This window comes from Hippoglossus hippoglossus, chromosome 12 (assembly GCF_009819705.1).
Source record: "Hippoglossus hippoglossus isolate fHipHip1 chromosome 12, fHipHip1.pri, whole genome shotgun sequence".
Taxonomy (NCBI): Eukaryota; Metazoa; Chordata; class Actinopteri; order Pleuronectiformes; family Pleuronectidae; genus Hippoglossus; species Hippoglossus hippoglossus.
Window position 1 is genome coordinate 3658730 of NC_047162.1, and position 144179 is coordinate 3802908.

At 40.8% G+C, this 144179-nt stretch overlaps 9 protein-coding genes and 3 long non-coding RNA genes across 22 annotated transcripts in view; 6 read left to right on the forward strand and 6 right to left on the reverse strand.

Annotated features, from left to right (window-relative positions):
* Positions 1-6325: 6325 nt before the first annotated feature.
* LOC117772169 lies at positions 6326-28128 on the reverse strand. The gene is made up of 2 exons (XR_004615724.1): positions 27723-28128; positions 6326-6842 (listed from the first exon to the last, which is right to left on the reverse strand). It is a non-coding gene; the product is annotated as an uncharacterized LOC117772169 (long non-coding RNA).
* On the forward strand, positions 21551-36193 carry LOC117772160 (proteinase-activated receptor 1-like). 5 transcript variants are annotated; one of them, XM_034603112.1, is made up of 3 exons: positions 21551-21756; positions 21871-21895; positions 34439-36193. In XM_034603112.1, the coding sequence occupies exons 1-3, from the start codon at positions 21700-21702 to the stop codon at positions 35689-35691; spliced, it is 1335 nt and encodes a 444-aa protein (XP_034459003.1). In that variant the 5' UTR covers positions 21551-21699; the 3' UTR covers positions 35692-36193. The 5 variants fall into 5 exon arrangements, with proteins under 5 accessions (XP_034459003.1, XP_034459001.1, XP_034459004.1 ...); XM_034603110.1 differs by lacking the exon at positions 21871-21895 and having other exon boundaries at positions 21551-21787; XM_034603113.1 differs by lacking the exon at positions 21871-21895 and having other exon boundaries at positions 21551-21775.
* A 565-nt stretch (positions 36194-36758) lies between these two features.
* On the reverse strand, positions 36759-37561 carry LOC117772168. The gene is made up of 3 exons (XR_004615723.1): positions 37311-37561; positions 36947-37039; positions 36759-36901 (listed from the first exon to the last, which is right to left on the reverse strand). It is a non-coding gene; the product is annotated as an uncharacterized LOC117772168 (long non-coding RNA).
* A 116-nt stretch (positions 37562-37677) lies between these two features.
* f2rl1.1 (coagulation factor II (thrombin) receptor-like 1, tandem duplicate 1) lies at positions 37678-40458 on the forward strand. Its single transcript, XM_034603119.1, has 2 exons — positions 37678-37868; positions 38247-40458. The coding sequence occupies exons 1-2, from the start codon at positions 37796-37798 to the stop codon at positions 39302-39304; spliced, it is 1131 nt and encodes a 376-aa protein (XP_034459010.1). The 5' UTR covers positions 37678-37795; the 3' UTR covers positions 39305-40458.
* A 3927-nt stretch (positions 40459-44385) lies between these two features.
* Positions 44386-51277, forward strand: LOC117772162 (proteinase-activated receptor 2-like). Of its 4 annotated transcripts, XM_034603115.1 has the most exons (5): positions 44481-44678; positions 45707-45775; positions 46138-46141; positions 49462-50580; positions 50642-51277. In XM_034603115.1, the coding sequence occupies exons 1-4, from the start codon at positions 44612-44614 to the stop codon at positions 50489-50491; spliced, it is 1170 nt and encodes a 389-aa protein (XP_034459006.1). In that variant the 5' UTR covers positions 44481-44611; the 3' UTR covers positions 50492-50580; positions 50642-51277. The 4 variants fall into 4 exon arrangements, with proteins under 4 accessions (XP_034459007.1, XP_034459006.1, XP_034459009.1 ...); XM_034603116.1 differs by lacking the exons at positions 49462-50580; positions 50642-51277 and adding an exon at positions 46962-47410 and having other exon boundaries at positions 44386-44678; positions 45707-46900; XM_034603118.1 differs by lacking the exons at positions 44481-44678; positions 45707-45775; positions 46138-46141 and adding an exon at positions 48672-48812 and having other exon boundaries at positions 48900-50580.
* Positions 48682-54182, forward strand: LOC117772165 (proteinase-activated receptor 2-like). Of its 3 annotated transcripts, XR_004615721.1 has the most exons (4): positions 48682-48812; positions 52585-53789; positions 53821-53881; positions 53943-54182. XR_004615721.1 is itself a non-coding variant. In XM_034603122.1 (3 exons), the coding sequence occupies exon 2, from the start codon at positions 52672-52674 to the stop codon at positions 53782-53784; it is 1113 nt and encodes a 370-aa protein (XP_034459013.1). In that variant the 5' UTR covers positions 48682-48812; positions 52585-52671; the 3' UTR covers positions 53785-53789; positions 53821-54182. The 3 variants fall into 3 exon arrangements, 2 of the variants coding, with proteins under 2 accessions (XP_034459013.1, XP_034459012.1); XM_034603122.1 differs by having other exon boundaries at positions 53821-54182; XM_034603121.1 differs by lacking the exon at positions 53943-54182 and having other exon boundaries at positions 52585-53822.
* A 2954-nt stretch (positions 54183-57136) lies between these two features.
* Positions 57137-58525, reverse strand: ch25hl2 (cholesterol 25-hydroxylase like 2). The gene has a single exon (XM_034602374.1). The coding sequence runs from the start codon at positions 58371-58373 to the stop codon at positions 57474-57476; it is 900 nt and encodes a 299-aa protein (XP_034458265.1). The 5' UTR covers positions 58374-58525; the 3' UTR covers positions 57137-57473.
* Positions 58526-67109: 8584 nt separating this feature from the next.
* Positions 67110-70056, forward strand: s100z (S100 calcium binding protein Z). Its single transcript, XM_034602288.1, has 3 exons — positions 67110-67141; positions 67247-67420; positions 69029-70056. Exons 2-3 carry the CDS (start codon positions 67280-67282, stop codon positions 69182-69184), a joined length of 297 nt encoding a protein of 98 aa, XP_034458179.1. The 5' UTR covers positions 67110-67141; positions 67247-67279; the 3' UTR covers positions 69185-70056.
* Positions 70057-77992: 7936 nt separating this feature from the next.
* Positions 77993-82889, reverse strand: crhbp (corticotropin releasing hormone binding protein). Its single transcript, XM_034603066.1, has 7 exons — positions 82690-82889; positions 82496-82589; positions 81965-82122; positions 81297-81507; positions 80615-80760; positions 78733-78850; positions 77993-78650 (listed from the first exon to the last, which is right to left on the reverse strand). The coding sequence occupies exons 1-7, from the start codon at positions 82777-82779 to the stop codon at positions 78496-78498; spliced, it is 972 nt and encodes a 323-aa protein (XP_034458957.1). The 5' UTR covers positions 82780-82889; the 3' UTR covers positions 77993-78495.
* A 14436-nt stretch (positions 82890-97325) lies between these two features.
* pde8b (phosphodiesterase 8B) lies at positions 97326-138657 on the forward strand. The gene is made up of 22 exons (XM_034602382.1): positions 97326-98112; positions 109952-110008; positions 115729-115919; positions 118531-118590; positions 118694-118751; positions 119051-119139; positions 119255-119333; positions 120065-120205; positions 120703-120791; positions 120883-120937; positions 124360-124411; positions 125673-125750; positions 126319-126395; positions 128218-128382; positions 129231-129279; positions 130510-130639; positions 131110-131308; positions 132110-132327; positions 132454-132592; positions 132806-132973; positions 133140-133269; positions 135455-138657. The coding sequence occupies exons 1-22, from the start codon at positions 97831-97833 to the stop codon at positions 135562-135564; spliced, it is 2616 nt and encodes an 871-aa protein (XP_034458273.1). The 5' UTR covers positions 97326-97830; the 3' UTR covers positions 135565-138657.
* On the reverse strand, positions 124244-131244 carry LOC117771703. The gene is made up of 3 exons (XR_004615632.1): positions 131119-131244; positions 130537-130626; positions 124244-124348 (listed from the first exon to the last, which is right to left on the reverse strand). It is a non-coding gene; the product is annotated as an uncharacterized LOC117771703 (long non-coding RNA).
* Positions 138658-139243: 586 nt separating the features above from the next.
* Positions 139244-144179, reverse strand: part of wdr41 (WD repeat domain 41) — a 10519-nt gene continuing 5583 nt past the window's right edge. For both annotated transcript variants that reach the window (XM_034602380.1, XM_034602381.1), the window contains exons 10-14: positions 143974-144158; positions 143745-143866; positions 142324-142409; positions 140109-140242; positions 139244-140012 (exon numbers count right to left, since the gene is read on the reverse strand). In XM_034602380.1, coding sequence (XP_034458271.1) covers positions 139872-140012; positions 140109-140242; positions 142324-142409; positions 143745-143866; positions 143974-144158 — 668 coding nt within the window. In that variant the 3' untranslated portion in view covers positions 139244-139871. The remainder of the gene's footprint in view (positions 140013-140108; positions 140243-142323; positions 142410-143744; positions 143867-143973; positions 144159-144179) is intronic.

The window sequence follows — 144179 nt, forward strand, 5'->3', positions numbered from 1 at the left end:
TGAAAGTGCCGTCGTGTGTACAAACCTAATCAACGCGAGCACATTCCCCATCCATTTATTCCCTGTAAACAATGATCCAGGTGTTCATATGCAGGAAGTCTTTATTATTCAGTCTGAAATTTGTCTTGCAGCAAAACTGTGTCAAGGGATTTTTAGTTTTTCTCTGTACCAGCCCTGTGCAGGTTGTTGACAAAAGAGGAAAACTATCCTATTTTGTGTGCCTAGAACTTTTTTCTCGTTTTGTCAAGTTATCATGAGGGGCATCGTGTATCATTGAAGTTAAACATTCATTTTTACTTTATACTTTTGTACTTAAGTACATTTTGGGGTCTGTACTTTCTTACTTTTACTTGAGTAAAGGAGTTGAATCAGTACTTCTACTTTTACCAGAGTCTTTTTTTACACAAGTATCTGTACTTCTATACTTAAAGGGGACATAGCATGCCCATTTTACCACAAGTTGATATGGTTCCTTGGGGTCTTAATGAAATGTCTGTAACATACTTTGGTCAAAATACCACAAGGATCATTTCAAACAGCTCCTTTTTACCCTGTATAAAACAGCCCTCCACAGAGTGACCTGTTTTGAGTGCCTGTTCCTTTAAATGCTAATGAGCCAGCTCCCCCCTCCCCCCTCTCCCCCCATGATTTTAAACGATATAAATTACATATTTTATATGATATAAATTATCAAATATGCATCCCATACTTTGTATTCCCCTTCTATTGTCCTGGAGTTTTAATTTTCCCAATCACATAATTAAATGTCCCCCTCTGCCCCCCCACTACAAGCACACAAGCAGACAGACAGAGAGAGAAAGAGAGGGGTGGGGGGGGGGGCTATGAAGACCATCATTTACCCCCGAACCCCGACATTCAACGGGTACAACAACAAGCGGAGAAAGCAGAATCGCGGGCTGACCTTATATATACAGTCTATGGGGCTGACCAGCGGAGAAATGCTCGTCCCGTGTGAACAGCCAGGCGGCTGCGCGCTTGAGAACGGCGCTGCGCTGCCTTGCAGCGGCGCTTCCGCGTCCGGTGTAACCCGGCGGAACTACTGTAACCCGGCGGAACTACTGTAACCCGCCGGAACTACTGTAACCCGCCGGAACTACTGTAACCCGGTGTTACAGTAGTGCTGAACACTGCGGAAGTCTTCCACACTGCTGGCTGTGTGGCGCTGACACAAATTCCAGCTCACGCATGGGAGAGCGAGCGGTCGCTCCCGAGCAGCTGCTGCAGCCTCCCAGTCCCAACGATCCAGACAAATGCCACATGTGAGTGAATCGCGGGCTGACCAGCGGAGAAATGCTTGTCCCGTGTGAACAGCCAGGCGGCTGCGTGCTTGGGAACGGCGCTGCGCTGCCTCGCAGCATCGGGTGTAAACACGGCGTGACGGGGGGGTGGGGGGTGGGCCAAGACCATGTAGGGAGACTTCCAGTTCCTTGTTACGACACAAAACCCAGGAAGCTCAATCGAGTCGCTCAAGCATGACGTTTCTGACTTAGAGGAACTATAACAAAACGCGCGAGTGTTTTTTCCCCAGAGTTTTTGGGTTGGTAGACATGCCAGATACCCACATTAACCTGTAGAAGCACTAACAAAGTGGAATTTGCATGCTATGTCCCCTTTAAGTAAAGAATGTGAGTATACTTTTGCCACCTCTGGACGACTCCCACCCCATCCTGGCCTCATCATCTTCCAAACTCTCGCAAAGAGAAAGCAACCAGCACATTTCTCCTTCTTTATAAATACATTTTTCTCCACATTTTTGGTTTGTACTAACTTCCATCCTCATTTTCATTTATATATAACTGCAGAGCTCCCAGAATCAGACACATGAAGGTTAAAGCCCCCATGGCTTCAGTTTGTAGATTTTTCTGTTTTAATAAAAAGAAAGTAAACATAATCTGATTTCCTGGAAGGAGCCATTAGATTTACCTTACCAGGTAAACAAAGAGACCAACTTGTACTAAGATAGGTCATTTTACTGGCTTTATTCATCCCATCTCATTTTCCTTCTGATGTGGTTATTTGGCTGTTGCAAACCGAGGAAACACATAGGCATCCCTAGGGATATTTCTTCAAGTAAAAAAAGTTATGGTATGTTTATATGAAACATTCTGTTCTCAATGTCCCTTAAATCATGTGTTGGTGAAATTTCCCAAAGATTAATAAATTCCACTTCAATCTTCTCCGATCCAGAACAAGTTACACTATAAATATCCATCAAAAGGACATAGCTGTACACTGTAGATCACTCCCTGGTGTGATTCCCAATCCTACTGTGGCTATCTTGGTTGCATTACTTCATATGACCAAATGCAGGAGACATAATAAAAGACACATTTCTGTGCCTTTAAACATATATGGTCGTCTGTGTGGTGGCTACCAATGCAGAAAGGCCAAAATATCACAAGCAGGTACTTTGTTTAGAGGCTGCTTGGGTCTGAAAACATTGAATTGGTGAGCCGTTCCGATTTGGAGCCCCAAATGACATCAAGTGGGGAGCTCATTGAATTAGACCCCCCCCAGAAATGAATAATTTACATTTGCTTTCAGTTGTTTACTACTTGCTCTTTGAGGATTTGTATTTTATCATCTTCAGCCAAATAGCATAGAAAAAATACTTTTTCATGAAGCTGTCCCTTATGGACCATTAACTGTTAAACTGGAACTGGCTGCTGTTTATGTGATGGGATATCAGTGGACAGGAATGTTTCTGTGCGTGCAGATGCTGTTTGTTGATTATGGGGTTTTGTTTTTTGGAACCAGCGGACTTTGGGCAGAAACAAACTTTACTGGTCACGATACGCTGTAAAAAGAGCCTGCAAGAGAAACAAGATTCAACCATATTTAAAATTAACATTTTCTTATCTGTCTTCATTGCTTCAGTTCCAGCCAGCACAATGTTTTCGGTGTTTCAAAAAGCCTTGCTGATGGTTCTGGTGTGTGCGTGTGCCGACTCAAATACGATGAATGGTAAGAAAACATTCATTTTCTAATGATGAAAACACATTAAACACGTTAAAATGTGGATATGTATCAACTTTCTATGTGAATATATCATGGTATATAATTTATGATATACTTAATTCTGTTGATTTAATAGAGCTGAAAAGATTAGCTGATAAAAATAAATAGTGAGCTACAGACACATTTAAGGAAACATAAATGAAAGAATGAGGATGAATGGAGAGTGTTTTTACTGTATGGTACAAAGGATCTGTGGGGGGTTTGAGAATGCTGATGGGTTCAAGGCAGCAGGAAAAGATGTGAGTGACTTTGACAGAAGGTTCACTTATGGGACATGGTTATCAGGAGCTGAAGTCACAGAGACAGCTCAACTGTTTCACTAGGAACAGTGACTAAAGTGGCCTCTGCCAGGAAAACCTGAAGAGTAAATCTTCCTCAGGTTCCTCAGAAAGGATGTGGGGTCAGGGTCACTGCAAATCAGTACAATTGTGGGGATCACCTTCATCCTATTAGGACATTTTTCTATCTTGATCCAGAACAACAAAGCCCTCCCATCCACCGGGACACGAGGGGGTCAGAGAGTGGTTTGACGACTAAGAAAATGATCAGAATCATATACTATGGCTTTAACAGTCAGACTAACATGTTTTGACACTCTCCACCACATTATCAAATTGGGAATATGTATTGGCAGATTAGTGTTCCCTCCCTCCAGTAGAGTTCAGCAATTTGTAGAATCAATACCAAAAAGCACTGAAGCTGGTCTTGTGGCCCAACAACTAACTCAGACACCAAAAATCCCCTGGATCCAGCTTCTCAATATGATGATTTGTTGTTTTTGGTTGCTTTATATGATTTTAAGCAAAGCTTTTATACTATTAATTTGGGCATTTCATGGACCAACAAATATTAAGTTAGAAAATAATCGACATATAAATCAAAATTGAAAATAGGCTATGAGCTTATTGTTTTCCTCATTGGTCGATTTGCAGATTTTAATTTCAATTAATCCTTTTATCATTTAAATATAAACAAGTTGCAATATCCTTCCAGATATCACAAAATTTCCAATACGTAGAGCTATGGGTTTACATTAAAAACTGTGAAAAGCAGAAAATCCAAATTTGAGAGGCTGAAAAAACAAACAACATATTCTGGATTAATAGTTTGAACTAAACCCTTGTAATTAAATGTTAAAAAAAACACCCATTAAAAAGATCTGTCAACACCTTGATTAAACAAACTTTCTCTGAGATGACTCTTTTTGTCTCTTTCCAGTTACACAGAACCCGATGACTGAAAAGCCTATGATGATTGGTGAACCAATGTTCACCATAATTATTTCTGATGATGATAGAATGATCTACAATGATGATGTAACCAGCATCAACGGGACGGGGCTGCTGAATGTAACCAGCATCAACGGGACGGGGCTGCCGAATGTAACCAGCATCAAGAGGGTGGAAATCTCAGAAGAAGCGCTGTTGTTTCTCACAGGCTCTGTGTCCACCATCCTCATCCCTTCCTTCTACACACTGGTCTGCCTCATCAGCTTGCCGATCAACATCTGTGCAGTGGTGGCCTTCACTCTTAGGATCAAACCCAAGAAGCCGGCGGCCATCTACATGTTGAATCTGGCCTGTGCCGATCTGCTCTTTGCTGTGCTGCTCCCCTTCAAGATCTCCTACCACTTTGGTGGCAACAACTGGATATTCGGCTCAGTCATGTGCCACGTGGTCACAGCAGCCTTCTACTGGAACATGTACTGCTCTGTTCTGCTCATAACTTGCATCAGTGTGGACCGTCTCCTTGCTGTAGTCTATCCTATTGACTCTCTGCCTTGGAGGACGCCAGGGAACGCAATCATGGCCTGCGTCGCCATGTGGATATTATCCTTCGCTGGCACTGTGCCCCTTGTCCTCCACGAACAGACTTTTCCCCTCAGTCAGCTGAACATCACCACCTGCCACGACGTCTGTCCACAAGGTAATCGGGTACTACAAGTTCTACTTCATCGCCCTGTCCTGCGCCTTCTTCTTCCTGCCTCTGCTCATCACAGTGGTGTCCTACACTCGTGTGATCTGGGCACTGAGCAGGGTCCCACACGGCGTTCTAGGATGTTCAGGCAGGAGAACAAGAGCAGTGGTGATGGCTGGAACAGTGCTGCTGATATTTGTGCTGTGTTTCACACCCACACACTGTCTACTGATGGCACACTATCTGCAATTTAAAGGAGGTGCTGAGGCGATCCAAGAGACCAGCTCCTACGCAGCCTATCTAGTTTTTATGTGTTTAGGAAGTCTGAACTGCCTCCTGGATCCCCTGGTCTACTACTTTGGCTCATCCCAGTGCCAGAAACAACTATCCAGCACACTGAGGTGTGAGAAGATTTTGGAGGGCTGTAGTGGACATTCCTTTCCTGGCCTCAGTAGTCGCTGAACTAGGATGAGAACAACCTGATCCTGTGACCTGCAGGTTGACCTCCACCCAGTCTTCATACCATAAAAACTCCATTTTTGAGACAAAAGGAAAACCAGGGTTTCTTCCAAACCACATGCTTTCAATCAGATCAAATACATATATGACAAACACTGCAGAATAGTCGGATGGACCTGTCTGGTCGACAGTGGTCAACAAGCAATGACGCCCTGAACCCATGCTCAATTCAATAACAATGCTTCCTCTGCCTCTCTCTCTTCCCAGAGGTGGGGCGGTCACAGACGTATGTCATGAAACCACATTCCATTCTGTTCTGAAAACCAGCTCATTTTATTGAATGACTGAAGCAAAGTGCAAATAATGTTGTCTGGATTTGGTTAATATTGTTTTATAACTGCTTTTTAGATAATTTTATAGAAATTCCAAAAGTGTTCCAGGTTTTATGAAATTTAAATTGAGAAGCCTATTATATAAAGTTATTTACCTATAGAATGCAGCTAAACATATACCATATAACTATACTGCAACTAGTAATGTTATCCTGTATTCAATTAATGTTAGATATATCATGTTGTTATAGTTGATTACACTGTTGTAATGATTTTGTTATAATCTACATTTGTGTAATACACCTTCTGCTTGGCACACATTTATATATTATATTACAGAATATAACCTCACCTTATATTAGTAGAGCTACAAGATTTGGCACAGATTACTGAGCATTTTTTGGGTATATTTCTTGAACACGCTTCTCTTAAACTTGAAAATTCATCATAAACTTGAAAAAAAATATAAAAAATATCAGAAACCTGAAGACAGCCCTCTCCCATAGGGCTGGGGTCTGCTTAAAGTAAAGATCTGATCTGGCCTGATTGATGAGAATGAAAAGAAAAAGAAATTGTAGACATTGGTGTAGTTAGATCCATGCTGCCACCTACTGGTGATAAATGTGCTGTACTGAATGTATTCTAGTTAAGCTGTAATTTGACACCATTTTAAAGTTAGTTTTCTAAAGCAGATAAAATAATTGGAAATACTGAATTATGACACGACACACACACAGACACACATGCATTGGTGTTGTGCGGAGGTGAGAGTCTTGTGAGGCTGTGAAGGAACTACTGAGGAAAAGTTGACACATTTATTTTTAATTAATTTGTTTTACTATGTAAATCGTGTTCACAGTTTACAGGCGTGTAAAAGGTATATGATGATAATCAACAACAAACTGCTTTAAATAACCACTTACGCTTTAAACACTAAACTTACACCAGTGGCTACTAAAATAATGTCCCCTGATAACTTACACTTAAATGAGATATTATCAATTATTATCTGATATATCATCAATATTCAGGGCTTCGTCTTTGTCCGTCATCAAGTCCAGATAACTGTGGCGGATGGAGGTTTTTTATTATTTACTTTATTATTCATGTACAAACTTTAATTACATATTTCAATAATCAAACAATGTAGAAGTTTTGATGATATTAAAGATCAAACTCAAAACAAAAATGAATCAATAAAGTGTGATGGCCTTTTTCAAGCAGCATGGAACAAGGAAGGAAGGAAGGTGCATGATTGTGAGTGTGTGTGTGTGTGTGTGTGTTTGTGTGCGTGTGCGTGTATATGTGTGTGTGTGTGTCTGATGCTCAAACGGAGACCTGTATTTACGACAGAGTTGATTTACAATTCCCACCTGTAGGAGGACCCAGACTGTACCCGAGACATAAGGTGTCTTTACACTTCATAAAAGTCATTGGGCTTCATTCACCAAGATCTTCTTAGGATTTTTTCTTCGATCATTTTCTTATCTTCCAGAAAGCGACTGGGCACATTTCCCACAGTCAACTGCCAAATTTCTCTCCTGCTCTCTCGAGTTGCTGTGTTCATCTCAGAGAGCTTGTTGAAGAGCATCCAGTCAGGTGCAGTCTGTCCATCTGTATGAGAGGACTCTTTTTCTGTAGAAGACTGATGGACTAAGTGACCTGTGCCAAGGTTCAGTTCTGTTATAGTTTACTGGCAAGTGTTGCTTTTATTATTTACGTTGATTTGAGTGTATGAGGAAGCCAGAGGTTGAACGCAGAGACGTGGAAAGCTAAATTTATCTTTCAGGAAAAAAAACAGTAGCAGATCATCCTGTCAGAATCCAGTACAAACCTAGTAACACTGTGCAAACTTTATTGTAGACACAACCAAGAGTAAACATCATTTCTGGGGACAAATAATAAATTAAGATTACAATTAAAATAATAATATGTATATATATATATTAACAAATTTAAAAAAGGAGGCCATAACCATGAAATGATTGCATATCTCAAATGCACTTCTTTTACAAATAAGAAACATATCATGGGTACAGATATATTTGTGAGGAAGTAGGTTTAGTCTGTCTGTCAGTGAGCTCAGATATCGACTCCCTGTGGATATAAAGCTCAAATGAGTCAGACGACTCCCACCCCATCCTGGCCTCATCATCTTCCAGCTCTTGCAAAGAGAAAGCAACCAGCACATTTCTCCTTCTTTATAAATACATTTTTCTCCACATTTTTTGTTTGTACTAACTTCCATCCTCATTTTCATTTATATATAACTGCAGAGCTCCCAGAATCAGACACATGAAGGTTAAATCCCCCATGGCTTCAGTTTGTAGATTTTTCTGTTTTAATAAAAAGAAAGTAAACATAATCTGATTTCCTGGAAGGAGCCATTAGATTTACCTTACAAGGTAAACAAAGAGACCAACATGTACTAAGATAGGTCATTTTACTGGCTTTATTCATCCCATCTCATTTTCCTTCTGATGTGGTTATTTGGCTGTTGCAAACCGAGGAAACACATAGGCATCTCTAGGGATATTTCTTCAAATAAAAAAAGTAATGGTATGTTTATATGAAACATTCTGTTCTCAATGTCCCTTAAATTATGTGTTGGTGAAAGTTCCCAAAGATTAATAAATTCCACTTCAATCTTCTCCGATCCAGAACAAGTTACACTATAAATATCCATCAAAAGGACATAGCTGTACACTGTAGATCACTCCCTGGTGTGATTCCCAATCCTACTGTGGCTCTCTTGGTTGCATTACTTCATATGACCAAATGCAGGAGACATAATAAAAGACACATTTCTGTGCCTTTAAACATGTATGGTCGTCTGTGTGGTGGCTACCAATGCAGAAAGGCCAAAATATCACAAGCAGGTACTTTGTTTAGAGGCTGCTTGGGTCTGAAAACATTGAATTGGTGAGCCGTTCCGATTTGGAGCCCCAAATGACATCAAGTGGGGAGCTCATTGAATTAGACACCCCCCAGAAATGAATAATTTACATTCGCTTTCAGTCATTTACTACTTGCTCTTTGAGGATTTGTATTTTATCATCTTCAGCCAAATAGCATAGAAAAAATACTTTTTTAATGAAGCTGTCCCATTATGTTAAACTGGAACTGGCTGCTGTTTATGGAATGGGATATCAGTGGACAGGAATGTTTCTGTGCTTGCGGATGACGTTTGTTGATGATGGGGTTTTGTTTTTCGGAGCCAGCGGACTTTGGGCAGAAACAAACTTGACTGGTCACGATAAGCTGTAAAAAGAGCCTGCAAGAGAAACAAGATTCAAACATAGTTAAGATTAACATCTTTGTATCCGTCTTCATTGCTTCAGTTCCGCCAGCACAATGTTTTAGGTCTTTCAATGGTTCAATTGCTGATGGTTCTGATGTGTGCGTGTGCCAACTCAAATACGATGAATGGAAACACAGTTAAAATTTGTATTTGTATCAACATTCTATGTGAATATAGCTGGAAAGGTAAAAAACTAATAACAGATTATATTCTGGATTGACAGGTTGAACTATAACTTGTTATTAAAGGTTTTTAAAAAATGGCCATCAAAAATTTGAATTTCCCAAATTTGTATGATGTAAAATGTCTTTGTTTGATATTCAGATTACAGTACAGTAAATTATTTGCATTTAAAAAAAAAAAAATCAATTAATTGATTCTAAATCAAACTAGTTGCCGATGCTGATAATCAATTGACGAAGTAAATAACTAATCGTTTCAGTTCTAAAATATTTATCATAAGAATTAAAAACATCTGTCAACACCTTGATTGGCTACCCACAACTACGCCTGACGTAATTTATCCACCCAGTCTGAGTGCATTTGATCTAAAAGTTTCTCCTTTACTTTCAGATCTACCTGAAACACTGTGGGCAAAAGACAAATACGATGTGGGCCTCATCAGAAACTGTGATCCAGTCAATATCATTCCAAAGTCTGATTATTGACCATGTAAACAACAATATCCACTCAGACAGGAAGCGGTGGAGGGGATACGCCCTGTTTTTGAATCCTTTTTGCAGGCTGGTGTAATTGTCCCTGCCCTGATTCGCCTGTCCGCACTCCACTGTTTCCAGAGACAAAGGACAACCTACTGATTGGCGATTTGTGCAGGATTTGAAGGCTGTGAATGAAGCTGTAATTGCTCGATCGCCTATTCCCAACCCATACACGCTGCTTTCCCAAATTTCGCTTGACGCAGCATGGTTCTGGTTGTAGACTTAGCCAATGCTTCTTTCAGACTAAGGGGAAGAACACAGCTATGTTGCTGAACTTCAAGTCCAGTGTTCTCCACGACCTGACCTTTCTGACGAACCTCTTTCTAACTCTAACTTGATTCTGTATGTAGATGGGTCCACCTCACGTGACCCTGTCTCTGGTACTAACTGTGTTGGTTTCTCTGTTTGTTCAGATAACAACGTTCTCCTCTCGAGTTCTCTTCACATCTGACATGTCACTTCCTCTTTTTCATACACAGACAGTATTTATCACTTCTGATATGTCCTCCTCTCTCTCTGCAGTACAGTCCACTGTCACTCCAGCTGAGATCTCCTTATGGAAGACCTCTGGGGCTATGTTCCGAACTGCTGTATGGTATGGTCCTGACAACAAACCATGTTTGCCTAAAAATTTCTTCCCTCATTATGCCAAGTTAGCTCTGGGTAAAGATCATAAATCTAAAATGGGGATGTTATCTATGATCACGAAACATTGGTTTACGAAAGGTTTCTCCACCTATGCTCAAAAATACTGTCAGGCATGCGTAGTCTGCGCCACACACAATGTCGGCAGGCCAATGGCTGTAACTAGCCAGGCAGCACACCCACCGCCTGTATGACCTTTTGAACATCTGATGATGGACTTCATAGAGCTATCACCATCAGAAGGTAAATCTCACTGCTTAGTGATGTTCGACATGTGGTCAAAATCGGTTGAAGCCTTTCCTGCCTCAAAACAAACTGCAAGTGTGGTCACCGAGCCAGTGGTGGAGCTGTGGAACGAGAGAATGGCACACTCAAAACTAAGCTTGCAAAGTGTTGTGAAGACACAGGTCTCACATGGACAAAGGTCCTGCCTCTGGTGTACATGAGGATGAGAAAACGAACCAGGTCTAATCTTTCACCTCATGAGATTCTCTTTGCAACACCTCCCCACATTAGTGTGGGTCCTCTGTCCTCTCCACTTCCGTCCACAGACTTGTGTGATAATGATGATGTTGTGTAACCTGATTTCCTCCTACACCTTCCATGTTTTTTTTTTATATGCTTGCTCAATAACAGGAAAGTACTTTTTTCTTTGCACAAAACCAGCAGCAGTTACCTATTGTGTCCTCATCGCCAGGCATCGTATGTTCTAGAACCTCTCCATGGTGGATGGTGATCCTCTACGTACGTAAAGTGCATGGGTTGAAGACTCTTCAATATTCTTCTATGATTTGATGTTTGTTATGGTGTTTCTTGACTATTTTCTTGTGAGTATTGTATGATCAAAAGTGGGGAGTGTAATGGAAAATTGCACTGATCAATGTCTTACTACTGTGATGAATGTCTTACTACTGTTTTGACTATTTTCTGTGCACTTAGCGGATGCAACCTCAAAGTTCATGCCCTTACTTGGTAATTTCACCTCCTGTTGACCTTTATCTGTGCAACTGTGTGCTGGGTTTGATTCCTCTTTCTGTAGCAGTGATGCCAGACAGTAGACGTTTTCTGTCTGCTTTCTGTCTTGTTTCCTGTTTATCACATTGTATAAAACCCTCCTTTTTTCCTATTCGTGTTTGCAGTCTGAGCCATGTTGCTGGCTGTGTCACCCTCTGCAGAGCTAATAATTAAATCTCAAAGAAAACTCCGGTCTGAGAAAGTCATTATTTCAAATCTCATGATAAATTTCCACAACAAACTTGGCATCACGAACAGGATCCCTTGAAAGATCGTCTGGACCCTAGAAGTCTTCGGTGGTTGGCCACCCGGGAGAGAAAAATCTTCTGCCTCTACCTCTGACATTTAAATGACGAGAGGACCGAAGTGACTAGGGTTCCGGACCGTCTTCACAGGGATCCAAAGACCTCTCTTTGGTCATCTTATATCTGGTGAGATGTTGAAATTCAGATTTTTCATGACTGTTTAGATGATTCCTCAATTAGAAAATCAAACAGACATAGGAATTAACACGTTTATGGTTTTATTTGGAACGGGTGTATTTGTCATTGTCTCTCGATTATTGTTGTTAATGATGTTTATCTGACCTATCCTCGAAACAATCATAAAACAGTGATGACATTTTACCTAGTTTTGACGGAGAAAGAAACAAGGATTCGTGGAGACGTCCAAGTCTTGAATTGAGTGTGCAAGGGAAATTGTGAATGATTACGATTTCGTACACTTAATTAATAAAGATGGGTAGTGACGGAACAAGAGTCTTCCCTTACCCAGAGGGTCCCATTGTGGATGCGAAGATTGCGAAGTGGGGACGGGAAAGTGTGACATTTCTTCCAATATGGTCCAAAGACTTTGCTTTTCCTCATAATGGGTCATTCAGTGTTGACAAAATTAAACTCCTAAGAGAAAAAAACAATACAAATGTCACAATGTGGAAAGACAGAAGATAATATAGAATTGTCTTGAAATGTGGAAAAAAGAAACAGAATGTAGTGACAGAAAACAAACGTTTAAACAGATGCTAAGTAAAAAAAAAAAAAAAAAGAGATTAATGGAACTGAGAAAGGTGAAAAGAAATCACATAGATCTCTGTATCCTCCATTTACAGGGTATGGCGGTCCTCACCTCGACCCCTGCTTTCCTCCTCCCCATGACAAAACCCTCCTCAATATGATGCAGTGACAAGACCACTCTACCGACCAACGAAGAGTCAGTCGCTGACTATCTGACTCGTCTGACTGTCCTGTTTGACCAGCACAGCGGCATCCCTGTCCCTCCGCAACTGGGTGACCAACCGGGTGCTTATGAAACACATCTGAAACAGGCCTTCCTGAATGGTCTGCTTCCTCCACTATGGACAGACGTAAGCCGCACCTCCATCGGGCTTGACGATGCTCGCTTGACAGAAGTCAGGCGCCATGATGAACATGCTGAACGTCAGAAAAAAGAAGTCAAAGACAAAGCTCAGCAGAAGATAAAAGATCAACAGTTCCAGAAAGCACAGCTAACCATGATGCAGGCTGTGCCAGCACTGGTGGGGCCCCGTAGGCATGATGGTGGCGACAGCAGAGCCAACTTCAGTGTACCAGGAAGAGAGGGGCACGGTCGCGGACGAGGCTTCCCTCGACGCCTCCCACTGAGCTGAGACGAGTGTTTCATCTGCAGACAGAAAGGACACTGGGGAAGTGACTGCCCCCAGCGGCAAGAGGATGGGGGGGGGGAAAGAACTTTCACTGCTGACCGAAATACAGGAAGTGAGCGGGGAGCAGGTGGAGAGAAGACGACTTGCCTACCCACAGAGTAGCAGAAAAAAGAGAAGTGAAACACACAAACACGCTCATGCAATGAAGAACAGCTTGCTGTACTAAACACACACACACACACACACACATAATGTTAAATAAATGATGCTTTTAAGAAAATGCCTCAACTCGAACTGTGTGTTAACGGTCACAAACTCAATTTCATGGTCGACTCTGGTGCAGATTATTCTGTGGTTAGGATGTCAGATTTACCCACATCTCCTGAAATGAGTGGTCACTTTATTTTCTCTCAAGGCTCAACAGCAACAGTAAAGGAAAATTTCACAGAACCTCTCCCGTGCAGGGTTAAATTTGACAACATCCCATAAGATTTGAACATGATTTTCTGTTGTCTCCCTGTATTTGGTATCCTCCCCTGATGGAGTGACGGTTATGCATGATTCTTCACCTCCTTTCCTCGTGTCACAAACCACACATGAGCAGCTGTTTGTATATCAGTGGCATATTCCTATAAATACCTCAACTGATCTGCTCTCCATGTCAGTCTCTCTTGTCACCCCTTTTTCTGATTTTATGCACACTGATTCATTGCACTGCACCTTACATGTGATAGACACACCAGATCACGTTTATGAATCTCTGTTTTTGCCTTTTCCCGATGATTCTCTGAATGTGTCCAATACTTTTGGTCTGGTTCCAGAAGTGCAGCTGCCGTCTCACTCACCGACCAGCAGAAGGCACTGTTTCGCATCTCGAATTCCAGCCCTCAAATCTTGCTTTCCAAGTCCCATGATGACCAGTGGCACGACTGAGGCCCATTTGTCAGATCATGCCAGGTCGCCGTTGATTGGCTACCCACAACTACGCCTGACGTAATGTATTCACCCAGTCTGAGTGCATTTGATCTAAAAGTTTCTCCTTTACTTTCAGATCTACCTGAAACACTGTGGGCAAAAGACAAATACAATGTGGGCCTCATCAGAAACTGTGATCCAGTCAATATCATTCCAAAGTCTGATTATTGACCATGTAAACAACAATATCCACTCAGACAGGAAGCGGTGGAGGGGATACGCCCTGTTTTTGAATCCTTTTTGCAGGCTGGTGTAATTGTCCCTGCCCTGATTCGCCTGTCCGCACTCCACTGTTTCCAGAGACAAAGGTCAACCTACTGATTGGCGATTTGTGCAGGATTTGAAGGCTGTGAATGAAGCTGTAATTGCTCGATCGCCTATTCCCAACCCATACACGCTGCTTTCCCAAATTTCACTTGACGCAGCGTGGTTCTGGTTGTAGACTTAGCCAATGCTTCTTTCGGACTAAGGGGAAGAACACAGCTATGTTGCTGAACTTCAAGTCCAGTGTTCTCCACGACCTGACCTTTCTGACGAACCTCTTTCTAACTCTAACTTGATTCTGTATGTAGATGGGTCCACCTCACGTGACCCTGTCTCTGGTACTAACTGTGTTGGTTTCTCTGTTTGTTCAGATAACAACGTTCTCCTCTCGAGTTCTCTTCCTCACCACCTCTCAGCCCAAACAGCAGAGCCCATTGCACTCACGGAAGCATGCAAGTTGGCTACTGGTAAAACACTCAGTCTACACTGACTCCAGATATGAATTCGGTGTAACTCATGATTTTGGCACCCTTTAGCAACACAGAAACGTCCTCACATCTTCTGGTGAAAAGATAGCACATCACAGTCTCATCACAGATATTCTGTCTGCCATTTTGTTCCCAAAGACTGTTGCTGTATGCAAATGTTGTGCAAATACACGTGCTACGGATGTGGCTGATGCTGCTGATAAAGCTGCGGCTCGCCTACCACTTCCTCTTTCAAACAACAGGCTGTCACACTCACTTCCTCTTTTTCATACACAGACAGTATTTATCACTTCTGATATGTCCTCCTCTCTCTCTGCAGTACAGTCCACTGTCACTCCAGCTGAGATCTCCTTATGGAAGACCTCTGGGGCTATGTTCCGAACTGCTGTATGGTATGGTCCTGACAACAAACCATGTTTGCCTAAACATTTCTTCCCTCATTATGCCAAGTTAGCTCTGGGTAAAGATCATAAATCTAAAATGGGGATGTTATCTATGATCACGAAACATTGGTTTACGAAAGGTTTCTCCACCTATGCTCAAAAATACTGTCAGGCATGCGTAGTCTGCGCCACACACAATGTCGGCAGGCCAATGGCTGTAACTAGCCAGGCAGCACACCCACCGCCTGTACGACCTTTTGAACATCTGATGATGGACTTCATAGAGCTATCACCATCAGAAGGTAAATCTCACTGCTTAGTGATGGTCGACATGTGGTCAAAATCGGTTGAAGCCTTTCCTGCCTCAAAACAAACTGCAAGTGTGGTCACCGAGCCAGTGGTGGAGCTGTGGAACGAGAGAATGGCACACTCAAAACTAAGCTTGCAAAGTGTTGTGAAGACACAGGTCTCACATGGACAAAGGTCCTGCCTCTGGTGCTGATGTACATGAGGATGAGAAAACGAACCAGGTCTAATCTTTCACCTCATGAGATTCTCTTTGCAACACCTCCCCACATTAGTGTGGGTCCTCTGTCCTCTCCACTTCCGTCCACAGACTTGTGTGATAATGATGATGTTGTGTAACCTGATTTCCTCCTACACCTTCCATGTTTTTTTTTTATATGCTTGCTCATTAACAGGAAAGTACTTTTTTCTTTGCACAAAAACAGCAGCGGTTACCTGTTGTGTCCTCATCGCCAGGCATCGTATGTTCTAGAACCTCTCCATGGTGGATGTTGATCCTTTACGTACATAAAGTGCATGGGTTGAAGACTCTTCAATATTCTTCTATGATTTGATGTTTGTTATGGTGTTTCTTGACTATGTTCTTGTGATCATTGTCTGATGGAAAATTGCACTGATCAATGTCTTACTACTGTGATGAATGTCTTACTACTGTTTTGACTATTTTCTGTGCACTTAGCGGATGCAACCTCAAAGTTCATGCCCTTACTTGGTCATTTCACCTCCTGTTGACCTTTATCTGTGCAACTGTGTGCTAGGTTTGATTCCTCTTTCTGTAGCAGTGATGCCAGACAGCAGACATTTCCTGTCTGCTTTCTGTCTTGTTTCCTGTTTATCACATCGTATAAAAACCTTCCTTTTTTCCTATTCGTGGTTGCACTGTGAGCCATGTTGCTGGCTGTGTAACCCTCTGCAGAGCTAATAATTAAAAGTCAAAGAGAACACCGGTCTGAGAAACTCATTATTTCAAATCTCATGATACATTTCCACTACATCCCACAATTATGTTGTTTTGGGTCCACCCTGTTTTGGTTTATTGTTTCACTGTATGAGACAAGAAAAAATGCTCTTTAAACCCACAGTGCACTTCCTGCAGCACCAAACAGGAAACTTAGTAATGAGCTGGTGAACATAGTGGAACATTTAACCATCAAAGAGCCAAATATTTCCCTTTGGAGGTGAGGGAAACCAAAAATCACCGTGGTACAGAAACATGAATCTATCTACTAATTCCAGAAATGTCTGTCTTTCTGTCCAGCTGTCCGTATGTCTCTCTGTGAAACGCATATCTCACATATATCGGCTTCACACTTGGCATGTGTATAGACCCAATTTGCCTTGTGGTACATTCAATATGAATAAACTTTGAATAAACAGGTGACCGGCGCTCTGGGACTCATCAACATAAGTGATGTTGTTGATCACAACAACAGTACATCCACAACAACAGGCATGTTCAGGACAGCAGCAATGACAACAGAATATCCAGTCTGGGATTCTGCAAACTGAGTTGAACTTGACAGAACTTTGACCAAACAGCTTCAGGGTTTTTGTGGATTGAGTCCTGCAGCCGCTGTTTATTCATTACTGCAGGTCACTTTTACAGTTTCAGAAAGAAAGCTGCAACCAGCATCACCACAGACCAAACAAACATGTTTAGAAATGACACTGCACAAGTAAACACGGATGCTAAGGTTTCTCTATATCTGCTCAACTTTAAAGTTAATTATATGTCAGTTAACATTCTCACAGCAAAATTATGTTTTGTATTTTAGACTGTTCCACAGGTATAGTTTGACATTTTAGAATTGGATGAGGAGACTGATAGGAGTCTCATAGCTGTGCATTAAGGAGCAACTACACCCTCAATTACTGTTTTTTGCACTGTGATCTTTCCAACAGGAGTAAGGAAAAACTACAAAAAAAAACCTTTTAACAGGGTAAAAAGAACGTTGAAACCTCAGAGAGAGACACATGTGAGGGATCCCTCTCCCAGGGCGGACAGAAGTGCAATAAATGCCAAGTGTAATGGAGAACATCAGAAAGATAAGGGTATTTGCAGCATTGATTAGAATAAAAACTTTGTAGCATAATGGAAGGTCAATGAATTGATGGATTATTGTCAGTAATGGTCGAGTATCTGAGGAGAAATATTATATATCAAGCAGTCTTGTTGTAATCATAGTCCATGGTCAGCAGCCACCACGATCATGATCCACCATCAAGATCGGATGCCACTATAGTCCACAGTCATTGTCCACTGCCGCCATCAGGATCCACCATCAGCTGTCACCTCAATCGTGGTCAACAACCACTATCAGATGCCAACACGATACAGGATCCGCCATTATTAGCACGATCAGCCAGCACGATACAGAATCTGCGATACAGGATCCACAATTACGATCACGATCTCTGATACGCGATCCACAGATCATAATCCACGATGTGGCCGCAGACGCAGCCCTGGATCTGCGGACGATAAGGCAAAGGGACTCCGGGGAAGAAGTCAAGTCAGTAATATGTATTGATGAGATATTAATTTCTTTGATGTGATCAGGATGGACAAGAGGAAGGAGAAGCTGGGAAGAGAAGCTCCGTGTGTCATGTGTCCCCCGACATTCTAGAGCTACAGCAGCATAACTAAGAGCATGTCTAAGACAAGCCTGGACCGGCTCTAACTATAAGCTTTATCGGAAAGGAAGGTTTTAAGCCTACTCTTAAACGTACAGATGGTGTCTGCTTCCCGAACTGAAAGTGGGAGATGATTCCACAGGAGAGGAGCTTAATAGCTGAAAGCTCTGGCTCCTACTCTGCTTTTAGAGACTTTAGGGACAACAAGTAAGCCTGAATTCTGGGAGCGCAGTGCTCTAGTGCAGCCATTCCCAAACTTAAGAATGCCGCGGCCAGATTTGAAAACTGAAAAATTTGTGCAGCCCACCCACACCTTTAATCACAACTATATGATCCACACACAGGACTAGAATCAACTATTACCATACATATTATTCATTTTATAGCTAAAATAATTGTATATGAACGTAGGCATATGCAGTGCAAATCCAATAACATCCACATTTAAGCGTAACAATTTGCAAAGCAACCAATGTAAAAAAACCTGAAGTGCAAATAGTGGATTGTTAAAAATATATTCTTGCTGTTTGTATAACAGAGCACAAAAAAAATATCAGGGAAAAGAAAAACACATTTGAGGCGTACCCAAATATACTTAAGGCGTTTAAGGCCCCCCCCCCCCGAATTTATATCTCATGTCTTTGTTTCATTACCTGTGATGATTACTTTTTTTTAAATCAATCATACATTTTTTGTGGTAATCAACGCTTACTTACAAATCTGAAACTTTTTTATCAATTTATTTTCTGATGACCTCTCACGGCCAAGCTGCAGTGGCTTCACGGCCCACCAGGGGGCCACGGCCCACACTTTGGGAATGACTGCTCTAGTGGGTTGATATGGTAATGGTGCCATATTATTAAGGGCCTTGAAGGTGAGGAGGAGAATTTTAAATTCTATTCTAGATTTAACCGGAAGCCAGTGTAGCGAAGCTAATACAGGAGAAATGTGGTCTCTTTTCTTGGTTCTTGTAAGGACACGTGCTGCAGCATTTTGGCCAAGCTGCAGAGTCTTTAACAACTTACTGCTGGAGCCTGATAATAAGGAACTACAATAATCAAGTTTGGATGTAACAAAGGCGTGGACTAGTTTTTCTACATCTTTTTGAGAAAAAGACAAGTGAAAGAAGGCGGTCCTAGAAATTTGTTTTAAGTGAGAATTAAAGGACAGATCGGGATCGAAGATCACTCCCAAGTTCCTGACTGTTTCATTGGAAGCAAGGGCAATGTCGTCTAGCACAGCTATATCGTTAGATAATGTATCTCTAAGGTGTTTAGGGCCAAGTATTAGAACCTTTGTTTTATCTGAGTTTAATAATAGAAAATTGCGGGTCATCCAGGTTTTTATGTCCTTGAGACATGCTTGGAGTTTAGTTAATTGATTACATTGTTCAGGTTTTATTGACAAGTATAACTGGGTGTCATCCACATAGCATTGGAAATTTACCGAGTGTGTCCTGATAATGTTTCCTAGTGGAAGCATGTATAATAAGAATAAAATTGGGCCGAGCACACCGTGGTTAACTTTGGTGCGCACAGATGACTCATCACTAATTTGCACGAATTGGAATCGATCTGAAAAATATGATTTAAACCAGTTTAGGGCGTTTCCTTTAATGCTGATTAACTGTTCTAGTCTCTGTAATATAATTTGATGGTCAATAGTGTTGTGCAATAATGCATTAAACGTGATACCATAAAAAGGTGTGCCTTTCGGCATTCAATAAATTTGGCTATCAAAATAAAATATTGAATATTAATATTAAAAACATTAATATTAAATAATAACTTTAATTGATTAAAGTTACCTCGGGGCACCACCCTTCAAAGGAAGGGAAAAGATAGCCAATTTATTGATTAAGTCTCATAAAAGTACTAACTACGAATTTGTAACTCTGATTAACAATTAAATTAATAACTATAACCAAAATTACCATATAGATAGTGAGCTAAGTTGAAGGATATAGAGTTCTTGACAGTGTAGAGGTTGGCAAAATTCACTTATGCAACATTAATGAAAAAACATTTGTGAAAGAAAAACATTTATTATGAATATAATAAAGTATAAAAAACACAAATTACTAACGGTGTACTTACTAAACAAAGATAGGTATGTGAGTGTATGCATGTGTGTGTCTGTGAACTTCCAAAATGGTGGCTGGCCACTTCAAAGATAACACCCTTCCCCCTTTGGAATGTTTTACGACATGTAGCGGGGGTCAGAGATATAGGTTCTGCGATATGCGTGTGTCTGTGTTGGTGCCAAGTTAGAGAAAGTGTGTAGAGTGAAATGCAATGAAAGACTGTGAAGAGCATAACAAACTAACATTAACTTTCAAATAACTTGTAACCAAAATATCACAACAACACAAATCAAAGTTATAAATATCACAAGGAAACGAATAAACAGTCTTTGCTTAGCCTAGTATAATTATTAAGCCCAGTTGTGTTACCCATCCGTGGAAAGGGGAAAAAGGTTGCTGTGCTGTTCGAAGTTCTGTGAGGTCGTCTTGCTGGTTTTGTGGCTCCTGCCTTTGTCGTTCTGTTGCGCTGTCCAGCTCAGTTGCTGTTTGAAGTTCTCCGGCAGGACATCGCGTCGCTGCTTGAAGATTGGTAGAGCTTGGATTGCGAGGAGGTTTCCTTGTTGAGGTGAGCTGGAAGCTGCAACTCTCCTCCATGAAGGTGATTTGAGTTGAAAGAGTGAGCTGGACCGCTACCCTTCTCCTCTGAGAGGATTCGATTTCTGTTGTTGCCTGTAGACTGTTGATTGCCTAAAAGACTGTAATTTTCTCTCAGTTGTTTAATACTTTTCTAGTTGATAAAACAGAAAACTTGATTGATTCCACACCAGGGAAATTCACAAGAGAATAAAAAAGGCAATAGAATAAAATAAAACCTTTCACAACAGACAGAAAATATTGTTTGTAGGGTGTACACTGTATTTGTGCATTAGTATAAGGGGATATTGAAATAGACATATCCATATATATGCATTTATAGACCTTTAAAGATAAAAATGCACGTGACTACACAAAATGAATATAAAAATAAAAAACACACATATATATTATAAATGGGTATAAATTCACTATATTAGCACCATAGTATAACTGTGTATAAATGTGTGTGTGTTTATGCAAAGGTAATGATGAGTAGCTGTAATGTGGACAAACTGTGCAGTATTAGGTTTATATTGGTGCTATGGAGTCTGACAGCAGTGGAATGAGGATTTATGTTCTTTTGTCTGCAGCCAAGAATCAACGCTGTCTCCTTCAACCTTTAACAAAAGTTTAGGTCCAGTTTTTGTGCAGTCAGTGTAGTGTGTGTGTGGTGTCAGTGTGACAGGAAATGTGACATCAGTGGACAGGAGTGTCTCTGTGTGTGCAGATGCTGTTGTTGATTGGCTGTTGGGGTTGTTTTTTTTTCTTCAGACTTTGGGAGGAAACCAACTCACTGGTCACGATCAGCAGCAGAAAGAGTGCGAGAGAGACGAGACACGCAGAGAACTGAAACGCAGATTAACCATATTTAATAGAATCGTTTTTTAATATTGCGGTTATTGCTTCATTTTTCACCAGCACGATGTCTCCAGTGTTTCCAACAGTGCTGTTTCTGGTGTGTGCATGTGCTGCCTCAGCTGGGAACGGTACGAACAACGGTATGAATAATGGTACGAACAACGGTATGAATAATGGTACGAACAACGGAACGAACAACGGTACGAACAACGGAACGAACAACGGTACGAAAAACGGAACGAACAACGGTACGAACAACGGTAAGAACAATTCACTTATAATGAAAAAATAAAACCGGTATATAAGGTTTGACATGTTTTACTGTGTTATTTCATTAAAACTGAAAAGGTGAGTTGGTTAATGAATACTTATCAACTACAGACAAATTAAAGGGAATAGGCTATGTAGTGGAAATTTATCATGAGATTTGAAATAATGAGTTTCTCAGACAGATGCAGAAGGAAGCACGGGAGACAAAAATAAAGTTCAAAATTAAACTTTACTTCAATCCAACAATCCAAAGGTCATACACGGGAAGGCAGTCAGAGAAAGCAACCAAAGGGAAAAGCACAAAATCCAAAATCCTGGCAGAGTCAAAAACCAGACAAGCAAACACGAGGGTGAGTGGAAACACAGGGTATAAGTAGGGCAAGCTTAATTACAAACAAGGTACAGGTGTGCGTTCTCTCGTTCCACAGCTCCACCACTGGCTCGGTGACCACACTTGCAGTTTGTTTTGAGGCAGGAAAGGCTTCAACCGATTTTGACCACATGTCGACCATCACTAAGCAGTGAGATTTACCTTCTGATGGTGATAGCTCTATGAAGTCCATCATCAGATGTTCAAAAGGTCGTACAGACGGTGGCTGTGCTGCCTGGCTGGTTACAGCCACTGGCCTGCCGACATTGGGTGTGGCGCAGACTACGCATGCCTGACAGTATTTTTGAGCATAGGTGGAGAAACCTTTCGTAAACCATCATGGACCAACAACTTTTAATTCAGAAAATAAAGGACATATTAATCACAATTAATTAGTTGATTTACAGATATCAATTTCAATTAATTATTTTATTAATTAAACATAAACAAGTTGCAATATCATTCCAGATATCACAAAATTTCCCAAACCTATACCTATGAGTTTACAACGAAAACCGAGAAAGCTGCAACTCCATATTTGAGAGGCTGAAAAAGTAAAAAACAAATAAGAGATTATATTCTGGATTGACAGTTTGAACTATAACTTGTTATTAAATGTTTACATTTTTTAAAAAAACAGTTTGAACTATAACTTGTTATTAAATGTTTTTAAAAAATGCCAATCAAAAATAAAAATTTCCCCAATTGACATGATGTAAAATGTCTTAGTTTGATAATTAGATTACAGTACAGTAAATTATTGGCATTTTTAAAAAATATTATAAATTAATTGATTCTCAATCAAACTAGCTACCGATGCTGATAATTAATTGACGAAGTAAATAACTAATCGTTTCAGTTCTAGAAAATTTATCATATATATTATTATATATATTCTACGAGATAATCTGGTACTACAAGTTCTACTTCAACGCCCTGTGCTGCGCCTTCTTCTTCCTGCCTCTCTGGGCACTGAGAGGCAGCAGACCAATATCTTATCAACATTAAAAAGATTTGTCAACACCTTGATTAAACAATCTTTGTCTACATCTTGGATCCCCTGACTCTTTTTCTCTCTTTCCAGTTACACTGGAAGAGACTGAAATTCCTGGTCTTCTACTCATAGCGATTGAAACTATGGAGATCCCGAATTTCACTTTCTTTCTAGTTCCACCGGAAGAGACTGAAACTCCTGTTCCGATCATATGTTCTGTAATCAGAGCAATTGAAACTGTAGAGACAACTATGGTTCAGGTAAGTGAAGTGTAAAATATAACTATTAACAGGATGTTGATGCCTAAAAAAAACAGTAACAACAGTATGTTGATGCATAAGGAAACCAGCATCAACGGGACGGTGGTGCTGAATGTAACCAGCATCAAGAGGGTGGAAATCTCAGAAGAAGCGCTGTTGTTTCTCACAGGCTCTGTGTCCACCATCCTCATCCCTTCCTTCTACACACTGGTCTGCCTCATCAGCTTGCCGATCAACATCTGTGCAGTGGTGGCCTTCACTCTGAGGATCAAACCCAAGAAGCCGGCGGCCATCTACATGTTGAATCTGGCCTGTGCCGATCTGCTCTTTGCTGTGCTGCTCCCCTTCAAGATCTCCTACCACTTTGACGGCAACAACTGGATATTCGGCTCGCTCATGTGCCGTGTGGTCACCGCAGCCTTCTACTGGAACATGTATTGCTCTGTTCTGCTCATAACTTGCATCAGTGTGGACCGTCTCCTTGCTGTAGTCTATCCTCTTGACTCTCTGTCTTGGAGGACGCCAAGGAACGCAATCATGGCCTGCGTCGCCATGTGGATATTATCCTTCGCTGGCACTGTGCCCCTTGTCCTCCACGAACAGACTTTTCCCCTCAGTCAGCTGAACATCACCACCTGCCACGACATCCAGTCTGTGCATGAGATAATCTGGTTCAACAGGTTCTACTTCATCGCCCTGTGCTGCACCTTCTTCTTCCTGCCTCTGCTAATCACAGTGGTGTCCTACACTCGTGTGATCTGGGCACTGAGCAGAGTCCCATGCGGCGTTGTAGGACATTCACGCAGGAGAACAAGAGCAGTGGTGATGGCTGGAACAGTGCTGGTGATATTTGTGCTGTGTTTCACACCCACAAACTGTCTACTGATGGCACACTATCTGCAATTTAATGAAGGCGTTGAGTCGATCCAAGAGAGCACTGATAGCTCTTATGTAGCCTATCTCGTGTTTATGTGTTTGGGAAGTCTGAACTGCCTCCTGGATCCCCTGGTCTACTACTTTGGCTCATCCCAGTGCCAGAAACAACTATCCAGCACACTGAGGTGTGAGAAGATTTTGGAGGGCTGTAGTGGACATTCCTTTCCTGGCCTCAGTAGTCGCTGAAGTAGGATGAGAACAACCTGATCCTGTGACCTGCAGGTTGACCTCCACCCAGTCTTCATACCATAAAAACTCCATTTTGGAGACAAAACAAAAACCAGGACTTCTTCCAAACCACATGCTTTCAATCAGATCAAATAGATATACTATATGACCAACACTGCAGAATAGTCGGATGAAACTGTCTGGTCGACAGTGGTCAACAAGCAATGACACCCTGAACCCTCTGCCTCTCTCTCTTCCCAGAGGTGGGGCGGTCACAGACATGTGTCATGAAACCACATTCCATTCTGTTCTGAAAACCAGCTCATTTTATTGAATGACTGACGCAAAGTTCAAATAATGTTTAAACTGTCTTGATCTGGTTAATATTGTTTTATAACTGCTTTTTAGGTAATTTTATAGAAATTCCAAAAGTGGTCCAGGTTTTATGAAATTTAAATTGAGAAGCCTATTATATAAAGTTATTTACCTATAGAATGCAGCTAAACATATACCATATAACTATACTGCAACTAATGTTATCCTGTGTTCAATTCATATAATGTTAGATATATCATGTTATGATAGTTGATTACACTGTTGTAATGATCATGTTATAATCTACATTTGTGTAATACACCTTCTGCATGACACACATTTATATACTATATTACAGAATATAACCTCACCATATATTAGTAGAGCTACATGATCTGGCACAGATTACTGAGCATTTTTTGGGGTATATCTCTTGAACACGGTTCCCTTAAACTTGAAAATTCATTATAAACTTGTAAAAAATATATAAAAAATATCAGAAACCTGAACTCGGACCTCTCCCATAGGGCTGGGGTCTGCTTAAAGTAAAGATCTGATCTGGCCTGATTGATGAGAATGAAAAGAAAAATAATTTGTTCAATGTCATTGGTGTGTACGGGAAAAAGAGGACCAAGAAAATATCTGCTTCAATAGAAAGGTTCAGGTTTCTGATGTGCATAACCATGCATCTGTGTTTGTGTATGTGTGTGTGTGTGCGCGCGCAAGAATTGTCATACTGTCTTCGCTTGTCAGCTTCCTCTCCCCTTTACACCTTTTGCAAAAAAAACTTACACTAATCCACACACACGTGCATATACACTTACAAACCTACAACAATAACATGACCTAAGCCGACATCATTTGTTTTCTTTTCAAGCATCATAATCTGCTGATTGCTCATTTTACATCAAGCTTCCTTGACATTCAGACGTGTTATACGCTGTGTGATAAGCAAGGTTTTATCTAAGCTACATTTAAGGAGAATCATCAGTTGGGTGAAGGCCTTTTTTGAAGTTTGAAAATTGATGTTGAAAATTGACGATGGATGAGCACCATTGGCTGAACTTTCTTTTTGATGAGGAGATTACAGCGGAGTTTGACAATGACTTTGAGGAGAGGTTTTAGGAGGACACTAAGGATGAGATTGAGAACAAGCAGGTGCCCTGGCGAGGCGTCGCAGGCCCTGTGTGAGTCACCTCTGGGTAAACTGGGACACACACACCTCCCCCCTGCCGTTTTCTCCGTCCTGCCCCGCCCTGAGCCATCACGGATCTGATGGGGTTGGGAGACTTGAGCAGCGGCTGTGGAGGTAAAAACTGTGGCCTCAGGCTTCCTTGAACATTGCTATAACCAAGACTAACAGTGAGAGGAACCAATATATGGATTGATTTAGTTAGGTCAAGGTAAATGGTTTATATTCATATAGAGCTGTGATCCTTGATTGGTTATACATGTTTAGACTGCATTTATTTGCAAATGAATGCTAGGAAAAGAATAAAAGCGATAGGAAATTCGTAAGAAGTAAAATCTACCAGTGTTACTGACTCACTGCTTATTTTTTACTTCACATTATGTACAACCACCCTGGTTAACACTTTGATCAGTGTCGTTTCCTAAAAGTGACAGACAGTCTCCTCCATACACTCTCAGCGATGTGATACTCCATGCAGGATTTAGGGAACTCAAAGACGAAGATTGAAAAAAAGTGATGCCTCAGCTTTACATTTTCTCCTCAGTCACTTTTCTTCCTGTCTGTTTTAAATTGTTTAAGCTTATCACTTGAAATATCAGCTCATGACTCCAATATGTCAGTAATCGGCCTATCCCTGGTCACTTGTATTTCTTTAGTTATTGTTTTATCCATTCTCTCTCTAACCTGTTTTAGAGGGGGACACTAGGACCCAGGTACAATTTGGCAAATCAAGGGAGAGCATCTCAGCAGTTAAAAGGCCGATTGAGCACAATTGTGTCAGCATTCATTCCTGCTCTTGTGATCACGCCTGTGCACATGTCCTTGGTAAGCCAAACAAACTTTTGTTTTAATCAGAAAAGTGTGATTGTTGGGGTAATGTATGGGTGCAAATGCACCCTGTGGTATTGGAATTTTAATGTAAATATTGAATGTGTTGAGGTTTTACTATTTATATTGTTTCTTTTGTTAAGGGTCAGAATTAGTTGCAGTGCAGGTATGAAACTGCATTTTACTTTTAAACTGTGGCAATTAGACTGAAAATAACATTTGCTGTGTTTATTTTACAGGCAAAGTGCTGGTTGCCGTTTATTTTATGTTTATTTTATATTTTCTGTATTTTAAGTAGTGTTGATCTGCCTCTTTGTCTCTTTTAGTGCTATAGCTGTTGTTGGCCACCAGTCAAAGCCAGATTGAATTAGATCCATGCTGCCCCCTACTGATGATAAATGTGCTGTACTGAATGTGTTCTAGTAAAGCTGTAACTTGACACCACTTAAAAGGCAGTTTTCTACAGCAGATAGCGAAACACTAAAACAATTGGAAACGCTGAATTATATGACACCACACACACACAGACACACACACATTGGTGTTGTACGGAGGTGAGAGTCTTGTGAGGGTGTGAAGGAACTACTGAGGAAAAAGTTGACTTATTTTTAATTCATTACATGTAAATTGTGTTCACAGATTACAGGGGTGATATTATCAATTATTATCTGATATATCATCAAGATTTAGGGCATCGTCTTTGTCCGTCATGTCCAGATATCTGTGGCGGATGGAGTTTTTTTTTATTATTTACATTATTATTCATGTACAAACTTTGATGACAGATTTCAATAATCAAACAATGTAGTAGTTCTGATGATATTAAAATCAATACAAAAATGAATCAATAAAGTGTGATTGCCTTTTTCAAGCAGCATGAGCGAGGAAGGAAGGAAGGTCCATCTGTGTGTGTGAAAACCTGACTCAGTGAAATCACGCAGGTTGTGGTTCATGCATGGATGTAAATGGTCAGTGGGTGTTCATTGAAAGCTACACTCTGTACCCATGGCCAGTGAGATAAGAATTGCTGTGTCATTATGAAAAGATTGATATATCCCCTATGACTTTATTCCCTTCTGCAAAAAGTCACCAACACAGCACAAACGCCAATGTAGACACATCCTCACCCAACAAGTTTTCTTTGAAGCGCATAGTTTTAGTGCCAGGACAAATAATTTTGTACTTACTTTCACATGTAATTGAATATTGTTACAAAGTCGTGTTGCATCTTTTTCTTAATGCAAGGATCCTCACCAAGTGCAGAAAAGCGTTCAGTGAACATTCTTCCGCTGACGGCTGCAGTATCTCTCTAAAGACAGCACCATATCGTTTTCTTTTTTACCTTAAAATAATGGATGAAGAATAATTTTGATGGTACATAATCTTAAAATAGGAACAACAACATGTCTGTTAAACCAGAACACTCCCACCAGAATGTCTGACAAAATTAACATTTGGAGACGTGCTTTACGGTATATGTCACACACCAACAACCAGAGCTGTAAATAGCAGCTTTCAATAAGAAAAATCTAACTCAGTGTCAGTATGGCCATCGCGGCAGAGCAAGCACTGAAAACAAAGAGGAGATGGTCGGAGGTACTGAAAAATAGGAAAAGATAAAGTGACCGGGTGAGAGTAAAAAGAATGTCTATCAGACCGGCTTTTAATCGTTGGCGAGAGATGAAGGACGCAAAAGGACTTAGGACAAATGCTGACTGGGTAAATTATATGGATTCTGAGGTTTCTTGTTCCTTTCCCATCAGCTTCTCAACAAATGTATGTGTGTACTGCTGTCGAAGGGGAGGCTCAAGGACAGAGTTGACTGACACGTCCCACCTGTAGGGGGACCCCGACTGTAGCCGAGAGCAGTTCTTACTTTCTTACATGCCTTGGCAGACGTATGTGCTTTGTGGTTACTGTTCCAGTATTTGTATTCTGTCTTAGACTTTTGCACTGTTGCATCCATATATCTAACAGCTGGGTTTGGTTTTCACATCTGATTCACACCAGCTGATAAAATCTGAGTTTCTGTGTGGGAGGCAGGTCAGGCTGTCTCTCTCTCTCTCTCTCTCTCTCTCTCTCTCTCTCTCTCTCTCTCTCTCTCTCGCTCTCTCATACACTAACTGACAAAGCTAGTCACTTAATTTCTTTCTTTTCTTTTTAAAGATTATGCATGTTTTTACATCACTGATCAGTTTATTCATGTCACCAAACACTTTGTGGACCAGCTGAGACACTGTTTCCATAGGACATTTCTAACTGAGCATAATATCCTCTGTGATATTCTCATTGTTGAGCTCTTTGTTTTTGTCTGTTCCTTTCACCAAGGCCGATTCCCGGGGAATGATAAAATATGCTAAAGTTAACGCAGAAAACCCTAAAACAGGAACTAAACTTGCCTGGAAACGTGCCAGTAACTTCACTGTGGACATAATCTCCCACAGTTTGTATCCTGCCTCTTTTTCTGAGCAGGAATGAGCTTCTATTAGTTTAGGAACGCCCAAACTCAGCAGGCTGCAAGAGTAGCCTGACCTCAGCAGAGGATACCATGACCAGCTGCACTTCCTCTCATAAAAAATGGAGCCTGCAATAATCAGTGTATTATATTAACAAGGGATCACATGCCTAGTTGGTTGCTAAAGGTTCAATCATGCTGATTCAATGATTAAGAGCGATCACCTGGCAATGCAGTCCATTTAGCGCTATGGGGCTTTATGGTGTCTCTCTTATCAATGTTTTTGCTTTCATATCCCACAATTATGTTGTTTTGGTTTTCACTGTATCAGACAAGAAAAAATGCCCTTTAAACCCACAGTGCACTTCCTGCAGCACCAAACAGGAAACTTAGTAATGAGCTGGTGAACATAGTGGAACATTTAACCATCAAAGAGCCAAATATTTCCCTTTGGAGCTGAGGGAAACCAAAAATCAGCGTGGTACAGAAACATGAATCTATCTACTAGTTCAAAGAAATGTCTGTCATTCTGTCCAGCTGTCCGTATGTCTCTCTGTGAAACGCATATCTCACATATATCGGCTTCACACTTGGCATGTGTATTGATAAGACCCAATTTGTCTTGTGATTCATTCAATATGAATAAACTTTGAATAAACAGGTGACCGGCGCTCTGGGACTCATCAACATAAGTGATGTTGTTGATCACGACAACAGTACATCCACAACAACAGGCACGTTCAGGACAGCAGCAATGACAACAGATTCTCCTGTCTGGGATTCTGCAAACTGAGTTGAACTTGACAGAACTTTGAACAAACAGCTTCAGGGTTTTTGTGGATTGAGTCCTGCAGCCGCTCTTTATTTGCCACGGCTCAATTTCCTGCAGGTCACTTTTACAGTTTCAGAAAGAAAGCTGCAACCGGCATCACCACAGACCAAACAAACATGTTTAGAAACGACACTGCACAAGTAAACACGGATGCTAATGTTGCTCTGTATCTGCTCAACTTTAAAGTTAATTATATGTGAGTTAAAATTCTAACATCAAAATTACGTTTTGTATTTTAAACTGTTCCACAAATATAGTTTGACATTTTAGAGTTGGACGAGGAGACTGATAGGAGTCTCATAGCTGTGCATTAAGGAGCAACTACACCCTCAATTACAGTTTTTTGCACTGTGATCTTTCCAACAGAATTCAACGTGTGTGCCAGTTTCTGTCTGCTTCGATTTGAAAGTTTGTTTCATCTGAATCTTCTGGCCCCTTCCTAACCATGACATAACAGACAAGATACTGAGATACTGCACCATGTATAAAAAGTAGAGCACAAGCTATACATACAGCCGACACTGTTTTTTACACTGAACACATTACAGCCTGAGTCCTAATAAGCATGAAATGATTGCATATCTCAAAAGCACATTTTTTATTATTGTAAGAAACAGGTCGTGGTGACAGATATATTTGTGAGGAAGTAGGTTTAGTCTGTCTTTCTGTGAGCTCAGATATCGACTCCCTGTGGATATAAAGCTCAGGATGAATGAGTCAGACGACTCCCCCCCATCCTGGCCTCATCATCTTCCAAACTCTCATAAAGAGAAAGCAACCAGCATATTTCTCTTTCTTTATAAACACACTTTCTTTGTACCGACTTCCATCCTCATATCCTGTGTTTTATAACTGCAGAGCTCCTAGAATCAGACACATGAAGGTTAAAGCCCCCGTGACTTCAGCTTGTTTGAGCTTGATCTCTATGCGAGAACTGTCTTCCCATAGAGTTAGGGTTAGAGTTTTCTGTTTTATTAAAACAGAAAATAAACATCATGTGATCGCCTGGAACAAGACGCCATAAGAGCCATTAGATTTACATTAGGTCATTTTAGTGGCTAAATTCATCCCATCTCATTTTCCATCTGATGAGGTTATCTGACTGTTACAAACAGGAAACACTTAGGAATCTCCAGGGATATTTCTTCAAGTATGGTATGTTTATATAACACATTCTGTTCTCTATGTCCCCTGAAATGTGTTGGTGAAAGGTTTTCCAGACATTCCCAAAGTTCAAAAAACAGCACAAAACCTTTGACAGTCCACTTAAATCCTCTGAAATTCAGAACTAACACTGACAGTGACACCATAAATATCCATGACAAGGACGTAGCTGTACGCTGTAGTTCACTGCCTAGTGTGAGTTTCAGTCTTACTCAGTTTCTCTTGGTTGCATCACTTCATTGTGGTATAAATCACTAAATGTGAAGAAGGTTGTGCGGTCGTGCTTTTTCCAATCAAGAAATATCACTGCGGTCAGACAATGTGTATCTTTTTTGACAGTTCTGATAAATGAATCCATGTTATTTTGTCTTCACTCTGAGAATATTGTGATTCATTATAAACCTGCTTCAGCCTGGGTCTGTATGGGTCTGCCTTCATTACTCCAGTATGGACTCTCTTCTTTGACGGATTTTAGATTTTAATACAGAATTACCCATAAGAAACTATGCAAGTGAGTGAGTACATTTCTGAACTTTTGTGTTCTCAGTGCTTGATCTTAAAGGTAAGTGATACCAAGCATTTTCTGTTGTTGCCTGTAGACCTCTTGATTGCCTAAAAGACTGTAATTTGCTCTCAGTTGTTTAATAGTTTTCTATTTGATAAAATATAAAACTTTATTGATTCCACACCAGGGAAATTCACTTGCAGCAGACAAGCCAGATTTAGGCAAGAGAATAAAAAAGGCAATAGAATAAAATAAAACCTTTCACAACAGACAGAAAATATTGTTTGTAGGGTGTACACTGTATTTGTGCATTAGTATAGGGGATATTGAAATAGACATATCCATATATATGCATCTATAGACTTTTAAAGATAAAAAGGCACGGATCTACACAAAATGAATATAAATATAAAAAAAACCACATATATATTATAAATGGGTATAAATTCACCATATTAGCACTATAGTATAACTGTGTGTATAAATGTGTGTGTGTATATGCAAAAGTAACGATGAGTAGCTGTAATGTGGACAAACTGTGCAGTATTAGGTTTATATTGGTGCTATGGAGTCTGACAGCAGTGGAATGGTAATGTTCTTTTGTCTGCAGCCAAGAATCAACGCTGTCTCCTTCAACCTTTAATACAAGTTGAGGTCCAGTTATGGTGCAGTCAGTGTAGTGTGTGTGTTTCCTGTCAGTGCGACGGGAAAGGTGACATCAGTGGACAGGAATGTCTCTGTGTGTGCAGATGCTGTTGTTGATTGGCTGTTGGGGGTTTTGTGTTTTTTCCTTCAGACTTTGGGAGGAAACCAACTCACTGGTCACGATCAGCAGCAGAAAGAGTGCGAGAGAGACGAGACACGCAGAGAACTGAAACGCGGATTTACCATATTTAATATAATCTTTTTTTCTATTGTTGTTATTGCTTAATTTTTCACCAGCACAATGTTTCCAGTGTTTCCAACAGTGCTGTTTCTGGTGTGTGCATGTGCTGCCTCAGCTGGGGTCAACAACGGTAAGAACAACGGTAAGAACGATTCACTTATAATGAAAAAATAACACCGGTATATAAGGTTTGATATGTTTTACTGTGTTATTTTATTAAAAAAGAAAAGGTGAGTTGGTTTAATACTCATCAACTACAGACAAATTAAAGGGAAAAGGCTGAATGAATGGAGAGTGTTTACAGTGGTACAGTTATATGTATATATCATACATGTGTATATCTTGAATGGGTTTAAGGCAAGAGGAACCGATCTGAGTGACTTTGAAAAGGGTTCACTGTTGGGGTATGGATGGCACGAGCTGCAGTCGCTCAATTGTTTATGATGCATGGATGGATAGATGGAGATGGATGGATGATGGATGGAGGGGAAAAACAAGACATAACCGATCATATTGTGAATAGGTAAAAGTGTGTTTCTATGGAGGCAGTGCAGGTATTAAATGAATTGTCAGTTGTTCTCTCAAAAGGTACTAAACTCAAGTGAATAGAAAACATACCTAACGTACCAAAGACCAAAACCAAACCTATTATCTCAATAGGAACAGTGACTAAAGGAAAACCTGAAGAGCAAATCCTCCTCAGGTTCTCGCGGTGACTGAGAGCGTCAGAGCAGGACGTGATCAGACAGTCCGCCCACAATCACATAGAGAGGGGTGTCAAAGTGGGGCTGCGGTGCACAAGCCACTCACTACAAAGATGGCTGCATGTTTGAGAGATGAGTGGTGCAAAGACCACAGGCACTGGTCCACAGAGATGTGAAAAAAGCAATATGATCAGATGAGTCATTCGATGACATCTTCATCCTATGACAAAACATTTCTGTCTGGCTCCAGAATGAGAAAGCCCCCATCCCCTGGACAGGAGGGGGTAACTGAATGTTTTTTTATGAAATGATGTGAATCATATGCTCTTAACAGTTACCAGATGAACACTGGGAGAAATGGGAGATTTCAGACTCAGATGTTTGTCAGCGCTCTCCACCACCATCAGGAAAAATAAAATGGGGGAATATGTTTTGGCAAATAAGTTTTAGCTCCCTGCAGTAGAGTTCAGAGATTTGTAGAATCAATGCCAATATGCCCTGAATCTGTAGTGGCCCAACAATGAACTCTTCTCAATATGATGATTTGCTGTTTTCCGTACCTTTATATCATTGTGACCTGACTGTTTTTCTCTTTGAGACTTTTGGTTGAGTAAAACAAGCCATTTGATGGCATCTTTTGATTTGGGCATTTCATTGACCAACACATTTTATTTGGCAAAATTATCAAAGTAAGCGAAAAAACGGGAAAAAAAATCGATTTCAAATTCAATTAATCCTTTAATCAAGTCAATTAAGCTGCCACATCCTTATTCTTCTTATTTTAGAAGCTTGAATTTAAATATATATATATAAAAATTCAGTTTTAGAATATAAATCATTTGAATCCAAAAACCTGTTCACACTTTGATTAAACGGTCTTTCGCTCTCTCCCCTCACCTTTTTTTTCTCTCCCTCTCTCTCCAGGCACCATGCAAGTGCGGACGTTTCTTGTCTCTGTTGGCACATATGAAACAATAGACCCTAACTATTTTAATTCATATGATGAGGTCACCGGATCTTATATCTCTAAAAGTGGTCTGGTGCGTAATTTAACCAGCATCAAGAGGGTGGAAATCTCAGAAGAAGCGCTGTTGTTTCTCACAGGCTCTGTGTCCACCATCCTCATCCCTTCCTTCTACACACTGGTCTGCCTCCTCAGCTTACCGATCAACATCTGTGCAGTGGTGGCCTTCACTCTGAGGATCAAACCCAAGAAGCCGGCGGCCATCTACATGTTGAATCTGGCCTGTGCCGATCTGCTCTTTGCTGTGCTGCTCCCCTTCAAGATCTCCTACCACTTTGGCGGCAACAACTGGATATTCGGCTCGCTCATGTGCCGTGTGGTCACCGCAGCCTTCTACTGGAACATGTATTGCTCTGTTCTGCTCATAACTTGCATCAGTGTGGACCGTCTCCTTGCTGTAGTCTATCCTATTGACTCTCTGTCTTGGAGGAGGCCAAGGAACGCAATCATGGCCTGCGTCGCCATGTGGATATTATCCTTCGCTGGCACTGTGCCCCTTGTCCTCCACGACCAGACTTTTCCCCTCAGTCAGCTGAACATCACCACCTGCCACGACGTCCAGTCTGTCCACAAGGTAATCTGGTACTACAAGTTCTACTTCATCGCCCTGTGCTGCACCTTCTTCTTCCTGCCTCTGCTCATCACAGTGGTGTCCTACACTCGTGTGATCTGGGCACTGAGCAGAGTCCCACGCGGCGTTCTAGGACGTTCACGCAGGAGAACAAGAGCAGTGGTGATGGCTGGAACAGTGCTGGTGATATTTGTGCTGTGTTTCACACCCACAAACTGTCTACTGATGGCACACTATCTGCAATTTAACGGAAGTGCTGAGGCGTTCCAAGAGAGCACTGATAGCTCTTATGTAGCCTATCTCGTGTTTATGTGTTTGGGAAGTCTGAACTGCCTCCTGGATCCCCTGGTCTACTACTTTGGCTCATCCCAGTGCCAGAAACAACTATCCAGCACACTGAGGTGTGAGAAGAATTTGGATGGCAGCAGCATACGGTTCTCATCATCTGATTCCCGCCAATCCAGCTCCAGAACAATTCTGAAATCCAGCCGCACAGAAAGTTCCAAAATACAAAATCCAATCACCAAGATGGACTCGTTCCAGGCCAACCTCAACAGCCAGTACAATAAACTGCTGGTTTGAGAGACCGTTACTGAGAAGACGTGACCGGGTGACTTAACTAACTCTTACCTGTAGTCGACCATTGTCTTTATTATGAAGGTCAATTAAAAGCAAAGAGAGCACAAAGCCAATCTGTAGGGTTTAGTCTGCTGTATTTGTTCTTCTTTCATGATGACAGGATAGTAGAGATTAAGATGAGAATGTTTTCTTAAGCACTTCATGTGAACATTTCATACTATGAAATGCTTTTCTTTTTTGCACTGTAAGTGTTTATAGCTGTTTTCAGACGTGGACTCTGCAGAATTGGGTACAGACTCTCTTTAGAGTTTGTCTTTCAAACATGAACCACCCAGATTCTCCACTCAGACATGTTCACAAGACTGAAATCTGTGGAGCGTTCAGGTGAGGGCTGGTGCAGCAGGCCGGACTGGTGTGGTAATTCCGCTGAGGAGATCACATGTTTTTATTTACATCACATGGACACAAGCGTCTGCCCTAATCACCAAAAGCTCTCTCGACGTCTTCGTTGGTGTCCTCTTCATGTTTGGCACCACTTTTTCATCCGCATTTTTATTTGTTTTAGTTTTGCGACTGTTGTGTGTCAGAAACGTCATCAACCCCCCACTTGCTCGATTTGAATCCTGCGGAGGATCTCCTGCCGTGTTCTCACATCGGCTCCTTCAGACATTCTGCAGACTTGTTACTAGGGGGCTTGCTTGCTGGAGAAACTCCACAGAAAGTCCAAAGGCTCTCAATTGGACATTTGCCTTCTTACATACGGCTCCTCCCGAGAAATCAGGAGATTATCCGGAGTTCAGGACATATCTGTAAGCAGCTATGAGTTTATAACCTAAGCCCATAGGCATTACATTTAATGGAAGGAAACTACTTGCTACTTTTGTCTATATTTTGAATTATTTCAGCATATATTTGCTAATAAGCTCATTTTCATGGTCTTATGTTTTATGTTTTACTTTGTAATTACTTACTGAAGTGTTAAATACATATTAGTCCGACTTTGATTGGGTCAGTCCAAGAAACATCCCAGGCACTGGATTATACCACCCACCTTGATAAAGTTAGACCTATGTTGCCTCCTGCTGGTGATAAATGTGCAGTACTGAATGTGTGTCCAATTAAAGCATTTTACACCACTGTCAGGGTCGTTTACTCCAGCAGATGGCGCAACACTAAAGGAAGTAGAAATACAGACCGTATGACCACACACACTCTCACACACACACACTCACACACACACACACACACACACACACACACACACACACACACAAGCATTGGTGTTCAGGGAGAAAGAGTCGACTAATTTGTTTTAATTACTTTGTTTTATTCTGTAACTTGTGCAGAGACACTAGGTCTTTTCATCATTGGATTACTCAGCAAGTAATTCCCGATTTACGAAATATCTAAAGACACTTCTTATACTTTTATAAAAACATTGTTTTGAATAAAGCCTTATTTTAAAAAATAACATTTTCAAATGTCGTTTTTTAAACGAGGCTTAAATAAGTGTGCACAGTTCGCAGGAGGTTGGAATAGATCATTTGAGCTTTTGTGTGGATCCAATAGGAAGACAATCAACAACGCACTTTTAAATAGAAACCTCAAGCTTTAAAAATCACAGCAGTGGATGTTATGCTGCTGGAATAATAATTTCCCCTGATAACACACACACATATGAGATATTATCGGATATAGATATGATCCGAATCTGTTCCCGATAAATGCGGCGGAAGGAAGATACTTTTTTTTAAATACAGAATTATTCATGAACTAACTTTAATGACGCGTTTCAATAATAAACAAACAATGTGTAAGTGTTGATGAAAACACAGAACAAAAATAAATCAGTAAATAAAGGTGACAAGTGTCATGGTGTCATTCATGCAGCATGAAGCAGGCGGAAGGAAGACGCACCAGTGTATGTGTGTGTGTGGGTGTGTGTGCCGGTAAATTAGGTATGATCACCTGACCTGGTGACATCACATAGGTCTTAAACCAGTTTGTTTTTTTTAAGGAAGCGAGGCAAAGCCACGCCCGCGGACACACACAAACACACAGAGACAATCTCTCACACACTTGCTTTTACTCGTCTCCCTGTGCAGTCATGACTTCTGATACTCGGTGGCTTCAGCTGCTCCTGCTCCTGTGTTGCCTACAGACTGTCCTGTCGCAGAAAGGTAACGTGATCCTGTTCACTCACACACTTAGCTACACAATATTCAGCTCAGACACAATCAACATACTAAACTTACATGCGTTGAATTTGTAGGCCCTGTTTGTTTGACTTGTTATTTTGATCCTGACTGTCATCACAGACTGGTTTGTAAGAGTCAGAAGTCGTTTGGTCATATGGAATATTAGCTGAATGTTAAATGGATGGTTGTGACAGGACTGACTCAAGCTCAGAGGCCTGTTTGTCTACAGAGAGGACGGAAGTCAAAATACAGGCAGCTGACAGGAGCCGATTTTCAGGTGTAGTCAGAGTTTAGTGCATTCCTGCCCAAAAACCTGTCACACTTCTGCTTATCATGTTTTTTGATTTTGTGTCTGCGCAGACGAAAGAGGCCTCACCGGAACAGAGACAAACAATGGGGTGTGGGTCAGCAACCAAGCCAAAGAAGTCCTCAGCAGTAGCCTCACGACCATCTTCCTCCCGATCATCTACATCATCGTGTTTGCTGTGGGGCTGCCCACCAACGCCATGGCGATCTGGGTATTCCTCTTCCGCACCAAGGAGAAGCACCCGTCCTCCATCTACATGGCCAACCTGGCCCTGGCCGACCTGCTCTTCGTCATCTGGGTCCCCCTAAAAATCGCCTACCACTTTAATGGCAACAACTGGATCTACGGAGAGGGTCTGTGCAAAGTGCTGGTGGCGTTTTTCTACGGCAACATGTACTGCTCCATCGCCTTTATCGCCTGCATAAGTGTTCAGCGTTACTGGGCCGTGGTCAACCCGCTGTCCCTGCATCAGAGGAACAACCGTGTAGCTGTGTACATCTCCGTCGCAGTGTGGGTGGTGATCTGGCTTCTTACCATCCCTCTGTACCTATACGACCAACAGGTCCGTGTCACCAATCTCAACATCCTCACATGCCATGACGTCACCAAGCCCAGTCAGAAGGAAATAGCCGCAGGCTACTTCCTGACAATGGGCATAGTGGGGTTTGTTGCTCCCACCGTGGTGTGCATCATCTCCTACGTCCTTATGCTCAGGGCGCTCAGGAACAGCATGATGGACGTCAACATCGCCAAGAAGCGACGAAAGGCCGTGGTCTTGATCATCACGGTGTTGGTTATGTTCTTAGTGTGCTTCACCCCCAGTAACATAATGCTGCTGGTGCACTACATCCTGCTGCTGGGCGGGGCAACCGACAACCTGTACGGATTCTACATCACCACCCTGTGCTTGGCGAGCCTCAACAGCTGCTTCGACCCCTTTGTGTACTACTTCATCTCGGAGGACTTCCGGGACCATGTGAAGAACACGTTCCTGTGCAGGAGTGAGAGGACGGTGGAGAGGATGAGGGTCTCCTTCAGCGCTCTGAAATACTCGAGGAAGAGCAACACGTACACGTCCGACTCACGGAACACGCAGAGCACTGATTGTTAATGAACCGATCTTTTTAGGTTTTAATAAAATTGATTTCTTTCTTTATTTAAATTTACAGAGAAATGAAACGTCTTTGTGGAAGTTCGGGAGAGTCTCCTGTGATGTAATGACCTCTTCGAAGCATTGAAATCATGTTCTGTTTCTTCAAATAAAATTAAAAAGTGTTTATTTTTATACTTTTGACAACTTCAGACTTTGAAGCACTTTTTTTCAACAGTTTTGTTTGATTCATTGGGATTTGAATGACTTTATTTGTTCATTCATTTTTATTGTGTCTTGTCTTCTAGTCAGTGGTGTATTTTTATTGAGACAGACTCTTTGATATTCAAACCTTAAATGGCCAAAAATGTAGTATTTTGGAGGATATATGATATAATCTTTACATACATTTTTAAGTAATAATTTTAACTTTATTAACTTTAGTTTTTTACTTTTTAGTTTGCGTATAAAAGTACCTGCCCAGCGTATGTATCTTCCCCCCAGTCAGACCATTTGTTTTGCTGACATTATATCTGACTGTATTGTGAGCCAGACAGTTGGAAAGGTCACGCTGGGTATTTCTTGTTTTCAAAACAGTCATCTGCAGCTTTCTGATGCCTATAGTAGAAATGTCAGAAATGCCTCTTCTACTGTTGTAACTGATTTCAAGTGTAAATCTTTTATTGAAATGATATAAGAGCAGTGCAGATATTTATTTTGTTCTTTTTGATCGGACAGAATCTCGGTCTTTTGGTTAAATATATCAAATTTTACGTAAAAAGCAAGAGAGGCTGTATTTTTCAACCTATTTGCATCTATTTTAAAGCTTTAATAAAAATGGGTTAAGTGTGCTGCAGTTGTATTAGAGTCCCTGAAGTAAAACACACAGTATCTTACAAAACTGACCTTTTTTTAATGTTTTATTCTTTCATTATATTAGAAGTTCATTTTGAACCGGTAGTAAATCTATTGCTACCTCGGGACAGGAAAGAAGTGGTCACATCACTGTTACAGTTGCATTGGTTTCTAGTTTCAGAGTTTTTTTTATTCTTAACCAATCTCCTCATATATTAAGGACTGAGAGAGGAAGAGCACAGACCTTACAAAAACAGTAAAGTGTTTTTCATAGAAACTATATCCAGAGTGGCATCTAGAGTCAAATATAGAGAAAAGTTGGCAAAGTTAGTCCGATGAAATTTAATCTGATAACTTTTATTCAAGCTTTTGAGATTTACTTTATTTTAACAGTTGTTGTTCCACAGTGTGAGTTCTGCAATAAAAGACATTGAATAACCAACAGAAGCAATTACAGCAAACCTTCCACAATGAGGTATTTCTTGTTTCAGTCATTACCTGTCTAGGAGGTTTGGCTTTCGCTCTTGTGTGTTGCTTTGTTTGTCGGTTTATTATTAAACTGCGTCATCCGATTCATGCCAAACATAGTAGAGGGATGGGACCTGGGCCAGGGAATTACGTTGTGTTGTTGATGCCAATTAAGGGGCGGATCCTGGATATTTGTTTATACACTGTCTACTTTAAGAACTAGACAATCATATGTTGAATTGTTGGGCCCTGGTGGAGGTACAGTATGAGCTCTACGGAATAGCAGTCTAGTTTTTCAACAAAAATACAAAATGACAGCACCAGATGATTATTTTCCCTGTCCCACATTATATTTACTAAACTGAAGATATCTGGGTGTTTGGTCTGTTGCTCAGAGAAGACAAGGCATTGGATGATTTTACTTTTGACTTGACGAAAAAGCAATGCGAGATTTTTCACTATTTTCCAATGTTTACTAAAAGTGTAACTCAGGACGATGGCAGGTCTATGGTCACAGATGATTATTTATCTTTAAGAACACGTAAATAAATTCTCTTCAGCCCAAATAGTTTCCTTTCAGGGGGGGGATTTGGATATATTTTATGTTATACATCATATAAATTCTATAGTATTTATTTAAAATCCATTATTGGAGATATAAAAATCAGGTATTTGGACAGATTGTGTTTGTGACTGAGCTCAGTTCAGACCATAGACTGTATATATAATGGACGTAGGGTCCGTGACGTCACCCGTTGGTTTCTGAAGAGTGAAAATGAGGCTAGTAGTAGGCGTTCACCCGGCGCCATCTTCAATCAATCAATCAATCAATCAAATTTTATTTGTATAGCCCATATTCACAAATCACAATTTGTCTCATAGGGCTTTGACATGGTGTGACATCCTCTGCCCTTAACCCTCAACAAGAGTAAGGAAAAACTACTTAAAAACCCTTTTAACAGGGAAAAAAGAACGTAGAAACCTCAGAGAGAGCCACATGTGAGGGATCCCTCTCCCAGGACGGACAGAAGTGCAATGGATGTCAAGTGTAAAGGAGAACATCAAGATAAAGGTTCTTGCCGGTGCTGACTCCTCCTAGTTCCTGGCTAACCAATAAATGGGCAAAGAGGAGGAGCGCGAGTGAAGACTGACAGCTGAGCCACGCCCGCAGAGCTCAATTTACCTGGTTAGCTCAGGCTAAGGAGCTAGGCTACATGCTACCCGCGGCTGCTAACCGGCTAGCGCTGCGGTGTTGCTGGTTCCGGATGGTCGCGATCTTTACAACGAACTCACTAGAGGTAAGTAACCTTGAAACTACACAACAACAAAACCCATTGCTTTATCTATTATCATAATCATATGCTTACATGCCTCAAGGGGTTTTTAATATGTAATTGTTATAAAAGTAACCGTTTATTTAACACGTGTAATGAACAGATTGAAGCAAATTAACTACACTACTACAGAGTCGTGTGTTTGGTTGTGACTTGATTTTAATAAGTTAATAAGTTAATATCAATACGCTACATGTGTAAGTTGCATGTGATAGTAACTATATGTTTCACAAATGTTCTGATACAGGCTGGTATAACCACCATTACTATAGCCACCTTGTTTATTTAGCCTGTTATGGAATTTACAGTGAATTAGACAGTTTAGATAAGATTATAATCTCCACACACCACTGTTGTAAACAGTTCTCATATTTATTATATAATTGTGTTTTCACACTGAGAGAAGTGGAGAGACTTGATGTGGACTGTTATCAACAGCTCTGTGGGAGATTATCACCTTGAATATTACAGATGAGGTAGAAAGACATTTTATCTATTTGTACAATGTTATATTTCTTTCAGTACATTACATTTCATTTAGCTGATGCTTTTATCCAAAGCGACTTACAATATGTGCATTTAACCATGAGGGTACAAACCCAGAGCCCAGTACATCGGTTCTGTCTGAAATCTGTGGTGCTTCCACCTGCTGAACACAGAATAAACTGTAAGAACCAGTCTTTGCTGGAACATACACAACATAAAACATCCTTTTATAGTGAGTTTCTTCTTTTCATTAGATGAAGCACTGCAGCACCTGATGTCCTCAGCATCCACTGTGGCAGCAGCAACATGGTGGAGATCGGCAGCTTCAGGCTGGTCAACATGAGGACGACCTGCACCAGCTTCATCTGCACAACACTTCATGTTTTCCTCCCTTAACTAAAGATGGCCTGCAGCTGTTTAGAGTCATTGCTAAGTGTCATGGATAATAGAGTTAATTTCTATATTCATTATGGTTGGTTAAAAAAATGAACACTTATCAGAACAATGTTTGTCTTTTACTTTCTGATTTGATACACTTTAGATAAAAACCCAGTGTTTTATTTTTCTTCTTTGCCATAAGAGACAGAACACGGTCAGCACAGCTGTGTCCTTCAGGCTCGTCCGTCCCTAATAAAATGACAGGAAACATAAAAGTATGGCATTATTGTAGAGGAAGTGTTACTTATGAACAAAGTTTGTATCCTTATTTTCTGTGGATATTCAACTATGTATTTGAATATGGTTTTGGATTAAACAGTGCACTACCAAGACAATGAATGTACAGTATGGAGTTCTTCCACATTAATAGTATTGCATTTATAATTTAATGCATTATGTGCAATACTTTGCTTTGATTGTTTGTAAGTTATGAAAACAGGTCTGTACCTGGAGTCAGTGTTGAAGTGATGACTCAGTGTTCAGTCTGTAATACACAGATACACAGATATGTAAAGTCATACATGTGCCAGGTTAACTCCTTAACAGACTTTTACATGGTAAAAATAAAAGTTTATTACTTCAAAGTTCATCAGATCATAATCATTTCAGCTTAGGAAATAGGTGGTGGACATCAGCCTCAGGTTCTCTATGTGAATGTCTATTCTAGTAAAGTTACACTTCCTATAATTGATTTATGTGACAAAAAAATACATTATTCTGCATGTCCACTTATTTAACACAATAATTCAGTACAGTCTGCCTAATAATAATCTGTGTAACGTAGTCAAGTCAAATGGGTTGGCGGGTGAAACAACTTTACATAACATTAGATATCTTACGTGGTGGAGCTTATTCTCCAAACACACAGTCTCCTGTCTCGGTTCATGTCGGTTCAATAACTCCCGTACGGTCCCGTTAGCATCGCCACTACTGCTGGTATCTTGCCTGCAGGCTAGCGGAGCTAAACTAACAAGCCAGGTACAGAGACACCGACACCTGCTCATCACTACTAACACATAAATAACATACTATACTTTACTTACCACAGAAACGGGAGCGCAGACGTCTTTAACTTCTCCGTCAGGAGAACAAGCCGAACATCAAACCGTATTATTCATCCGATATGTGAGTGAAACCTCTCCACAGACTCAGGTCCTGTTCGGTGACGGGGGTTAGCCTGTTAGCCTGTTAGCTCAGGTGAAGCCGAGCAGGCAACAGGCTAGGAGCTGGAGTCGCGAGCTAACGGTGACGTCACCTGTCCATCAAGTGATAATTATTCATAATATCAAACCTCTATATAATTTAAACGAGTGAGTTAGAAAAAAATTCACCCCCCTCAGAGTTGTCATGAAGGAAGAACTAAGTGATTGAGACTAAAACCGTTTTTTGAACCATGCTGTAAACAGGTTTAATTCTGCTCTAAAGTCGGGCTTTTTAACATGGGAGTCAATGGGAATTGACTCCTTCTTGGAGCCAGCCTCAAGTGGCCACCCAGTGAACTGCAGCTTTTTGCACTTCCGTATTGGCCTCATCGCTCAGCCCGGGATGTTGCCCCTTGGTTCAGACTCACAGTGGGAGAACTGGCTCAGACCGGACGTCAGCAGGTAGGCAGTGACGTCAGCGCTCGGACAGGTAGATCAGGGTGTGGCCTTCACGGTGCTTCAAGTATTGTCCGACATTTAAGAAGCACCGGCAGAGCGGCAGTGTGTTGAAGGAGAAGTGAGCCTCTGATCGTCGACAGGACATCATGGATTTAACTCGGTGCTTGTGGCTCGTGTCAATGTTCTGCTGCTGCTGCATCTCTGTCACCTCAGGTAAGAGCTGCAACTTCTCACCGTGTCACAGGAACTGGTTCGTCCGCGTTACACGGACACGCATTCAGCCTTTAATGTATCTGAGGATATAAATGTGGTCTTATCTCAGGAGAAAATATCAAAATGGTATCTTGGATTATTTAAAAGCAAATCAAATGTTTATAAACATGGACAAGTACAGAATGTTTTGACGGGGACATTGTTTCTAACACTGGGTTGTGGTTAACTCCCAAACAGACGGGAATGTCGGGAACTGTAGGCCTTTCTAACTACACACACGTATTTATATCTGGGTTTTGGTCTGTTGCTCAGAGAAGACAAGACATTGGATGAAGTCACTTTTGACTTGACGAGAAAGCAATGGACATTTGTCACTATTTTCTAATGTTTACTAAAAGTATCACTTTGTGTGTTTTCTTGTAGCCTGTTAGAATATAAATAAAATTGTCCATCACAAAGCCCAAGGTGACTTCTTTAAATAACTGGTCCTGTCTCAGTACCTGTACAATCATTTTACAAAGACAAAAACAGCAAATCCTCACATTTGAGAAGCTTTAGTCAGAACATATCTTATATTTTATTGTTTGGTAAACTAGTGCAGTGCTTGACCTAAACCTGCCTCTTCCGAATGGGCTGTTCTCTTGTCCTGTGTTAATGCTCTGGAGATACTTCAGAATTGTTCCTTGTCATTAGTGAGTCCTCCTCTAACAGTTCTACAATATACTGTGTGCAGAGCTTTTTATAAACAGTCTATGGTGCAGAGTGAAGTTACAAAACTTTGTGTTCATCCTCCCTGGTTTATCTGCAATTAAGAATTTATAGCAGATTTTTTTGGGGTATAAAATGAAACTGAATTTGCTTTAGGTTTTACTTAACTGGTGTTATTTCTCATGCATGTCAGCTATTTCAGGGGTGTGATAAGCAGACAGGTAGATTCATTAAATGATAATTATCTAAACCGTTTACAATCAATATTCTCTGAATCAACGAATCAGTGCCCTGATCTGTTTTTACGTGTTTATTTTTAGATAAGGCCAAAGGACGGGGGTTCATCGGGGTTAAGGACCCTGAAAACTCTGGACAAGTTGTTGTGGACCGTGCGACAGCAGACACGTTGAAGAGTAACCTCACCACAGTCTTTCTCCCAATCATCTACATCATCGTATTTTTAGTGGGACTTCCTGCCAACGGCATGGCACTCTGGGTCTTCCTCTTCAGGACCAAAAAGAAGCACCCGTCATCAATCTACATGGCAAACCTGGCACTGGCTGACCTGCTCTTTGTCATTTGGACGCCCCTAAAAATCGCCTACCACTTAAACGGCAACAACTGGATCTATGGAGAGCCGCTGTGCAAAGTCCTTGTGAGCTTCTTCTACGGGAACATGTACTGCTCCATTCTGTTCATCACTTGTCTCAGTGTGCAGAGGTACTGGGTCGTGGCTCACCCTCTGTCCCAGCAGAGTAAGAACACCAAAGTGGCTGTTGGTGTGTGTGTCTCCATCTGGGCTTTCATCTGGCTCACCACCACCCCTCTGTACCTGTATGACCACACTGCCAGGCTCAAAGACCCGAACATCACCACCTGCCATGATGTCAACATCATAGAAGACCTAGAAAATCCATTCCCCTCTGTCCGGCTCCCGTACTACTACTTCATCTTCATGGCCGTCGTTGTGTTCCTCATCCCTTGTGTAGTGATCGTTGTGGCCTATATTCTGTTACTCAGAGCTTTGGGGAACAGCATGGAGGAAAGTACGGCAGCAAAGAACCGACACAGAGCCGTGGTGTTGATCGTGACCGTCCTGGTGACATTCGTGGTGTGTTTCATCCCCAGTAACATCATGCTTGTGGTGCATTACGCTCTCCTGAAGAATGGAGTGATAAATAACGGTTACGCCTTCTACATCTCCACATTATGCCTGGCCAGTCTCAACAGCTGCCTGGACCCGTTCATCTACTACTTTGTGTCCGAGGACTTCAGGAACCACGTGAAGAACACTTTGCTGTGCCGCAGCAGCAGGTCTGTGGAGAGGATGAGAGTTTCATTCAGCTCCATGAAATACTCCAGGAAGAGCAAGTCATATGTGTCAGACACAGGGAACACACAGAGCAGCACATGTTAGCCAGATAATGCAGAGATATCGTGCCTGTGCTTGCACTGTAGTGTTCAGATAACAAGGCATCACACAGGCAGTGTGGCACTGGGACACATTCTATAAAGATAAGGCCGGTCAGTTGCAACCAGTTGACCTCGAGGCATCTCATATCCAGATGTGAACATGACTGTACTGGGATGAGAGCGGAATTCATTTTAAGATGTGTGTTACTTCATTATGAACTGATGATTGGTTTTAAAATGTGAAACATTTATGAATATTTTTTCATATTTCGTGTATATGTAAAGGTAGAACGGGCCTTTTTAAGGCCTGACTTGGCTGCACAGATAAATGTGGGTTTTCTAAGATTTTCACTGCACTGAAGAATATTTACAAACAATGTCTGAAATAAGAGCCAAACTGAACTGATTTGTGCAGCGGATCAGTTGTGACTTATTTTATGTCAGTCGGACTTTGGTCAAATCATTTAGCACAATTCCTGCAGCAAGTTTTAACGTAACTTTAACTTTTTAAACCACGTGTTGCTGAGGTGTTGATGTAATTTTAAGTTTTAATGCGCCAAAGAAAATGGTGTAATTGTTGTATAGTTTCTTAAATAAATGATAAAACAACAGGATGTAGTTTCTGTGAAACTCCTTCACTCGATTGTGTAACTGATTAAAGTCCTGTTCCTGAGTGACTCACAGTTTTCATGATGCAGCCGAAGAGGAAAGTGGATGAGACTCATTGTCATGTATCGCTCTGCCTGCCTCGTAGACATGTTCAGAATTTGTGGAATGTGCTGTGGTGGATTTCACACTCAGAACGGTGTCTGGCCCAAACTTTAAATATTAATGTTTACAATTACTACGTGTTGGTCATGTTTTAGGGTTTTTTTCTGAAGGGAAAAGTCAGACAGAAGAAGAGTGTCAGATTAGAGGTGTTGAAGAATGTTAGAGAACATGCTGAGGCAGGTTTAGAGGATTAAACATGTTGTCCTCCCACTGGTTTCACTACCGCACAACGTTCCACCAGCAGAGAGTAAAACATCGGCAGTGTGTTGAAGGAGAAGTGAGCCTCTCATCGTCGACAGGACATCATGGATTTAACTCGGTGCTTGTGGCTCGTGTCAATGTTCTGCAGCTGCATCTCTGTCACCTCAGGTAAGAGCTGCAACTTCTCACTGTGTCGCAGGAACTGGTTTGTCCGCATTACACAGACATGCATTCAGCCTTTAATGTATCTGAGTATATAAATGTGGTCTTATCTCAGGAGAAAATATCAAAATGTTATCTTTGATTATTTAAAATCGAATCCAATGTTTATAAACATGGACAAGTACAGAATGTTTTGACGGGGACATTGTTTCTAACACTGGGTTGTGGTTAACTCCCAAACAGACGGGAATGTCGGGAACTGTAGGCCTTTCTAACTACACACGTATTTATATCTGGGTTTTGGTCTGTTGCTCAGAGAAGACGAGACATTGGATGAAGTCACTTTTGACTTGACGAGAAAGCGATGGACATTTGTCACTATTTTCTAATGTTTACTAAAAGTATTACTTTGTGTGTTTTCTTGTAGCCTGTTAGAATATAAATAAAATGGTCCATCACAAAGCCCAAGGTGACTTCTTCAAATAACTGGTCCTGTCTCACTACCTGTACAATCATTTTAAACAGACAAAAACAGCAAATCCTCACATTTGAGAAGCTTTAGTCAGAACATATCTTATATTTTATTGTTTGGTAAACTAGTGCAGTGCTTGACCTAAACCTGCCTCTTCCGAATGGGCTGTTCTCTTGTCCTGTGTTAATGCTCTGGAGATACTTCAGAATTGTTCCTTGTCATTAGTGAGTCCTCCTCTAACAGTTCTACAATATACTATGTGCAGAGCTTTTTTATAAACAGTCTATGGTGCAGAGTGAAGTTAGAAAACTTTGTGTTCATCCTCCCTGGTTTATCTGCAATTAAGATTTTAAAGCAGATTTTTTGAGGGCATAAAATGAAACTGAATTTACTTTATTACTGTTCATGTGAGTAGTTATGAATAAGTTTGAAGGTTTTACTTAACTGGTGTTATTTCTCATGCATGTCAGCTATTTCAGGGGTGTGATAAGCAGACAGGTAGATTAATTAAATGATAATTATCTAAACTGTTTACAATCAATATTCTCTCCATCAACTAATCAGTGCCCTGATCTGTTTTTATGTGTTTATTTTTTAGCTAAGATCAAAGATCGGGGGTTCCTCGCGTTTGAGGTCCCTCACAACCCTGGACAAGATGTTGTGGGCAACGCGACGTTGAAGAGTAACCTCACCACAGTCTTTCTCCCAATCAGCTACTGTATCTGAGTATATAAATGTGGTCTTATCTCAGGAGAAAATATCAAAATGTTATCTTGGATTATTTAAAATCAAATCAAATGTTTATAAACACGGACAAGTACAGAATGTTTTGACGGGGACATTGTTTCTAACACTGGGTTGTGGTTAACTCCCAAACAGACGGGAATGTCAGCTATTTCAGGGGTGTTATAAGCAGACAGATAGATTAATTAAATGATAATTATCTAAACTGTTTACAATCAATATTCTCTCCATCAACTAATCAGTGCCCTGATCTGTTTTTATGTGTTTATTTTTAGAAGGGACCAATGAACAGGAATTTGTTGTGGGCAACGCGACAGCAGAGACGTTGAAGAGTAACCTCACCACAGTCTTTCTCCCAATCATCTACATCATCGTATTTATTGTGGGACTTCCTGCCAACGGCATGGCACTCTGGGTCTTCCTCTTCAGGACCAAAAAGAAGCGGCCGTCATCAATCTACTTGGCCAACCTGGCACTGGCTGACCTGCTCTTTGTCATTTGGACGCCCCTAAAAATCGCCTACCACTTAAACGGCAACAACTGGATCTATGGAGAGCCACTGTGCAAAGTCCTTGTGAGCTTCTTCTATGGGAACATGTACTGCTCCATTCTGTCCATCACCTGTCTCAGTGTGCAGAGGTACTGGGTCGTGGCTCACCCTCTGTCCCAGCAGAGCAAGAACACCAAAGTGGCTGTTGGCGTGTGTGTCTCCATCTGGGCTTTCATCTGGCTCACCACCACCCCTCTGTACCTGTATGACCACACTGCCAGGCTCAAAGACCCGAACATCATCACCTGCCATGACGTCAACATCATAAAAAACCTCACAGATCCATTCCCCTCTGTCCGGCTCCCGTACTACTACTTCATCTTCATGGCCGTCGTTGTGTTCCTCATCCCTTGTGTAGTGATCGTTGTGGCCTATATTCTGTTACTCAGAGCTTTGGGGAACAGCATGCAGGAAAGTACGGCAGCAAAGAACCGACACAGATCCAGGGTGTTGATCTTGACCGTCCTGGTGACATTCATGGTGTGTTTCATCCCCAGTAACATCATGCTGGTGGTGCATTACACTCTACTGAAGAATGGAGTGAAAAATAACGGTTACGCCTTCTACATCTCCACATTATGCCTGGCCAGTCTCAACAGCTGCCTGGACCCGTTCATCTACTACTTTGTGTCCGAGGACTTCAGGAACCACGTGAAGAACACTTTTCTGTGCCGCAGCATCCGGACTGTGAAGAGGATGAGCATTTCATTCAGCTCCGTGAAATACTCCAGGAAGAGCAAGTCAAGTACGTCAGACACAGGGAACACAAAGCAGCACATGTTAGCCAGATAAAGCAGAGATATCGTGCCTGTGCTTGCACTGTAGTGTTCAGATAACAAGGCATCACACAGGCCGTGTGGCACTGGGACACATTCTATAAAGATAAGGCCGGTCAGTTGCAACCAGTTGGCCTCAAGGCATCTCATATCCAGATGTGAACATGACTGTACTGGGATGAGAGCGGAATTCATTTTAAGATGTGTGTTACTTCATTATGAACTGATGTTTGGTTTTAAAATGTGAAACATTTATGCATATTTTTTCATATTTCGTGTATATGTAAAGGTAGAAAGGGCCTTTTTAAGGCCTGACTTGGCTGCACAGATAAATGTGGGTTTTCTAAGATTTTCACTGCACTGAAGAATATTTACAAACAATGTCTGAAATAAGAGCCAAACTGAACTGATTTGTGCAGCGGATCAGTTGTGACTTATTTTATGTCAGTCGGACTTTGGTCAAATCATTTAGCACAATTCCTGCAGCAAGTTTTAACGTAACTTTAACTTTTTAAACCACGTGTTGCTGAGGTGTTGATGTAATTTTAAGTTTTAATGCGCCAAAGAAAATGGTGTAATTGTTGTATAGTTTCTTAAATAAATGATAAAACAACAGGATGTAGTTTCTGTGAAACTCCTTCACTCGATTGTGTAACTGATTAAAGTCCTGTTCCTGAATGACTCACAGTTTTCATCATGCAGCCGAAGAGGAAAGTGGATGAGACTCATTGTCATGTATCGCTCTGCCTGCCTCGTAGACATGTTCAGAATTTGTGGAATGTGCTGTGGTGGATTTCACACTCAGAACGGTGTCTTGCCCAAACTTTATTTATTTATCTTTACATTTACTACGTGTTGGTCATGTTTTAGGGTTTTTTTCTGAAGGGAAAAGTCAGACAGAAGAAGAGTGTCAGATTAGAGGTGTTGAAGAATGTTAGAGAACATGCTGAGGCAGGTTTAGAGGATTAAACATGTTGTCCTCCCACTGGTTTCACTACCGCACAACGTTCCACCAGCAGAGAGTAAAACATCGGCAGTGTGTTGAAGGAGAAGTGAGCCTCTCATCGTCGACAGGACATCATGGATTTAACTCGGTGCTTGTGGCTCGTGTCAATGTTCTGCTGCTGCTGCGTCTCTGTCACCTCAGGTAAGAGCTGCAACTTCTCACTGTGTCGCAGGAACTGGTTTGTCCGCATTACACAGACATGCATTCAGCCTTTAATGTATCTGAGTATATAAATGTGGTCTTATCTCAGGAGAAAATATCAAAATGTTGTCTTGGATTATTTAAAATCAAATCCAATGTTTATAAACATGGACAAGTACAGAATGTTTTGACGGGGACATTGTTTCTAACACTGGGTTGTGGTTAACTCCCAAACAGACGGGAATGTCGGGAACTGTAGGCCTTTCTAACTACACACACGTATTTATATCTGGGTTTTGGTCTGTTGCTCAGAGAAGACGAGACATTGGATGAAGTCACTTTTGACTTGACGAAAAAGCGATGGACATTTGCCACTATTTTCTAATGTTTACTAAAAGTATCACTTTGTGTGTTTTCTTGTAGCCTGTTAGAATATAAATAAAATTGTCCATCACAAAGCTCAAGGTGACTTCTTTAAATAACTGGTCCTGTCTCAGTACCTGTACAATCATTTTACACAGACAAAAACAGCAAATCCTCACATTTAAGACGCTTTAGTCAGAACATATCTTATATTTTATTGTTTGGTAAACTAGTGCAGTGCTTGACCTAAACCTGCCTCTTCCGAATGGGCTGTTCTCTTGTCCTGTGTTAATGCTCTGAAGATACTTCAGAATTGTTCCTTGTCATTAGTGAGTCCTCCTCAAACAGTTCTACAATATACTGTGTGCAGAGCTTTTTATAAACAGTCTATGGTGCAGAGTGAAGTTAGAAAACTTTGTGTTCATCCTCCCTGGTTTATCTGCAATTAAGATTTTATAGCAGATTTTTTTGGGGGCATAAAATGAAACTGAATTTGCTTTATTACTGTTCATGTGAGTAGTTATGAATGTGTTTGAAGGTTTTACTTAACTGGTGTTATTTCTCATGCATGTCAGCTATTTCAGGGGTGTGATAAGCAGACAGATAGATTCATTAAATGATAATTATCCAAACCGTTTACAATCAATATTCTCTCCATCAAGTAATCAGTGCCCTGATCTGTTTTTATGTGTTTATTTTTAGTTGAGGCCGACAATCGGGGGTTCATCGTGGTTGAGGTCACTGACAAACCTGGACAAGAGGTTGTGGGCAACGCGACAACAGAGACGTTGAAGAGTAACCTCACCACAGTCTTTCTCCCAATCATCTACATCATCGTATTTATTGTGGGACTTCCTGCCAACGGCATGGCACTCTGGGTCTTCCTCTTCAGGACCAAAAAGAAGCAGCCGTCATCAATCTACTTGGCAAACCTGGCACTGGCTGACCTGCTCTTTGTCATTTGCACACCCCTAAAAATCGCCTACCACTTAAACGGCAACAACTGGATCTATGGAGAGCCACTGTGCAAAGTCCTTGTGAGCTTCTTCTACGGGAACATGTACTGCTCCATTCTGTCCATCACCTGTCTCAGTGTGCAGAGGTACTGGGTCGTGGCTCACCCTCTGTCCCAGCAGAGCAAGAACACCAAAGTGGCTGTTGGTGTGTGTGTCTCCATCTGGGCTTTCATCTGGCTCACCACCACCCCTCTGTACCTGTATGACCAAACTGCCGAGCTCAAAGAACCAAACATCATCACCTGCCATGACGTCAACATCATAAAAAACCTCACAGATCCATTCCCCTCTGTCCGGCTCCCATACTACTACTTCATGTTCATGGCCGTCGTTGTGTTCCTCATCCCTTGTGTAGTGATCGTTGTGGCCTATATTCTGTTACTCAGAGCTCTGGGGAACAGCATGCAGGAAAGTACGGCAGCAAAGAACCGACACAGATCCAGGCTGTTGATCGTGACCGTCCTGGTGACATTCGTGGTGTGTTTCATCCCCAGTAACATCATGCTGGTGGTGCATTACACTCTACTGAAGAATGGAGTGATAAATAACGGTTACGGCTTCTACATCTCCACATTATGCCTGGCCAGTCTCAACAGCTGCCTGGACCCGTTCATCTACTACTTTGTGTCCGAGGACTTCAGGAACCACGTGAAGAACACTTTGTTGTGCCGCAGCATCCGGACTGTGGAGAGGATGAGAGTTTCCTTCAGCTCCGTGAAATACTCCAGGAAGAGCAAGTCAAGTACGTCAGACACAGGGAACACACAGAGCAGCACATGTTAGCCAGAGAAAGCAGAGATATCGTGCCTGTGCTTGCACTGTAGTGTTCAGATAACAAGGCATCACACAGGCAGTGTGGCACTGGGACACATTCTATAAAGATAAGGCCGGTCAGTTGCAACCAGTTGAACTCGAGGCATCTCATATCCAGATGTGAACATGACTGTACTGGGATGAGAGCGGAATTCATTTTAAGATGTGTGTTACTTCATTATGAACTGATGATTGGTTTTAAAATGTGAAACATTTATGCATATTTTTTTATATTTCGTGTATATGTAAAGATAGAAAGGGCCTTTTTAAGGCCTGACTTGGCTGCACAGATAAATGTGGGTTTTCTAAGATTTTCACTGCACTGAAGAACATTTACAAACAATGTCTGAAATAAGAGCCAAACTGAACTGATTAACTTAACTTTAACTTTTTAAACCACATGTTCTTTTTAAACTCCTTCACTCGTTTGTGTAACTGATTAAAGACCTGTTCCTGAGTGACTCAGTTTACATTTACTACGTGTTGGTCATGTTTTAGGTTTTTCTTCTGAAGGGAAAAGTCAGACAGAAGAAGAGTGTCAGAGTAGAGGTGTTGAAGAATGTTAGAGAACATGCTGAGGCAGGTTTAGAGGATTAAACATGTTGTCCTCCCACTGGTTTCACTACCGCACAACGTTCCACCAGCAGAGAGTAAAACAGCTCACCTATTTTTACAATACACCTCAGTTAGTGACCTCCTACGTGACTCTCAGTGTGGGTGCAGCCTGTTTCTGGTTTCTAGTTAAACTTGTAGCTCATTCAATGTGTGTCACAGTCACGTTTTATTTTGAGTTGAAATCTCTCACCTAAGACAACGCATGTTGTCTTCTAAAAGACAATAGAGTGTCAACAAAGGGGGGTATTGTGAACTAAAGTGAAGGGTCCTGGTATTCTTTTCTGTAGATAAGGAGTAAATGAGCCGATGTGTTTCAAGCAACTACCCCACCCAAAGAGGTACACACACACACACGCACACACACAGATTGTGAATGGTGACAGCTTCCTGTTTAATGACTGGTTGAGGCAGAGCTCTGGGCTGTTTAAGAAGGTAAATGATTGCTGTTGGGTGTCATGTTACCTTTTGTCAGCACTCGGAGTAAACAATACCTTCTTTTCACATGTTGGGGACAGGGCCACTCCCTGGCGATGTTACATTTACATTTGTTAGCTACACTATGTGACGAGGGCAAACATGAATCACTTCTTAAATCATTCCTGAAAAACCAACAGAAGGGATTATGTATCTAAAATGGAATAAAGATCTGGCACATTACTGAAAAGAGAAGGGTTAAAAGATTCTGATTGTGGTTTGTAAAAGTTTCCAAAAGGGTTTGAGGGCACCATGAATTATGCAGGGGGTGATATGTCCTGCAGCAGTGTTTCTGACCATGAATGATCCTGCAGGAATGAAAACGCAGATGACCTTGAACATAATGCCGGTGTGCACACATTTAAAAACACATCCTGCTGAATGACACAATCAACACAGCTTTGGTGTGAGGGCCATTGTAATAGGAATTATAATGCAGTTGCACTCCAAATAACTGCGTTGCAATATATAGCAATGTTCTTAGGGAATAATTCATTATTCTTTGGAAACTTACTCCCCTTCTAGAGTTAAATGACAAAGGCGGATATCACATTCCTGTCAAATATGAAGCTATACCACAGGGAGCCAGTTAGCTTAGTATGGAGAGTGGAAACAGGTTGAACAGATCATCTGGCTCTGTCCAAAGACACAACAAAACCACCCCCACTAGCACCTCATATCCTTTTACAAAACTCAAAGTGTGAAAACAGCATGTTGTGGTTTTACGGCTGCCTCTTTCCCTGTGAAGTTACTTCTGCAGTTGCACACAAGCAGCTTAAGTGGTGGTTTGCGTTGCATATTTCCATGACACAATATTTACGGTATGTTTCATAGGAACTGGTGGATTGCATCAGCCCTGTAACCACAAGACTGACAAGTGGTCAGGTATTGAAATATGAGAAAATAATTAGCTACTGAGAGATGGCACTGATCTGACTCGATGCAACGGTTGAAGTTATTTTACCTATGCACAAGTGAGATGGTTTCTTCCATAGGGTGCTGGTAGATTGCAGAGCAAACAGAAATCTTTAAAAAACATTCCTTTGAGCATGTTTCTGAATTAAACAATAAAAGAAATACCCTCACTAAACACACACACATATTACAGATCCCCAACATAATCAACCTCGAGTTTAAAGTTTGTTAATTTCTTCATAAATAAGATCCCAGTACTAGAAGAAATTTGAGAGACACGCAGACAGTTTTGCTTGAGGCATGTGAACATGTTTCTTCGTGAAACAACCTGTTGCAACTGTCAATTCCCAGGCAGAAACACGCCACAACACCTCCGCCTGTGTCTCCATCTGAGATGAGAGTGCTGAGCTATGACTCACTGCATGTCCTCTTTGATATAAATAGACATGACACAATGTTAGATAGTTTAATCTGTGCAAATAAGAATTGTAGATGCAGCCAAAAAAAATTGTTTTGTATTTTTAAAAAGTCAAATGAGTTGATTGCCACAGTAATGTATATTAGGCTACCCCACAATACTAAAAATACTTTGTTTGTTTAGTACCTTTCAATACAGGAAACAACACCGATTAACAATCAAAACATGAATAAAATAGATATTTTGTTTCAAAAAATGAAATAAAACAGAGACAGGTCTCTGAGGGTCTGATTTCCTGTGACAGGCCCTTTTGAGCCTATGGATCCTGACGGCAAACATCCCTTCTCATTTGTTTTTTCAAACTAGAACTTGGAGTTGACCAGCACAAGACCAGAGGATCCCAGACTGCAGCCTGGCTCACAGGAGGACAAAAGTTCAGAGATATACCGAACATAGCAAAGTCTCTCGCAGTGTTTGATCCTCATTTTCACATGTGGAAGACTTTGCATCACAAACATGTTCACTCTTTTTGGGGTGAGTTTAATGAAGAACTCTTCCAGTAAGACCATTTTGTCTGAGAGAGCGGATGATAGATTAGTATTGCGCCCACGCATCATACTGGGATGCAGCTTAAAGACCACTATTCATGCGTGTGAGTGAGAGAGTCGGTGCTGAGGAGGGAGAGAGGGAGAATGTTTGTGCTAACGTGTGTGTAATCACTCTGACAGATCACACCATCCACCGTCAGCACATTCTCAACTACTCACCAAAGTGCAACAGAAGAAATCTCAAAAAAGTGCTTTAATCTTTTACTTTTATTTTTCAGGGTAACTGAAAACAGGACCTGAGAATACCATGGAGACGAAACATTAATATATTAACATTAATGGAAAATCTCTAGGAATAAAAAATAAATGTACAAAGTACAACAGTGCCTGGTAAAACATTACAGATAATTCTTCTCAACAACTTACCAGAAAATGTTAAGAGTGATAATCAGCTCCTAAACAGTGAAGAATATCCATATTCTGTTAGAGAGCAGAGGAGAATATCAGAATAGAGTGAGTCAATTTAACAATATCAACGAGAAAGAAAGGCATGGAGATGGGGAAGAGAGAAAGTGTTCTACCGAAGAGGAGAGAGGAAAATAACATGAACTAGTCGGACAAGAGCAGGTACAAAAGAGACAGAGCAAGTAAAAGAGAGACAGAGTCAATGAGGGATTAATACAAGCTCTTTAGTCTTTTCTCCCCTTCAGCTCGTCTGGCTCTCCATTGGCAATGTGGCTGGAGGGAGTTGACACGGTGTGGGTGCCCCCCAGCCAGTCCCAGTGAGAGAAGAATGGGGCAAAATTGGTGCTGGGCCTCTGGTGGTGTGTGTCATGCTTGGGTGCACCGCCCCAGAGGCCAAAGGGCACCAGGTTATGCATGGCCCACGGGAAGTTGTAGCCGCAGTGGTCCTCGGTGGAAACATAGACGTTGAACACCATGAAGCCCCATGTTGTGAGGCAGTGGCACTGGAGCAGGATTGGGTCCACCGTAGCCCACAACCCCACGCTGAACAGCTCCCAGCCAGACAGGTACTGGGTGACCAGGCTGAAAGGCTGGTTGTACTGGTGGTGCACGGCGTGGAAGGTGCGGTACAGCCAGGGAATCCGATGGTGCAGCAGGTGCCACAGGTAATACTGGAAGTCGAAGACTACCATGCAGCCCAGGATGCCCAGGAAGAAGCTCCAGAGAGAGGGCGCTTCACGAGGCAGTGGGGTGGGCGGCCTCCACAGCCACTGGGCAACTGCAGCAGGAAAGATGTACAGAAGGTGGTTGTAGATGGTGATGCCCAGGGTCGTCCAGATGTTTGGCCAGGAGATTGGTTTGTCAGGATGGAGCCTGTAGCGGTTGATGCAAGGCCAGGTGGGAGCCAGCAGGTCCAACACGGTGTAAAGACCAACCAGGAAGAAGTAGGTGGTGACGGAGAGGAACACAGGGACGAGAGGGCTCGTCAGGAGGTCGTGGTGGTTCTGGTGGAGGAAGTCCCAAAGTGGCTGCAGGACCAAGTCGTGGGACTGGCCCCCTGTCACGTTGTCCACATTCGTCATCCAGGATAAAGCCTCAGTTCTGAGTAACCTGCCCGTGCTCATCACTAACACAGCGTCTCTCTTTTGAAAGAGGGCCGATCCAAGAGGATTATTTTCTAACACGCTTCTGGAGAGGATAAACAGAGTCTAAACGAACGGAGAGATCCAATCAGCTTCTCTTTATAGGTTAAGCAAGAGCAAATTGTCTGGCGAGATTGTGCCAAATTGGACTGGCGGGCTGTCTTAGCCTCTTATGTATAGTCAAGCTCCACCTCTACCCCATCCACCCCCTCTGAATTTCAAAAGTGGGCACTTAGTACAGGCTCTTTTTCATGGCACAAGGACCACAGCCAGGACTCAGGAGCCAGGCCACAACAGCTCTCATTTTTGACCCAGATCATGGAGAGAAGGCTTCCGTTTACTTGTGAATTTGACTCTGTCACAAAACGCAAGAGACGGTGTTTTATAGTTGTTAACATTATCAGAATAGACATCAACTGAAACAAGTCATACAGTCTCTCGCTGTTAATATTTCTGCCTCTCTCAGATTATCAGACACACACACACTTGTCTCTCTATAGTTGTGAGGACACTCATTGCCATAATGCATTATCTAGCCCCTTACCCTAACCTAAACCTAATTCTAACCCTAACCCCTAAAACCAAGTCTTAACCCTGAAACGATCCTTTCAATTTCACACACACACACACACACACACACACACACACACACACACACACACACACACACACACACACACACACACACACTGTACACTGACATTTGAGCCCAGAGGAGTAATTAATCATACACCAGCTGTCAAATGAGACATGAATTCAAAAGCACTTCCTTTCTGTTGTTGGATTGCTGTTGGCCTATCACTCAGTTTGAGTTTGTTTACAGAAAAGAGTTCATTTCTAAAAAAAACTGAGCTGGAGCAGCAAGCACAGCTCTTGTTTCCATGGAGTGACCCAATATTTCTGTGCAGAGCGGAGGTTTGGATAATATCTCATGTAACACTGTGCACTCTATGTTAAGATGTCAACTTAAGATGCTCTTAACACTGATTTCATTAAATAACAACATATCACATGACAACAGCAGGCCAGACAATTATTCTACAAGTATATTGAATTCATGTGTGGTAAGAGAAAACAGACACACTGACATACACAGGGTTTGATTTAAAGTTGACTGAATAAATCCACCCATGTGAATGCAGGGGAAACCTACATGCATTAAAGGAATAGTTTGACATTTTGGGAAGTAAACTTTCTGTCTCATGAATTAGCTCCTTGTCACAGTGAGGCTGCCACTGGGTCAAATATTCTGACACATAATACCATTCATTTGAGTTTCTGTTTTATGTTAAAGTTAACTAATGAGCTTATAGTCACTAATAACTCAATTTTTTATTGTCAAACGGAGCAGGATAGCTGTTTTCATATGTTTCCAGTATTTATCAATCAATAAATCAAATGAAATTTGGATAGTCCATATTCACAAACCACAGTTTGCCACATCAGTCTTAACAAGGTGTGAAATCCTTTGCCCTTAACCCTCAAAAATAGTGACGGAAAAAACATGTGACAGTGGTACAATAGATGCCGCCTGTAACAGAGCTCTTCAACAAAATCAAAACATTAACAACATTCATTAGAAAAGACAGTGTCTAACATAAATGTATTTTTAATAATGTACTATATGTGAGTATTCATATTGTTTATTCAAGCTATCTAGTTGTAATCATAATCCAATTCTTGTTCTACTTCTTCTTCTTCGCTGTGACACAATTCAGAGGCTTCATCCTTCAGAGGACGCGGCCTACCCGGCCCACGAAAGAGGTCTTCGGTAGATTGCGAAGGCCGAGCTGAAATGAGATATTCTGGTCTACAGAGGATTTCCATGATCGGCATCAATTGCTCATTTCGCCCTTATTGCTGTTGCCTAGCAACAGAGCTGAAGTTGGATTGGACCAGAAAGTTTTAATGCCCCTTGACGCATTTGAAGGAGCTCACGAAATGGGACGGCCTACTCGCACAGCTGTGACTCAATCGGGCCTTCAAATGCAGCCTCTGAAGGATGCAGCCCCTGAATTGAGCCACATTACATGGTAGAAACAGCAGGAGAGATGGACTTTAAAGACATGCAGTGTAAACAATGTGGACCCACTGCAGGCAACACTTAAAGAAGAGCATAAAAACACACATATCCTGTCTGTAATAGGACAGCTTAAGAGTATTATCATTACACTTTCTGATACCTCTGATCAGCCAATAGAGGGCAACAAAAGTCAAGTCTTCACCAAACCTACACGCCACTAAAATAATGAATGGGGAGAAACTGCATCTGAGCAAGATTTTCTTAGATTTTGGTCTTTTTTAAAGGTTTCAATAGTAGGGACGGAGCTCAACAGAGAGGACAGTGTTTTTCATTGCATTCATCCAAGGTATGAGTGATACCCAGGAGGCAGATAGGCAGTGTCGAGTTACATGAAATGAGTATTGTGTCAACACGACAGCTGATGAAGCATTATCCTGTGCAAGACAGACCATGAACAGTAGAGAAGACTTGTGTTTAAACCAACAACACTGTCCACGACCAAACTGGTTTTACTGCACTGACGATATTAGTATCTGTGCAATCTACAGCCACTATATTGGCATCAAAAAGTGAAGCACATTCATTAAAATATGTAAAGAAAGCTGGAGTTATTTGAGTGATCAATAGTTCCCCGACAACATACAGTACTAAATACTCTGCACCATCTATAGCCTCCTATAACAATGGCCTCTGTCTTATTGTTTCCTCTGGGACTTTGATATCAAGTCAAACCCAGAGGAAAAACACTGACAGTTACAGAAGTCAAAAATAACTAATAGCTCATGGAAGAAGATCTGGCCACTGTCTGACTCAACAGATCCCAAAACTAGAGATCCCCTTAAGGAATTACAGAAACAGCTCTTGGCACATTGTCAAAAATGATGAGCAGAAACTGCTCCAGTGCCTCAGTAATCAGCTCTCTGGGTAGATGCGGGTGATCGCAAACCATGTTTTGATTTACCACTTGACTCACAAGTGTAAAGTAAATGAGACGTGGCGCCCACCACATCACGCAGGTGTCTGAGGACACATTGACTCTTCACTTGCGTAGGGACAGCACTGGTCCGTTGAGCTCTGCTGCCACAAGGCTTCCAAGGAACACTGTCCAGACCATCCCTGGTTCTGGAGGGAACCAGATAAAAATAAAAGTTTAATGCTGCACAATAAAGAAATCCGACGTATGATGATTAAACGATAGAAGAATGAACTCTCGCTGAAACATGCAGTAGTTTATTTACTGGCTTGTACTTTATTGGATGGCTATAGCATCGGGCCAAGGATTCAGCAAAATGCCAAAAAAACACTTTGTTTAACAAAGTAACAAAGTTTGTCAGAGCGAGTCACTGAAGTACAGACAGTGAGAAATCGTCCAGCGGCTATTTACACTGACCCTGACAGGGTGAGCACAGCGATGCTAACACCTCACACCAAAGCTTGTCCCTTCACTTTACTTTAACTTCCCCATGTTTACCCTTCAAAACACTACAACCCTAGTAAATGCTTTACAACACACTATAATGTAGTCGTAACCTTGTTTGAGAACATTATATGTGTTTATCAACGTATTTATGTGTATACACTGTAAATTAAGATGGAATCGTTTTTATTAGATTGCACATTAAATCAAATCCTTACAATGTGTGATGAGACTTTTGTACACACCATGCAAAGGTGTAGTTTAAAACTGTTTATGTTGAGCTTGACCGTAGATTGGATTCTCTTTTTACTTTATTACTCATGACAGACACTACAACAACACCAATGTACAAAAATATATATATATATATAAAGATATATGGATTTTTGTTTTGGAGAATGTCGAATTGAATGAACTCACTTCTGAACGCAACAAAGGACTGTCTCCGACCATTGAATTTAAATGTATTTGTATATGAATAAACAATTAATTAGTAAATGTAATTAATATAATTAATAATACTTTATTTTTCATGGTGTAATGAAAATATAATGGCATATTATATCATATGATTACAACATTGTTTTATATTATGACTTTAACTCCTATAAGAATATGAGCAAAATAAACATGAATGAATGAATAAAACATATGAAGCTGTATGTTTTCAAAGAGGAGATAGATAAACCGTCTTTACATTTAAATACACCTCGTGAATTGCAAGATGATAATAAATAATATGACTTTTATCAATTGATTACATATTGCTTCTATGTGGTAACTGGGTGTGGGTGATTGGGATTGAAATAAAATGTTACAGAAGCTTTGCAAAAAAGAGCTGAACATTTTACTAAATACTGCAAAAAATCAAAAGGTTTCTGGGTAAGTATTGATGTCTGAATGTTGCCTGTTTTGCCGCATGCTACTTCAACAGGATAAAAGAAGTGCACAAGCAGGATTATATAGACACAGTGTCAATGTATGTGTAAATACCATATGAGACAAGACAGCAGAAGCAGATTTTCCATTCAGGCTCAGCTGTAGTGTAATGGAAAAAAATTGAAAAGAAATTAAGAATTAATGATGTTCGTTCAGCTGCCCCCAGCAGTGCAAAAACAAGAGGTTAGAATAAAGCTGGCGGAGGAAAGCCACTTTAATTGAAGGATTATGAAAAGCAGTCAGTCCCTCTGACATTGAGACTGAATGGTCACTTCACCACCACGTTTCTCAGCAACATTTGAGTTGAGGGCTGCGACACAGAAGTGTGAAAACAGGCTTTACACTCAGCCCGGACTCCTTCATCCCAAGTGTGTTTCTTTCTCTGCTGCTTCAGGCTTGGTGACAGCGCGTGTTAACAGCACTGGAGGTGTGACAGGAATACACCTTCAGGAACAGAATCACGTCAGCGTCCATCAACAGGTGCTGGACTCATCTGCTCAAATGGCCTCTGTGAGTGGAGGACAGAGCCCCCGCAGAGATGTGGGTGCAGAACAGAGGAGGGGAGAAATCTGAGGATTCAGTGATGGGACAGAAAAGCGGGTCTGATCTGATGCGTCACTTAGGTAAAAGAAAAGAGGAGTCTGCAGCCTTGCCTGAGACTCACTGAGGCTGTTCTATCTGAGCTAAAAGCTAATATGAGCATGTTAACATGACCACAATAACAATACTAGCATGTCCATAGTTAGCAGAGATAATGATAACTGTTTTTATCTTCTTAATTTAATGTGTTAATTAGCCACACAAAGCACGATGTGATTAAATTGTGGACAAATTGATAATTTGGCTTGTTTATGACCAAGATGGAAACTCAGTGGATGAAGGTTATCAGTTTAGGTGGGCATCAATGTCTGTAACAATGTTAATAGACATCCGCCATAGAAATATTTGGTCTAGATATTGTCACTCAAAATTACAAGTCACTGGCCCAGGAGGAAAGGTCACAGGATGTATAAAGTCAACAGGATTCTTCCTCTACGGGACATGAATGTCTGCACAAAATTTCATGACAATCCAATTAACAGTTGTTGAGGAAATTCATGCAGCACCAAAGTACAATTTTTTATTTTTTTTATTCAACAGATAAGATAAGATCAGGTAATATTAGATAAGATAATATAACATAAGATAAGATAAGACTGTGCCAAAATGCTTTAAGTCTGCTGCCATCATGCCTGTCCCAAAGAAAACAGCAATCAGCAGCCCTAATGACTTCAGACTGGTGGCTCTCAAACCCACTGATGAAATGCTTTTTGATCAACACCAATGTGCGGACAGAAACAACAGATCAACAGAGGACACCATCAACACAGCTCTTCATGCGTGAGGAAGTTGTTTGTGGACTTCAGCTCCACATTCAACAAATCCATCCCCAGCAGAATGGTGCCCAAACTGCACAACCTGGGGGTCAGTCCGCTCTCATGCAGATGGATCAAGGACTTTTCAACAAATTGACCACAGACTGTCAGGCTGGGGAACTCCCCGACCCTGACACTCAGCACTGGAGCTCCACAGGGCTCCGTGCTGAGCCCTCTCCTCTACTCCCTCTTTACCCACGACTGTGTACCAACCCACAGAAACAATACAATCATCCAGTTTGCAGATGACATCACTGTGGTTGGACTGATTCAAATCGGTGATGAGTCTGCCTTCAGGGATGAGGTCTGCAAACTGTCAGAATGGTACCATCCACAACCTGGCACTCAACTCCTCCAGATCAAAGGAGTTGATCAGGAAAAAGAAAGAACAACCTGCTGTAGTGTGACTAGCTTCGAATTCCAAGGCACACACATCTCCCAGGTCTTCACATGGACAGATGACATCAAGGATATGCAAATGATAAGTATATATATATGTCTGTGTGTGTGTGTGTGTGTGTGTGTGTGTGTGTGTGTGTGTGTATTTATTGTTCATATCGTTCCTCTTATTTTTTCATATGTGTGTAAATTTAATGTACAATGCATATGTACGTGCTGATTCTGTTTAAAGAGTCTTTGCATGTTCTTTTATATATATTGTATATACAATTTCATTGTACAGCTGTGCAATGACAATAAAAGCATTCTATTCTATTATATCCTATTCTATAAGATAAGACAATCATCCAAGCAGCAGACCCAATTATCAATAATTATCTTACATTATCAGTATTTTTTTTCATTATGAGTAATAATTCAATGGCCATTACAGACACAATATAAGTGTGTGTCTTACATTGGAAGGGCAGAAGTTATCTCCTTTAATGCCACCTTCCCGCACAACATTGTCTAATAGCGGCTGTGAGGGGAAACTGTTTCGTCACCTTAATAGATGGAAAGTTCATTTCTCCGTGGCAGTGGCTGTGAGTGGAAGAAAAGTTCCCTCAGGTGTTGTCTTTGGGGGCTACAGGCAAAGAGTGTTATTCTCCACTGTCACTTCTGACACGCTGACAGAGGTGGAGGGAAGGGGGGGGGGGGGGGGTCATGTATATGAGAGGTGCTTATAGACCATTTGTGACCATTTTAAATCAAATAGCTGCTTGAGAGGCAGAAACATGTTAATAAATCCATAACACATGTTTTTTGGTGATTGTTTGTCTTCAGCGTTAAATCACAAGTAAATGGCCAAGCTGACTACCCCTGTCTTATAGGACCTTTATGTCAGCCACTACTCATTTGCAACAGTAAATACTTTTTTATGTTTAACAGTTTTTTATTGGTGTTATTTGGGTAATCAATACAATTATACAATTACACATCACAAATCTAATGGTTATACCCCTACCCACAATAAGACCCACCCACCCCCAGCCAGCCTACCCCATGCAGCAGAAGTACATACATTAAGACAGAATCTAGAATGTATATATATATATATATATATACACGTAAATACAGGAATATTGAATTATTACAATACAATTACATACAACAATGCTGCCAGACAATGCAAAAAAAAAAAAAAGAAAATAAATAAATAAAATTAAAAATTAAAAATTAAAAAAGGGGAGAGAGAGGGGAGGGGGGGGGGGGGTGGTTGCCATCTAATCTTTCTCTTGTAGTGGGCTTTGTATGCTCTCATAGTACGACAAGAAAGGGGTCCAGGTTCTCTCAAAGCTCTGTATGGAACCTTTCAGAGTATATCTGATTTTCTCCAGTTTCAAGAAAGACATGGTGTCTCTAATCCATCTGCTGAATGTGGGTGGTGTTTGTTCCTTCCATAAGAGTAGTATCAGACGTCTGGCAAGCAGAGAGGTGAAAGCTATGACAACATGGGCCCTGCCCTTAAGAGGACGAGCTTCATCAGTAAAGCCAAAAATGGCACATAATGGGTTTGGAGGGATGACCACACCAAACATTTTAGAGTAAGCATGAAAGATGTCTGCCCAAAATGTTCTGAGGAAAGGGCAGGACCAGAACATATGTATGTGATCAGCTGGTTGACTTTTACAGCGGGGACAAGAGGGGTCAACATCAGGGAAAATCTTGGCAAGTTTAGCCCTAGTCCAGTGAACTCTCAGGAGGATTTTAAGTTGAATTAAGCTATGTCTAGCGCATGGGGATGATGTGTGTACTAAGTTTAGTGCAGCCTCCCATTGATCCTCTCTCATTACTTCCCCTAGGTCTTCTTCCCAGAGTAAGTAAATACTTTTTTAGAAGAAATGTAACACTATACACTACACAAAATTATTCAGACTCTATTCAGCCCTATTTTAAGTCATGTTTTCTTCTATCTGAGATACAGTATATACTGTAATACATATTCAATTAACAGTAATAATATATTTCAATTAAAGTGAGGTCTGCTGATTATTATATGTCAAATCTGTGGTTTCAATAAAAACTGCAGTATTACCCAGAGAAATGTCATGAAGTGAAAGTATAAATATAAAAATACATAGGAAAACAACTTTCCCTGTTCAACCAAGTAAAAAAGAAAACTAAAATGGAAACCTGTATTGTCCCCTGAGCAAAAAACATCACACTGGTTCCAGTTAATATTTCCGCTTGTGCTGTCTCTCATTAACCAGCAGGACACAGTTGCTATAAATTTCCTCCCAAAAAGTCATGAAGTCAAGCACACAGTGGGGCCATAGAAACAACGGGCTTGATGAATACCCGTGGGGCCTCCGGGGGTTACACTGGTGCACGTGTTGTTTTTCACTCGACGGAATTGATTAACACCTGGAAAGGAAAGACAGTTGCCATGGGCGTCTCACCTGAGGAATTAATTATCTCCACAAAGGTAGAGGATGGCCCTCTTCGCTGCTCCTCATTTCCTAATAAACAAGCTGTGCCGCAGCGTCTCTCATCACTTGTGCAGGACTCTAACCAGGTGAGAACACCTCTCCCACTGACCGAATAATCAGCCTCTTTCTCTCTGCTAAGTGGATCCTGTTCACTTGATTCAATTCTGTGTGAAAAACTTTCTCCTCTTCAGGAAGCTGCAAAGGTTTTTATCATCCCAGCAGAAATGCCGAGCCAGCTGGAGGGTGCGATGGACGCACTGATAGCAGTTTTCTACAACTACTCAGGAAATGACGGCGACAAATACAAGCTGAACAAGGGCGAGTTGAAGCAACTTTTGAACAGCGAGCTCACCGACTTCCTCACGGTAAAATAGACATTTCAACATTATGGTTGTGTTTTTTCATGATGTAGCAGAACATATGGGGGGGGGGGGGGGTCTTCCTGAAACTCCTTGGTTCCTCTTAATTATCAGAAATATGTTAGTGCACCAAAGTGTGATCATTACATCTCCTTGTATTGGCTCAGTAGGTGTATAATGACTATGGTAATGTGATCACTGGTTCAGATGATGCTTTGCTGCTCCTCCCTGGCTATGACTCTGTTTGAAAAATGTTTTATTTGTTTTCACACTATTTATTTTTTACTGTACATTTATTTTAGCACTCTGACCTTGTCTGAGGAAAACAGTCTTATCGATTGCAATCCTGCTGATTTGACGTGTAACTCCTGGTGGCTCTCACGCCATAGCACTGTGAGAAATAAAGAAGGAGATAGATAAGGGCGTTTGCAATAAGCTCCATCCTCTGAGTCTGTGTGATAGCAGCATGTGCAAGCCTGCGATTTCACATGATTGAGACCAGTGTGTCAAACAAAGCGGCCGAGGCCTAAGACCTCTGATGCCTTCAGATATATTTATTATTTTCACTTCTTGTCCTCGCTCATGCCGATGGGAAGCCTCAGGTGTTCACACATCATCATCATCATCCTCAGTGGCCCATATCGCCTCCAAATATAGACACTCCCATGATGTCATCACATCCCCGTGGGCTATAGTCACCTCTGACAACAGACGCAGCCCCACCAAGACGAACACACTCTTGGTTTCCATTGACTGAAAACTTGGACCCTTGGAAACCAAGACATGACACAGCACTGCATTTATACAGCTTATTTTTGCAATTAGAACATTGAAGACAAAAAAAATTACAACCACAAAGCAAAAAAAAAATAATGACAATAAAGTTTTGCTCTATTTTATTTTAGAGTTTATTTCATTCAAATTTAATTTTAGTAATTTGCTTCTTGTACCTATGTCTACCCGTATTTTTTAAACTTAATTAAACTATTAAAGCATAGAAGTTAAATCTATCTTGATGCTGGTGCAGTTGTGGCAATGAATTTGGTTGTATTTTCGGTTTTCTTCTCTTCTCTGTTCTTGATGTTTGCCGTCACCTTTCACTCCAACAGAGGCCGTTTGAGAATTCTAAATCAAAACTAGCTACATAAAACACAACAGCACTCTCGTTATATTAGCCTAATGAAATGAATCCCACCTGGTTTGACTCCAGTGTTTTTTCCTATCTTTGACTTAAATAAGCCACAACATTAAGATCCCATTGCCTTGGAGGTATAAAGCCGTGACTTGTTTCTCGATCCTGCTGGAAACAACCGAAGCAATAACTGTCCTGTGTAATCAGCTGTAGCTCGTGGATCATTTAACAGTAACATCACTCTGCTCTCCACTGGACACGGATGGAAGCTTTTGCCTTGAGTCAATCCAATAGCATTCAAACGACCACATTGGTGATGCTCATCCTACACGGACAGACAGATATATACAACTGGAATTCATTAAAGGAGTGTTTCATTGCTCAAACAGGGATACAAAGAGTCCATAGGAAAACCATTAAAAACATTTGAATAATCCCCAGCACATTGCTTGTTTGTTGTGCTAATTGTGACTGGTTTTCAGTCTCAGAAGGATCCAATGCTGGTGGAGAAAATCATGAACGACCTGGACTCGAACAAAGACAACGAGGTGGATTTCAACGAGTTTGTGGTGTTGGTGGCCGCCCTGACCGTTGCCTGCAATGAGTTCTTCCAAGAGCAGAAAAAGAAAAGCAAGTAAACATCTGTAGGGAAAACTGCATAAGCTCTGTAAATCACCATCCATCAGTTTTGAAAATGTCATCACAATAAAAACAGTAAATGTAACATCAGTTGAATAAGTTGTTTGTAGTATTTCCCACAGTACATGATCATTAATGTATAATATAAGAATAGCAACACTCTCAGGCAGTTCTGCTGTCACAAATCAGACAATCTGGAGAAAAAAATGTTAAATTCATTTTTATAGTAAAGTGATGTAAGTATATAGAGGATACAAAAGAGCCCCTTCCCCATAGTTTTGTGATTGTCATCTTTTTACATTGTTAATGGAGTTGTGTCTAGTCTAGTCTATGAAAAAAGAAAACAGATTATTCACAACTGCCTATTAATTCTGTGGCATTCACCATTAAAGAAGCACCTTCGTCATCTAAAAATGTCCTCAAATCCTCTGTCATCATTTCATTATAGCTTTTGTCCCAGCAGACGTCCCAGCTGTCCTCGCTGTTCAATATTAAATGTCAAATGTTAAATATCTAATAGTTTAAGCTATAGGCAGCCTCATTGTTAAACATTCTCATCCCTCATCAGTTTTCCACTCAGCCTCTGTTGCCCATAACGACATATTTTAGTTTTTCTCCCCAGGCTGGCGCAAATAACATATCATGGACAGTAGAACCGGATTAAAACTTTTTTTATGTTTTTGTTTCAGTGATGAAGGTGTAAATGTACACCGTCTGAAATGTTGAATGCTGTTTAAATGAACTCCACGAGACACTAATCTATTCATCCAATTTGTTTTAAACAATATTTGAGCATCTTCTTTAAATATGACAGCTCACACAGTGAAATGAAGACCAAATAAAATATAAACTTATATAAGACATCATGTAGAAATTTAATGAAACTGCATTAAATAAAAAACTCAATATCCACTAGAATTTGCAACATGTGCTTACTTCCTTTACCATTTACTGTGTGCAAGTATTAGCATATAATATGTATATAGTACATGTATACACATGACGTGGTCGATTTACTGAGGTATGAATACAGTTCTCCAATAAAAGACATTATCTACTGATGCAAACGTACGAGAGTAAGAGTTTTGAGTTTAAAAAAGGAATTGGAGGACAAGTTTTCTGCAGAACAATCACCCCTGTGCCTGATATATCGATATAAATGACATTATTCGATCGTCACATGCATCAGTAGCACTGTCACACATTAAATCTGATGGATTACGAGATGATTAATGATGTAGAAAGAAGGAAAAACACAGTTCTGCTGCACAAGCCTGTCTTAATTTGTCTTATTTGATCATTTGGTTTGTTTGGACCTGAGTGCTTTAATGTCAGGTCATTGGGGGAACTGCTAAAAGCTCATTGCATCAGAAACATCTGACAAGATGTGGCACAGTGGCCCATACAGACCAGTGTAGTGTATTTATGTAAAATCTTATTAGGAACACTGATAGGACTAAAAGAACAAGAAAGCGTATACAAAACTGAAATAACACAATAACACACATACCTCATAAATAGATTTTACTGTACAGCACTTGAGTAAATTTACTTTCCAAAGCCATGCATGTGTGGGTGCGTGTGAAAGCACGTCTCATTCAGCTTTCCCTGCCCGGACATCACAGAAGGAGAGAGAGGCTGGTGCTTTCGGGAAATGACTGTGTCTCAATGGTGCATGACGTCCCCAGTATGCATCCACCACCTGCGTCTCTAGCAGCATCAGCCTATCACACGGACGCATCCTCTGCCCTCGAGCACAAGTGCTGATGCTCTCACCTTGGGAAGGACAGAAGTGCAGACTGAAGCTGTATTTTCTAAGGGTTTTCCTGTGTGTACCCCCCCCCCCCCCCCCGCCCATCCCTAAATATATGTATGAAAAAAAACAGTTAATTTCCAGTGACATTCTCGGCAGTGACGTGGAGGAAAATCACTGAAACTAAATGCAGTGGCAAGTGTGGTGCTTTTATGTGCACAGATGGTGCTTGCACAGGCCTTCGCTGTCACAATGCAATTTGTGTGTGATTGGCTGTAATCGGGCAGGATAATCACCAGGTAATCTCCCGTGGGAAGATGCCATGCAGTAATTATGTTTTTTTGTCCAATTTTTAAAAGGTTGCAATCAATCCTGAGTGTCATTTGATAATTTTTTTAATGTGGGTATTTATACACTCACTCGTATGATTGCACAAACTCTTCAAAATGTTCACACTATTGTCACCTCATTTCCTGTGAGCTACCGGCTCTTAGCAGAGAGCACTTCTCCAGCAGATCGTCTGAATCATCATTTCTTTGATTTCCCTTTCAGTAAAGTCCTGGAGTCCTGTTAGTGTGGGGGGAAATTTACTGGCAATTAAGAAACGCAGAGACAAACGAATGGTTGCATCTGATGTTAAGTTTCGTCTGGATGAGAGCACAATTAGGTACAAATTGTCTAAATCTAATGAATTTGTCCTATTTTGTGTAAAATTTATAGTGAGGAGTCGTTTTTATGACTTTGGAATTAAAGGGTGAGTCACAGGATGGGATATGAGGACATATAACTGAAATAACAATTAGAGAAAGGCCAAAAAGAGCAAAAACAGATTAAAGATTGATATATTTAAAAGAAAATGTGTCTAAAACATGCATGACAGTTGACAGGTTTATAACGTCATTGAGTAATTAAGAAAGAATTGACCATTACGGAGAGAAAACAGTACAGAAGACAGAGGAGAGGGCCACGATCAGGAGAGCTGAGTCTGGAGATTGTCTGTATTAAAAAAACATACAGGCTGGACATAAATCAAGAGTTTAAGACTTCCATGACAGTTCCTTTTCACTCAGTGTCACTCATCCAAATGTAGCTGCTGCTTGTGACAAATGTCTATAAAGAACGCCCCGAGCCCTTATGTACCACATGCTGTCTTTTCCTTTGTTTCGTCAGTTTGTGCGTCACAGTTCGTGTCATAACTCATTAGTTTCTTAGCTTACATAAAGCCTCAGCTGATGTGATATGGACCTTTCTCCATCATTTAATAAAAAGGATATTGAGGAAAGGATATAAAATACAGACCTGGACAAGATACAACAGACATAACCGTTTTTTATATATGTTATACCATAATTCTATAACACGTATGTCAAGTAACATATAATCGATCAAATTAATTGATGACGCTGTGAAGACGCTGATATAAAACATTCAGAAAAGACGCTATATTTAGTACATTTTTTATTTCCTTTTAGGAATGTAGATGGAAATGAATGATTTGCACACACTACAGAATTCTCACAGATGTAATTACAAAGATGTTGAGAGATTGACAGTGTTATTTGGACACGTTTATTGATCTAAAGGTAAGAACACTAGTTTCCCACTGACAGGAAATGGTTGCACAAATTATTATTAGTACAGTTATGAGTTATATAAGTAAAGGATGCAATGTTTTACCCTAGTCATAGTAAAACTTGTAATTATTTAGTTAGGGTTATAGAGCTACAATTACATGAATTTGTGCTCAGAGTTAATGTAGTAGAGTTGTAATGTATACAATTAGTATAGAAAAATCACTTGTTAATATACTAAAAACGTAAATATTTTTTATATGGAGGAATAATTTAAGTAAGTTAAGGTAATATATTCAATACGTATATGTATTGCAAAACATTTTAATAACTTACTGTATAGTTAATAATGGTTTTAGTTTTGTTACTTTTATATCCTTAATGCTCTAAGTACACAATCTTTGCAGAAAAAGTCTTTGCAAACTTATTTACAATCAAAACTTAATATTTTAACAACACATCCTAACATCTTAACCTATTTCCCGTATGTATAAATTCAATATAACATACTAAATAATAAGAAAAAGCATGCCCCCATAAATTGAATTCAACCAATCATTGACGGACAAATATAGGATGCAGATATTTTTCCATTTCCCTTCTGACCTTCTGCTTTTTATTTTTTATTTGGTAATGAAGTGCGAGATGTCACACGAATCCCCATTATGTTTCCGGACCCATACAGTGCTGTTTAGTAACAGATGAGGCATGATCCTATTAGGAAGCACAGCACGTGAGGAAGACAGATTTTCCACAGCAGCTCGCTTTTCCCAGGAAATCAGGGTGGTCATCCCGCGGGGGATGATGACATGACACCAGTGAAGAATGTCATCCTGTTGGGCAATACACGTCCTGATCCGTCTCTCACACTGGAAGAACAACGTTTAGGTGGGCTTTGTCTCCTGTGATTTATACCACCCACAGACGTATGATGTTTACAGACGGTTTTCTTCTGCAAACAAACAGAAAGCTGAAGGTATATACATTGGGAAATATGTATTTGACCCAGTTGCTGACCGCTGCTGTAGGTTATCCGATGACGTAGAAGAAGACACGTTCAAGTCGGTCTGCAGACTGAAGGCCCACTAACCCCACCCCCAATGACTTTGTCCAAATCCCACAAAGTTTGACACTGCACTTCCCTGGGCTCTTCAAACTACACATGCTAAGTATGAAACCGATTAGATGTTCTATTTTATTGATTTAAAAAAAAAAAAATTGTTAAATGAATTTTGTCTTTTAGATTTCTTTTAAAAGAATATTGTCTTTTAATGTTTGTGATTCCTTAATTTTTGCTGAGTTCATGCTTGTATTACCTGTCGGTTTTATTTTGCTGTCCTTGTAAAGCACTTTGTAACTTAGATGTTGAAAAGGGCTCTATAAATAAAGTTATTATTAAAGTTCAGACAGACAGACAGAAAGACAGATGTTTGAGGAATTACAAGGTAGATTACTCCCATTTGACCACACAAGTCAATTATTACACAAATCATTAAATACACAGGACTAAAACACAAACTTTAGGCCCTGAAACATTTGGTACATGGATAATTACAACAGATTATTTTGTATTAACTTAATAACACTAATAATAACTTTATTTATAGAGCACTTACAAAGTGCTTTTCAAGGACAGCAAAATAAAACAGACGGGTAATAAAATCATGAACTCAGCAAAAAATTAAGGAATCACAAATACCAAAAGACAATATTTAATTAAAAGAACTCTAAAAGACAAAAGTCTTTTAAATTAATTAAAAAAAATAAAATTTAATAAAGCAGAATTAAGATGCAGGTAAAATCAGGAAAGGCTCTCCAATAATAGTATGTATTAACCTGTACTGCATCAACCACCGGATGGCGATCAGAGTGCTTTGGCTTCACTTTTGGGGAACAGTTATATCGTCATTGTATATCTTTGTATAAAGTCTATAATCAGTATACCTATAACTCACACCACTGCAGCAAACTCTAAACTTAGCTTTTTCAATCCCTTCTTCAAACATACTTTTATTGAAAAGCATCTGATTTGGGGTTTTAATTTCATTATTTCACTATTCACATACCATATTAGTATTTATTATTATTATTATTATTGTTATTATTATTATTATTACATGTTATGGCAATATATCCCATTGCTGACAAGTAATTGTAGCTACAAAGAAAGCCTGTAGGGATGATATAAGTCAGTAGGATTTCAACTGACATCAGACATATGTCTACTAAAACCATTTAATATGGCAATTTATCCAGTTTTTTGGGGATCTAATTGAATTTAGACAAGACAGACACTGCCTCAGTCCTGTTATGTTCATTGTGCCTCTCTGTCTCTTCCCTCAGTCATTGCTCTGCTCTATCCACATACATCAACATACAACTGCCCTAATTCCTGATCCCCTGATCTCCTCACCCACTCAAACACCTGTATATTTTTCCCTTTTAGCTCTGTCCATATTTATACAAGCTCACTTTTGTATCTTCTTGTATCTATCTTCTGATCGTCCACGCTTCATATGTATGAAGCTAATCAGGAATCTCCGCCTGTTACCTGCTCCTGTTTCCTGTTAACGCCACCTGTGCCTTTGTATTGACGAGAGAATGTATATAAAGGTGGATGTCATATTTGGATTACTCCCTGGTGTCTCGCTGCAGTATGGACCAAAACCCTGCCTCCTCCATGTTAGCAGATTGGACATTGACCAAACAAACAGTCCAAATACATGTCAAATACATTTTCCCATATATACTTACTTTCTGTCATGTTAGGTATAGTTCTTATCACAATGATGTTTGTTCAAGTGTTCATTTTTTTTTTGCAAGTTTGGTTTTAATTAGTCATTTGATGCTATGAAAATGGGTTGTGTCATGATTAACGGCTGAGACTGACACGCAGTTAGTTGTGCATGTGGGTCGGCAGAACCTTGGTGCTGCGATCACGATGTTTTGAGAGGCACTGCACTCAAAATATTGAGTGTCTTTATCGGCTCTGAGCCCCTGTTGAGTAATTGACAAATTATTGTTGCTTTCCCTCTCAGAGAGGCCATATTCAAATGTCATGCTTGATTTCCTCAATCTAGAGGCATTCAACAGAGCCGGCATCATTGCAATCAAGCTCACAGTCCACAGTTCACTTCCCACAAGCATCAACTGTTTCAGAAAATATAGTGTGACTGCCTGGGACCAGGCTGCTGCTGGCAACATAAGACATATACTGTATAATAGACTGTATATAATAGTCCTCGGGAAATCACATGTAAATCATATTATCTTTGCTTACTTGAATGCATCCTTAGACTGGTCCATTAACCTGAGGGAGGAACAGAGTGGAACAGATTTTTAAACACAAGTAAATATCGTTAGAGAAATATATGATATATTTAGAAGAAAAAACATACAGGGATGAAAATATATATGTCTTAGTTCAGTTTTACTGTACAAGACATTTTCTCTTAAATTTGTATACAGACCAAGGTTGGTGATATTACGCTTTTCTTATTTAAAAAAACAAAACAATGTAAAGACCATAAAACCCAAATAACTCTAACAAACACTGTGTGACTCTAAAGCCACAGTGGGCCACACTGGTGACACACTGGTTCATCCCGTTTAACTTCAGCACTGGAACTTGAAACAACCTGACACACATTGTCCTGCTTATACTCACTCACGCTCTGATTGTGGATCAATCCGCTGTTAAAAATAGACCCCTACAGTGTAATTTCAGCAAATTATTTTGCATTTTTGGTATATTTTTCATATCTAAGTTTATTATCAATTGATATATTTTGGGGATTAATAGACTTGCAGAAGGTCACAAGCTGGTGAATTTGAAATATATTAGTATACATTGCTAGTTTTGGTCTTTTCAAGAAATGTCCTTTTAGACCAGTGGTTGCCAACCCGTCGATGGCGTCATCATGCCCTTGTTCATCACCAGCCATGGCTGCAGGTGTCTGTTGACGATAATGCACCTGCCGGCCTTCAATCACTGGTCGCCCCATTGGTTTGTGCCATTCAAGCCATTATTTTCAGAGATATCGCCTGCTGCTCTCCCCGTAGTGACAGTGAGGGCTGTTTTATACCTGAGAGAGTCGTCATTCCGCATCCGAGGGGATGATGAAGCGCCTTGTGCTCGTGAATGTAGCTTCATGGTTATTTATCCCACTGGAAGCTGTGAGTTCTGTATTACTCTGGTTCATTGTAGGGAACATGTCTATAATAAATACTTACTAGTAAATGGATGCTTATTAATGTACAGTCTTAATGCAGATCATTTGAATAATACCTGTAGTGTTTGAAAATACAGGAAGCAGAGGAGGGCAGCTGGAGATAATGAACTAACCTGGGCTTCATTTAGGTTGTGGATCAGGATCAGAATAACAATGTTTAAAGACGCCTATGAGACAATAACCTTTCATTGCCGATATATTAAAACATTTAAAAAACACACATGAAGCGAAGCCTGCTGTTTTTTGGATGTGTATACATCATTACAGCCAAGCTAGCAGCTATGTAAGACTGTATTGGGACAAAAAATAATATTTTCCTTATTTTTCTTATTTGCTCAGATTGTTAGTATACTAACACTCCTTAATCAGCACTAAATACAGTGTTCAGACAGTCGTGAATACAAGTTAGTCCCTCTGCAGGTATTTGGTTGCAAATGGGAAAATCACAGTCATTATACTTACACAACCTCACGGTACCAGGAGACATCCAAAGTCATTTAGATGCATCACAGAACATCAGTGTCTGTGCAAAGTTTCATGGCAATCCATCTGTTTGGAGATGTTTCAGGAAGAACCTCAGTGATGGACATGATGTTCAGACTGACTGACATCCCAGAGTAAACAAACAGTCTATATTTGACCCAGTGCATAGGGCTCTTAATCACACTGATCTATCACAGATTGACTGGTAACAAAGCAAACCACAGCAATTACAGAGACACTAGCTGTGATTCAAACATGTGCATTTTAGAGTTCTTTAACAACAGTAAGAATCGGCCCCGTTTCATTAGACTATTGAAGAAACCAAAACAGTGCTGTCTGTGAAGGTGGAGCAATAAATACCTCCTGTATGTGTTCCTCCACTGGAACTAATGATCTGAAAGTAATTTAATGGAGCTGTGCACAGAGGAGACAGGAATAGATACAGGAATTTCCTGAGCGAGGAGGTCTTTAATTGACAAATAGATCAGACCATAATGATAAATAAATTATATATTATATTATTTACAGCATGACACTCAACTCAACATATAGCTTTTGAGTGCAGAATGGAGCCAACTTCATGTAATATTTGTACTTTACCAGCTTTACATTGTCTGTGTCTGTTGTTGTGACAAGGATGGTAGATCATTTTTTTATGTGTTTATTTGTATGTGTTTTTTGTGTTGAGAGGTGCAGTGCTGAGGTACACAGCTACAGTATATTTATCACAAGTTAAACAAAAAACAAGAACAAAACCACAGTTGAGTGCTTTGTCATGCAGTATAATTTTTATTAAAAAAGGCTTTATACAAATTTAACTGCATACTGACAATAAATACTTGCATTTGATACACTAATCGGTTTCCCGCCGCGTATTATACAGCAAAAATAATCAGAATGTAACATTCATTTTAGCACCATTCTTTTTCAAGAATGCTGACCACTAATTCATACATAACATAAAAACAATATCATCTAAATGAAGACAAGACAAAAATATAAATAACTGCAGTTCCACCGCACACAAAAGGACACTTCATCAAGATTTATTTAGCAACAATAAATAAAAAGATGAAAAAAGAAAGAAATAAAGTCCAGTGAATTGTTGCGTTTGAGTAATGGGACTGTATATATCATAAATCTCATACAGGTGTATGTCAGTGTCGTCTAATGAGAGGGGTTGACCAGTTGGATCTGCTACCTTAAATAAAATTGTTTAAAAAAAATGTGCAGTAAAATGATACATTTGTCACTTTCCAATCCTGCTGGGATCAGTTGTTGAAACAGAAATCTTCCACGTTGTTGAGTTTGATGGTCTGAAGCTCCTGGCTGTCCAGTAGCCGGTAGCTGAAAGACACGCGGTTGACAAACTGGCCGCTGGACACCATCCTCACCACTGTGTTGTCGCAGCCGACCTTCATGTGAGCTGCAGGAGAGTGGAGAAGAAACAGTGACCTCCTCGTTCAACAGGGTGCTATGAAGGAGGAAGATCAGCGTGCACTACTCACTGGAACCAGAGAAGGAGATGCAGAAGTCTGTGATGGGCAGCAGCTTCGACGTGTCAATGCCACTTCCTCCCAGTAACTGCATAAAATCCCCTGCTTCTGCACATCTAGGCATGGATCTCTGTGAAGACCAACACATGGCTCTTTAAATCGTGGTAAATAATGATTATAATGATAATGATAATAACAATAATGATACTACTATATTATAAAGCATCCTGACCCCGCAGGTCGTCTGGGATGAGTCTGCTCTCTGTCCCCAGATTCAAAACTAAACATGGAGAAGCAACTGCTGCAACTCTTAGCTCTTTTAAATCAACGCTGAAGACTTTCCTGTTTGCCACAGTCTTATAAAATAAATCAAATAATTTCAAATTTCTTACACTGCTATGTTACATTCAATCTTTTATATCGGATTTTTTGTTGTGTTGTCTTGTGTTGCTTTTGCAATTTGTCATTATGCCTTTTAGCACCTTGAATTGCTACAAATAAAATTAAATAAAAAAACTAATAACAAATACTTACAAATATTGACAACCCTGTCAATGAAACTGTGTTTCTGTCTCTTTACACTCGTGTGAATAAGTCCCTGCTTGCACGTCACATTACAACCTGTGTGGTCATGTGTTGGAGGAGATATAACTTGCACTTATTTTCACATAGGTTAATGTCCTTGGTAGATTATAAAAAGTGTTATGGAGGAGAGGGAAGTCAGAGCGGATGAATCGTGTTAATTCCCGACCAGAGAGTGTAGATCATGTCCCCAGATGTTCCTCTTCTTCAACCTCATTCCTACATTTTTTCTCTAACTTGCATTAACGGTTTTCTTGGCCACTGGGGGTGAAGCAGAAACTATCTTTACACACAATACTGACATTATCAGATTTTAAGTTGACATAACAAATAGCAAACAGTTGCCTACTCAACTGAATGTAAATATTCTCCGCTCTGGTTTGGCTTTTCACCTCTTGAGCTGCTGTGTTCTCCAGCTGTCTGCAGTCTGGTGCTGAGCAGGCAGAACACAGCGGGTTTATCAGAACAAATCTCAGTGAAAGAATCTGCCTGCTGCGCCTGGAAACAACACTCGTGAACCAAAACAATGAGCTAAAAGATGCTAAAATGCTCTGGAGCGCTGAGGAGGTCATTTAATCCATCGTTGATACAGAATTATCCATTTCAGGACAGGTATGACAACTTGTTGCTGTTCGGTTTACATCGCTTGTATAAACAGAATTATATAATTTCACATGCAGAGAGTTAAACCTATGAATAAAATAGATATCATAAAATTAGAACGCTGACAGAGTTGGGGGTGAATTAATTGTACTTATGTAGTGCTTTCCGGTCTTATTGACCATTCAAAGTGCTTTACAGCATTAACCCATTCACTCCCACATTAAGACGCAGCGAATATACCAAATGCAGGGGCAATTTGGAGTTCAATATCTTGCCCAAGGACACTTTAAAATGCTGTCTGGAATCAAAACACCAACCCTCAGGTTAGTGGACAACCCGCTTTACCTGCTGAGCATCAGCCGGTCGAGCATATAACAGTATCCTGTCAAACATTGACCTTTGGCAAATCACGTGCACCAACTGTACTTAACGTTAGAGTTCTAAAGGGTCAGTTCACTCAAACAACATCAATAATTGTCAAAGCAAAAATCACTTTTTACTGTATGTGAATATTAGTATGTAACTGAGGCATTGTTCCCTGAATCAGCAAATTGCTGCTGTGTTTTTTTTTATCTCTGTTGACGATCCTGAACAAACTCCAGGTGACAGCTGGAAAAACGGTGAGAAAAACCCTTTGCAGAATGCCGAGGAGGAGAATCACGAGCACTGAGTCGATACTTGGGCAGATACTAAGTGTGCTTTTGTTCACCTTGGGGAAGTTGACGTTGTGTCCCAGGCTGAACTCAGAGATGTCGATCTCCACTGGATAGATGATGGAGAAGCTGCAGTTTCTGTGCTGCTGCGGGATCACAATTGTGTAACTGCCCTCTGGTGACTGGGAGATGACATTACACGCTGCAGAGAGACAAGGAGGGCTGTTACAAGCAGGTTATCTCTGATGGATTCTCAAGCAGAAGGCAACCAGCTGCAAGGGTGGGCACACACATATGAATAGTTTAAAAAGTCAGGGACGAGCAGAAGATCAAGAATATCAAACCCACTTAGAAATCTTTGTTCATCTTGATTTGTGAAAATCAAATTAGTGTTTGCGTCAGAGGTTTGAAACTGACTGAAAATACTAATAATTACAATTTGATTTTAGAGTTAAATTAATTTACGTTAATTTTAGAAAAAAACCATCAATCTGCTGATCAGTTCTGGTGATTAGATTTGCTCGTTGCTCACATCTTACTGCAGAGCATCATTCAGAAAGGTCATGTTCCAGATCCAGAAACACAGCGATGGCAATCTGTCCCCAGTCAGTGCACATGATGACTAATGCACCTCGCCACAGGCTTGTGATGTCACCAAACACTCACACATTAGTCCCTGCACAACTGGAGTGAAATCTAAAATGATTGGTTTCTTTATTCTTGTGACTTTCTACTCACGGAAGGGGTTGATGTGTTTCCTGACTGTCAGGGTGAAGCTGCTGCCGGCGTTATGAATGCGGAAGAAGACCATGGCCACGTTCTGAGAGGAGCGCACGCTTCTCTTCAGGGATCCCGAGTCGCAGTAATCCACGTAGCGCTCGTGCAGAGGCAGCAGGTGATCCTGGGAGCTGGGGAACTTCTCTCCTTTCATCACCCAGCCGTCGAACACCTTCGTGGGGACACAGTGAGAGGAAGAGGCAAGATTTCAGATTCAGTCAATGATGGTTGTTTCGAGTGTTTAAAGGTAGATGAGCTGTATGTGGAAAGGGGTTGATCTTTCTCTGTGGGAGAGACACTGAGTTATAGGTTTTGACCATCATGTCATGTTCGGTACGTGGAGAGCATCAGTGCAAACACAGAAGAGGGTTTTAAGGCCAGGTCACCTAAAGTAAGTAGGTTTGTGTAAGTGCCTTGTATGTTAAAGGGCTTTTGTCTAACCGGGCAGCTTAATAATCACAGGCTGTACCAGAAAAACACAAACTTACATTTCATTACTAGTTATATAATAGACCTAAGAAGTTTCCATGCAACAGGAGATAAGGATTTTACAACTTGAACATACAACACTTGAGCAGATACACAGACTCTGTTTCTGCTGCTCAGTGGCAGAGGTTTTGCTGGTTTACCGTGATGAAGTCCCCTCCCCTGCAGTCGATGTCCACATTGTCATAGTCCACACTGATCACCTCGGTGGGCTCTGCCATGAAGAAGGCAGCGCAGCTCAGCTGAGGATGCTCCGCTGTGAAGGTGAACTGACCCTCCACTGCAATCATGTCCAGACAACCTGAGGCACACACACACACGTTCACATGTGAATGGAGGGGATACATTTCATACAGAAAACAACAAGTGCTTTAATAAAATTATACTTTAATCATATTCTATCTATCTATCTATCTATGAATTATTTCCATGTGATGTCAGTAAACCACCTGAAATTGGAAACAAACAAAAGATTGAGAGTTACTCTAATGTCTTATCTCTTTATTTTATTTTCATTTGTGCATCTTCTATTTGTATATCATAATCTAATTTGGATTAAAGACAGTGTTTGTGCTGGATGAATAGTGTAAATCTGTCTTTTTCTCCCTGTTATGAAGGTAAAAGCTGGACAAGAACTACAGTATAGTCTGTACACAGTATTTTATCTGACTTACGTAAAGGTCGGCGATACAGTAACTCCTCAGGTGTTTCTCTTTTGAGTTCCGGGTTGAAAAATGAGAATAATTCATCTTTTGAGATGTCGTTGTTCTGCAGGAGAGGATGAAAACGCGTGCGCGTAAAGTTAAACATGGAACTTCAAACATACCAAACTTTAAACCTGATCAAGTGTGTTCAGAGTGTCTCTCACCTCGATGTACCGGGAGTCTCCCTTCAGCACCGACAGACACAGCACCAGGAAGAAGAGCTGCTCTCGGAAAGTGCGCTCCATGACGCGCATCGCTGTGTGGAAGTGGCGCACCTGCAGCGGAGGAGAGTCTGAGCTGCACCGCGACGCAGCGCCGCTTTTTATAGGAGCAACTTCTGCGAGGAGCCGCTGACATGGTGGCTGCTGTCACCCACCGTGGACCCCCCCCCCACTCCATCCATCCTCCTCATCCTCCCCTCCCTCACCCGGCCAATTGCGTGGTTGTGACGAGAGCAAGGATGGACCCACACACACACACACAGACACAGACACACACACACACACACACACACACACACACACACACACACACACACACACACACACACACACACACACACACACACACACACAGCTGATGCCAGTAAAGGCTGAAGCAACATATATCAGAGGTCATCTTCCCTCTCTGGTAAAACTGCTGCACAGCCAACACACTGATCATTAAACAACTGATCCATGATGTGAACATATTTTAATGTCACTAAACACACTCAAAAAAATCGGATATTGATAGTTTGAATCCAGTGGAGCATTCTTTTTTATTGAAGGACTTGTTTGACATTTGCCTCTTTTCACCTGTTGGTTGAATCTTAATTTCACATCTGAGGAAAAAAAGACACTTACTGAAGCTTAAGATGGTTAAATAACAATGAGCACAACGATGATCTGAAAGTATATGACATGTGGGGAAACATCATCAGATGATGATCAAGTGATATCGTTAATACCTGGAATTGTAACTGTTCATTGCAACAACTACGTTGATCACTTTTTCATTGGGACACTGGCTCTCTGTTAAGGGGCCATCAGTTTGATAAGTCTGATAAAAGAATGACAATGTTTTTTACTCCTCCTTCACATTTTATAAGGACATGGTGGGAGGTGTGTGTGTGTGTGTGTGTGTGTGTGTGTGTTGGTGTGTGTGGGTGTTTGGGTTCAGGTCAATGTTCCCATCGTATCTGCCTGAATGTCTGATAACAAACAAGATAGTGTGGAGTGAACTCATGTTACTACCTGCTGTGATTTATACAGCGTTGGTTTCCAGCCTACATTCACTGTTCTGCTTCCACACCTGCCCCGCGTGACGTAGTCCTAACAAACCCTGGAGCCGTCAGCACGGCATTGTGGCTTGGTAAGATTCTTTGGGAGGGTGGGGGAGGACGCCGACCTGATAAGAGGGAGAACTCCAAACAATCCCTGTGCAGTTTATGAAAAATTAGGTTTTCTGTATCCAGGAGAGGTTAATGATAAACTGCAAAATCTAAATTAGGCCGTAATACTCAAAATGTTCCATAAAAATTGCACATCAGCTGTTGGTTATAAAAGTAATGAAGCATAATTTATCCCATCACGCAAAAAATAGAAACTGTAATTACAACTGCTTCTGGTTTTTAAAAACTATATTTCCACATCCGTAAAGCCTAAATTGCTTGTTTTATGTGCATGAAAAACTAATTAACATTTAATTGAAATGAGTGAATTACTTGATTGTTAAAAGTTTGGAGTCGCATCCGCAGACTTTTCTGAGAGTCAAGGACGCCGAGCGCTCGTCCTCCACCCGTCTGAGCTCGGCCCCTGAGGTCTGCAGGCGCCTCAGGCTGCTGAAAAGGTCAGTCCATTCCAATGCAGAAATTAGGCCTTGGTTTAATCGACACTCACACACTGTGAGGAGTGATGCAAAAATAATGTCTCCAAGATGAGCTATGTGTCCCAGTGTATATATAAAGTTGACCAATCCGAGCATTTGTAGAAGGCAAAAAGAAAATTAGGAAGAAGCTTTGTGGAGTTCATTTGAAAATAGGAGCTGACGATGAATTCCTTAGTCTCTTTCACTGGCCTCCCTGACAAACTCAAACTGAAATATGATATAAATACGTTTTTCAGTTCTAAAAATCTAAGATTATATATATATATATATATATATATATATATATATATATATATATATATATATATGCTATTCTACAGGAAATACATGTTGAACATATTATCATCCTTTTAACCCTGAGGAAAACAATTACATGGGAAGTATTAGATCACAGATTTTGGGATTCTTAAAGCTACAATATCCACGTTCCATTGACAGCACCTCTCCACACCAAGGTACAATTTTGCAGAAAATTCTTAGAAAATATTAGTAAAATTGTGCATACACAGCAGCTTTATGGCTTGAAACTTTGTGTTGCTGCAATCATTTGTAGGATCCAAAAGCAACAGAAATACCTCGGTGGCTCGCAGTGTTCACACCTGACCAGGTGCTGTGTGATACGGACGTAACTGTTGGATTGTCCGTTTTCAGAAGTTACAAAAATTGGGAGGTCTTACAGAGTAAGTCCAGGGAGACAGGATTTCATAAGCTGGTTGATGATCTGATAAATTGAAGCACAATTAATTATTTAGGCCATGTTTACTTAACAAAACCAACATACTTACCACACAAACCAACTTTTGCACACAAACATTCACATGGACACTAGATATTAATCTGATTTAGACTTTAGTCTGAATAAGACTGATTAGTGGAGTTTCCAGACCTTCGCATTGTTACCTCCTGTTGGAGTTTTTACAGCATTTTGCAACATCAACAAATGACAGTTACCAACTGCTTGACGATGCAGGGACGGATGCAGGAGCGGGGCCAAAAGGGCACTGGCCACTGCTGAAATATGATTCACCCCTGATTTGACCTGGTCCTGTCTTTTTCTTTTTTTTTTTTTTAAATATGCCACGATTAACAAGTTATATGAAAATTTGTTTTAGAATTTTATTTTCTTTTTTTTCCTGATTTAGAGAAATCCTAGATTTGCCACTGTTACGGTGAATGCCCTGCAGGTCTGAGTAGATCTGGTGCTACAAAGAAATTACATTCTATGCTCTGAATTGAAAGGGAACTGATAAAGGTTATAGATGAGCACAAACATGTGGCGGCTCTGGCTCAGGGGGTAGAGCGGGTCATCCCCCAAATTGCCTGGCGACTGCGCCATTCTCATAGTAAAAAGTGCTGCCTATAGATGCACTGTATGAATATGTGGGTGAATGAGTGAATGGCAGAAACCTGTATTGTAAAGAGCTTTGAGTGGTCATCCAGACTAGAAAAGCGCTGTATAAATACAGACTATTTACCATTTACCAGTCAGTGGCGATGTTTTCAAAAAGGTTGTTAGAATATCGGACGTATGACGTAGCGGACGTCACGTAGATGTGAGTCATGATCAGATATAAACAGAAATGTTAATGAAATATTCTATTAGCAACTCATGTAAACATCATATTCAGAGTGACGTCTTAAGAATAATGTCAATAGTCAATAGTCACTATGCCCTGATGGGAGGTTTAAAGATTACAAGGACATTTTGTTTTGTGATTTTTGTGGCGAGTGTGTGAGTCATATTCCTTAATTTCACTAAAACTCATCAAGGACAAACACTCGTGGGTAAAGAGCCCAAAACCTTGAAGTGATGGTCCAATCACGTGATTGACCTTTGATTGACGTCTGACTTTGAGAATCTGGACTAAGAGACAGAATGTCAGACTCTAAAATGCAACTAAATTGCATGTTATCCCTAAATTGAATCCCTGTTATCGGACATTGAATGCGCACATGAATGCACATGCGCTGGATTTAAAATGTTTGCAAACAGATCAGGATGTAGAAACCACTCACCGGGTTCTAAGGGGCCCTGGATGGAATATGTATTAATCATATGTCCCACAAGTCACCTACTATATGTGCCTGGTGAGTTTGAAGCTGATTACTCACCAGGCCAAAGTGTTTTCCATTACAGCGGATTGGAGCAGTTTTATGCACCATGGTCAAATATCAGTAACACATATTTCAAATCAAAACCCACTTTTCATTAGGCTTCCTATATTGAGCTAATATGCAGACATTTTTATTGAACGCTCATTAAAACTACTTCCTGCCTCTTTGATGCATGTGCATGGGGGGGGGGGGGGGGTTATTGGGCCACTTCAGAGGTCCTGTTGCTGTTCATTTAGCGCTGAGAGGCCGAGCAGAAGCCATTAAGTACTGGGGAAGAAGCGTCATTAGGCTCCATCAAGTCAGATGCTTCCCCCCATTGTGACCTCCCTGCATGGATGTTACGTACATTACCTTTTAGTGGAGCGGAATCTGTCATAACTAATGTCCACTTCAGCAAATGCCTTTGCCTGTGCAAGAGTAAAGGATTCACGTGTGTATGGGTTACAGCTCTTGGGGGGAAATGCTCCAATGTGGCAAGAGTGTCACTTGTGTTTGGCTGAATACTATAGGGATTTTAGTGCACAGTGTAGTACACACTGCCACCTCTTGTTTCTCTCTCTGCACAATTGCTCTGATAATGGGGAAACAATCTGAGTCAGATCATTTTAAAATAATTGAAACTAGAAGGAAGTACATGCCAAACAACAAACACTTTCTGAAAACCACATTTAAAAAATATAGATCCACACCAAAGTGCACACACTCATAACTATCAGTCATCTAAACATGCCTTTTTCATAAAGATCCATGACTTATTCTCCAAGAAAGCAACAAAAACATTGAAAAACACACTCTCTCACAATGGTAAGAAAGGTAAGGTAAGAAGCGACGATTCATCCTCTGGGGACCACAAATGTCTCTGTTACATTTAAATTGCCTTTCCTCCAGCTGTTCAGACTGGGCCAAAGTGAAGGACTAACCAGATAATATTGATTTATCAGTTACGTCATCAGACCCCTGCCTGTGATACTAAGAGGGAATCAAAAAGCCTGGAGCTCTGTGTCATTTCATGTTTTCTCTCTGACGCGTCTTCAATCAGATATTTTTGAGACTAAAAGAGAAACATTTATCTGTTTCTTCCCAGATGAAAATACTTTGTTGTCAAAAGTGTATTTAAGAATAGAAACAAATAAACACAGACAGACAGATAGCAGCATCACGCGTGTCGATATCAATCCTGAACATGCTGCCTGGCGGGGGTTGTGAGCCAAACACTGGGACTGAGGTGCTGCGAGTCCACTGTGATATTGCCTCGTATCTGCTCCCCCCTGACACTGATAAACAACCCCTCGCGTTTTGTGGAAATTGCATGTTAATGGAAACTTTAAGCTTCAGTCTTCCAGGTGTCTCCATGTTTTCAGCAATAAGAAAATTGCATTTCTTATCATGTGATAAAGTGTCAGACCTCACTGATGGGCTCCTGTCGATACATGTTGATGCTCAGACTAATATATAAGTGTGGGAGCCGTAAGGAGACAGCCAACAGGTCCAGGTTTGATCATATCATTTTCAGCTTAAGCTTCAGTACCATCTCCTGACATCAGCACTGACATGCTGGACGTGCAGACGCCTGCAAGAAGGATCCTTGGCAAATTGTTGGAAGAGAGAGGGTTATTGGTCGGGAAAAGAAAGAAACTTTTCCCCCTTAAAATTAAGCTTCATGTCACATAAGTGCAGTAAAACAAGGAAACCAAACCCAGACCCACAGCAGTATTTATAAATATGCAATGGAAATAAAATGATATGTTTCAGCTAAGAATCTTCTGAAATTTCTGAAGCAGCAAGAATAAAAATCTATTCTATGCTGGAGATTTTAGCTCAATGCATTTTTGTGGCAAACCTTTTCAAAACACACGGTTCCAAAAGATGAAAGCCAACCTCATCGCAACTTTTTATCTTTACTGGTTTTGATCGTAGACTGTACATAAAGCTAGAAGGCATGTTTCCACTTCCTGCCACTAGCCAGAAATGAAGCTAAAATATCCCCAATGCGAACGCTGACATTTCGCAATTTTTGAGCCGAAGTCTGCATAGTAGCGATTAGGGGATGGAGACACGGCAGCAACCTCCTGTCGATACACTCTCACGACCAATCACGAGTCAGTCTCAGCTGTCAATCATGAAGTTTCACTTCGTTTTATAGTTTGTGATCATTGTCATGTGCCACCCAGTGCAACAGTATGATTGTTTAATGCGCATTTTTAGATATCAAATGGATAAAGTCAGTTGTTTTGGCCAGACCAGTTGTCAGGTCCTCTCATTTTGATAAACATAAAGTGTCATGGAGTGAAACTGTTACAGCAGTTAGGGTCTGGTTAACGTCCTAATATCCTATATTGTCCCTCCGATTCCTGCTGTGTGTTCTATAAATAATCCCATTGATGATAATGTATCCACCAGGTGCAGTGCACATGGTCACTTTATAATCAGCTCTTCAGAACTGCTTTCAATGTGTAACAATGTCATATTATTTTTATCTTTAATGTCTCTTTTAGTCATTCTTTTTAATTTCTTTTTGTTAAGAGTGTTCGAGTTCCTTGGCAAGTGTATTATTATCAAATGTATTATTATTTATTATTATTATATTTTGCTTTAAGAATTCAAAACAGCAGCACTCCTATGCTTAATCCTCATTGACTCCTACCCTGAAGGTTTATGTTATTTCATATGTGCACCATCCAAATATTATAAAAATAAATAACTAGATCTTCACACCTCTAAAATTTGGCAAAACAGCAGGACCTGCCCCTAATGATTTGTTTTTATTGTGCTTTAGTTTTGCTTATTCCAAAACAAATCTGCATTTAAGCCAATTGCAGCACAATACACCTGCTACCTTGGAGCAGCATGGGATGTGTGAACCGATGTGAATGTGTTCCATGTTTTTCCTTCCCTCCACCAGGTGCCCTGAGAACCTTCTAACAAAACTGCCGCCTGCTCTTTAACGCACAAGTGCATGTGACAGCCTCATGACCTTAGACCTCATGTATGTGCGCACACATATACATGTACGGACCAACACATGCGCACACAAACAAGTGTGAAAGCCTCCTTCATGCATCAAAGTGTAACATAAGCAGTCTGCACCGTGTGGGGGTGTGTGTGTGCGTGTGGGAGTGCGTGTGAGTAAGACGGATTCAGATCAGCCATGCATGATTGAGATTTAGGGAAACAAAGGCCTGCTTATGTCATAACAGGGTTAGCTACACAATCTTGCAAGCAGGAAAGAATGAAATCCAGCTCCCTGGTAAACAGGAAGAGAGAGAACGCATTAAACATCTTTTTCTGTCTTCCAGAAAGTCCCTTTTACGCATTTATGTATATAACACAATTTTGATACCACACATTCATTTCATTGTTTCCAATTTACCCTATTTAACTAATTGCTTTGTTTCCTGTTCGTTGTTGATTTGATATACCAGCCAGCTGCTTTGCCTTATTTATATTCTCCTAGTGAAATTTGTCATCTCATTAACTTTGCCTGCAACAGTTGCCCTATGATTCATGAGAGATATTAATCACCCTTTTGTTTTTACTGTTTTCCGCACGTCACTTGTTTTCTTCTCAATCTGATGCCTGTGTTGCCTGGAGGTAAAAGCCACGTTTTCTTTGAGACAATCTTCACCTCCGTCACTTTGTTGTCTTTTCTTACTTCCCTCACGTTTGAGCATCCCCATTGTTTTCGCACAGTGGTCAACAGTGTTTGCTAACAATGCAAAGTTGTAAAAATAAAAACATCCCAAAGTTCAGGTTGGATGTTGCTAATGTGTTGATCTTACCTGCTGTACTTCTCATGCCCTCTGCTGGCCAGCCCAGGAGCCTGCAGAGGAGTTACATACATTTCTTTTGTTCAAACTGAGCAAAAAGCTTTTACATATTTTGTTGATGATCAGATATATTGCATGTACATATGTGAATAATACTCAGGTTTAACTCATTTCACTGTGCAATACTCATGACTCATGTTTAATCTGTTCTACTGTATACTCTCCTCTCACTCTATATATAATTTTTACACCGTATACATTATTTATATTGTATTTATGTATTTGATATTTTTTTTGTATTTACATTGCATGTTTACTTAATTACTTAGAAATTACCTTTAATGATGACCTCTTTGCTGCTACAGCAAATATAACCGTTATGGGACTAATAATAATATTTCATGCAGATTGTCTTGATATTGAGTTAAATAAACAAATTCAATAAATAGGTATATCATAATGAAAACCTTGTAAACTCAGAGCACTTCTTTTACAACCCTCATTATTTGAATATGTTTCCTCCTCTCTCTCCAACCAAACCCCAACCTATACCTGATGCAAAAGAAATAAAATATAATATTAAATAGTTTAGAAAGCTTAAATCAAATACTCAGTGCACCAATCGGAATGCATTCAGCAATTTAAGAAGATATAAAACACAATACACCAAAGAAAAAAGAAAAATCTATCAGGGATTTCCATTTCCATATCCTCATTTTTTGCATTTGTAGAAAAATATCTCCTATATGCCTTAAGAAAAGTAATCTACAATTAAAATTTTAAAATGTCATACAAATGATACATAATGTGATGTGATCTTAGTCTTAGGGAAGCACTGTAAGATGTTCATAATAGAATGTATGATTGATTCCTTCTTTAACAATCTATCCATGTGAACAAAGATGAATCACATACTCGGGATATCATCGATAATGTGACCTCTGACCTCTATCAAAATGAACATTATTATTCCAAATTTAAAAAGGAAAACTTAACCTGATCAAACCTTAAACCTGCAGGACAGCACTAACATATTAGATTGAACGATGGTTTCAAATGATTTCAAGTGTGTCTTAAACAATTCCCCCTTAAACTGAAATAGATAATGGTAACTGCAAATGCCTTTTCCATGCTGCCCAATGAAGCTGGAGCTAATCAGCCTGTTTTCAAAGAAACTTAGTGGTAGTTTTCCACTTGATATACAATGTAAAAATGTAAGGGAAATTTAAAACCCCAAAACTGGGACTTTTGGAAATATTAAACTTTTCATTTCATTGTATTCGTATACCACCAAATCACAACATACATTATCCCAAAGCACTTTACATAGTAATCTTGAGACCTTACAATATCATAGCCAAACACAACAGCTCCCACAGTGAGCAAACACTAGGTGACTGTTGAGGGAAAAAAACTTCTCTTATTGAAGTGACTGACGCAGACAGCTGAAGCCTCATATTTGCTTTGTTGAACTTTAAAATCTATATTGTCCAATCCACTTCATCTATGGCCTACATCATAACTTCCTTAGGAAACCATCTTTCCAGGGCCATTACAAACCAATAACAGCAGCTACAATCTGTGGCAGTGTATGTAAGTTCTTTCGACTGTGCTGTTGAAAGAGACATGAAGAAAACATTCTCAAAGCCAGTGAGTCAACAAAGTGAATTCTGACATACTGTGGTGAAATCCAGACAAGTTGGTTTTTGTTTGTCGTAGCCATCTTGCATGTTTATGAGAGTTGTTAGTACCAGGCTACGAAGTCTGAATCACCCTCAGTGACCACCAGGGGGAGTGGATTGATCTTCTTTCATACAGACCCTGCATTGCAAGATCTTTTTCCGCTTGCACTCTTTTGCTGCTGTATTAAATAAATTTGAGTGACGCATAAAGGAAAGAGAAGAGAGGTGATGCATGTTAGTCTTTGTAGTTACAGTCCTTACAGCCAGTAAAATGTAATGTCTGCAACAGGGGATTTGTACATTTAGGAAAAGTATCACAAACACACTGGGTGACAGAATACAAAACCTCCGAGCCACCACGTTGTGCTTAATTTTGTAATTTGTTGATGTTTGGAAATTTTTGAAACATTTTCAAGAGTGCAGTGCTTCAAGCTAAATGCTGATGTCACATTGCCAACAGGCTAAAATGTACGATTACATTATGATCATTGTATTTACCATGGTAAACATTGCACGGTAAACATTGCACATTACATGCAAACATTAATATTTAGCACTCAAAACAAAGTGCATGGAGGCAAGTTTATCAGATTTTTAGTCATCAATCAAATTACTGGACAAATCGAAATGTGTATGAATGTGACCAGAAAGGTTTTATGTCAATCCATCAAATTGCGTCTTACACTTGGTCCAGACAATTTGATGGCTGCTTGTTGTATGTAGGCTCTACTAAAATATATCTTATGTCTAAATAGTTACTTTAAGAGTTTGAATAAGGCAAACACAGTGAGTGGTTATTAGAGTATATTAAGAGAATACTGAAGGATCTAGAACAAATTAGTTGTTTCAGCAGGTTAAGCAGCAGAATGACAATCTTTAAATGTTTCCCTTGTCTCTTCTGGATGATCTGCTGCGTTATTTGATCAGTTTCCTACTTTTACTTTTCATATTGCATAAGTCAATTTTAAACGTACTGGTTATTGCATATGCCCAGTGGAAGTATTCAGATATACTCAGGAAGTTGCAATATCACTCTGTAAAATACTGTAAAAGTAAAAATAAAAGTCTTTTTTTACTTAAAGGGATAGTTCACCCAAAAATTAAAATTCAATCATTACCTATACTCATCACTATGCTGATAGAGGGGTGGGTGAAGTGTTGGAGGGGCACGTGACGACATCAGCTAGAACTTGAGAGTATCGCTGATATCGTCCCGTGCCCCGTGGGCGAGAGCATAGAGGTGAGAGCTTGTGCGGTGTGTGAACGTGAACGCGGACTCAAACACTTCACCCACCCCTCCATCGGCGTAGTGGTGAGGAGATGATGAGTGGATTTTCATTTTTGGTTGAACTATCCCTTTAAGTAAAAGTACATCGGTATTAACAACAAAACATCAAAACTAAAACTTCTACCCTTCTCTTGCAGAACGGCCCCTGGTGAGCAATGAGCAGCATTTAAATATCTCAAATAGAAATCACTCCAGCTGTTATAGTTTGGTAGTTTAACATTTCTATTATAGATCTTAAACTGGACTAAAGCTGTCAACTGCAGTAGTGCAAAAAATACAATATGTGTCCCTGATTAGATAAAAGAATATAGCATGAATAAAGTTGTGTAAAAGTAAGAACTGAAGAATAAAGCAGGTGAACTGTTACTTTCCACCACTGCTCATTACATTGTAATTGAAGGATTTACCTTGAAGTGTGTTTACATGGTTAGTGTATCTGCAGGGTGAGGACACTAGGGCCGCACGGACACCAGCTCTGCAGACTGCTGCACCAGGGTTATGAAGTTCAGGGGCCGATGTCTCACTAACTACACACTGCTCAGTACCTGTGGGACCCCACGTTACCCGGCTGCTATTATTGTCTCTACCATGAGATCTACATATGTATTTACATTCTGCACAAAGACTTAGACTAATGTTGATTTCACATTGAAGGAGTTCACTTCGTGGCTTTAAGACATGAGTGGACTGACAGCAGGGGAAAGTGCTTCATTTCCAAACGGGCCACGAAAGGTAAGAACTTTTACTGAAGGTTTCAAAAGAAATCTTGCTTCATCTTTCAAGTGGGAAAACTACAAAAGTCTAATTTGTCTATGTTATGAATCCTTAAGTTAATATACATAGAGAGAAACTAATCTCTATTATAGGTCACAAATTTTAGTACACAAACAAATAAATTACAATAAAATAAAACTGATTGTGATTAGATGTGTGTATATACGGTATATATGTATATATATTCATGCTATATCCTACCTATATCCTATCCGTAAATAGCTCATTTATCTGAGATAAATGTCAAAACTTTAGGGGGGAAAAGGACTTGTTCGCCGCAACTAAGTGAGTGTAGGCTTTACTTTTTATATGACAAAAACAACTTAAAGAGTTATTGACAGCAGTAAACTCTGTATGTGTAGTTTACCAGCCTGCCGGCTAAGATGGGTGCGGTGGCCTATAAATAAAGCCTATAGAATGATGTGGTGATAACTGAACAGCTGTGGTGGTGAACTCTGACATGTATGAGGGTATTCTAGCTTGAAAATGCTGGTTTAATGGGGTGCTGCTAATCCATCTGAGCACCAGATAGTGTGAGGCCGGCCACCAGGGGGCTGTAGTCTCAACAGGTGACCATAAGTGCTGAGCATGTTAATATAATATCTAATGTACACACTGCTCTCAGACATAAACAACCACACAGACAATAGTTCGTGCATAACCAAGGTGTTGGAGAAAATATAATATAATATACTCAAGCTCATACTCATAATGTACAAATACACAAGTATTATTTGTAAAATGTATTTGAAGTATTTAAAGTAGGGTACTCGCTTCAGAAAAAGGCCCCTGTCAGTGTTATACTAGTATAAATCACACTGATGGATTCATATTACTAATGTGTGAGTGTGTGCACAGCATTTTTATGATATAGAGATGGAGCTATTTTAACATTGTACATACAGTTGGTTGGATTCATCTGTAACAATGACTTATGTTTTATAAGTTAATAGTAACTAATAACTTACAACTAATCCCTGCAGCTATCAAATCCATGCAGTGTACTAAAAAGGGCTTTTCCCTCTAAAAGTTGGTGGAGTATAAGTATAGCAGACAATGTATATGCTTAAGTACAGAACGTGTATGTCAGAATTAAAAAGTGTTGGAGTAACTTCTTAAAGGATAATAAGAGTTACTTTTCCTTTAACCACGTGGCTCCTAATGTGACCTTTTCCTCCTTCACTATGTACATCCGTTATAGAAAATGTTGGGGCTTCTTTTCCAGCTGTTAAGCTCCAAGGCGTCTGTCCTATGCGAGTCAAAATATCAGACTTGTATTGTTATGTGGTAAATATGGCCAAACTATGAAGTGATGTGGACCTTTCTTTTCAGTGTTACTCATGACATGCTTGGTGAATATCACAGCCACAGCCAGGCCTGCCAAAATGTACATATTGTGTTAAAAGTGCTACTCCTAACTTGGGTCATGGCATAAAACAAAAAGATCGTGTTTAAGACACATGCTTTAATTTCCTGTCTTTATGTTCAAAGTCATATTTTCCGTTGGTAATTCATACCTGCAATGTGCAGAGGACATATTGATTAGCTTCAAATGATTCAATCATTCAGGTACCACTTTTTAATAAAGCATAAAGGTTTATACGTATTACTAAGTTTAGTAATCGTTGATAAATCATTATAATGAGTAATAAGCAAGCAATGAGCCAAAAGTGTTTGGGTTAAAAGTGTGTGAAATCAATTTGGTTGGTGTAGATCCGCCATTTATTCACAACTTTCTTACATTTACAACTGCAGATGTGATGGCTTATTAGAAAGTCAGATACTCATGGCCCATTTATAAAAAACTATTTATTTACCCATTATACAAAATGTTTTTTACGATGCAAAGTGTTTTATTTTTGTACGAGCTCATATGCTCCTAAAAAGTTTAAGCATAGATAAGTTAAATCCTGCATTTTCAGGTCTAGTGCAGTGTCCGTTCTAAACCTGCCTGTGTTAATGCTCTGGAGCTACTTCAGAATGATTCCTTGTCATTGGTGAGTCCTCCTCAAACAGTTCTACAATATACTGTCACTTTTTGATGTTTGCGTGCTGGATGTTGTGTGCAGAGCTTTTTATAAACAGTCTATAGTGCAGCGTGAAGTTAGAAAAAAACTAAGATGTGTTCATCCTACCTGGTTTATCTGCATCTATAATGTTGTAGTCTGGTGTTTTTCATTAAATGAAACTGAATTTGCTTTATTACTGTTCACTTGTGTGGTTTATATATAAGTTTGAGTGATTTACTTGACTGCTGTTAGTTTTTCATACATTGCATCTTGACTATTTCAGAGCTTTGTTAAACAATCGGCACAATCTTTAGACCCCAGTTCACAACTTGTCAAAATAAGAGCTATTTAATTCAGCTTGATGTAAAGCATTGCAGCAACATAACAAAAGCTGTGATTTTACTTTGAAGACTAATTGCCAAACAGGAAGTGTTTTTATGAATGGTGGAGATCAGCTCCCTGATGTTTGTGGAATTAGTAGGTAGTTGGGGTACCATACAGTAAAAGACATCTGGAAAGGAAACAATTAGTTGTTTAGTTAATCAGTATCAAGTTATATTGTTTGGGTAATTTTGTATAAAGAAAAATGCTTTTCAGTTTCTCAGATGAGAGATTTGCTGCTTTTCGTCATCATGTATCATAGTAAAGTCAAAGTGAGAGACTTTGCATGTCGGACAAGTGGTCATACGAAACAAGCAACTCACAGATGTCAGCTTGGACTCTTTGGAACTGGGATGACTGTTCTTTTTTCGGACATTTTATAGACCAAATGATTGATTAATGGGGAAAATAATCGTTGGATCAATCAGTAACAAAAGCTATCCTCAGATGCAGCCCTTGGCATCTTTATTAGGTCAATGATTTCCCCATATACCCTGACAGCACTGTCAAAGGGCAAATGTCAAAGGTCAGTCTGAATTGCTTTATGACCCTTCCCCAACATAACAGACGGTTGCACTGTTTATGGCAAATTCAAGACGCATAAGATCATAACAGTAAATCTACTACACTTAAAGAGAGGGTGGGAAGTGGTTCGGGCTCTAAGTGGATTTTGATCAAGCCTCCATTACTTCGACAGGCATTAGGGTCTAATTCAGAATGGTGGGGCCTCTGGAGTCAGGGAAGGACCTCTGGGGAGACCAGAGGGTCATGATGGAGAGATAGAAGTGATATGATGTAAGTGTGATGGAGAGAGAGAGAGAGAGGGAGAGAGAGGTGGAGAGCGAGAGAGAGAGAGAGAGAGAGAGAGAGAGAGAGAGAGAGAGAGAGAGAGAGAGAGAGAGAGAGGGAGATGGACCGTGGCCAATGATCAGCAAGCAGAACAACTAAAGTAGAGACACAGGAGAAGAGATGTCATTACTCTGCTACAGGCCTGAAACGCGAGCATGTCACATGGGATGATACAAAGCCGGATATGAAGCAAAGGATGATGATGAGCAGCAGCCAGGTGGTTCAGTCCATTTGTTCATTTCATTCATTAGTCCGGGTCATTTCATAGATGCGGCTGATACAGAAGGGTCCAGACTATATCCTGAAACACGGTTCAGTCCTAGATATGATGCCGACTGCCACGGTCCCACACTAGCGGAGGCTGAGGAGGACGCATGAATTAAAGCATCACCCGCGCCGCACGTTTCCCTCCATTAATGTGCTCAAACGGAGGTGTGCGGAGGAGAGAGCGATTCCAGCCCGCAGCCGATGCCCGGAGCCAACAGCGGCCGCGGTCGACAGGAAGGTGGTACCCCGGCGTCCGTGTTGATAACCAGGGATCCGGCTCCGGAGGCGCGTCGCTCGCTGAGGCATGGGCTGCGCTCCCAGTATCCACGTCTCTCAGAGCGGGGTGATCTACTGCCGGGACTCGGACGAATCCAACTCGCCGCACCAGACCACCACCATCTCCCAGGGCACCGCGGCCACGCTGCACGGGCTCTTCATCAAGACCGATGCGGCCGAGACCATCCCCTCCGTCATCACCTACCAGAGCCGCCACTCGCGCAACAACTCGTGCCGCGAGCGCAAGGAGAACAGCGGCGGACACATCCGCATCGAGGCCGAGACGCAGACCAGCCGCACCGGCGTCAAGGTAAAAGTGGAGCGGGGCTCAGCATCATCCGCATGAATGGGAGAAGCCGCACGTGAGGAGGCCTCGTTGTGTTTGTTTGTGTGTCCGGTTGTTTGTTACCTGTGGAGGCCCGAGCCCGCTGCTCCACATCCATAGGTGTTCATTCACTCTGATCCCATTCATGCCTTTAGACCTGCAGCCATTAGTGTGCAAGAGGGACCCCGTTGTGATGGCAGTGGCTGTGTCAGTCCATCCGGCACACGCTTCAATGCATCGGCCAAACATGCATGTGATACATGACAGGTTGTCAGATTCAGGGATTCATTAATAAAATGACTGCAGTAGGGCATGGATCTCATTCCCCTTATTTGGCATCTATAAGCATAAGCTCTATAGCACTCTATGATGTGACAGTGTACGCAGATATAAGGTCATTTAAAGTGTTTATTAATGCACAGTATTTGTGAACAATCTGAATTTCTCTCATTAACATATCTCATTATAACTGTGTTATACTGTATATTCATTCATGATGAGTTTATAGCACAACCTCATGTATGAATGACCAAGAGGGGTCATAGTTACTGGCAAATACATTAACGAACACAAAATTAACACTATCTATGTAGCAAGGGCATTATAAAGCGTTAGATTAATGCTAAATGAGTGATGTTGTAATGTTCCCATCAAGACTTGTTGCATACAGAACAAGAACAAGTGTTGCTGAAGTTTTGACCCCTTCAGAACATTTCCCCTCCTCATGCACCGTAGAAGGACAAGTTGTCCCCCCAGAAATCCCTTCTTTACATTTCTCTCTCAGGACGCAGCACAGTCCAGACTCTGTGTCATATAAAGAAGAAAGTTTGTTGCCAGACCATTGTTTATCATCTTTAAGCGCAGGCCCTGCGGCCCTGGGCGAAGGTTCCCAGAAACAGAATACTCTGTCAAATGAGCAAAAATGTGCATCCAATTGGTTAGTTCTTAAGCAAAGGAGCAAAGAAAGTGTGCGTCAAAGTGCCAAGAGACAAAGTCTCATCTGTGGTTTTACGACGTGAAACCATAGAATTGCATTCAAGGGACTGTTCACGGCTCATAGTGCTGCTATTATACCGTTGAAAAATGATAAGAAAGAAGAGTTTTTACTCTTAAGATTGCTTTAAAGTTACAACTTGACAAACAGAGAGATATTGTTAACTTCAGACTGGGAGACAGTGTAGGTAACAACCTTATTAATCTAAGTCATTAAGCCATGAAAGAAGTAATAATGAAGTTAGTTAAGTTAACAGCTCACTATATCCATAGTGGTAGATGACTTCAAACTTGGATTCATGAACTTTAAAGCTGAAATCTACTTGTTTGAAGAAAAAGCAACTCACAGTTCACTTACTTCCTTTTCTGGAGCTTTAAACCACATGTTAAGGTTTTTCTTTTCACACAAAGTTTGTGATGACACGCGTACTATCTTCTCGAAAGGGAAAACTTCAGAAAAAACGTGTACACTCGTTGTCATGTATAAGTTGATCACATCTAACATGGGAAATACTCCAAACAAGATACATCAAATAAATAAGTAATAAGAAGATTTTCATTAAGTTAATACATATAATTGGTTGTTAAACATCAGAGTTCAAGCTGAGTTAGGCACAGTCCTGTAGCAGTTCTCACTCAGTGCTCTGGGAAGTCTTTAAACTTGTGGAGTTGTGTACACGTCTTATCATATTAATTGTGTGCTTTTTTCCCTGCTGATGGATCCCTCTCATGAGGGAGCATGTGAACAGATACTTCCTTATATTTATGATCGAACCCCAGAGGATATGGCTGTGTTTTGGTAAGAAGTAGTGCAGCAGATGATCGTGTCATCAGAGCCTCAGAATACATTAACCCATTCAGGCCTGGATGGACAACTTTACAAAGCAAAAAATACATTTGCGAATAAGAAGCTTTTTTTGCAGCATTTGATTTGGGTAAACTAAACTTTTTGGACCTGTGGTTTAAAAGCTGCTGTTATTTGATGTTTGTTGATCAGTTATTTAGTTGAACTAATGTAATTCTGAGTCTTTAAAGAGTCTCTACGAGTTCATTGCTATTTCATTCTCACTATTTATACATTTTTACACACTTGCCTTGTCTTAATATGGAGGAAAACTGGCACAGTATGCGCTGGACTGGACTGAATGAAAATATTTAGTAGTCCAAACGGGTCCAGCATTTGAATATACCTTTTATAGATTTGTGTCATGAGTTTAAGGAGACACAAAATGTGTGTGTGTGGATGTGTGTGTGTTTGTAAGTTGGTCAGCTGTTCCTCTGCTCTCCCTCAGTTCCCCTCTGTCTCTGGGGACTGAGCGAGGATCAATGATACCATTTATTATTAAAAGAATCTGCCTTTCCCTGCAGGGTCTTGATAATCTGCCATGGTGTTGATCACACTCCCATGTGTGTGTGCGTGGGTGTGAGTGTGCATGTTTATGTGCACAAGTCATTTGTTTACCCCTCTGGTCAGTACGGCCGGGGTGTGAAGAGTCACATGTGGAGGAGCTGATGCTGGTGGCCTGTACAGCGATCCCCCCAGGGCCTCTCACACAGTCACTGACTTATAAGAATATACAGAGAAGAGCAGTTTCTCAGCATCGCGGCAAGCAGCTCTCTGTCAGACGTACAAAAGTTCCAGGAACAACAGGTTCTTTGATCAGAGCAGTGAAAGACATCAACACCTCACCAAACCAATCTAAGGAACACAGTCCTTCTAACCTGCTAACTTGACTGTACAGGAACTATTCTTAATATGTCTATATTTGCAAACTGAAATACATAATTGAGACTAGAAATAGAATCATAACACAAACAGTACGCAGGTGACAATGTACGCGATTTCAATGACAAACTCGTCAAGACAAAAAAAACAGATGCTCTGATCTTAAATCCCTGAGTCCGGGATGCATAACTGTCCAGGTTTTAATTGTGGTTGACACATTGCAATCATGTGACTGTAAGTGAGTGTACGCAGCGCCCCTATCCTCTGTGTTGTCTCAAAAAACAAGGCCAGAGCAGTATAGGCTATAAACATGCATATAATTCTCTGCACTGTACAGTTACATCACTATTGAGTTGTGTAAACATACAACGTGAATGGCACCATGATAAATGTATGGATGGTGCATTATGGGACATCTTGGTCCTATTTTTCACTTGACATGTCTCTGCTCAGACACCTATGTACAGTATAATCCACCAAAGCTGTAATGTGAGAAAGACGTCTTGTTTCTGCTCCGTGAGCATCATTTTAATTGTCAGTGTTGAAAAACAGATAAGTAGATATTTGCCATCATATTTTATACCTTGTTTTTATCAGCTATTCATTTACCTTATACCTTCAAAATCATCAGTAGGAGTTATCAAATGAAAGAGAATCCTAGAAAAAGAAAATAAGCAGCTATAGAGGAGCTGGTTGAACGGATCACTTCGTGCTTTTATCTGTTGTGCCTGCACAGAAAGTTTAACCAGCCCAAAGAAAAGCCCATTCTGCATGTCCTTGGGCAAGATACTGAACCCCAAATTACCCCTGATGGCTGTGCCGGCAGTGTGTGAGTGATGTGTGACAGAGAATGTGCCGCACATAGATGCACTGTATGAATGTGTGTGTGAATGGCTAAATGGCAAAACTGTACTCAGTGGTTCATCAAGACTAGAAAAGCTGCTCTATAAATAAAACCCATTTACCATTTCAGAAATTCAATTTGTGGTTTTCTTGCAATATCACGATCATAAAATAATGATTTGATCAACAACACAAACTCAGCAAATACCAGTAATAGTAGTCACCACTAAACATTTGAGCTGCAGTTCAATCACCATTATTTCTCTCTTTGCCTGACAAAAGAAATCAATGATCAGGTAAATGAGACCACTTTGAGTTGGAGTGCACGCCGACACTAAGTAAGTGGGTGAGGGAGAGCAGCAGAGTTTGTAATGGGACAGGAGACATGTTGCAGTGTGGACAGAGATCTTGATCAGAGAGAGATGCACGTTGTTTTAAACGGTGTATTGAGATTTAGCCGACCGACTGCGGATGTAGTCTGAGCCTGGATGGAAGAGGGGGTGTGTGAGAGCGGGAATGTCATGCAGGCCGTGAAGTGGAACATAGTTTGGATGTCAGGAAACTGTTTACATGCAGAGAGGTTCCCGTAGATGTGTGTTTTCTCTTCTCATTGGAGCACAGAATGAATTTGAATGTTTCATGCTTCCATGTGCTTTACTTTCTAGTTTTCAAATGTGCTACCGAATAAAGGGCATCGTATCAGAGATTGTGGCACCTGAGCATAAGAGATTTTTGCAAATTGTGGATTGGATTTTGAAAGTAGAAAATCTGATTGGTTCAGTATATAAAGTCTGGATTGAAATGTCAGCCTTGAGCCTCATTCAGATGCTGCAGAATTCTGGGGAATTCTACTCACTCTCATTTTCCACGCCAGTCTTTCCTTATATATCTTGGGCAAAATGAATAGAATTAACCAGACATGTCATCACTTTTCTGCAGCTCTTAAAACACAGATATTCACAACTTTGGGCAAATTAGACTTTCCAGTGTATTTTTTTTCCCTATCGTTATTATAAGGAGGGTTATGTTTTTGTCTGCGTTTGTTTGTATCAGCAGCAAAATCGACTGAATGGACTGCCACAAAACTTGGTGGAAGGATGCCGTATGGGTCAGGGACAAATTCCATTACATTCTATTGCTGTTTTGGATCAGGGGACGGATTCATAAAGTTTTTTTTACTTTCTTTAACATTGCAAGATTTTGCACATTTGAACATTTTTGGAGATTTCTCAGAGAATAATTCGGTACGACCTCTATTAATGCCATTTCAATTTCTTAGAATTACATTTAGAACAAAGTGGTGGACTGACTGACCAACATGGCCAAACCAAGACCCATGTCACTCGACAAACCTCCAGTGGATATTTGTGTTCTGACTGACTGTGAAGTGCCAACACTGATGGATCACTGTTTAGGGTAAAGGGATAGTTCACCGAAAAAATGTTAAAATCATTCATTATCTACTCACCACTATGTCAATGGAGGGGTGGGTGAAGTTTTTCAGTCCACAAAACACTTTAGGAGTAAACTGGGGTAAAGTTTGTTGGAGCCAAATCTGCTTCGAGTCGAATATGAATGTCGGGGCTTGCGGACACTTGGATGACATCACACGAGCAGTATGGAGGCATTTTCTCTTTTTTCTGTTGTTTTATTACATCTAAAGTATAAGTCGCCGGTTACTTCAATTGTATCGGATTAGGCTTTAATATCGTTCAATATTTTCTGCTCAGTTGGTTTATTGCTCTTAATGTTGGAGGACCATGGAGCAGAGAAAGGTCAATCAGTTTTGATTGGTTACCAGGCTAAATACAAAACCTGCACATCATCTAATAAAAGAAAAAGTGTTAGACTCTCGAACCATTTTCTAGAGCCAATTCAAAACAAGTATCACAAGAAAGAGGATTTTTACCACAGCTTCTGTTCCATTAGCTTTGTCCGGTAATATCCTCTGCGATGTGCTATTATTGGGAGCATGATCATCAAATCCGAAGGTTGCACTCAAGTAGCCTGCTCACATGACAAAGTGTGCCCACGTCAAAATATCAGTTGATCAGTGAGAGCTTATCGTGTCCAAAGGATAAGAAAGATGATAAGTGTAGCGCAGTGTGCAGACTGAAGCTGACCTCAAGTCCATGGAGGCACTACAGAAGGCCGCGTGCACTGCAGATAAGCGGAGGCCTTGTTGCAAGGACTGCGATTCACGTAAACACCAAGGCCCGCGATGATGAGTAATATAATACGATGAAAGCCAACTGCCTGGTATTTATCTGGCATTGTCCGCAATACATCAACTGTCAAGTAACGTTTGACTGGTCGGCTCAGAAACAGATGAAGGTGCCATAATGCACAGGATCAGGAGAAGATTTAGCTCGGCTCTGAAGGGCCTCCATAACGTCACAATGTGTCAGTCTGCAGAGTTTCAAAGAAAGAAGCACAAGGTCAAGTCTCGATGAGAAGTGCATCCCCCCCCCCTCTGTCACTTACTCAAAATGATTAGACGTTGGCCGGCAAGTGTAAACAGCTCTTTCTGTTCTCCAGCCATGATGTAAACCGACTTCTCATCTTTATAATCGGCAGTCATTGTAAAATGTGAGTACACCTTCAAAAGAATACGTTAAACATACCGTAACTTTGTTAGCTTTATTGCCCTCTGAAGAACAAACCGCACAGTTATATGTGCAATGAAATGGAGCAATGTTTACTCTGTGTCCTAACAATGTCCGTACAGTGTATGTGATGATATGATGTACCTGGGCCCCAGTAAGTAAGTAAGTAAGGGTTTATTTATACAGAACCATTCAAAGCTAACATTCCAAAGTGCTTCACAAAAACGGACCAAAACAATAGAATAAGCTGAAAAGAGGAAGACTCGGCAAGAAAAGCTGTAGCAAGTTTGCACTTAAATGAAGATCTACGTCTGAGGTTTTCAAACAGTGTGGGGAGCCTTTGGTTTGCGGTGGATGATGGAGCGCAGAGGGAGAGATGTTCTGACTTGGGTGAAAGGGACAGGCGCATGCTTAAAAACAAACGTTATTTATAAGAGTTTGGCCCTCCACTGATTTGGCCCTCTCACCCTCACTGTCAACAGACACACAGCTCAGTCCGGTCTGAAACACGCCCAAAATCGGCTTAGATGCCGCAGAGGAGAACACAACAACTTGAGAATCCTGATATTTTTAAGTTTTCTTCAGTATCAAAGTAATCCTGTCATTGTCTGATTCAGGAATTTTTCTTGTCACCTTCTTCGACAGAAAGGGTGTTTTTTTGATATTTTCACTTGATTTCCTACAGAATGAATCAAAAGGATTTCTGTGGGAAAAAATCTGGCATATATCGGGAAGTGATTGCTGTAAAGCTGCTTTCAGACATGCACTGAACTTCATAAAATCTGACATTCTTTGGAGGAGCTGTATGTGAGAAATGTCGTAGAGGCTAGGGGCATTCGCTGGAGTTCCTCTAATGTCCGAATGAGCCCATATGAGAACACTGCAGGAGATCCTCCGGAGGATTCACCGCAAGCAAGTGGGCGTGTTGATGACGTTGATGCAAAAATGAAAAAAAACAAACAAAAAGAAAACAAATATCTCGAGATGAAAAAGTGATGCCATACACGTAGAAAATACAGACGAAGATGTCTCGAGAGTTTTAGGTGATAACAGCTGACGCCGGTGTCGATGTGCTGCAAACAAAATCTCTGCAGCAGAATTATTATGTCCTATCCTGCCTCTGTCTGCTGCACCACTCCTCACCTGAACCATCTACAGATTTCTGTGTTGTTGTGAACGAGTGGGGAATCTCCGGCTGCATTGTTCATGTGTGAAAGACAAACTCCGGAGAAAGGCTGGAGCCATTTGTATGGACATCCTCCTGTGTTCATGTCGGAAAACGGCTGCAGTGTATGTAGCTTGGTGCAGCTTTATTGAATGTAAGGGGACTGTTGGGCCTTGGCGGAGGTATCTACTGCATTCTGCTTGTGTGTTTATCCATGAGTTTATTGCTAACAGGGACAGCTAAAAGCTAATTCAGCCTAATATTAATGGTGACAAACTATGTACAAAAATGTTTCTTAAAAATCTGAGCAATGAGGTCATAGCGAACTCAATGGCAACAGTATACATTCTGTTTGCACCCCTCATATTAAGTAGTGGTGATATGAAGGTGTTGGTGTAGTTGGACCAAGGATCACCAGTTGAAGATATTTGGTTATTATCTATATTTTATTGCTTGCCCACCTCTCTGAGCTTCCTAGTGTGTTTTAAATGATGTGTCTTTATAATCAGAGAAAACTAGTTTTTTCCTCCAAAACACTCTCTGAACATCTCTGACTTCTCTTCTGTCTTTCCTTCCTTTTCTGAATCCTTGTTGATCAAGTGCAGAATCTCAGACTTTCTCATTCTTCTCCTCATCCATCCATCTTCCTGCGACCACTCACCTTACCTCTCCAAGGCCCTTGTCTGTTTACTCCATCCTGTATCCTCCTTCACTTCCTTCCCCTTCCTGTCTTTCCGTAAGGATTTTGTCGGCCACCACCAACACTTCCTCCGTCATCTGCTAACTCCACTGACGGATCTCTCACCATGTCCACGTTACTACCGCTTTACCTTCCTGCTCTGTTTTACATCTAGCTGTGTTCTGAAGTAAAACAAGATTGCTCATTTACTCTCACGAAGCCAACCCTCAAGGACACAGAAATATTTGGACTGTGCTTTTTAACTGTTCTCACTGACACTCGAAGAGGATCCAGTGCCTCAGGTCTGACCCACCAGACGCTCCTCATCTTTCTGACTGACTTGATGTGTCTGCAGCTCCCTCGGGCCGCATCTTACTTGATTTACCTCATTTCTCTGACCTCGCAATTAACAGCAAATTGTACTGATTGACAAAATTACGATATTATTATAATTTGAAAATGATCTTAAGTCAACAAAAATGATTGTTAATGATTGTAAGACACATGGTGAGCATCCAATATTTATTTCATAGTGTGTGCTGTAGCTTTTAATATCATATGTGTTTGTATTTATCAAAATTTAAGACTATTTGAAGTATGTATGTGTGCTATGTGTGTATTTCCCAAGCATTAGCATTAGGCTAAAATGTCCCCATGCTGTGACTTTGACCTTTGGCTGATTTAAAAAGGGCAGGTCCTACCTCTCAACCAATTTACCAAATTTACTGTGAATTGGATTAAATCTACCTGAGTTATCACTTTGACGGACAGACAAACGCCACCAATTACAATACACCTGCCTGCTACTACATAGCGGGTGAAGTAAAAGCTGTTTCTGATTATACTTACTGTTTGGTTTAGGTACAAAAATTACTTTGTTGAGGTTAAAGTATGTAGTTATGTTTTTTTTATTTTTTTATTCCAACCCTAACTGACCCAAACACCCTGATATAACAACGTCTCACTACATCCTTCATACAGCCCTTAGAGGGCTTTGTCAGCTGAACATAAACACAGTATTTGCTGGTTTTCTTTTTGGAGGACAGTCTCCAAATGATCATCCGATAAGTCACTGACCACCTTTTTTAAGCTGTTTTACAGTAAAAGACATGATCCTTGTTTACATTTGGGAATTGTTCGTGTGAAGCAGCTCCAGGAAGTGTTTTGTTTGCATTAACAGCATATAAACACCACAGACGGCCTTCCCACACCTACTTCCTGATAACGGTTACTGTCGCGCTTCAGCGGCGCTGGCTGTGTCCACATGATTCATTTTGTTTATGTCAGTAAGAAATTCAGGCAGGCCTGTGTTTGATTTGGATTTGCTGACAAAAAAAGAATCTCTGCACAGGAAATAAGACGCAAAGTGTTACTGGGCACATTATGCCCTATAAAGGTCATGGACATTTATGTTCTCAATCAGCTTATTACTATGGAAACAGACAATTTTCTGTCACTGTCAATTCATAGTCACTCAGGCAGTCCTGATGATTCAGTTTTTGAGGATTCAACTGAATAAAACCTAAGGATGTGTTTTATAACCAACAATGTTCACTTTGCATCTGCCTGTTTGGAATGAGCTGTTCTCTTGTCCTGTGTGTTAATTCTCCGGAGCTACTTGAGAATTATTCCTTGTCATTAGTGAGTCCTCTTCAAAAGGTTACAATGCTGTTTTTATTTGTCATGTGCAAGTTAACCCAGGCTCAACAGTACAATGAAAGGGGTTGGACGAGAAGAAACCGGTCAGCTCAGCAGTGCAATAGTTAAATAAAAAAAAAAGAGCTTTCTGTAAAAAAAGTCAAATTCAATACATCGCAAAAAAAAACTACGATATAGATTCAAAGGTGCAGTGTAACACTCGAGGATGCAAATGTGGTGACAACTTTCACTGTCAGCAATGTGAATGTAAAAGTTATTGCACATTTTCCAGAGGTGAGTTGAGAAAAACACTGCAAACAGGCAGGTTAACAGATATGCAGAGGGTTGATGGAAATGAAGTTTACAAAAGCAGTATATTGTCACTTTTTATTGTCTGTGTGCAGAGCATTTTATAAACAATCTAAGGTTGCAGAGTGAAGTTTGAAAACTTTGTGTTCATCCTACCTGGATCATTTTCAATCAATATTTTTCATTTACTGAATGCTGTTATTTTTCTGCCATTACAGAGGTCTGTTAAGCAAGCAACACAATCTTCAGACCCAAGTTCACAACAAAATAAAAGCTCTGTAATTCCACTGAATACAATGCATTAAAGCCACAAAACAAATGTTGTGCTTTTACTTTGAAGACAACCTGCTAAAGAGGAAGTGATTCTATGAATGTTGTGGCCATGATGCCGATCACTGCTGTACTTTATCTAAGGTTATAGAGGAAAATTCAACTCGGCCCGCAGACCTAACATTTGACTTGTAACGCACCTTGTGACTGTGTTTTGAAAAGGTCCTATACAAACAAAGTTTACTGAGTGACCTGGGCATTAAGTAATACACATGCCAAGTGTGAGGCTGATAAGATGAACGGTTCACGTGATACGTTTTTTTCACATATCGACAGATGTTTGGGGAATTAGTCGGTAGATACTGCTGTACGAGTTTGTTCATACTTGAAGCGACATGCTTGAAACCCCAAATTAGCCTCTTGAGGTTTATTGTGTAGCTCCCAAAGGTACTTGATGACGTGAGCGGTTCGACGGTGGTTGGTGTTGACCGTCCACCTTTAAGCCTAATTACCACTGACAAATACGACTGTAATGATGAGTGCTCCAGTCACCAGCTCCTGTGTACCTCACAGCTGTAGTCATACAACTTCTCTATTGCTGAGGGGTGTTTGTGCATTAGCAGTAGAATGAACTGAAATCCCCCTCCCGGTCTTTTACTCATCTCTCTATGTGAATACCTCACAGATATTTCTCTTCTGCTGCAGAGACACCTTAATCTGCAGGATTCCCCTCTGGATGTGTTATGAGTGTGTGTTCTATGAATATTTTACCTGGAAAAACATGCAACGAAACCCTTTCGATGAGTAAAGTGATTCACCACTCAACACAGTATTTGTTTAAAAAAACAAACAAATTACATAACTGATGGCTAATACCCCGGCATGATGCAAAGCTGATGATACAACATGTTCTGGTAACACAGCTGATTCATGTGTGATTCACAGTGTGGTGTAAGCATGTGTGTGCATGCATATGCTCAAAGGTGGTACATGTTGCCGAGTTGCTGATTCACACCAGAATGACATATGTGGTTAAGACGCCTGGTGAAGCTGCAAACACACACACACACACACACACACACACATATATATCTACACAGCACAGTGTTGGATGCTCCTACAGTAGGATTACGCAAGTAAACCTGTGACTTCAATCTGTGCCTGGCTGCTAATACCTTCTAAAGAGGGTTTGCAGTGGGAAGCTCCATTCTGGGCGCTAATACCATATGTAACTACCCATGTCTGCAGTGATGCGATCACAAAATCTGCAGTACAGAAACCATATGCACGGATTTTTATTGTTTTGATGGATATTACTGTCTCGTTTTACTCCTGACATCTGGCTCATGAGAGGAAGAAGTGTCCTGTTGCTCTGTGAAGCCTTAAAACTTAAAGTAGGAGGTGAGGAAGAAGGTTAAATGTGGTGAAGTGCGACAGGGACAGGGAAAGCAATATGTCAATATGCTCCTGGACATCGATGGCAAAATGGTAAGAAATGTTCACAGGTTGTTGTTTTGTTGTTGTTTTGTGAGTGTGTGTGTTTTATGTGTTGGGATTGTGACAGTTACTCACACATCCTCATCTGTCGCCTGCAGGTTTCAGCTACAGAGGAATGTGTGGGACCGATGAGACTGACCCAAGAGCCAATTCAGGTAAGAGACTCTGCAATCATTTTATTCACCGCCTGTGTTTTATGGGATGTCTGATGTGAACAGATTAGGTTTTGAATAGCAGTTGATGCAAAAAATGAACACTTCATTTTACTTGTAGAACAGAAGAACATGTGATAACGAAATATTTCAAATGCTGGTTAGAAAATAGCATTTAGAAAGGTTTTTACATGTTTAATCAAATCTTGGAGCTAACCTGTGTTATAATTCTCAGTTGAAATGATTATTTTCATTATTGTCAACCTTGCTCAGATTTCTTATCTCCACCAAGGCGGTTATGTTTTGACTCTGGTCCATTTGTTTATTTGTAACAAGATTACACAAAAATAACTGAACAGATTTCCACAAAACTTGGTAGAAGGAGGCGTTATGAGCCCAGGAAGAACCAATTACATTTGGTGTATATCTGGATCATGAGAGAGGGTGTTTTTCAACATTTTCACTGTTTTCCCAGAGATAACTCATGGATGTTCATGAAAGACCGTATTTACTTGACTGATATCTAAGAGTGTGTGAATCGATGGTGCAGTTTGATTGAATTTAAAAGGACTGTTGAGCTTTAGCGGAGGTTTGTGCTCTACTGAGTTCCATTCTTGCAGTTTTGTGTTCCTTTCTGCATTGTCTGAAATGAAAAAGATGAATCAAAGTAGCAACAAGTGGATGAAAAACATTTCCCCTGAACATATAACATGTTAAAAGAAGCAATGAGTACAACCTGGTGAAGCTACTCACATCACAAGCTCCAGTTATCTATAACTTGTCTATCTGTAGCATGCCATTGAGAATAGGAAGTAATCACCAATCACCAAGATTTGTATACTAGTGCTATGTTCAGGTCGCACTGGGATCTTTTCAGTTTTTTTTCTACTTGGAAACCAGTGACCCTATCTTGTTAGTGGTAAATACAGCAGGCTGAACGTTGGAACTTGTTTTCATAACCTTTAAACGCTCTGATGCTCATGAGGAAACAGGTTTTGCTCGCTATAATCTTTCCTCCTGTTCACACTGGCCATTTAGAGATCTCAGTGTAAGTGATGGAGGTGGGGGTGTCCCTTGTTTTGTACAAAATGTATTAAAAAGTTTATGTGATATTGTTATTGAGTTAGTGAGTTAGTCCTGTTTTTCATGCATAACCCCTTCTTTAAAACAATGAGTCTATGCTTTAAACAATATCTCCTATAGTTTGTTTTAGTTGATTTGAAAATGTATAAAGATGAATTATATGTATGTAGGTATGTATGGCTGGATGGATGGATGGTTGGATGGATGGTGTACGACCTGTATGCATGAGCTTTCATTAATTGTGTAGAGCGGTCATGGTTGTGGGAGGATGCTGAATGTGTGTGAAGGTTGAGGGTTGGCCTCAGGCTGCCTGACAGACAGACCTGGCAGTCGCCCTCCGGTGTCAGCCCCGCTGTGCTCATGTGGCCCGTCTAGAACTCGGGGGGGAATATTGCAAGGTGAGGCGGAGTTGACTCAGGGATTGTCTGTGCTCATCCTTCTCTGGTCAGGGATTAGGATGTTCTAGTTCAGATTTGCCCTTATGTAACAGAGAAAGCAAGAGCTGCTGTCAGGTTACCAGCTGGTTGAGGTGCAGGTACCGCAAAGCATTCCTCTGTTCTGGCTGCTCCTACGTCAGGAATCAGCTACTTTATTAGGTGCTTGTTTATCGCTTTGATTTCATTTGCTGCGGGTTGAGCTGCGCTGGTTTGACCGATTTCCAGCAGTGTCTGAGTTCAGCTCAGTTCCCACTCCAGTGCAGTGATGTGAGAGGCCAGGCATGCCACTCATGTTCATACTGAGCTACAGTATCCTGCTCTATTACCTCCTCGTCCTCCTTATTCACTGCAAATAACATCTCACCAGGGATCTCTGGCAGCAGGCAGGTGAAGGGACCAGGGGCTTTATTAAAAAGCCGTCTCAAGACCTCGTCTCATGCCCCATAAAACCCTTAAACTGCTCTCCCAGAGCAGCACACTTCTTCTAGATCCACGACCCAACCTGACCCTCTCCTCCTTCGCTCCTTCCACAGGAACGGGGAGATGAAAAGAACGAGATAAAATGCTCTGCGGGAGAGAGTTATATATTGTGAGTTTTCCTTGACATTTACTGTTAACTGCCTCACAGCCCTGGAGAGCTTCAACCTCTTCCAGATACCTCCCTCCTGCAGCTTATCTAATGATTAATGTCTTAGAGCAGCACACATGTTGTATATTTCCCATGCACGTTCCTGCAGTGTCCATAAATCTTGTTGAAAACGACAACTTTTGTCATTCTGCTTTATTGTTTTTTGTATACGCGTTGTTGTTTCCCTGCAGGATGCCAGGACATGAACAAATTAATGATGAAGAATAAGAAATTGTTGAAACCTTTTGTGAATCAATCGAATAGATCAACAAAACATTTTTGGCAAACAATCTTAATTGGTTGATAGTAATTTTTTTTATCATTGATGAGACCAAACTTAAATGTGTTATGGGTTTTTTCCCCTTGCGTTTTTGAAGACACGTAGATTTTAAACTTTATTTTTAAACTGTACAAATGTCTCAAATTCATTGAGGGTTGAGTGAACCAAAGATGTACTTTACTGATGCGACAATATAATCTGAAGTTAAGGTCCACGTACTGCAACGGATAAATATTTTCATTAAATTTATCTGACAATCTCTTTCTATTTGAATCTTTCATTTCATGAACTAGTGCAGGAGTTCTCCAAATGGGGTGCGGGGACCCCCAAGGGTCCGTGAGAGGTTGCAGGAGGTTCCTGGCAAAAAGGGGAATGATTTATTTTCATCCATATCTAACACACTGACAGAATGTTGGACAAATTGGTCCTGAGTGGATCATTTTGCACATTCAACTACTGTTTCATCCAACAACGATTAAGAAACCCAGCAAACACCCTTCTGGGAAGTATGAGTGAGTGAGGGTGTGTGAGTGTGTTTATTTCCGTTAAAAGAAAGACTCAGAAATGCTGCTGAGTCAGCTAATTAATAAACCCAATAGTTTCAGCTCGACTTAGGGAAAAAAGCTAAGCTGATATTGAGTTAACATTTTATAATTAACACAAAAAACTCATTTTGTTATGGGAGCATCACATTAAAATATCTGTGGGGAAAAAGACCCTGCTCTCTGTCACACTGTTACCTGTGCTGACTTTATCATGTTTGGCTGCTTTGACTTTCATGAAGTAAAATATAGAAAAAACTGAAAGGCCTCCTCGACCTTCATGCACTATCTTTACTATCTGTGACTGGCTCAGACTGTGTTACACTCCCACACAGATAAAGCGCTCAGAGCTAGTTAGCTCAATTACACCTCTCTGCGCTCGGGATTCTCCCAGCGTCAGATGGCATCTGGCCTGGGTGTGCAAACATGGCGGATTAACCTCTGAACTTTGAAAATGTGAGTCAGCTCGCAGCAGAAGTCAGGCGTAATCCGCTGTGCCAACGGAACGCCAAGCAACTGTGTGCTGTTTTTAAATCATGACGCCAAGAAGTGACTGTCGTTTGTGTAATTAAATATATTAAAATGTGTTGTTATTATAAGGATGCTCTAACCGGGTAATTGTGCAAACATAAGTTCATATGTGTACAATGAACTCACCTTTAATTAAACAAAGATGGGTGTGTGTGTGTGTGTGTGTGATTCCACAACAGACATGATGGAGTGCAGCCATGTGTCTGTGTTTGACCGGGTGTACTGTACATATGATGGGGTATTAAGACCAACGGCGCCTCCTACCAGGCTTGTTGCTGGTGACATATTTGGGTGGCGGGTCGGAGACGTGTGCGGTCGGCGTCGTCCCAGGGTCGACTGGGTCCTCTGTGTGTGGAATTTCACATGCTAGCACCATGGTTACACAAAGCAGCGCCGTGGTTACACTAGCCAGCACGGGATCAAAGACTGTGGACCTTTCACAGGCACTCACCAATGCTAGCTCATTTTCTCCCTCTATCCTCCTCCTCCTCCTCCTCCTCCTCCTCCTCCTCCTCCTCCTCCCCTTCTTCTTCTTCTTCTTCTTCTTCTTCTTCTTCTTCTTCTTCTTCTTCTTCTTCTTCTTCTCCTCCTGCCATTCTCACCAGTTTTTTTTCCATATTCATCTTTCTGTCAGCCTCATCTCCAGGTGTGAAGGACTTCATGGCTCAATACCACACTGCTCTTCCTGATTTTTAAAAACCTTTGCAGAAATGGGGAGTCATGACTTTGGCTCTCTTTTTTTTCCTGCCACTCTTTCATTATCTTTTCCTCTCTCTCTCTCTCTCTCTCTCTCTCTCTCTCTCTCTCTCTCTCTCTCTCTCTCTCTCTCTCTCTCTCTCTCTCCGTCTGTCACTCTATCCTTTGTTGTCCTTTGAGGGAGTCAGTAGGTGATGCTGCTGCGAGGCAGAGCTAAGTACTGTTGGTTCTGGCTGCAGCCCAGCTGCCTGTGTGTGTGTGTGTGTGTGTGTGTGTGTGTGTGTGTGTGTGTGTGTGTGTGTGTGTGTGTGTGTGGGTGTCTACTGTATGTGTCTCTTGCAGTCTTGTATTTCCTCACCACTGTACCAAAGGTGGCTGGTGTGCTCATGGTCAAAACACAGTGTGGGATCAAAAACACGAGCTCTGCAGGCTTCATGTCTGCTGGTGTGAAATACAGAATTCATTTTGAAACACTCAGCTCAGGGGAGGGTACTGACATGAAGTTAACATGATGCTGTCTGTTCAGCTTTACCATCCATCCTGCTTAAATACCCCTATTCAGGATCAGTGAGGAGGCTTGAGTCTATCCCAGCATGCACTGAGCAAAAGACAGAGCGGCGACCTGTGCATGTGCACAGGGAAAACAAGCAAAGAGATTAACACACTCACAGTAATGAACAATACAACGTAATCATCAAATCTCCTAAGAGGTGTTATGGCACTCAGAGAACGACTCATCACTCACTGACATTGATATTGACACAACAAAATGTGCCACCACTGCTGACTCTGACCTGTTTAAAGATTATTTTACCATCTTTAAAAAAGGGTGTTTTATTGTTTTAGGTTAAGTATTGTTTCAAGATGAAAATCATTGCAGGAAGTCTGACCAAACCAATCAGCACCAACCAAACACTCCTTGAAATGCTTTTATTCCATAATGCACACGCCCTTTACAATAACCATACAGCACCCTGAATGAAATTATTCAAATTTCCCTCAATTTGAAATGTTAGGAGACAAGTTACTTAAAAAAAATCCTTTGAATAGTTTTGAAACGTCATAAATAGATTATTTTATAGATTTTAATATAACAAATTGATGGGACTTTTTTAAACAATGTGACTCTGTTCACTATATTGGACATATTGTTCCTCCATATAGTTCATGCAGTGGTGCTGCAGCTGATGCCAGCAGACATTATACGAGTCTCGTATTTTAAAATGACCTCAGACTCCATAGGGTTCTTGTCCCTACATGCTGAGCAGTCTGGCAGAACAGCCACATAATAAATCTTTGAAAACTTTATTATCAAAGTTATTGAAAAGGTTTAACAGTCATGTATTCAGCCTCATCAATGCCAGTAACCTTGGTACCACTCAGTGCTGATTATTACAGCTGAGGTCTGCAGCTCTGGAGAATGTCCTGTCTGAAGTGTAAATGTCGTGTAGACATACTCACATACAGTAGATATTCTATGAGCATCCCTCTCTGACCCAGGCGTCCCTTCCCTTCTGTCTCCTCAGGTCCTGCTGGTGTTCGCCAAGGAGGACAGCCAAAGCGATGCCTTCTGGTGGGCCTGCGACCGCGCCGGGTTCAGATGCAACATCGCACGGACGCCGGAGTCTGGCGTCGAGTGTTATCTGGACAAGCACCATGAGATTATAGTCATCGATGGACGCCACTCGCGCTACTTTGAGCCTGAAGCTGTCTGCCGGTGAGCCTGAACTTTGTGACCTGACGCAAATGGTTGCCTTCACTTTGAGGGACTGACATTGGAAGATCTTCCTCTCCAACATATTTACTAGGGCCAAAAAGATTTGATCATCTGGGACAGGTTTCTTGGTAATCTGGGACACTTGTATTAGGTTAAAAAAATTGTTTTAAATAAACTAAAATTCAATCAACAGTAAGCAACAATAACAGATTATTCATTCAGTAATTCGTCCTTCTATTGGGGCTACTCAGGGAACGAATAGTCCTAGCAGGTGAGAGACCATCATCATTGATCACTCTATTGTCTTCTCCACATGTTTGGTGAAACCAGACCACAGGGCAGACACTCCTCTGTGCTTTTTGGATCATCTCTGTCCTAGAGAACTAACTGATTATGTGCTAGTTATCAGTTTAAACAGACCGGGATAGACTGTATTTACCATTAACTCCTGTCTGACAACTGCAGATCTTGTGCTACATCTTTTTAGTTTATCTTTTTTACTTCAACAAGTCCCTAAATGCATATATCCCCCATTTAGAGAACTTCAGTGGCTGTCCCAGATTACTCAAAGCATGTTGTCCCACATTATCAATAATGTTTGATAAAGTGGGACGAATAAAAAGTGTTTGAAAAAAAAACTAAAACACATTTTAAACAACTCGATGCACATTTTGTCGCTTGAAAACATCACAAAAATAATTTGATAACAGTTAGGAACACAATTTATTATGAGATTTATATCCTTAACACTAATCTTATCAGAATCCTATGTCATTAGGTGCGTTCGACTTGCTGTGTTAACGTGATGCATGCTGGTCCTAACACAGTGCATGCTGGGTAGGATTTTCAGACTGATGTTCTCTGCCAGCTGCAGCACCTTGGGGCCGCCTCTGTGACGTCACAACGCTGCTCTGATTGGCTTAAGACTTCAGTGACGTGCATAACATGTCTTGTGTTTTTATTCTAAGAATTCAGATGTGTTTTAAGCCCTGTATATCCATAAATGTAAGGTATTAAAAGCCAGACCCTATTTTTGTAACAACTAAAGGTTATACAATTTACTACAGTCAAAAATAAACAGCGCCTAAAGTATGTGTTGTTTTTTTTTTAAAACCTGAAATCAGTTTACAAGGACATTCATGTGTCAAAGAGGTTGGAGGGCTTGTTTCCGCCATCTAGTGTTCACTTGCAGGACCACAGGTATATGCAGTGTATGGAGCTGCACACTCTTAAAACAGACTGATGGCTGAGGTCTAGTTGTTGCTAAATTCTGTGTTTCGCACTTAAGCGAAGCAGCAGTGGATAAAACTGCATGACACACTCAAATGCCTCTGTGTTGAAACACAGAGGCATTTGAGTGAGCTTCAACTGCAGACTGTGAGTTTTTATGATGTGAAAGCGGGATCGTGGCAAAGTTCAGTTGTAGAAGCTTTAAAAATATGAATTTTCTTTCTTATCCCTTCATTTTTTTCCACAGCAAGAGACCCTCCTCTTTTCCTGCAGTATGAGATTTATTTAGGAAGTATTTATAGTACCATATGTTTAACATGTCAGATTTCTTTTGAACCGGCATTTCTATGGTCCAAAGTGTTTCTGTCCTATGTCTGTGTGAATCCTATGCCTGTATGTGTCATTACAAAGATATATGTAATGATAATAATAATTCATTTCAAAACACAGCTACAAGGTGCTTTACAAGTTAAAAATGCAAAAATTAACACAAACAACAGGGAACAGTTAAAAAGGAAACAATCAAAAGGAATTTGAAGATCACACAGCAACAGAGCACAAATACAAAAATAAAAATGTTGCAGATGAATAAAACATTAATCGAATAAAACATTATAAAATGATTTATATTGACAAAAAAATCAGAGCTAGGAGAAAGCACCCCTTTAAAGATATGTATTTAAAAGAGGAGGAGGTGTCTGTCGGATGGATCTCCTCGTGGAGATTAAATGGAAATGCAACGTAAAGACTTTCTTTCTGTCTAAACTCCCTCACCTTGGTATTAAGATGGTGAAATAATCATATTGCTCATTATTTTTAGCCAAGACTTTTGCTGTGGACATGATTTCTGCAGATGTCTGGGCTGTAGTTATTGTTAGAAACTGCACTGGTTACACTAAAAGCCACCACCGTGTATTTTGTGTGATTTATAGTAAGTGCTTCATTATTCCTCCAAATGAAGGAGCAGACCCATTCGTCTCCGCTGTCTCCTGATTACCACCGTTAGCCTGCTCCTCCCTGTTTGTCCGTTGCTCCTTCACTCCTTTCCTTTCTCTCCCACCCTTATTCCCCCCCCCCCATGAGGATCTCTGCCATCATCCGTTCCCTCTCTTCCTCCTTTTCATCCTCCATCACTGTCGCCCTGTTCCAGTGGTGGGGCTTTGTGGTGGAACCTCTGAGGCAGATGCTGTGTGTTGGTGTTTCTGTGTTCAGCACAGAAATGTTCCGCCCATCTTTTGTGGCAATGACATCACCCCCGAAGCTCGGCCACAGTGTTTACCCTGCACCTGAGCGCGAGCCACTTCTCATGAGCTCAAAGTGTGGATGAAACAAACTCCTGTCGTCACTCCAGACTTTTAATCCTCGTCTGATTTCTCTCCAGGTTGATTCGTGCCACAAAGCCCTCAGAAAACACAGTTATTCTCGCCGTCGTGCCACAAAAGTGAGTTTGAATTCTTCAGGCTCCCATTTACGGTTGGTGTGGACCAATACAAGCATGTTTCTGTGGTTGCAGATGGTAATCATACTTTCCTGTCATTGTATAGACCGCCTGACCAGGAGGAGCCATCTGTTCTTCCTCTCCTCTGCGCTGGATTTAGCAGAGTACGTCCGACAACTTGCCTTGGCTTGTGACTGTGTGTTTATAAGAGACAAACGTAGGCCTCAGTGTGTTGCTCTTGTTTCTAATAGATTTTTCAACGGGCGCCTAAGTGATCTCAGGCTACTCAAATAGCAGCATGTTGCCAGTATTGAAGCACTTATTGTCAGCTGTCTTTGATGGTGTGAAAATGACGTAGGAGGCTGCAAAACAAGTCGCCACCGAGTGAATCCTGACTCATTCAATTTTCCACTTGTCTCTCTCCCTCTCCTTCAAACTCCGTTTAACCTGGTTTGGCCTCCAGAGGTTTGTGGAGAACAGCAGTGTGTCAGCCTGCTACAATGAGCTCATACAGATGGAGCATGGAGAGGTGCGCTGCCAGTTCAAACTCAGGTACAGCAGAGGAAAAACACCTCCACCGCACACATACATGTATATGAAAAGGTCGTGTTCGCAGTTAAGTTCCTGATCCTGTGTCCTGAGTTGCTGCGGTTTTATTCGTCCACAGGGCTTGTAACTCGGTCTTCACTGCTTTGGAGCATTGTCAAGAGGCTGTGGAGATCACCAATGAGGACCACATCATACAGGTAGACACAACACCTGCACACACAGGGAGGAAAACATTAAATCTGTCCGTAAGCATGAGGCTTCTATGTTTTTTTTTCATATTCTTAACAAATTAAGGCCCATTGGTTCCTCCTAAAGACGTAAATATCAAAGAAGGATAAATGATTTCCCAAAGCAGCTCTAGTTATTTTTAACTCAATCTGGAGTGACTATTGTATTTGTTGGGGACTATTTTTAGCTGTGGATGTGATGCACGTCTTTACAACAACAGGACATTGAGGAATTTAAAGAAACTACATTGCTCAAGAGTTTCCTAAAGATGACACATGACAACAAGTAAAGACACATAGACTAGAATGTCAGTAGAGCACAGACCTCCACCGAGGCCCAACATTTCCCATTTAAATTCACTAGATCCAGATTCTTATGTGGAGCTGCAACAAGTGGCCCACACTCATACTTATCAGTCCCCCTAATTTTCATCAAGATCCATGAATTATGTTGTACAAAATCAACAAAAATTTGAAAAACAACCTATCTTGTAATGTTGAAAATATTAAAAAGAAATCCCTGACCCATACCGTCCCCTTCCGTCAAGTTAATGGAAATCCGTCCAGTAGTTTTTGTGTAATCCTGCTTACTAACAAACAACGAATAAAGTTACACTGATGCAAATAATAACTATAAAAATAATAATAAATATAAGGGTTCCATTTTTGTGACCTTTAACACCTTCCTTGTTTTGTCCCAGTATGTGAACCCAGCGTTTGAGCGGATGATGGGCTACCAAAAGGGGGAGCTGATCGGGAAAGAACTGACTGAACTCCCCAAGAGCGACAAGAACAGAGCCGACCTGCTGGAAACCATCAACACCTGCATCAAAAAAGGAAAGGTCGGTCACACATCCATCCATCCATCCATCTGTCTGTCTGTCTGTCCGTCCATCCATCCATTCATCCGTCTGTCCGTCCACCCATCCATCCGTCCACCCATCCATCCATCCACCCATGTATCCACCCATCCATCCATCCATCCACCCATGTATCCACCCATCCATCCATCCATCCACCCATCTATCTATCCATCCATCCACCCATCCATTCATCCATGTATCTATCCATCCATCCATCCATCCACCCATCCATTCATCCGTCTGTCCGTCCACCCAACCATCCATCCACCTATCCACCCATGTATCTATCCACCCATCCATACATTTGTCTGTCCATCCATCCATCCATCCATCCATCCATCCATCCATCCATCCATCCATCCATCCATCCATCCATCCATCCATCCATCCACCCAATCTATCTGTCCATCCATCCATCCATCTGTGAAATATGAGCTCTCTGTTACATGGCCTGACTCTTTCTGTTGTCTCTGAAGGAATGGCAAGGTATTTACTATGCCAGAAAGAAATCAGGCGACAGTATACAACAGCATGTGAAGATAACACCCGTCATTGGCCAAGGAGGGTAAGATGACATGAAACAACCCAAAGTGATCACATCCTGTTGATTTCCTTCAGATATAATCATTGACACATTCCTCTCTCGCTCTCTACAGGAAAATCCGACATTTCGTAGCCTTAAAAAGACCTCACGTAGACAACAACAATCAGGTGAGTCAAGTGATACACACATTTTCTTTTCAATTATTATTTTTTTGTTTTCTTTCTGTTGCTGGGCCTCATGATTTCATGCATCACTAACTGTTTAGCTACACTCTCCCTGAGATCAATAGGAGTTCTCACCAGAAGTCAAACAAGAGCTGTAAAACAAAGCAGTAAACATCTCCGTAGCTGATCAGATTATCCAGGTACCTGAGGCAAAAATTCTAACTTGGAATACTTTTTCCTTGCCTGCCCTGTTCCAGCCCATAATAAACAGCACCTGCACATTAGCAGCACTTTGAAACCTGAAATCACAGACTCTGAAATCTGTCCAAACTGCAGATTTGCAGGCTCAGATGATAAACCTTTAGCTTACAGGCCTTACTAGCAGCTGTTTGGTGAAGGAAAATGCATCTACACAATTTAATTAACAAATGAGCACTTCTGAGGCTCAATATAAGTTGGTTTCGCTGTCGTGTACCTGAAGTAAATGTCAGTCCGTCAGCGGTTTGAATGCTACAGTACAACTTGGCCCAATCAAGCCTGGTGGAGAAATGAATGACTGAGGCCAAACTGGACTTGAGCATTGATTGAAAACTCTGCTGGCTCCAAGTTTAACATTAATACTTCAAATGAGCTGTTGTCTCAAGTGTCAGACTTAAATACTTCATGGGGGCATGTAGCCTCGCAGGCTGCCAGCTCTGCTGAGGAGTGTGCACACTTACTCTGAAGCAGGTGAGTCGCTGCTCTCAGCTGGCTCCCAGGCCAATAACGTCATACTATGCTAAGCTATGGCTAAGCACCAGGATCCCCCGGCTAAGGCCTGGGAGGGCCAGCAGCCAGGCGCCAGGGCTATTTATACCTCAGGCAAAGCTGCACGGTGACTATAGCTTTAGCTTATTGCTCTCTTTCATCATGTGCACATAAGGTGAGTCAGCCGTTGGCATCTGCCTGCCAAAGCCAAATAGCATTCATTCCCGCTTGTTGGGATCGGAAAACCTCAGACATGGCAGCCACTGATCCCATTCTCGAAATCAGGGAAGTCGTTCCCCACAACCTGAATTGTGCGCTGTCAAACTGAGTGGTATTATCAGGGTGTCTTTTTTTCTTTTTCTGCAACACATCATGGACGGGAAGTGAAGCAAAGAAGGAAGAAAAGTTCAATATTCAATATAATTTCAAAATAAATCATGTTGAGAAGCATGTACCACAACAGGCACCTTTAGCCAGGGCCACTGAGGTCCTCTCAGGATACTACTGATCTGAGGCTTGGGACATTCTCCTCTGAGCACTAACAATCTCACATTATTCCTCATCTTTTCCCACCCAGACGTTTGGCTGTACACCACGGTTTCCATTTCATTGTGTTGTTTAGTTACTAGTATTTGTCTAAGCAATCCAGACTTACAGCAGCTTTAGGGTCAATTTTGTTTGTCTTTCCCTCTCGATTAAAGCTCATCATAATCTCAACTATTCCCCAGCTTCAGTGAAGTTCATTCAAAATATGTATTTGACATTTTTTTCGACATGTCTGTTTGTGCTTCGCAGCCCAAGAAGTCCATTAAAATGCAGCCAGCTAAATCTGGCAACCTTGTATGTCATTAGAAGTGTTTATACTGTCTTAATCCTATTTACTCCGTATGGGACGCACTGGAGACCTGAGCGCAAGCAACTTAGATAGAAAGGAAAAAGAGAAAATAAGCAACAGTGTCACATGGATCCTGAACATGATATTTGATACGTGGACATTTCAGGAACCACTTTCCCCACATCAAAATTATATTTTTTTCTTTTTCATAAGAATGAATTAATACAGTTCATATTTATGTAAGCGTTGATCATCTCATAAATGTGCATGAAGCACTGTCAGGAATACGTTAAGGTGCAGTGAGTCACTGCAGGGTGAGGGGAAATCTTCTGTAACCGGATTTGAGACACTGTCCATATCAACACATCCTGAGTGTGACTAACAGGATGTTCTGTACATGTTGTCACCTGCATGGAAATATATTATTATGAACAAGAGGGAATGTGCTGAGGGGTTCATAGAAACAACACTTTTGAAATGTCAGCTTCCTTTATTATTACACTCTTGTGAATCTTAAGATGTGAATCTTTAGAGCTCTACTTTTTTCTTTTAAGATGTTAGCAACAGTGTTCCCATAATGTAAAAAACAGTTGAACCTTTATTTTGCCATTCCATGTCGACCAGCAGTCAACTGGACAGGAGACAGGGATAATTTTACCTGTCAAACACCACACATGGTATTCTATTGGCTGGGGAGTTTTGATGGATTTGTTGAGCAAAAGAATCCGAGCGCAGAATAAGAAATCTGAGAGCAGACGTTTTCACAGAGAAGGAGAAGGAGAGGAGCTGAAGCTGGAGAGCAGGAACTCCAAGCACAAGTCTGGTGTGAGCTCAGGGTTTCGAGTGAGAGCATCACGAAATGGGAACGTGAAATCAATAAGTCCTGCTCTGTAACTAACAGACCCCACTCTTAAATAAAGAGAGAAAGAAAACTCCCAAAGAATATTTACGCTGGTACAGACCACAATGATACGCATAAGATAAAGACACTGCATCCTGCCTTTGGCTAATCTTCAGTGAATGTAAAGAGATCATTCAGTAGATACACAAAGGCTGTTCTTTCAACTTTCTTGTCCATTTATAGTATATTTTTCTTGAGAAAATAAACTTTATGTTGATATATTTAAAGTAAAAAGACATTCAAATCGGTTTCAAAAAATTATTTACAATTGAATTAGTGTATCTGATAAAGTTAACTTAACAACACTAAGTTTCATAAATTCCATAGTCAACAGCTGAGATGGTGGTTTGCCTACGACTAGCCTTTTTCTCCTCCCTTTTCATCATGACTGGGTCAAATTACTTAACTTAAAGGCAAGTGTGTAAGTTACCGTGGTTTGACTTGTTACATGTTGTAGTCATGTAATGCAGATTTGACATGCTGTTTACAAAGAAATTATACATTTTTATGGAATAATAACTTAGACAGAAACACAGATTTATAAAATCTATATCCTAGTCTTTGGCTTTGAGTGCTGTATGTATTTTTCACCAGCTTCACGGGTCGTAGTTTTACAGAATCCTTGAAATCAAACTTCTCACTGCTTTCAAGTTGTGCACAGAGTGATGCTCCATGCAAATACAGTATTCAGTGTAATAGAAAATATCTGTTCTGAACACATCGATAGACTGAGCTGTACGTGTAGATTCCATGAAAAGATCAAAACATAAAGTGCATCAAATCGCTGACTCACGTCAGGTCTTTAATCAGCGGAATTATAATCCTGCCAGCGAGCTGCTTCCAAGGAGCAGGAAATCAGATCTCAGAGAAGGTGAAGTGGCAGCGACTTCTGGTCCCAGTCCACGCTTTGACTTTAATCTGCTGCTGCTCTCTGTCCGACAGATCCACAAGTTCAACAAGGAGGAGAGATGCAGTGGGGAACATTCTCAGTCAGGTAACTTACCACTTCATTACATTACATTTCATTTAGCTGACGCTTTTATCCAAAGCGACTTACAATAAGTGCATTCAACCATGAGGGTACAAACCCAGAACAACAAGAATAGAGAAAGTTCAATTTCTTCAAAAAAGCAAAACTACAAAGTGCTATAAGTAAGTGCCATTTTAAGTGCTACTAAATTGTTCATGTTTTTAATGTTACCAGAGTCTCTTCATTTTTATGTAGAGGTGTTTAACACTGTCTATAAAGACAATTGTAAAGCAGCATGGTTTAGATAAGTTCTGTGACTCTGCATGTGAGTTTCAGGGCTAATGTTTGGATTCCCCAGACTGACGAAATGTAGTAAAGGGTTATTATATACATTTTTAATTATGTAACGGTATGTATCAATTCATTATATTGTTAGTTAATATTTATAATGGAGAGTAAATATAAATCTTTTTTAAAAAAAACTAAATTTATTGTAAGTACTTTTTTCATATTGCCACCATAAAGCAATCTGAGTCTAAAGGTGCTGAAAATAGAGAGTACACAAGATTTTGTATTTATTTAACCAACTGAGGGATGGGAACGGAAAAATAAAAGGGTTTTGGTTTTGATAGGTTAACGCTTAATATAAATTATGTAACTAAATATATTTTTATTGATGTCATCTTTTTTATAATTTTTTATTTGTATGACCGTCTGTTTCTCCTTAAAGATAAATAACCTGAGATATTTGAGTTAATGTTTCTCATTGTCCGACTCTTCTAACCACCTGGAAGTAACAAAATCACATCTGCTGCACTTTTTTTTCAATTTGCAAATCTTTTCCAATCCAAACAAACATGGTAGCCGCAAAGTACATGTATAATTATCTATATTTATTATTCATGGTTATTTTATATACAGGATTTATATGAGTTCGTTGCTTTTACATTTTTCACTCGGGAAACTGGTTAAAAGTTTTTCCTTTTTCTTTTTTTTTAAATCAAGGATTAAGAAGAAAGTTAGAGAGACTTTTCTTCGAGGAAATGCCTTTGAATGAATGAATCATTTTATAAATGATGTTTTTCAGAATTACCTATTTATTTTATTTATATACCTTTTATATATTTCTCAGGGGGGAAAAAACCAGAGCAATATTTAGACGTGTTATACAGTATCAGCAAGATTGGATATCTTCAAAATGAACCAGCGAACCGAGAGTCACCTACATGAGTCTAATCATGCAGTGTACATGTAATATCCATTACTTCCCTCAACCTCTCTACAGAGTGCCATTCTCTACGTCACCGGGACCGAAGGAAAGATTCAATTGATGCCAGGTCGCTCAGCTCCCGCGGCAGTGACGGTGAGGCCTTTCAAAGTGCAGCATGTGTCTGAATGAATCCAGTTTGATAAGGGAGGACGAGCAGGAGAGGTAGAGAACGAGAGCGGGAAGATGACAAGGGGGATGAATTAAGTACGCAGTGGGAAGTCGGACTACAAAGGCCGGAACACAAAGGAAGAGTGTGGCAAAGAAAGAGATGAAGAATGGAATAGGAGACGGCGAACTGGAGAATGAGTCAGACTGTGTAATGGGAGGTACTTGAGCTAAAGAGATCCTAAAAGAGATGTTGGGAGCGGACGACATCAAGAACCTCCCCCCTCAACTCACTTTGACGCAGCTGCTCCTATTTTCAGCCGAGTGCTGCTTCTCTAATCAAAACAGAACTCTTCTCCTCCTAACTTATATTTACACATTTCATATTTACGTTTCCTTTCTCTTTATACTTTTCCATTTAATCGTCCCTTTTATTCACGAGCCTTTTGATTAAGGCTAACTACTGCAGACCCTTTTTAAGTTTGAATTGGCTAATAATCAGTGAAGCATACTATGATTATCATTATTTTAAAAATCATTATTTTCTGAATTACAGCTCCCAGTTTACAGAATCGAAGATATTCCTCCGTCGCCAGGATTCACTCTATGACCATCGAGGCTCCCATCACCAAGGTATGCTGCTCTCAGCGTTGAATCATTTTACACCTAATGGTCCCACACAGAATAAAATAATGGAACATTTGTTTTAACACTTTTCAGGTTTTGGTCTTTTTCAACTTATCACATTAGAGCTTTATTATCATTTGAGTAATTCATTATTTTTCTAATTATTTACATACGTATGATTTCTTTTATTTTGAGCCTCCAGCAAACATGTTTAATTTACATTTAACGTTAAATTACAATCCATTTTTTCTCTCTATTTATGTGTAATTAAAAAGACCATAGCTTATTTTTAGACATGAGGAATTAGCTAAATTTGGCCTTGTTTTTAATTTTCATCTCTGGTTCAATGCTTTTAAATTTTTTTAGGTAAGAAAAGTATTTTCTACCTCAGTATTGAAAAAACTTGCACCATCGCAGTGACTTGAGTTGTCAATCACCACTTCTGTTTGTTTAAATTGGCTTTTGTTTACCTATTATTAGCTTTATAACACTGGATTTATCAATTGAAAATATCTGAAAACAATATTGATGGAACAATTTTCTAAAGATAATTACATTTAGTGTGGATTTTACATCATTCTGATCAATGCACTCTATGGACTTACACATATTTGCGCTAGTTATGGCTCAGTTCAGATTTTGCAGTAAACCTGTCTGCAGGGGTCTTATTCGTCCAATGAACACTTTCTTAAGGAATCATTTTAACGCAGGTTCATGCCTTCAGCACTTTAAAAATCCCACAGAGATCATTCCTCCACCAGCGATCAGCAGGTTTCATGCGTTGGATTTTCCCCAAGAATTGAGTTATTTTGTGGCACGTTACCAGCTTGATTTGCAGGAAAGTGCTCAGGACTTCATTGCAGCGCCTCCATTCAAACATGAGATCTGTTTGCTCAATTCCTGGCACTTTGAAGCATTTTAGTGGATTATCCCAACACCGCAAAGCCATTCAGTGTCCATTAGAGCTGTCCTCACTGCCTTAATGTTGTTGGACTGAGACAATAATGGAGGGTTCACCTCTTACAACTGCTAATAGGACATAACATTTGGCTCATAAAAGGCTTGTACACAACTAATGTGATTTCCTGTTAGTGAGATGTGTCACAGCCTCTTTTTCCTCAACTTATATTTAAACTTCCCACAGAGTGACCAGACTTCGTGGAAATCTTTTCTTTCTTTGGAATATTTTCAGAATTCCTGCTAATAGGACACTGTAGTAAACAGATAAGCAAAAACATGACCCCCACACAACCCTGGCCTTTCTTCCTGGGTTGAGAGGTTAGTTTCCGAAAACATTGTAGAGTCCTGAGAAGATACATTTCTTAGGACTGATTACACAATATGAACCATTGCTGTGAAAGAGCATCATGCCTTTTGGATTCACTGCTCCACACCAACTCTCCACACATGATGGGGGGGGGATTTGTTAGTGCATGTGGGGGTGAGCGTGTTTCTATGATCGGTGTTCTCCGAATGTTCCGTGACCCTGCCTCATGATGTGCAGAGCTTCGGGAGCAGACGCTGTGAGCGGCAATAAACCCGAGTCAAGCTGTAGGCTGGGTCATCATTTTATGATATACAGTGTACAGTAGGTCACACTGTCTCGTTCTGCCTCCTGCTGCAGGTCCTGTGATGTTCTTGTGTGTTTGAGACGCGGCTTTATTTAGCTGTTTTGCCCCAGTCTTAGGCATCACATGCACATCACCACGACACATGCACAAAGAAAGGAGCGCTCTGTTACGGCGTGTCTTGCAGAGGGCTCTTTGTGAATTTGTTTGTATGCAGTGTATGTTTTTAAACAGCATGTTTATTTCCCCCCCCTCCCCAGGTAATAAACATCATCAATGCAGCGCAGGAGAACAGTCCGGTGACAGTAGCCGAGGCTCTGGATCGCGTGTTGGAGATCCTGAGGACCACCGAGCTCTACTCCCCTCAGCTCGCCTCCAAAGAGGATGACCCCCACACCAACGACCTGGTTGGGGGGCTCATGAGTGTAAGAGGCGGTGTTGATACTTCCTGTGTGCTCTTTCAGTTTTACTTTGAAACACTAAATAGGTTAGAACCAGACGTTTTTTAAAATCACATTGTAAAAACCTTCTTACCTCATGCATGTGACATTGAATGTGTATTATTTATGAACAAAGAAGGTTCTGGCCTCAATCAAATCCAATCTGTATTTTTGGGGTGCCAACTGAGTCTTTGTTTATTTCGCGTTTTATTTTGAATTTATGAGGTGAGTCTCTGCATGCAGATGTTTTTCAGATCTGTCAGTCGAGTTCAGCAACATCCAGCAACGTTTTTTTTTTTATTATATAGTTTTTAGTCTATTTCAAAGATAAGTCTGGTGATATATTTTATTCATTACATTTATATTATTATAAACGTATAATTTATTATCTGTTTATCCAAAGCATGTGTCTTATTCCTCTCTGCCACAAAGCTCCATTTGTTGTTCACAAATAATTGTTATCACTGTTTTCACTGGGTGAAAATAATCTTAAACAAATACACCATTTATGCCAGTTTGATTCATGTTTGTTAGAAACCACGCTGCCCAGCTGGTTCATGATGTTACTGAGCCATAAAAAAATACACTTGCACATGTGAGTTTTCTAAGTGGAGAAGAGCTTTGGGGCTGAGATCCAAAGACAGACCAGGGAGTGAGAAATTAAAATTAGAGAGGGACTAACGTTGTTGGTTTTAGTCAAAGATATTTAACACACATATACGAAAAAAACTAAAAACATCTTTATTCTTCCATTCCTAAATATCTGTCTTTTGCTGGAATGTTTTGAGTGGAGCTAATATGTGTAATTCATTGAACTGTTTTTGTGTCTGCAGGACGGGCTGCGAAGACTTTCCGGAAATGAATATGTTTCAGCAAAAGTGAGTTTTCAAGAACCAAAGACTTTAATTATGATTGAAGGCCTACATCCATACTACTACAAACACTGTTTCAAACTAAAATGATCTTGATGAAGCGTTTTGGCTCCCTCTCAGTTTTAAAACGGGGCCAGCAGCGTTTCCAATCTTCTTCCATTTTAGCGTCTCTAAAGCTCCAGAGTAGTGTGGGAGCCGTAGCAGGGTGGATGCTTTGTCAAAGGAAAGCATCATAATGTGGATGTAGCCTTGGCCTTGCACACTACAACAGGCGTTTTCACTTATTTTGGCTGTTTATAGCTATAGTCTGGTCGAAGCTCGTCAGAGATTTACTGGGGCCTGACTGATGTTACCTAACAAACCATATAAGCACCATGTACTAATAAAAGGGGAAAGTGGTCCAGCTGCAAACAGGTGCAATGAAACTAACAGGAAAGTGAGGATGATGTCATTCGAACCCTCATAGTACTGAGGAGAATAACGTAAAAACTATTTATTGTCCTTTTTGAACCGGCTAAACTTCAGCAGCACTCTTGACTCACATTTCTTCACAGGCTCAGTTCACGTTAGAGCTAAGAACAGTGCAGACATTTTAGCCTGTGGCCCTCATCCTCACAGGGATCATGGAACTTGAGGTCTGCTGCCTGGAGTGAATCTCATGAATAAATATCAAGCTTTAGGTGGCTATTGTCATGCTGAAAGCTGCACAATGTTCTGATGAATTCTTCCATCTGAGTATATTATGTAAACCCATTATGATGATTAAAGTCACAAGAGCACTTAACAGAGGGAAGATCTAACTAAAGAGTCTGTTTTCCAAGAAACTGTCTTCTTTTTCATCAAGTTAAGGACGGTTTTCTTTCCTCAGAGCCGCAGCTCTGACCGCTCTCGTGTCTTTTTTTAAACAATCTAATCACACACCGTCTTTCTGCCACGGTCTCAAAGGATCAGATTTACAGAGTGAGACACTTAAGCAGTATGTTTGCACATGTGTACAGATATTAGAGAGAGAGCCAAGATTTGTACACTCACTGTAGTATTTATCCATCAAATCTCAGACAAAGCTGCCTCTTGGTTTGCCCCCTTTTATGGTCAAATCACCTTGAATAATGTGTGTGTGTGTGTGTGTGTGTGTGTGTGTGTGTGTGTGTGTGTGTGTGTGTGTGTGTGTGTGTGTGTGTGTGTGTGTGTGTGTGTGTGTGTGTGCGTGTGTGCGTGTACGCTTGTGTCTATCTGATAGATATGAGCCAGAGCCAGCTGGCCTTACCAGTCACTCTGAATGACGTGCCTCCCTCCATCGCCGAGATGCTGAATGATGAGGAGTGCTGGGAGTTCAACATCCTGGAGCTGGAGGCAGCTACGCACAAAAGGTACAAAAGAGACAAACTCAAAGAAAGACTGACAATGTAAAAAATCTGCAGATTACATGAAAATCATCCTCTAAATTGAAATTTCATCGCCTTCAAAAATTGGGTACATATCAAATATTCTTTAAAATAAAATACCTAATAATAATTTGACATATTTGGGAAAATTCACTTATTTTCGTTACTTGTGAGAGTTCAATGAGAAGTTTGATATCCCTCATGTTTGCACAGTAAATAGGAAGCTTCAGCCTCATCTGGTTAGCTTAGCGTAGCATAAAGACTGGAAGCAATCGGTTGCAGGTACTGCATGAAGTCAGTGTGCCAGGTAAAGAAAAAGTCTCTCACATAACCCACTGTAAATCCTTTATATGCTGAGTAGAATACAGAGGTATAGGGTAAAATTTGGGAAAACACTGATTTGCTGCTTAAACACGTGCTGTTCATTCACCCCGTCCAATGTGTGACCCCTGCAGGCCGCTGACTTACCTCGGCCTGAAGATCTTCACGAGCTTCGGAGTGTGCGAGTTCCTGAACTGCTCCGAGGCCACGCTTCGCTCCTGGCTGCAGCTCATTGAGGGCAGCTACCACTCCTCCAACTCTTACCACAACTCCACGCACGCAGCAGACGTGCTGCACGCTACTGCCTACTTCCTACGCAAGGAGAGAGTCAAGGTTAGAGGAAAGACACGCACGTTGGAAATGATGGAACACATGCACCTTTGTGCATTTTGCTGTGTGTTGGTATGACGGTGTCAGGTTATACTATATTGGAAATATTGGATGCATTTAAATTAATGTAGTAATAGTTAATGATTTCGTAATTCAACCTACTGGCCTAATTAATTAACAATTCCACCTAGAAAAAGGGAGCTCACCCTAACGCCTCACTCCCCAATCAACACTCAACCTGTACTGTTCTGGGTCGTTATGGTCACTCGGTCTAATGAGGCAGATGTGCCAGTTCTCAGCCGACATAGCCCCAAGTCTGCACAACAAAAATCAAACCAAATCTGGCAACCATTACTGGGCCAGAGCCTGACTCACCTCAACTGAACCACTGTCAGAAAACAACTGAGTGCACTGACGCCATAATCGGCCCAATTTCGCTGGCTACCTGAGAACCTACATCTGAACAAAGTATCATACCGAGGTTTATTCTATATGTTGAGATACAAAAATATGTCTACTTCATGTCGATTAAGGCCATGTGTCCTAACAGCTATTGTTAAGAAAGATGATGCTGCCATTTATTTGAATGAGCAGCCGCAAAATGCCAAATATCTAATAACCACTACATAGATTATGAGCAACTGGTGTTAGCTTGCTTTTACTGGCACTTCCATCCAAAGCATGCCCAACAGGCCCAAACATTAGTCAACAGTGTGTCTACAATAATCCACTATAACATTTAATGTGTCCTCTAAAGTAACCAACAAGCTGACACCCCCCCTCTGTCTCTGCTGTCTCATTCAGAGCAGTCTGGACCAGCTGGATGAGGTGGCAGCATTGATAGCAGCCACAGTGCACGACGTGGACCACCCGGGCAGGACCAACTCCTTCCTGTGCAACGCCGGCAGTGAACTGGCCATCCTCTACAACGACACCGCCGTGCTCGAGAGCCACCACGCAGCCCTCGCCTTCCAGCTCACTGTCCGGGACAGCAAGAGCAACATCTTTAAGAACATCGACAGGTCTGTAGACGCAGTTAGTGGCGTTAATATTTCCCCTATGCTCAGCAGCAGGCATCCATCTGTGTACGACTAATAACACCGAGCCAAATGCTTCTTTATCCTCTTCGTGCTCTTCACCGGTGGCAGGAATCAGTTCCGAACACTGCGGCAGGCCATCATTGACATGGTGCTGGCCACAGAGATGACGAGGCACTTTGAGCATGTCAGCAAGTTCGTCAACAGCATCAACAAGCCAATGGCTGCAATAGAAGAGACCAGCACAAGTGTAAGTGTGGGGGGGCTTTGTTTGTCACAATGTGAGATTCAGTGTCTCCTACAAAGACCGATATATCAGTGATTTGTCATTTATTATTAGTTTATCATGTGAAACTGTTCACATTCTCACATGTTAAGCTGACCCACCTCTAAACAATTAATAACAGACATGTCAAATTAAGTTTTACTGAAAGGACTTGTGTCTTTCATGTCTTTCCAACAGAGCATAAACAGTGACTGTGAGGGTCAGGCGAACATCAGGAACTCTCCGGAGAACCGTCTGCTGATAAAGAGGATGTTGATCAAATGTGCAGATGTGGCCAACCCCTGCAGGCCGCTCCAGCTCTGCATCGAATGGGCAGGACGGATCTCAGAGGAGTACTTTGCACAGGTGGGTGGACACCGCCAACACCGCTTAGTTTGATAGAACAATGCAGTTCAAATCTGTCCGGTGGAGTGGATTGATCTCATTTAACGTCTCTGACTCCTCCATGTGGCAAATACATCTTGAGTTTGCATTCATCTTCCCTTGTGATCTCTCTGTGTGTGCCCTGCAGACAGATGAGGAGAAGAGACAAGGGCTGCCAGTGGTGATGCCAGTGTTTGACAGGAACACCTGCAGCGTGCCCAAATCTCAGATCTCCTTTATGGACTACTTCATCACTGATATGTTCGACGCCTGGGATGGTAAGATCAACCTTTTCTGTGGTGTGCTCTGTATGTGGAGGGTTTTTAGATGTGGCGTCGTGTCATGTCCCGTTCCACTTCAGTTTCGAATAGGCTGCGTACCTCAGGATAAAGCCACATACTGGACATTTCTACCAAGTCTGATTATGCTAGTAAAAGGTCAGGGTGGCATTCTTAGTTTGTGAGTCAGACAGGTGGTCTATAAAGTCCACTTCTAGTAAACATCGTTTCCGTGGAATGCACATTTTCCTTCCTTTGAATTAAAGGAATCATTTTTACTCCGTGACAAACCTCCTTCAGTGCGAGCAGTCTCGTTGTCGACTTTAGTAAACGTACTTGTATCCAGTACGAAGTTCAGATTGACTAAACTTCATAGGAAACACCAAACTCACAAAAACGTATCCTCTGAGTACCATGAATGTCTTTACAAAACTTCAAAGCAATCCAGTAGTTGTTTGTAGATACAGTCTGGACAGTGATGGTAGACCAACTGAACAATCAAATGCCAAATTTAGTTACTGATCAACTTTCTATGAGATTCAGATATCCACTTTGGCCCTCCATTACTGCCTTTAGTTATTTCTTCATTCTTGTTTTTCAAGACAGATAGAAGGATAGGAAATTACAGGAACAGGTTGAGGAGGAGGAGGAGGAGGAGGAGGAGGAGGAGGAAGAGGACAAGTCAAGGGAAACACTTGTAGCTCCTCATTCCCACTGAATTTCCCTTTTAGTTTAGTCTTCCCAAGAGGGGACTTGTTTACTGTCAACACTGCTCTGATGTCACGGAAAGATTCCAAATGCCAGTGGGACGGAGAGAAGCTGCGAGGGCGTCAGGGGAAGGGAAGTTGGGAAAATGGTAGAGGGGATGGGGGTTTACGATCTCTGGGTAGCAGTCGAGCAGAACTTCACTCGCACATAAACACAAAAACACACATGCGGCCGATTTTCAATCCACCAGGGTCACTGTCAGGCCACAGCGGAGTCACTGCTGGTTCCCTGAAATGCAGAGTGGGCCATCAACAAGCAGACCAGGATGTTAATAACACGGCCTGAGTGGGTCATGCACACACACTCTTGAGAGCACACACTCGGCCAACCAAAATCTGTGTGTATGAGAGAGAGAGAGAGGCAGAGAGACCTTTCACCCGAGCAGCCCTTTTATGTGGGAGCTACATCCCAAAGTGTACACAACATAAGCCAGTGTACATGAACTAACCACACACACTGACACAAACACAGATTTTCATGCTTAATAGCTTGTGTGGAATGATAACAGGAAGAGGCCGATGGCAGGTGTGTGTAGTCATCCCAGGCTTTTCACTGTAGGTGTTTGTGTTTATTCCTGGTTTCCTGGAGGACTCATATTTAACATTGGAAGATAGGGTCATATTTTCAGCCTTAAAAATGATATCCACATGTTCATTTGTGCACTGACAGAGTTAGTGGTTGTTGTAATTATTCCCCCTGTCCTCACTGGCCCTGAGGAGCTCACTTCATAATGTTCTTTGTGTGGAAGGGATGGAAGAGAACTCTTTGCACAGTTCGTCCAATCAAATCGTTATTTCCCCAAGTTATTGTCTTTCTGATACAAAATTACGCATCAATTGATAATTTATCAGTATAAGCAGTGAGTATTACAAGTAGGGAATTCCATGTGTTATTGATTCATATCAAAGCAGCACACCAATGTTTAACATTGCATTCTTAAAACATTAATGGATTCATGATCAACAGTCACTTTAACAAAAGATCTAAGGCATTGCAGCAGAACCAGAGGTGTTAGCTGTGTCTTATTTCAGGTGCTGAATCCTTCAGATGCTGCATTTTTCAAGACCGAATGCGTACGAGTGGCACGACTAGGCTGCCCCATTTCAAAGGTTCCTTCAAATGTGGCTGACAAATGCATCCTTTCCACCCCCGAAAATGGGTGGATCCCTCCCAGCCCAAGCTATCCCAGGATTCATTGCACCTCAGTAATGAACCGTTTTGGCAAGGGGTAATGGCGCCGGCAAGCGATGCAAAGACATCCATTGCTTGAGTACCGTGCTTCCATTTAACCAAACAGTAAACGATACACAAGACATGTTAAAATTTAGTGACGACTAGTGGTGAAGTTGCCTTGTTTGTGTCTGTTTTTTTGCTGTCTCTTCAACCCACCTCACCTTTTCTGTGCATCTCCTTGCAGCCTTTGCCAGCCTGCCTGGTCTCATGGAGCACCTGTCAGAAAACTACAAGTACTGGAAGGGCTTGGACGAGATGAAGTGCAAGAGCCTGCGCCCTCCCCCTCCTTCTTGACCAACCCCTCATTGCCTTCTCACCCCCATCACCCGGAGCAGGGTGGGACGGCGGACGCAGCCCTGCGGTGGAGCAGTTCGTCTCATCTCGGCCCTGATGAACGCTGAGACGCCGTTTCCATCTCAAATCACAGCCTCTTTTCTTGCGTGGTTGGAGTTGGAGGTGACGCGCTGCCAGCGGAGAACAGGTTGTCATTTGAGCCCCGCGGTGTCGTGCTCCTAATAGCACCTCTATGAAACTGTGTGGACCTCACAGCTCACCTGACAATCTGCACCATACAGTGTAACACACCAGAAACCTGCACTTTAGCTGATCAGGACTTTTTCATTTCGCTTAATGCGCTTTTCACCATTTTCTTTCCTTTTTAAAGTTTCTTTAACCAAATCTTTCCGATCTGCATCTGTCTATTGCTGTCAACGAATCAAGGTGATTAAGATGGCGACCAAAGCACCAAAGCTACAGGTATTGACTGAAATAAGGACCTAAAGAGATTTCCTCTTTTCTGCTGGTGAATGTGCGTGTACTCAAAAAGTTCATTTTCAAATTTTTGAAACTGTGAAGGTGCTCAGCCGGATTGATCAACTCTTAAGAAGCTGGGGCTTGGCCGGCAGTATGAGACACACTTTGACTTGTGTCTGGGGCCAAATTGCTACCAGTCAGACGTCCCCTGTGTCCTACAACTTCCAGAGACATGTTCCAGGCTCCAGTCGGGAGGAGCGAATCACCCAGCACACAGGCTTCCTCAATGTTCAGCCCCGTCATCAGAGGTGGCATCAAAATGGCCTGTTTCTGTCATCATGTCTGGGTTTAAGGATCCTGCAGTCACATAACAGGGGGTTGAAATATCTCATCCAAATATCTGCTGGTCATTTCCTCTACATCGTGGTCTTGTGGCAATGTGAAAACAGCCAGTGAAGATCTGCGTCAAATAAAGTGAGACGTATGCGTATGAGAACAAATTGTGGGAATTGAATTGCACTGTATCCGAGCTGTTTGAGTTTGAGTTATCGGATGTTACAATGCATAGCTCTGCGACACTAACTGTAGACGCCTGTACCCAAAAAACAGTTCAATCAATTCTGAATTGTGACAATATGTGACTGTTGTGTGGTGCACAAATCTTTAGTGTTTTTTACACACTGGTATTGATGAGGCAGATGAATGGAGGAGCAGCAGATCCATGTTCGGGGCCAGCGTCCGTTCGCCTGCTGCTCCGAACTCTAATCAGCTCTGCCCCTCACATGGTTTCTGTTCAACGGATTTTTTGTTGTTGTATTTTAAATCTTTCACCTTGCGGCTATTGGCTCTTTTATCCTGGGGGGGGGGGGGATTGTTGTTGCACATAATTTTCAAATTATCTGGATTCGTCTGACAAAGGCCATCAGATCTGTGGAGAATTTCTATGATGTGTCTGCCCTCTGGTGGCCAACTGGGGGAGTTGCAGAAGTTGTGCATTGACAATAAATACCTGTATTTTTCAGAGCACTTTTGTTTTAAAATTTGATCACATGAAGGTGAGAAAAGCACTTCTACCGCATGGGAACCATTTTGAATCAATTTATAAATTAATAAAATAGAATTAGTAGATTACCACTGCTGCTGTTTTAGTACAGTGACGGAATTTAATTTCTCTCCATTACCAGTTGTTGTCCCAAGGCTGCACTTGAATGAAGGTCATGAGTGAAGTAGGACATGCGGCTTTGTGTGTGTTTACATCATGAGTTGTCAATCCAGGAAGACGCACATTGCAGTGTTAACCAAAGGCACAGAGAGCTCTTTACAGGTGCCTTATTCTTTGGTCAAACAGAAACAAGTCCCGTTTATTGGTTGAAATAGTTCCTGTTCTTAAAAGAAAAAACAACACAAGAAAAAGCCATAGAAGTTTGAGATATTTAAAAACTAAAGACTTTGGGTGCGTTGTGCTGCAGCTTTGAGTTGACCTGGCGAGTCAGTGTTCACAGTTCCGTCCCGATGGTCCTGACCTTCTTTCATTTCTTTTGTACAGCCGAGGCTTTTACACGTGTACGACTCACAAACCGAATCAGGTGCAGTTGGCTCCAATGTGAATTTCACAGTTGTCTCGTCAGCTTTGACTTCAGCTCATTTTGTTTGGACGAGACAGAACTGGTCACATCCACGTTCAACGTGTTCACCATGATGTCGTGTTTTATTGTTGATCGAGGTCTTAATCAACGCCTTAATCTTGTTTCAGTGTTTAGGTCTGCTCATGTTGCAATACACTGTAAAGCACCTGATGGAACTGCTGTGCTTGTACATACTCAAGCCATTATATCACTTTTTGCTTTTGCATTCTGCGAGATTTGCGTGCGTAACTTGTGTTTAGGCTGTTATATGTTGCAGGGTTGACTTCCTCAAATCTGTAAAACAAGACTTTTTTTGTTATTATTATTTAGAGTGACTTTAAATGTGGCTCCAGCTCTGAATGTTTGTATGTTTCATGACTGCTCTCACTGACCACGAGAAGATATTTTTGCTAGATTTCTATTCACAAAGACAATTTACAAGTATTTCCGACAAACTTGCCTTTTGCTGTGTAGAGCAGTGACTGGATTGTAACGATATGAATGAGATCTGATTACAGCCAGTCGCTTAAAGCCTCGCTCCGAGTGTCCCGGGGGCCGAACCAGATTGTACAACTGCTTGTTATGTAATGATAAGCCTTCATCACTTCCAGTGATTTCTATAGACGCTCATTCATGTTCCACACTGATGGCCGTGGCTGCGACAACGTGCCGATCCTGTGTGGTTTTATATCATTCATATAAACAGAACAATTAGATGGTGATAATGTTATATACAAATTATTTTTCAAAGAAGAAAATGCATCATTATCATCATCATCACTGGCGATGAGAACTGTACTGTGTGTTTTGAAAGATTTTACTGCCTCATGCATAGCAGGGACACAAACTTTCCGTCAGTCACTTTAAAATCTACCATGTCTGTTTGAAAGATTTAATGTATTTTGCTCTCTCTGGATTATGATGTCTTATTTTGATGTTCCCTGTCAAACACAAATGTATTGTGAGAGACAATTAAAGCATTCTTTAAATATGTGCCTGTTACATGAAAGGCAGCAGCGTGTTTGAAGGAACATTTTTGACAGTTTGGGAAAAACATTTATGCCAAGAATTAGATGAGGAAACTGATCCAATTCTTGGTCAGTGTTGCTTAATATTAAGGCCAAAAAAGGGATAAAGAACTGCCCAGGCTCTGTCCAGAGGTAGAAACAAAACAACAAACTGCCAACAAAATAAAGCGCACTATAAATTGTATCTTTTTCTTTTAATCCGTAAAGGTTTAATGGTGGGTTTGTGCTGGACATATCGTAAAATGATTTTTGAGGCTGGACAGAGCCCGGCTAGCCATTTCCACTGTTCCAGTCTTTGTGCCAAGCCAAACTAACTGTCCCAGGCTTCATATTTAGCTGATACATATGAGACAAGTAAGGACATCAAATAGACCAATTCAGCTGATTTAGAGCATGGTAACAGCTCGGACTCTGTGTTGATCAAAATATGATTGGGCTGATGTTATAAAGAGCAAATGGTCTCGGATCACAACAGGGCTTTTGGTCGACAAGATGATGGGGAAGACAAATCTCTACAAAGAGAAATGTGAAACATCAAACATTAAGACACACGCACCAAAAGGATTTTCACTCAGTGGACACTTTATTAGGTACAGTCTAATGCAACCCAGTACAGCTTCTATGTCATCGAGTCAACTTTTATGACGACTAAAATATACATTTTTGACACTGTCACAAAGGCATAAATTCAACTATGTTTCAGCAGAGGTCAGAGCTAATGATGGAGTCGTACTGTCACAGTCTCACTTGTGTATGAAAATATAACGCAGTGAGGTAACACAACCTTAAACTATGACTTCAGTAATAAACTTATAACATTGTTAACCAAAACTGAGTTTTATAAATGAGGAATTCATGATGAAATTGTTGTATTGCAAGAGATTGTACAGGTGTACCTAACAATATGGCCACGCAATGAACCAGCATTTGACCCCAAAGAGGGACGCCCCAGCATCACAGCACTTAAATCACACAAGGCTGAAAGTAAAGATATTACAATTTGTTTCTGAGATGAGGTATTTAATGAGTTTTTCAAATTCAAGTTAAATACTGGTTTTCAGTCAGAAGGCAGACAACTGTTACAAGTAAACGCACACAACAATCATTACACAGAACTTAAATTACTTTTTCACACACACATCAACCAACGCCGTCCCACCTCTCCTTGTCAAGGCAGGGAGTCAAAGGTTAAAGGTCAGAGTCCTCCATTCTCCTCCAGTTTTTGGAAAAGTGCCAGGCTGCGGAGGTGCGTCTGCCTCTCTCCGTTCTTCCACAGAATCAGCAGGTGGTCCGTCGAGCATGTGACCAAACCGTTCTCCTTGAAGCTCACAAACATCTGAACGGAATGCAAAAGGATTTTATTTTATTTTTTAAATGCTACTGTCACACCATCTTGAAGCGAGACATACTGTATGTTTGCACGTCATCGTACCTGCACTGCCCCGGAGTGTCCGATCAGGTCCCCTGTCAGCTCCAGAGTCCTCGTGTTGGGGACATCTATGATCTTCTTTGTCGGAGGACCGGTCTGTTTGTGAGAACGGCCAAATGTCCACATCCCAAAGAACCCTGAGTTGAAAAGAACCACTTTTAGAATATTGAATGAAACTATTACTGTTACTACTGAAGAGAAAACCATCCTTCTACAACTGATTGATTGAGCCTCTGAATTTAAAGCTTAATAATATTTTCATATTGAAAATGGCTCAAATGGTTCCATGTGATGTGAAAGACAAGTTGACTTGGATGGAGAACCTTATGCTTTTAGCCATCATGGCTGCTTTCAACACTTCATTTCAGTCAGACTGCATTTGAATTGATAAGGTTTATATGTAAATCTGTTGGAGGCTCAAGCAGATTGCCCCAATATACAAATTATATAATTAAAGTAATTTCCCTTAACTTCTACAACAGAGGTTTTAAATGCAAAGTTACCAATTTTCATATAGTCCCAATAGCCACATTAAGGAGAAATACAGCAGGCTTAAATATACCGGACTTTTCCTTTAACCTGCAAATGCTATACTTTAGGGTAATGGACATAAATTGGGATTAACACTGACTTATCAAAAGTTTAATATTGATATGATAAACTCATTAGAAAACATTTGGTTATTTACACATCCAGCTATTAAAGAGAAAGATAAGCATTTAGATGTTTGTGTCCAGTATCCCCTCTCCTTCAGCTCTGTTTTCGGTCTCTACCTACTCCGAGGGGAAATATCTGGCTCCAAAGCTGCTAAATGCTCCACCATATTCATCAGCTGGTTTCTGACTATGGTCATCTGTGATTTGGTGCTGAGCACATGAAGTAGTTCAGTGGATTTTAGAGCATTTTCACTGAAAACACCTTAGTGTTGAGTCTGAAAACCAAAACAAAGAGCTAAAAGATGCTAAACAGCTGCATAGAGCTGAGAGGAATTGCAGAGGTTGGTGAAAATGCTTTCTGTGATATTCACTCCTTTCACATTACAGTGTTGTTTTTTGAAAAGTCTTCATTGCCAAGTCTAATTGTCGAAATTGCCCCATTCACGTGAAACACGCCAGGTTGAAATATACTAACTTTTTCCCTTAAAGACCACAGGAGATGCATGTAGTTGGTTTCTGGTTTGCTACAGAGACATAAAGCAAACAAGAGGCCTTTGGTGATGATTAGCGAGGGATGTTCTCTCCAGCCAAGATCTATTCAGAATCAGCACAGCTCTGCACTGACTAGAAGCAGCCAGACCATCAAAGACAAAATGTACACGCAGACAAACACTCAACTTAAGACCACCGCACTCAAGTACAACACACGGCCTCTCTGAGTGCCAGGAGAGAACACTTTTCCTTTGATAAACACAACAGCACATCTGGACTGCATTAGTGTTCCTCCACACATCAAAACTCTCCACTGTAAACACACATATTGAGTTGAGTGGAGGCTATTTTTTCCTCAGTCTTTGAACTTTCTGATTCATACTTAGGTATGTGATCAATCACTGGGATCGTAATCCAGTGTTCTTAACAACACAAATCCACAGGAATAAAATAGGACGATGGATTTCTACTTGATACGTCTTTATGTTAGCATCAGCAGTGTGAGGCCAGACCTGAAATAGTTGTCTTGTATTGTTTGTGTTTATTGCTGCTTTCAGACATTCATTGAACTCTGGGTAATCTCCTGACATTCTCTGAAGGAGCTGTATGTGAGAATGCAAATGTCACAGTAAGTCCCCTAATAAAAACCCCTGAGGACGTCCGAATGAGCCGATGTGAGAACACTCAGTGCTGATGAAATTCCAAACACGCGAAAGATACAAAAATAAAAAACAAAAAATAATTCAAATATCTGAGGATGGTAAAGAGGAGCCAGAGATGAAGAAGACACTGAGGAAGATGTCTAAAGAGTTTTCGGTGATAAGGGCCGACACCGGTGTCAATGTGCTGTAAACAAAAATGTGATCTCTGCTGTGGAATAAATACATTACCTCCTGTCTCTGCCTGCTGCTGCACCCCTCACCTGAATCCTCCGGGGATTTCTGTTTTGTTGTGAATGCATCTGAGCAGAGAATCTCCTTGCATTTATTATGTGTGAAAATGTGTGTATGAACGTGTGTGTGTTTGTGTGTATGTACGTGTGTGTGTGTGCGTGTGCGTGTGTGTGTCACCTGGAGAGGCAGGTTCCCCAGGCAGAGGTAACTCCTGGATCTCCCACATCCTCACACTACCGTCTTCAGAGCAGGACATCAACGCGCTAAAACAGACAACAGTGTCAGAGCTTGAATGTCAATCACAAGCTGTTCTATTTCTAGTTATTCTTCCTGTTAGGACACAAACATGCACTGTGTTGTACTCAGGCTGCCACTTCTGCAGGCATCTTTATGGATGTTTGTATTGTTGAGCTCAAGGATATCTGTAATAAACCAAAGCTGAGAAATTACACTGAAATCAAAGAAGATTTCAACAGCTGACTGATTAAACACCAGACTGATCACCTGATTACATTTATCTAACAGAGAGGATAGAGGTTCCTGTGTACCAGACTGGCATCTGAGACAGAGTCAGACACAAAGTAAAGGCAATCATGACAAGCAGCGTTTGTGGGGTTTTTTATGTTGATAAAGATTAATTTCATTATTAGTTCCATTGCCCCATGTGCAGTGAACTAAAGAAACCACTCTATAAAGAAACCACTTAGAGTCCAGATGTGCTATTAACAAAAAACTTATGTTAAATGTTTTGGAAACAATTCTAGAAAATAAGTGGTGGCTGAACCAGTGGACACTGTTTCTGACGGTGAAGTAAACTGAAATGTTCTCTTGTTGACCTCTGAACCCAATATTATGATTTCCAGTGTGATCCTTTTGTCAGTTGTTGCTGTCTCGTCTTCTGTATGCCCAAACAATCTGGACATCATTTGATGGAAGACACTTATATATACACAAATCAATCAATATATTCTTATCATGTTTCATTTATTTATATCATGTTTCATTAAAAAAAAAATTATGGTGAAATATAAATAAACCATCAAAAATAAAGCAAATTTACTGAGCTTATATTCCATAAAATGAAATATCTTCAAGATTTTTCAGAGAAGTTACTTTCAAACTATTAAACAGACCTTTGCATTTTACATGAAGCTTTGACTTGAAGCTTCCTTAAGATCTACAAGAGCATCTTTGAAAGAACCAGGGTAGTGGCAACCTGATGTGCATGAAACCCGTTTGTTTCACTGTTCAGTCTAAATAAGTCTGAGGCGCTTTCATCTAATCTTTGCTTTTTTGTTCTTGTTAATTACTCAATGATGTCACGTCTTTCTGACTCTAAAAGTATTCTAATAAAAAGGAAGAAAATCTGTCTTTGGTTGAACTGGTCACACAGCCCATGGAAAGAGATCACAAGTAAGAGTTTCATGGTATAAAAAGGGTCACAAATCACAAACCAAATGTTTAAAAAAAATGTTAGAAATAAAGTATTTATCCAAAGAAAAAACCTTTAGATGTACTCATACTGTAATCCTACTTCTCTGTCATACTTTGGAGAGGGTAGAGACAAGAAATGATAAGACGAATGTGAGATGTGTTACCTGTCCGACAGCAGCATGGTGTGTAAGACATTGGAGTCATGGGCAACCTTCCTGTAGGCCACCACTGATTTGGTCCGAATGCTGTAGACATACAGACCACTGCCCACCGCTGCGAGGATGAGCTACAACACACACAAAGTGTGTTATTTATTTTATGTATCACAACAACAAAACAACATGTAATTTTCTGATGACAGAAAACCACATCCACTGCTCCCGTCTCCTTCACCTTTCCATTTGTGGTGAGATGCTGAATGGACATCTCGCTGGGTTTGGGAGCCCCCAGTCGTATCTCAGCCTGAGCGGAGGTTTGCGACTCCTCCCACAGGATGTGCTCATAGGCCAGAATGTTCCAATCGATCGCATCCCATAAGATCAACTCGCCAGCATGGGAACCGCTCACAAAGAGCCCGTCTGAGGAAGACATGGAAGCAT

Bases quoted from the DNA above. Each gene is read 5' to 3' on its own strand.
- LOC117772165 (XM_034603122.1), top strand. From the start codon at position 52,672: ATGTGTTTATTTTTAGTTGAGGCCGACAATCGGGGGTTCATCGTGGTT.
- ch25hl2 (XM_034602374.1), bottom strand. From the start codon at position 58,373: ATGAGCACGGGCAGGTTACTCAGAACTGAGGCTTTATCCTGGATGACG.
- s100z (XM_034602288.1), top strand. From the start codon at position 67,280: ATGCCGAGCCAGCTGGAGGGTGCGATGGACGCACTGATAGCAGTTTTC. The intron at 67,421-69,028 runs GTAAAATAGACA...ACTGGTTTTCAG, and splicing joins AGCTCACCGACTTCCTCACG to TCTCAGAAGGATCCAATGCT.
- pde8b (XM_034602382.1), top strand. From the start codon at position 97,831: ATGGGCTGCGCTCCCAGTATCCACGTCTCTCAGAGCGGGGTGATCTAC. The intron at 119,334-120,064 runs GTAGACACAACA...GTTTTGTCCCAG, and splicing joins ATGAGGACCACATCATACAG to TATGTGAACCCAGCGTTTGA. The intron at 124,412-125,672 runs GTAACTTACCAC...ACCTCTCTACAG, and splicing joins TGGGGAACATTCTCAGTCAG to AGTGCCATTCTCTACGTCAC.
- f2rl1.1 (XM_034603119.1), top strand. From the start codon at position 37,796: ATGACTTCTGATACTCGGTGGCTTCAGCTGCTCCTGCTCCTGTGTTGC. The intron at 37,869-38,246 runs GTAACGTGATCC...GTGTCTGCGCAG, and splicing joins GACTGTCCTGTCGCAGAAAG to ACGAAAGAGGCCTCACCGGA.
- LOC117772160 (XM_034603110.1), top strand. From the start codon at position 21,700: ATGTCTCCAGTGTTTCCAACAGTGCTGTTTCTGGTGTGTGCATGTGCT. The intron at 21,788-34,438 runs GTACGAACAACG...CTCTCTCTCCAG, and splicing joins GAACAACGGTATGAATAATG to GCACCATGCAAGTGCGGACG.
- crhbp (XM_034603066.1), bottom strand. From the start codon at position 82,779: ATGCGCGTCATGGAGCGCACTTTCCGAGAGCAGCTCTTCTTCCTGGTG. The intron at 82,590-82,689 runs GTGAGAGACACT...CCTCTCCTGCAG, and splicing joins GAGACTCCCGGTACATCGAG to AACAACGACATCTCAAAAGA. The intron at 78,851-80,614 runs GTGAACAAAAGC...TGGTCTTCACAG, and splicing joins ACAACGTCAACTTCCCCAAG to AGATCCATGCCTAGATGTGC.
- LOC117772162 (XM_034603115.1), top strand. From the start codon at position 44,612: ATGGATTTAACTCGGTGCTTGTGGCTCGTGTCAATGTTCTGCTGCTGC. The intron at 44,679-45,706 runs GTAAGAGCTGCA...GTTTATTTTTAG, and splicing joins CTGCATCTCTGTCACCTCAG to ATAAGGCCAAAGGACGGGGG.